This window comes from Tiliqua scincoides, chromosome 1, assembly GCF_035046505.1.
Source record: "Tiliqua scincoides isolate rTilSci1 chromosome 1, rTilSci1.hap2, whole genome shotgun sequence".
NCBI classification, from domain to species: domain Eukaryota; kingdom Metazoa; phylum Chordata; class Lepidosauria; order Squamata; family Scincidae; genus Tiliqua; species Tiliqua scincoides.
The window spans coordinates 251,084,683-251,193,118 of record NC_089821.1 but is presented as its reverse complement, the minus strand read 5'-3'; the positions used below and the strand labels follow the sequence as shown (position 1 = coordinate 251,193,118).

At 45.3% G+C, this 108,436-nt stretch overlaps 4 protein-coding genes across 8 annotated transcripts; 3 read left to right on the top strand and 1 right to left on the bottom strand.

The window, feature by feature from the left end:
- The first annotated feature begins 296 nt into the window (after positions 1-296).
- Positions 297-14,325, top strand: C1H1orf115 (chromosome 1 C1orf115 homolog). Its single transcript, XM_066618848.1, has 2 exons — positions 297-752; positions 9,079-14,325. The coding sequence occupies exons 1-2, from the start codon at positions 477-479 to the stop codon at positions 9,196-9,198; spliced, it is 396 nt and encodes a 131-aa protein (XP_066474945.1). The 5' UTR covers positions 297-476; the 3' UTR covers positions 9,199-14,325.
- A 9,298-nt stretch (positions 14,326-23,623) lies between these two features.
- PFN3 (profilin 3) lies at positions 23,624-24,037 on the bottom strand. Its single transcript, XM_066611698.1, has one exon. The coding sequence runs from the start codon at positions 24,035-24,037 to the stop codon at positions 23,624-23,626; it is 414 nt and encodes a 137-aa protein (XP_066467795.1).
- Positions 24,038-25,761: 1,724 nt separating this feature from the next.
- Positions 25,762-54,000, top strand: LOC136643606 (mitochondrial amidoxime reducing component 2-like). 5 transcript variants are annotated; one of them, XM_066618752.1, is made up of 13 exons: positions 25,762-26,034; positions 28,652-28,825; positions 29,756-29,918; positions 30,727-30,867; positions 33,336-33,397; positions 33,484-33,555; positions 35,097-35,219; positions 48,270-48,443; positions 48,790-48,949; positions 51,020-51,160; positions 51,946-52,007; positions 52,192-52,263; positions 53,572-54,000. In XM_066618752.1, the coding sequence occupies exons 1-13, from the start codon at positions 25,769-25,771 to the stop codon at positions 53,693-53,695; spliced, it is 1,734 nt and encodes a 577-aa protein (XP_066474849.1). In that variant the 5' UTR covers positions 25,762-25,768; the 3' UTR covers positions 53,696-54,000. The 5 variants fall into 5 exon arrangements, with proteins under 5 accessions (XP_066474849.1, XP_066474840.1, XP_066474858.1 ...); XM_066618743.1 differs by having other exon boundaries at positions 48,787-48,949; XM_066618771.1 differs by having other exon boundaries at positions 25,916-25,993; positions 48,787-48,949.
- A 1,713-nt stretch (positions 54,001-55,713) lies between these two features.
- Positions 55,714-80,879, top strand: LOC136643602 (mitochondrial amidoxime reducing component 2-like). The gene is made up of 7 exons (XM_066618730.1): positions 55,714-56,094; positions 59,165-59,338; positions 62,242-62,404; positions 63,780-63,920; positions 74,363-74,424; positions 74,497-74,568; positions 80,103-80,879. Exons 1-7 carry the CDS (start codon positions 55,823-55,825, stop codon positions 80,230-80,232), a joined length of 1,014 nt encoding a protein of 337 aa, XP_066474827.1. The 5' UTR covers positions 55,714-55,822; the 3' UTR covers positions 80,233-80,879.
- The last annotated feature ends 27,557 nt before the right edge of the window (positions 80,880-108,436 follow it).

The window sequence follows — 108,436 nt, the reverse complement described above, 5'->3', positions numbered from 1 at the left end:
GGCCCTTTTGGAACCCTTGCATCTTGAGTGGCACTTGCCAACATTCCCTCTTCTACACCCTGGTTAAAGGTAGAGGCACTGTACCTTTGTGCCCGGTGACCCTAGGCAAGCAGCCCTCTCCTCCACCAGGTCTTTGGAAGCAGAGGCAGGGGCACGGCTGCCCGGCCGCCCCTCTCCTGCTTGCAGTGCTTCTGATCCTCCGGGCTGTGCCTGCCTTCCTTCCCGCTGGTTGCGAAGCGCTTCCCCTGCAGGCCTCGAGGCCATTGTTTGGCCCTTGATCTTGGCGCGGGCTCGCACCGCAGGAAGGGCCGGCCCTGCTGGGTGGGGTGGGAGGCCGTGCGCCGGGGAGGACGGGCGGACCTCGGACTGCTGCTGGGGCGCAGAGGACTCTCCTCCACCTGTTGCCTTCCCCGGCCGGGGCTGCGCCTCGCCTCGCCTCGCCTCCTGGGAGCGAAGGTCCCTCTGGCCGTCCCGCGATGGCCACGGCGGTGGGGGAAGCGCTGCGGGCCAAGTACGCCCGGCGGGGGCCCGCGGACGACCAGATCGCCATCCTGCCGCGGGACGAGGACGAAGGCGCAGAGGCCAAGTGGCCGCCGGCCGCCCAGGAAGCGTCGGGCTGCTGCGCCTCCAAGCAAGTCGCCTTCGCCGCGCTGCCGGACAAGTACGAGCCGCTGGGCCGGGGCGGAGGGAGGCAGGAGGCGCCGGAGCGCAAGCGGGGCAGGCGCAAGAGGAAGCTGAAGAAGTACGGCAAGGTGAGCGGCAGGAGGGCGCCATGCCCGGCGGGGTCCGCAGGAAAGCTGCAAACCAGGGACGTGCGGTGGATGGGGGGCCGGTGAGGCAGAGCCTCCCCACAGCGTCCTTCGGAAAGCAGCGCTGAGAGGACCACGAGCTCAGAGCAGCAGGAAATTGCGGTGGGGGGGGGGGAGGCAGGTGAGGCAGGTGAGGCAGAGCCTCCATACCAGGAGGCTCTGCCTCACCTGCCTCCCCACCCCCCATTTAGCCACTGTAGCCTTCCCAAAACATCAGGGCCCCATGCACCAGGGAAAGGGCCACCCTCCAGCCCTGCACTCTTGCACTGCCTACGCATCCCACCCCATTGGGTCCCTCCCCTCCACCAGAAATGGTGCCTGATCTCCAGTACTCTGGGATCATTGCTCCCTGAATCCCACCCAGGGTTCATCGTTCACACATATGGAGTAAGAACAGTTTTTGAACGAGAAATGTGGGTTTTTCCTGGGCCAGGGAAGCGCACGCCATCTGTACACTACTCCTGATCCCTGGCCATGGAACTGGAATCCTATCCAACTTTCCAGTGCTGGGGCAACAGCAATGCAGCCCTGAGGAAAGGAAACAAATGCTCCCTGACCTGGAGGAGGTCTCTGTGACTGTTCTCCTACTGCAGGATGCTGTGCATACCTCATTGGCAAGGCTGTACCAGCGCTGGAAAATTGGCTAGGATTTGGCCCTGAGTCCAGGGAACCACCTGGTGGGCCGCGCACATTCCCCATGGCAGATCGGGTGTCAGATGCAACTGAGGCCAGTTCTTGAGTTTGCCTGGAGTTCAGATCATCCTTGCATTGCTTTCATAAAAAAAATAATAAAGGCATGAAGAGATCATTAAGACAATCACAACCTGAGCCTTTAATCTGGTTAAATCAGCAATCTTTTAATGCTGGTTTCCCAGGACCAACCAGACCCAGTTTATATCCCAGATTGAGCCATTTCTGCCCAATGTTGCATATACATAGCAGGAATCAAATGTGTACACCTGTGGGCTGGGCAGAAACGGGTTAAATGATCCCAGATGATAACTGATGTAGATTAGAATCTCTGTTCCAGTCATGTATCCATTTTTTTAAGTAGGAAAGTCCCACTCAGCCACTCCCGCTGCACCACGTCCTAATGGTGATATCACATACTCAAGATGATACTTTGATCCTAGATAGAGCCATCACCCCGTTTCTTTGCTCACTGCAGTGAACAGTGAAACAGTGAATACAGTAATACTGATAATTTGCATAGCTGTGCCAATGGGACATGTGCTGCAACCCGCAGTTGGGTGGCACTCATGGAGGCCTCTTCAAAGCAAGGGAATGTTTATTCCCTTACCTCAGAGCTGCATTGCCGTTATGTTGGTGCTGGAAATTGGATTAGGATTGTGCCCTGAGCTGCAAATCAGGAAGCTTCCAGTTCAAATCTCAACTCTGCTATGAATTCTCACTTGGGGGTCTCCGGCAAACCACTTTTCTTCTGCTCTGCTTCCTCTGCTATAATTTGGAAATGATAATTCTGCACTTAACTTGGCACGGTTGTGGTAACGATGCCATCAAGGTGACCCACAGGAAGCGCTTTGCACACGCAGAATGAACGATTCAGATGCAAACCATAATCAGTCTTGTTTTGTATAGTAGTGCATTTAGCAAGGGCTTGGGTTGGGTCTACTTGAGATCTTTGGGTTAGCTTATAAAGCAAGGCGGCTGCTTTTTGCAGCACAAATGAAAATTATATTTGAGAAACAAATAATGAATTATTTCTGATGAACGAGCTGGCTAGATTTTTCTCTTCTGTTCAGAAGCCCCCATTCCAATCAGAGCTGGAGCGAAACTGATGTTCAGAGAGATCAAAGGAGAGCTCTTTCATTTCCGACTGGGAAAAGTCTCTCAACTAATCCATTTGACAGATGCTTTACATTTCTTTGTGCTGCTTTTCTCTTTATTTTGACAACATTCCAATTAGCAAGAGGCGTGAGGTTTGTTTTTGCCCTGCACAGTGAGGACAAAGAGAGACAATAAAGAAAACTTCCTTTTGCTTTAGATTCTGGCTCCAACCGGGAGAGTTGCCTTGACATTTAACACTTTGCTGCTGGAGCTACTCCTGAGAGCAGTGATTTCCACTTTGGAATGGTAGATGCAGAATCAGCAGTAGGTCTGGTTGGTCCTGGGAAACCAGCATTAAAAGATTGCTGATTTAACCAGATTAAAAGAATTTAATTGCATTAAAAGACAATTACAGGATCCAGATGAGACTGCCAGCTCTGAGTGATACTATCCCTGGAGATTCCTCTCCCCAGTATGGTACAACGCCACTGTGCAAAGATGGTTCTGTTAAAATCCTCATGATTGCTTTCAGTATTCACCCGGGGATTGATGCTGATTCCTGGACACTTTGTCTGTATACCGATGAAGTCTCCAAGTATCAGCATGGAGCCTAGGGGAATACTGAAAACAGTCAGGCCAAGTTGGCAGCTCTAGAGCCAAAGCAACAACTTCTGTTCTCCCAAATAGAAACAGCAGGCTAAAAGTTGCCTTTTCAAACACACCACTTCCCTCCCCTATATGTTTTATAAACTTTATTCTAAATGGGTAATCTTAGCCATCTCCACGGCACAAGGGTTAAACTGCTCATAAGTGTGAGGCGTACAAACTCTTGTCATCAATACCATATATAATTTTCCAGCTGTGATTTTATTTGCTCCAAGGCACCCATATGAACGATGTTTGGCATGAACAATTGACAGCTACGTTCTGTAGGAGTCTTTGGCAAAATCCTGCCTCACATCTGCAATTCTGGTGAGAGGAAGCCAAGGGAAGATACTGAGAAGTGCCTACTTGGGATCTGGCTGGGTGATATTTTCCCTATCCAGGCCTTACCTTCTTTGATAGGGCTGGGCTGAGTTTTTTGTTGTGCCATTTGTTTTTGTACTTTCTGCCCATAAGCCTTGGCACAAAAATTCCAATTGTAACGTATAAGAATAACATCATGTGAAAACAGTACTGAATTGATCATTCATATTTTTTTCTCAACATATTTTTTTTCTCACCATTTTCTTTCTTGCAAAGGAAAAAAAAACCCACCACATGTGAGAAGTAGCTGGATATCTGTGACAATCTCAGTTCTCATACAGGGAAATCTGTAAGGTGGTTGCTTATCTTGCACATGATGGTCTGGTGCATAAAAGGACCAGCTGATCCAACACTCATATCTTTGGCTGCAGCTCTCACTAAGAGAGAGAGCTCCTCCCTCACAAATATTACTGCACTGAACAGGGAATTAATAATAATAACTAGGTATTTATATACCGCCTTTCTGGTCAGCGGATTACTCCTCTGACTTTATTCAAGGCGGTTTACATAGGCAGGAGTTCCTAAATCCCTCAAGGGGATTTTTACAGTCATAGAGGTTCTCTCTTTCAAGAACCAACAACATTTCAGAATGGATCTTCCTGGTTTGGTCTCACTTCTGGCCTCCAGTTCTCCCACGCAGGCTGGCAAGCAGCTCCATCTCTCACATGGAGGGCAGCCAAGACGCTTCTTGCTCATACCAAGAGCAGGTGGCATCCGTCAGCTCGGTTTGTCAGCTGCTTCAAGGTCTTGCCATTCTCAGCCGTTCGGGGAGCTGCCGGTGTCCTCGAACTGGCGACCTTCTGATGTTATCTTTGGGCTAACGGAGGCTCTACCCTCTAGACCAGACCTCCTGCCCTAACACAAAGGGGTGCCAGACTGAGTCATATATTTGAGTTCAGTTCAGGAATCTGTTGTTCTGGCCAAAGCAGAAGCATTTTATGGTACAATTGTTGCCTAATAACATGAGCCAAGAGAAGTAAAGTCGTTCTTCAGTGTATTTTGCTGAAGGTTGAGTGGGGGGGGGAGTGTGCTCAGGAAGGGGGGGGAAGGAAAATGTAGCACATAAATCTTTGCTTCTAGGCAAATTCTTTTGGGAACGTTTGTTAAGATTTCTTTGAGGATGAGAACCTAGCATTTACTAATGTGATTGTTATTTATTATTACAGTGTTCACGGCAAGCCTTTCAACAGAAGACTGTTTATGCTGTGGTTTGCAACCATTTAATAAGATGTATAAAATAATTCAGCTAAGTAAATAAAAGTGAACCAAACACATTGCAGACAGTCTCTGCTAAAGTGCCAAATGCCTGATGAAATGAATCTGTTTTCATCTGTCTGAGGAAGGAGACCAAGAAAGAAAGCACAAATATATCCCAGAGTTCTATAATTCCGGGCTTACTTGATTTCATCCCAAGGATTCATGTATCTGATCTAGTCCAGAGGCTTGTTAGCAGGGACTAGCTCATCAGCCTGCCCTGGGCATCTGATCTACTGCATTTTGCAATCAGAAAGACCACCAGTGGTAGCGTGTAGCACAGCGGCAGTGATCTTCTGATAAATATCAACATATTAGGTAAACTTCTGTGCAAGAGATGGAGCATTCATTCTGTGACCTGCATTTGCTCAGGTCCCCCCCTCCCAGTGCCCCCTTGCTAGGACTGTGTGTCCCCCTAGCTCTTGTGGTCTTCTTCCAGACTTAGCTGAAGACAGACAAGCAAGCTCTTCAAAAGGATGTGATCAGGAACCTTGTGGCCTTGAAGTCACTTGGCCCTGTATTTGTGTATTTAAAATGAAAGCCTTGGAATCCAAGTTATTTCCTTGATGCTGAAGTTTTCTCAGTATTCAAGTACACTGTGCCAACTAGCCTTTCTTCTATCTGTCCTAACTCTCCCAAGACTCAACTTTCGTGGATGTCCCCTGGTTCTGGTGTTATGTGAGAGGGAAAAAGAGCATCTCTCTATCTACTCTGTCCATCCCCTGCATGATTTTGTATGTCTCAATCATGTCCCCCTCAGGCGCCTCTTTTCTAGACTGAAGAGGCCCAAACGCTGTAGCCTTTCCTCATAGGGAAGGTGCCCCAGCCCAGTAATCATTTTAGTTGCTCTCTTTTACACCTTTTCCATCTCCACTATATCCTTTTTGAGATGTGGCAACCAGAACTGGATGCAAAACTCCAGGTGTGGCCTCACCACCAATTTGTACAACAGCATTACAATATTAGCTGTCTTATTCTCAGTGCCTTTCCTAATGATCCCAAGCATGGAATTAGCCCTCTTCACTGCCGCCGCACATTGGGTTGACACTTTCATCGAGCTGTCCACAAGGACCCCAAGATCTCTCTCCTGATCTGTCTCAGACAGCTCAGAACCCATTAGCCTATATGCAGGGTTTTGATTCTTTGCCCCAGTGTGCATGATTCTTTGCCCCAGTGTGCATGACATATTGTGCATACCCCAATGTGCATTACATCATATCTCTTTTCAATCTCCTACTCCTTAATTTTTTTCCCTCTTATAAAATAACTAGGTATTTTAAAGGGTGTGATATGGCTTCCCAAGGTGGTTCTGACCATCAAGTGTTCCAGTTGCAGAGGTGTGGAAGAGTATCCCTACAAAATCCCTCTTGGAAGAAAACAAAACCTGGTTTTCTTTTAGCATTTTGCTTATTTATTCAAGCTAGACTTGAGCAGGCTTAGGGAAGGAAGTTGGGAGAAGCAGAAAGGAAGGAAGGAAGGAAGGTTCTTTCCTTGGAGGGGGGAAGTGGGGTGATGCTTCTATTTCCATCCTGCTCACCTGCACTATTTGAAAGCAGGGCAGTGGAGTGAAGACCCTCTAGCAGGTAACTGGAGGTAAGGCAAGGGGACTCTTCAGGTGGCTGATGGGCACAGGGTGCAGCTGTGGCACCTTGCTAAATATCTGGGCAGACTTGACTTGTTGACACTTGGACATGTTCCAAGGGGAGGAGGTGGTCCCTATCATTCTGACATAGCATATCATCTTATGATTTTACCATGTTTGTTTCATGTTGTGAATTTTTTGTTTGCTGTCTAATGGGCAAAGCAAATGTATCATCAGTAATCTGGAACTGGATCTTCCAACTGTATTTTTCCTGAAAAGACCTTCAGGGGGAAGTTCATATTTGGACTGAGGAAAGGAAATTTAGCCCTTCCTCTTGCACCATTTTCCTGATCTAAACAGCCTTTGAAGTTGAATCAGCCCCACTGGAAGGGATAAATGAAACCAAACAAGAATGTTTATTGTGGTTGTAGTTTTTCACCCAGCAGCACTAATCGCAACTTTGAGGAGAAGTAATTTTGATTGGGTAAACAGTATGGGAGGCCAGGGTTCAACATTCCCTCCTCCACCCCCACTTGATTTAATGAAAATTGGAGCTTTCAGTTGTAGACAAACCAGCTGTGCCTACATCACATCCCTCTTGGCCTGAAGATGTTGTCCAGGGCTGGTTTGAATTATTCTGTCTTTGGTTATTGTTATAGCGAGTAATTTGATTGCTTGGCTGTAAATTATTTTGTAAGCTGTGGAGAGACAGAAATGCTAAAAATGGAAAAGAAAGTGATCTTATGTGAGGGAACTGTATGGAAAATCAGACTTTGCATTGATGAGGTGGACAATCGCTCTGACTGCAGGAAGTCACATTTGGATGAAATCAATATACTGTCATTGCTTTGTTGAGGTGAAAGTTATTTATTACATCTTTATCCTGTCCTCCCTCCAAGGAGCCCCAATAGAGGCCACCTAAAACAGTTTTAATTTTTCATGGATGGCGGTGTTATCCTAAAACAAAAAGTGTTGAAAGCGGTGTTACGTGTTTTTATTTCAAATTAATATTTTAATTAGTTTTTAAGTATTTTTATCAAGTGTAATCACTGTCATATAGGTAGTATATATGTGTTTTATGCCTGTGGCTATCAACAGACTTAGGACCTAATCCTATCCAACTTTCCAGCAGTGGAGCATCCTCAATGCAGCCCTGAGGTAAGGCAGCCTTGTGAGGTAGAGTGTGATTGACCCAAAGACACTCACTGAGTTTCATGGATGAATAGGTATTTGACCGCCACTCTGAGTTTAGCACTTTGTCCAGTATGCCACACCAGTCCTCTTGTGTCTTGTGATTGAAAAGTATTGTGAGAATTGAGTCTCATTCAAGACATTCTTTGCAGCCCTGCTGTATCAGGCCAAAGGCCTATCTACTCGTAGTCCAGCTTCCTGTATCACACAGTGGCCCACCAGGTGTGTCAGGGAGCACACAAGACAACAAGAGACCTGCATCCTGTTGTCACTCAGGCATTCAGAGATAGGCTACCTTTAAAACCTAGACATTGCATATAGTTATCGTGGCTTGTAACCTATGATATATTTTTCCTTCATAAATCTGTCAAATCCCCTTTTAAAGGCATCTAGGCCAGGTCCATCACCACATCCTGTGGTAAGGAGTTCCACAGATGCTGGGACAGGAGGTATTTTCTTTTGTTTGTTCTACTGACACTCAATTTTAGTGGATATCCCCTGATTCTGTTGTTGTGGGAGAGGAAAAAGAACATCCCTCTATCCATCCGATGCATAATTTTTATGTCTCAATCATGTCCCCCCTTGGGTGCCTTTTTTTCTGAACTGAAGAGCCCCAAATGCTGTAACCTTTCCTCATAATGAGAGTGCCCCAGCCCACTAATCCTTCTGGTCACTCTCCTCTGCACCTTTTCCAATTCCACTATATCTTTTTTGAGATTGAGGCAGCCAGACAGAAGACACTGATCAAACAGCAGTACAGGTTGAGTCTCATTATTCGAGAGGGTTCCATTTGAAGAACTCATGTGGATGGCAAAAAATGCACTATAGCAAATCAATTTTAAAAACAAAGTCTCTTTGATCTGGTGATTTAAAAACAGCCTTGCTGACCTTTGTAATGCACACAGAAGCCATCAGTCTCTCTCCAGGAGCTTTGGCTTCACTGGGAGGCAGCAATCCCTCCCTTCAGCAGGAGTCCCAGCAAGGAGGAAAGAATGGAGGTGGTGATAATCACTGCCATTTAGCCTTCTTTCACCTGCTCAGGGGGAAGGGAGGAGTGAAGCCTGCAGAGAGAATGATTGATGGATTGCCACCCGGCTGCCCTCTCTCGCTTTATTAAAGGACTGTTTTCCTTTAATTTAAAGGGCCCTTCTCATCAGCTTTGACATAGAAAAATCTGTGGATACTTAGGTTATACCTGTAATCACTTGTATGACTGTCCCTCTGCAACAGTAAAAAGCAGTTTTTTAAACTGTGATTTTAAAGGGGTGCATTTTCCCCCTTCTCCAGGGTTCAGCACATTCCTTCTCATTTGCAGGGGCCATTCGTGTTGAGTCAAATCTGTGTATAAAAAATCCGTGTATAACAAGGCTGGACCTATACTGTTCTTTAACAGTGTTTGTGTTCTTTCCCCCCCCTCTCTCAACCCAGAACGTGGGCAAAGTCTTGCAAAAAGGATGCCGCTACCTGGTGCTTGGCCTGCAGGGATTAGCCAATGCCTACTCATCCCCATTTGGCGTGGCTGTTTCCGTAGCTGCAGCATTCCGCTAGACATGCAGCCTGCTGATCTTGAGATGATGAAGAAGGGGCCATCCTTGATGGGCTGGGCCACCTTCTCCTTTGTTCATGCCACATCTTTGAACAAGCCCCCAATTCAGCCATAAGAAGACGACACTGAACAGTGGGATGATTTCTTCACAGTTTTTGAGCACTTTTCTTACCATTTTCTTGAGCGTTTGGATGAAAATCACATTGATGGGTAAAATCAGATCAAAGGATAAATATGACCAGAAGAAAAAAACTTTGCCTTGTTGCCTACAGATACTTTTGCATTTCCTGGATTAAAAAAGGAAGCAGGTGATGGAGTGGGAGAGTGTTGGGCTAGAGCAGAGTTTCCCAAAGCGGGGCATCATGATGCCCTAGCCAGGGAAGCCTGGTCTCTGCCTTCTTAAGTAGTGTGGGCATGGTGGAAGCAGCTATGCAGTCGCCATGATTGCACTGCTGCTGGAGACAAAAGGGTGTTTTTTTTTTTACTTACCTGTGGCAGTGTCTACCCTCCGGAGGGTTCAGGAAGCCTGCGGACCCCTCTGCAGTGCTTCCTGCACCTCCAGACTGCTGTAAATGGTGAAAAAAGGCCAAATCCAGTTTTGTCGTGAAACTGGAAGTGGCCTTTTTACAGCAGTTTGGAGGTGTAGGGAGCCCTGCAGAGGGGTCCACAGGCTCCCTGGACCCTCTGGAGGGACGGTGCTGCCACAGGTAATTTAAAAAACCCTTTTGTCCCTGCTGCTCTTGTTTCTGGGTGCAGCACCATTGTGGCAATCACATTGCTGCCATCACCCCTTCCCTGCAAGCACTTACAGTGGCTCTCAAACTTGCAGGGCTGGATTGTGTGAAAATGTGGAAAATGGCCCAGTATATCATGTAAAGACCTTGTGCGCTGCTGACAGCAGCTTTATTTCAAAGTCATACATTTCAGCTTAGCTAATAAGTCTAATTTTTGATACTGTATTTTTATAGATACCTTTCCAGCCTTTTACTAGTCATGATAGCTTAGGTATTTTTTAAAAATTTTTGAGCAGTGATTTTAAAACTGTTTTAAAAGCATACAACCAACATATCTTTTAATTAGGGTTCATTCATACAACAGGCCTCTTCTAATAACCTACTTTTACTACTACTGTTTACTACTGAGAACTCACTGGAAAGTCCAACGTATAAAAAGTTATCTGATTTTCTCTATAAACCGCTTTGTGAAGTTTTTGTGGAAAAGTGGTATAGAAATGCTGTTAGTAATAATAATAAAACTTAGACCCATGAAAAGACAAGCTCACTTTCTTAGAAAACACTGAAGTGTCTAATTCATGTAGACCTAGGCCTGACCACTTACACAGACTTCTGCTACAAAATTAAAATTGTTTCTCCAGTTCTATCACATGACCTCTCTCACGCTGAGACCCTTTGGACTTGGCTCTTAAAGAGGCAGTACAGTACACTACGGAAGTGGTAAGCATTAAAGAATGGGATTAGGCAAGGAATAACAGACCTTGTGTTGTAGTGATAACCTTCCATCTAACATACAAAATGATAATATAGCCAGAAGGCATATCCGCACTATGGTTGAATACCTGGTTAAATCACAGTTTACCTTGCAAAAATTCTTGTAACCTGCTGTTTGATCAGGATACTGAGTATCCTGTATCATAGATCCCCAGCCTACGTCCCACAACTTCAGCTTCCCAGAGAGGAGATGACAAGCAAGTTTTCAATCTGTGGCATTAACAACCCTAAGCCTGTCACAACTAATTTCCTACAGATGTTTAGTATGTGTTCCTGCAAGCAGCTCTCTATCCCTGCTGAACTTTGAAGAGGGGTGCCTCAGGCAACTCAGTTCTATCCAGGGATGCGGTGGTAAAAGTTAGGTGCTGGAGTACTTTGTGATGCCCCAAAAGCACACAACACAAGCTGCTTCTAATAGGCACAGGGTAGTAAATTTGTTCTCTTTCGCTCACTCACACAGAGATGAAAAAAGAGAATAAGAGTGCCAAGTGCCACCAAATTCAGCCTGATAACAGGACAAAAATAGAAGGAATGAGGGAAAGCTCAGTGTGAAAGATTAACACAGAGAGAGAGAGAGAGAGAAAATAAAACACAGGCCAAATTGAGGCTGATACTGTAATTCAGACGAGGGGAAAAAAGAGCCACATGTGATCAAAAGCAGCCTGATAGTTTAAGAAAGAAAAGAATGTAAAAGAGAGCTAATTTGAGCCTGAAAACTTGGGGAGGGGGTAATATGGGAGAGCTCAATGAAAACAAAAAATACAATTGTAAGGCACAGGTAAGTGGTTGCAAACAGATTCTGATCATGTAAGACTAAAAGGAAGAATAAAAAAGAACAAAACATACCCAAACTGACAGCTCAATCCTATGCAACATGTGGCCCAGCAGGGCTGCTAAGCACTGCAGTTGAGCAGGCAAGAGGTGTCCTTGGGGTATTTGTTCCCTTACCCTGTGTAGTACTCCAGCCTGCTCGACAGGGCATCTTGGAGCTGTGCCAGCTATTTAGCTTTCAGGCCTAGCGTTACAGTTAGGATGTGGTGGACACCACTCAACAGTCTCTGCCCACCTCCTGGGCCCAGTCCACCCCATGCTCCACCCCATCTTTCCTCCAGAATGCCCTTCTGCCACCGTGTTACCTTTCCCAGCAGCTGTCAGGTGGGATATGGCAGCCACAGGATGGTGCAGGCCTTCCTGCCGGCGCCACTTACTGGGTGCCAAAAAGTACTTTACACGCTTTTATGACACTTAGCACCAGCACTGTAGCCACAGTGAATTGGGCTCTGAGCCTGATAATGTAAGGAAATGGGGGAGGAATGAGGGAGAGTTCAGTGGGAAAGAGACACAGGTAAGAAGTGGCCACAAACAGACCAAAAAGAAGAAGGAATACAAAAGCCAAGTGTGACTATTCAGTGTCTTATAATGTAAGAAATAAAGTAAGGCATACTAGAGAGCTCAGTGTGTCCAGTTGATCCTGATAATGCAGAGGGAAAAAGGAATCTGACAGCATAGTGGGAAAGAAGACAAAAGAATAAGACATAGCACAAACTCTAGCACAGTCTACCTCGGAGTCATCGCAGGCATACCTCACATCACTTTTGCAACACTCCTGGGTCAGCGTAAGGGACTTATGCTGGCCCAGAACAATCTTAGGGTTGAGCTCTTAGTGGTGGCCAAACAGAGCCTCATAATGTAAAAAGAAGCAATAACACGCTTTTCCATAAGTGTGGAAAAAATGCTCAGTGAGAAGGAGGAAAGGGGACTAAGACACAGGTAAGAAGTTGCCCAATAGAGCCTGATCAGCTGAATAGAATCTGAAGAAAGAGATCAAGGAATAAAAGGGAACCAACTGGTGGGAAAGCAAAAAGGAATAAAGGAAAATTAATTAGCAGACTGATATTAGAGACTGATAATGTAAAAAGAATAGAAGGAAGGAAAGAACTCCATGTAACCAGTCTGATCCTAATAACTTAGGGGAAAAAAGGAATAAGGGAAAGATAAGTAGTGGCCAAATTAAGCCTGATCATGAAAGACAGAAGACAAGGAAGAAAATAGCACCATGTGGCACCAGATTCAGTATCCTTCTTACATCTGATACTGTGAGAAAGAAAAAATAATAAGAGAGCTATGTGGACTGCTTGAACCTGATAGTGGGGGGGGGGGGAGAGAGAGAGAGAAGGGGAGAGCTCTGTGGTATAGAAGAAAGCTGGAAGAGGGCCAAATTAAGAACACCAAAATGTGAGAGGAGGAGGAGGAATAAAAAAAGCAATCCCATGCTTTCTGGTGCCCAGAGGAACAATGGTGCCAAAATGGCTACCAACACAGTATGGCAGCCCGGTATGGAGCATGGGATCTGGTGGAAGAAGCCTCTGCCAGTTCGGACCCCTCCCAAGCTGGTCGCTCCCCCATCCCACCCTTCCCCACCCTGGAGAGCCTCCCCCCACCCCAAAAGGACACACCACCACCCAGCGGTTTTTCTTACCTCTGGCGGCTGTGCGGCATCCTCCTCCTGGTGCTGGACTCAATGCCAACTGGTGTTGGCCCAGTGCTGGCATGCCCTCCTCCTACAGTGCCATCTATGTACTTTACAGCACATTTACAACATCTAGTGCTCGAGCTCGAGCTGGAAGAAAGGCAATAAAGAACCAAGCAGTAGAAAAGTGTGATCACAGAAGGGAAAAGGAATAAGAGTGTGTACTTGGATGGGAGACTGCCTGGGAATACTGGGTGCTGTAGGCTTATACCATAGTCTTTCAAGACTGAAGGTTGCCAACCAACCAAATAAATTACTAAGTATTTTTCACATACAATGTGCCTTATTGCCTTGAGTGCTTTTGTACAGCACTGACGTGATCTGAGCTTCTTTGGCACTGGCATTCTGCAAGGCATGGCATGGCTGGACCTTTCTGAAATCATGCAGTAGGAAATGCCAGCTGAGAACTCAATGGAGGTTGGCCTGAGTTCCAGGGAAGAAAAGGCAGGCTTTTCTGGAATGCATATATCGAATAATGGAATAATGGAATGCATATATTAAAGAAATGCATCATCTCTATGCCCTCATATGCTGTTCGTATCAGCGAAACAGAAAAGACTCTGCATATGGAAATGAGAGTATAACGCACATTTAAGCAACATGGGAGTGCGTCTGTTCCTATTCATCTCAGCATCGTGTCTGTGCTAGAGGCTGCTTGCTCTAGAGTAGCAATTGTCAAGGTTTGTGCCCAATCCCTTGGCTGGGAGTTGCTGGAAGCTGCCCCTGGGTTTGACACAAGAGGTTTGTGAAAAGTTTGGCCCCAGCAGAGGCAGCAAAAGCCTGCTACAGGCAAGAAGTGCTGAGTCACTCAGCAGATGCTAGTTGATGGTCTGCAGAGTGACTACAGCCATCAGACTACAGAGTGACTACAGCAGGTGGAAAGGGGTGGGGCTGATGAGCCCAAGCCTGCCCTGAAACAGGCACCCATTGGCCAACTTTTGTATAAAGCCAAAGCAGCCACTGCTGGACTGATGGGGTTGTTGGATGGATTGCTGCGTTGCTGTGCTCTAAACACTGTGGCAATGAGTAGCTCTGGGTTCCCTGCGTGGGACCAACGCTGAATGCCTGTATCTGATGTAAATACATGTTTGGTGAAGGACCCTGCTGTCTGTGCTGTGTTTCTGTCCTTGCAGCAAGTTTTCCAGCAAGGCTGCTGCACACGCTCCCCGGGAACTGTGCCGAGCTGTGAGACCTTGGGCAGTGGGAGTAAGCTGTCTGTGTTTACCAGATCCCAACAGCAATGTCCAACCAGTGATCAATTGGTGTGCCACAAAAGTTCCGATCACAGAGTCTGAAAGTCACCCAAAAACTTTGTTTTTGCTGAAAACCTGTTCTGCAGCTCTGTTTCTAGGGCTATAGTAATGAATTCTCTAGGGCTATAGTAATGAATTATCTTTCCTAAGAAGAGGGACGGACAACTCGTTTGTACAGACAGTTGCCCTAGAAACAGAGCTGCAGAACCCAGAAAGAGTCTCCCGAAAGCTGGAAGTGACATCACATGAGGTGAAGACCATAGAGAAGACATCGAGGTCAGTGTTCCTTGAAAAGAAAAATGTTGACAATCGCTACACTCTCTGAGGTCTTGTATGCTTTAACTTTAGGCTGCAAGATCTTTGGGACAAGAAGCCTTTCCTAAATTTCTTTTGCTTTGTAAACCACATTGACAACATTTTGTGGTGGTTGGAAAGTGTAAATATTCATAGATAATACATTTATGCAGATCTTAAGCTCTCTGTATATGAAATATGCATATACACCTGTGAATGAATTCAGCTGGTTATGCATTTGGTCACAAATGCTGAACTATTTCAATGAAAATGGAATTCCTGCATTAAAAACTTGTTCTTTAGCGCCCTCTTCTGTGAAGAATTTAGATTCTGCTGGGAATTAATACAACTCCCTTAGAAAAGGCTCTAAACTAGTGGTTCCCAAACTTTTATCACTGAGACCCACTTTTAAACAACACTTTATCGGAACCTATCTAGGTTTACCAGATTCCTTTTTTAAAAAGAGATGTAGAATAAATATTTTATTTATTATAAGTAGAATAACAAGAAAAAGACCCTCAAACATTTTTCTCCCTGTATTTACACAAGCTTGCAAACTGCAGGAGCTGAGCTCTTTGCAGGGTAATTAGCAGCTACAGTATCTGATTTTTGGTTAGCCTCAGGGCTTGAGGCAATTAGTTATCTGATCTTTCCATCACCCTTCAGTGATTCACCAAAAATCAGGTTGTGACCCACCAGTAGGTCCCAACCCACAGTTTGGGAACCACTGCTCTAAACACACAGAGGCTTTCCCAGGAATCCAGAGGTAATAGAGAATACTACCTTCATAAACTGGTCTCTTCAACAAAATTATGAACCAACTACAATTTTCACTGTTCTAAACCCTTGGGAGTTCACATTCTTGTCCTTTAAGCTTTCATTTGTACAAAGCTTTTGTTCTACACAGTGGTGTAGCTAACCAAGTTGCTGTCCGGTGCAAAAAAAAAAAATTCTGTAGCCCGCCTCCTGGCAATGACATCAAATTTAATTAATTACATTGGGTCTTTTTATTTGTTAAAGTGAGTGAGAAACGTTAGCTAATATTTTAAAATAGCAAACACTTGTTGAAAGTACTTATTGCACTTTTACAGCGCAATCTATTCACTTAAAAGTATCTATTACTTAAAAGTATTTCTATTACTTAAAAGTAAGTCCCAGTGTGTTCAATGGGGCTGGTAAGTGAAGTAAGGTAGGATTGCAGCCTTACACAGTTTGAGATGTGCAGGAGGGGACTGGAGACAATCATAAGAGCCAGCAGCTGACCTTGAGGAAGTGGAATGGAGGAATTATGTGAATAAATGATGAGGCCACACCACCTGCTGCTCAGAGCTCCTGCTGCAACTTGCCTCCCAGGTTGCTGTGCCTTGCTTGCTACCCTCTTCAGGTTCCTGCACATGCAAAGGTAGCCTATCACAGTCAGCCAACTCAGAGCCCAATCCTCTGCCTGTCTACTTGGAAGCAAACCCAGTCTAGTCAATGGGCCTTACTCCCAGGAAAGTGGGGAGAGGACTGCAGCCTTGGAGCCCAATCCTCTGCCTGCTTACTTGGAAGCAAGACCAGTCTAGTCAATGGGGCTTACTCCCAGGATAGTGTGCATAGGGTTGCAGCCTCAGAGCCCAATCTCCTGCATGTCTACTCAGGAGCAAGCCCTACTGGCTTAGATTGCCAAGACAATTGGGCTGCTGCAGTCTTGCCAGGAGGAGGAGTCAGGCAAGTAGTGAGAGGACTGTGAGGAGCAGAGGAGCGTAGGCGGCACAGGGCGGGGGAGTGGTGAGCAACTGGGAACTCCCTCCTCAGTCCAGGCTGGGCTCCACAAGCATCTCTGGGGGCTATGCCTGCCTATCGGGGCTCCATCTCTCTCACATGCGCGTGCACACACACCCCAGTGTCTTGACCAGCATCCAACAGCCCCCCCAACACACTTCTTCCTCCCTCTCTAAACACAAACAAGCACTGATGCACTCTGCTCCACTCCCCACATGCCTCTCTTACCATTTAAGCCAAATAGGGCTTCAGGGAGCAGCATGTTGAGCAGGTCAGGTGGAGGAAATCACCACCTCAGGTGGTGGAGGGAATGAGGGCTGGCAGGTGCACAAAAGTTGTGGGAGGCCAGCTCCTCGTGCCTCCCGAGACCTGTGGTTCTTGAGCTCTGCCAGAAGCGATGAGCTAGACTACCTTCCATCTAGGCTGCAGGGAGGGGCAACATGCAGTTTTGCCCCTCTCCATGACTGTTGCCCCTCCTTCCTCCAGTGTGCCTGGCACTGGTAGGGCTGCTGGCAGCAGCCAAACTGTTGCGCACAGGTGCTGTTGTCTGCAAGTTGTTGCCCCCGTAGCCCAGTGCACCTGCTACCCCCTGCACCCCCCAGCTACGCTACTGGTTCTACACTTCTGTTGTTTTGGAAGCCAGTCTATTTCATCTCAGCTGGAGCTGGGCAGACAAACCATCATGTACACTCAAAGGGGTATTTTTATATAGCATGTGAATCATTGCTCCATAAAGGAATTCATTCACTTCTCCACAAAGTGATCCATAAAGAAGTTCACTTATCCACTGAAGAAGGAACTACTGAGCATTTTCAAAGTTCATCAGCAACACAATTCTAGGCATGCTTACTCAGAAGTCAGTCCCACTGGGTTCAGTGGAATTTGCCCCTGGGAAAACGTGTATAGGATTGCAGCCTTGGATTCATAGGAAGTGGGCTAGAGTGCTGCTGAAAAGGGAAAATGACTTCAGAGAATACAAACAGCACAATCCTTGGCATGTCTACTCAGAAGTAACTACCACTGCATTCAATGGGGCTTACTCCTGGGAAAGTATTATAGAATTATAGCCTAAGGCAGTGGTATTCAGACTGGGGTGTCGCAACGCCCCAGCCTGTGAGTCCTGGCCTCGGCCCCCTTAAGGGGCAGCCAGGAGACAGGGGGAAGGCAGTGGCTCAATCAGCAGGATCACACTGCTCAGGGGGGCTGCAGGGGCCTGGGTGCACTTGCCCAAGCCTCCTGCAGCCTCCCAGGGGTGCGGGGAGCCCTGCGCAACCTTCAGCAGGGCTCCCCAGGTCAGGAAAAGTGAAAGCGGAGCCATCCTGCCCTGCTCTGCAAAACTGGAAGCGGAACACAATCGCTCTGCTTTCCCTTCTGACAGGGCTGCAGGGACTGGGGTGCACCCCCCAATCCCTGCAGCAGCTGTCCCTGAGTGTGGGGTGCCCTGCATGAGCACCTGCAGGGCTCCCCAGGTCAGGGAAAGGGAGAGTGGGGTGATTGCCCTCCACTTCCACTTTTGCAGAAGTTTTGCAGAGTTTGAAAACCACAGGCCTAAGGGCACAATCCTAACCAGGTCTACTCAGAAGTCCTATTTTTTTCAATGGGGCTTACTCACAAGAAAGTGTGGTTAGGATTGCAGCCTAACAGCCCAGTCCTATCCACACTTTCCTGGGAGTGAGCCCCATTGACTTTAATGAGACTTACATCTGAGTAGACATGCATAGGATTGTGCTGCCAATCTCTCAGTATTTGTTTGAGTCTCCTGACCTATACATCTACAGGTTGAGCTTCATTATTCGCTTGGGTTCCGTTCCAAGCACTCAGGTGGATAGCAAAAAACACACTATAGCAAATCAATTTAAAAAACAAAGTTTCTTAGCTCCTGTGATTTAAAAACAGCCTTGCTGACCTTTGTGATATAAGATAAGGGTCATTAAGAAGACAATTCATCAATCAGTCGTCCTCCAAGAGCTTAGAAAGGGGCTTCACTCAGCCCCTCCCTTCACCAATGCAAAGTGATCACCTTTCTTTCATGTGCTCAGGGGGAAGGGAGGTGTCTGCAGGAGAGAGAAGGATTGATGGATTGTCAGCCAGCCAGCCACCCTCTCTCTCTCCCTCCCTCCCTCTCTCTCATTAAGGAGGCTATTGTTAAAGGACTGTTCAGTTTTTAAAAATGATTTTAAAGGGATGCATTTTTCCCCTTCTCCAGGGATCAGCACATTCCTTCTCATTTCTAGTGGCCATTCGTGTTGAGTCAAATCTGTGTGTATAAAAAAAATCTGTGTATAAATAGACTGAACCTGTACTCTATAAACATCACAAAACAATGTATTTACCAGGTTAAGCTCCATTCCAAATCCTACCTGTTGCCTCTTCCTTCCTTTAGGTCAGGAGACACACTATCAAGTTACAAGTAGGGTAATTAGGGTCCAATGGGATCCAATTTTCCAGTGCTGGTGCAACAATGCCAATGAGGCATATGCTGCATCCTGTGGTGGGGAGGGCTCCTGATGGTCAGGGAACATGTGTTCCCTTTCCTCTGGGCTGCACAGGTGCTGGAAAATGAGATTGGATTGGGCCCTTAGTCTGGTTACAGAAGTTAGTTTTCCTCTTTTCTGTAGTGTTTTCTAACTCCATGGTACAGGAATTTACTGAGTCATTTCCAGGTGATTCAGCATATTATAGGAGAAGCAATACCGCCTCTCTCAGCAGCTCAAACAGGAGGATGCAATTTGGTTGAGGACCAAGGGAGAGATTAAAGATACAAGTCCAATGCCTGTCTGTCTGCCTCTTTTTCTTTTTTAAAGGCAACAAAAGCCAGAACAAGAGACAAGTGTCATAATTTCTCACCAGTCTTACAACTCAATCCCATGCATGTCTACTTAGAAACAAGTCCCATTGTGTTCAATGGGACTGATTGCCAGAAAGTGTGTGTAGAGCAGTGTTTCTCAACATTTGTCACTGTACATTTCTCACTGTACTACTTTGCATGGTCCACCTATTGGAAGTACTAGCTATGGTGTCATTGCCAGTGACTTCTGGATTGGGAGGCCAGGCACAACAGGACAAACACTGATAAAAGACTCAGGGTGGAGAAGACTCTGAGTGAGTGAAAAGTGCATGCTGGAGCCTGCCAAGCCTCCCACTGCTGTCTGTTGTATTGCATTGCTGGTCTCACTGCCAGGCAGCAGGGGTCTGGGGGTCCTGCACATACCACTGGCCATGACCAAGTACTACCAGTGGTACAAGTCACTGCTGGTTGAGAAACACTTGTGTGTAGAGGACTACAGTCCTGGATTTTCTTTCTTATGGAGTCACTGCCTGTTATCTTGGTTTCCCCTTATGCTAAAGGTGTTTGTTTCCAGTGAGTAAGATAGGATTACAGCCCACAGTAAGTCTTACTGAATACAATGGGCTTACTTCTGATTAAACAACCACCATTTTCAAATACCTCTAGCTATGGCTCACGCAAATTCAGTGCCTGAACTTGCTTTCTCAGGGAAAAAGTCTGAAGAACTAAGTCAAATAGAAGTGACAAGGGTTGAGGCTGAAGAGTAACTTGATGAATTCAAAATTAACTTACCACTGGATCAAGATGAGGTCTACATAAGAGTTCTGAAGGAACTCAAATGTGAAATTCCTGTCTCACAAAAATTTATTACTTGTCTTTTCCACCTCTGTGTCAGAGGACCGGAAGGTAACCAATGGAACAGCATTCAGGGGAGATCTGGGAAATTACAGGTCAGTTTAACATCTGTTTCAGGTAAACTGGCAGACAGTATAATTAAAGATAAACTTCTTAAGCATATTGAAGAATGAGAATAAGAATGAATAAGGAGTAGCATGTACTTCCAAAAAGTACATTTTACATCATGGCTAGCCCAGTTCTAATTGGTAAAGTGACATGATACAATAGAGGACAGAGTGCCTCTACCTTTACCTGTTGTATAGAAGAGGGAATTTTGGCAGGTGCAGCTTTTTAGACCCTTCCATGTTGAGCTGCACCTGCCAAAATTCCCTTTTCTATACAATGGTTAAAGCTGGCACTTTGTCCGCCACTGTATTTGGTCACCCTGCTAATGGGCTGCCGCTGCTGGCTTAAGGCAGCCATAAAACTGTGTGCTGTCAGAGCTCCTGTGGGAAGGCCAGAGCCTTCCTGCACACTGTGTCCCAGTGCTGACTGTCTGCCAGAACAGGAGAGGATGGGGGGGATGGGGACAAAAGTGGGTAGTGAGAAGGGAGGAAGGGGGGGGAAGCTGCAGAAGGGGGAGCTCTAGCAGCAATGGTGTGCACCAGATCATATCCTCTGTTTTCAGAGCAACCCTGCCCCTTTATCTCTTCAAACTTTTGCAGGTCTGAGAAGACCATTGCAGGGCGGGCAGGAAGCTTGCAGAAGGGAAAGAGGATTCTTGCTCCACCACTGGATGCAACTTTGATCTCTTTGGCAGTTGGGGGGAAGGATAGGATTGGGCCAAAAGGCTGCAATCCTATACACACTTTCCTTGGAGTAAGTTCCATTGAACACAGTGGAATTTCTGAGTAGACATGCATAGGATTGTTCTGTAACCTTGAATTTAGGGAGCAAAAAAATCCCAACCACACTGCGGACCATCAAAGGAGGTACTTCTTCACACAGTTCATAATTAGTTCATGGGACTAATGTTTCCCACATGGTGTGCTGGGTATGCTTCTGAATGCCAGTTGCAGGTAGTTGCAATATTGGGAGAGAAGCATGCCTCTCCCTTGCTGGTGGACTTTCCAGAAGCATCTGCTGGGCTGTGGCCTGATCCAGCAGGGTTGTTTTTTACAAATATTTTTTTGTATATGTTTTTACAAATATTGCCTCTATATAATGTTGTGTAACTAATCATGCATTTCTGAAAATCAATATATCTGCCAAAATGATTTCCCACTGAAAGAGAGAACTGCAAATGAAACCCATTATCTTGCTGCTTTGCAGAAGTCCTCCCTCCTAGCCGGAATGTTCTATGAAGTACTCTATTTTTAATTCTCCCATTGGCCATTTCTTTGCCAGAATAATTCCTTCCTCCTCTTAGCTATGCTAAGTTTACTTACAATGCATGACTCACCATGCTATTTCTCTGGAGATTATAAATGGGAGAAAAGATGTGGGGTTTTTTAAAATTCCTTACCCCTCCCCTTCCTTAAAATAATACCATTGAAATTCAGTCCTGTTTAGAAAAAAAAAATAAGGTTTTGTTCATTGCTGTTCCTTCTCAGTAACCTCCTCAGCCCTTCAGGCAACCACAACAAAAGTCTCCAAAAAGGAATTCCCAGGAAAAAAAGAGCAAATAATGTCTAGTGAAATGATTACCTAACCACATATCAGCTTGCTCTGTATTAAGAGCCAGTGGTTTTCAAAAAGGCATTTCTCTAAATGGGCCCCAAAGACCGTCAGGTTCAGATCTGGGAAAGGAGGTTTCATGTTTTATTTGGCAATAGATTTATATCTCAGGCAAGTGAAAGGAATGTATTAACATGCTCTGTACTGCCCCTTCTGAAGCTCAGAGAACATTCTTGAGATTAGGACAGGCCAGGCCAGGCCAGGCATAGTCCAGGCCAATTGAAGGTCAACAGGGGATTCTTGAGATTATGAGAGGCCAGGCCAGGCGTAGTCCAGGCCAACTGAAGGTCAACAGGGGATGGATAGTGCTCAAGCCTTGATGAATCTTTGTTTCTATTCTGCTTGGCTGTGGTTCTGTACTTGACACAAACACCTTAATTCTAATAAGATGGAATCCACAGAACTGGTAAATAGCACTATAGGTAGGACTGACTTGAGCTACTGGACAATCCAGGGTCCTATCACGTTTAGACATCCAGCTTTAGATATCCAGTCACCAACTTCAAAGCAAAACACTTTTGCTGCAAAACCCAAACACATATATTTTTATTAACAGTATATAATAAAATTTGAAACGAACCTGTAGAAAATTCGTAAATTATAGCTTGAGGAATTGTTTCGGGCAGTTGCAAAATATCTTGCTGAGTAGATTGGCAATAATTTATTTGAACTGGGGAACACTGTGGTGATCAAGATGATGTTTCTACTCAAAATATTATTTTTTTAATTAATATGCTGCCTTCTCTTGAGCCATATATTCTTCAAAAATGGCAAACATTATGACCTGTGGGGGGGCCCCCCCACTAGCTTTCTAGAAACAGTAGTTTGGCACAGGTGTACCACCAGAAAAAATGGGGGGAGGCACAGAGGGAGCAAAGTATATTTGGGGTGAATGATAGCATTGTTCTACATGTTAGGCTTCTGAAAGGAAAAAAAAATAGTTATTTCACATATATATTATCACTGATGAAATTAGAGCGTGTTGATGTGTCAGGTGCCTTTCCTTCCAGGTATCACAGAGGTCCAGGAATTGGGGGTCATTGAGATCAGCCCATCCACAAGGCCAACTGAGATGGTCACTACAGACAGCAAATTGGTGTGCGGGTGTGTGTGGTGCCCACCTCCATCTGCCTACTCACATCCACTGCTCCTCTTCTTGTTCCCTGGATTGGAAAAGAGGGAGATGGAATGTAAGAGGAAGCGCAGAGAAAGATGAGTGGTGGGCTGAAGCATCACAGACACTCTCCTCTCCTACACACCTCCTCTTTGGCTCTGTTTCTTCCTTTTCTGAGTGAAAAGAGCAGAAGCAAGCACATCATTGATTAAGGGGGGGAATCATTTGGCATTCTATCTTGGGAGCTAGGATGTCTTGGCTGGTTCTTGGGGTCATAGTGATGAACAGGTGAGTTACTTGTCTGGGGCTGTTTGCCTCCTTGTCCCCTCTAGCGCTGCCTATGATGGTCACAGATGGAAGGGAATCAGGCCCCATCTGTCCACCTGTAATAGGACCACTGAAGGAGTAGCCTTCTAGACAATGCCTTAGAATAACTACTTGGTTTGATCCCTTCCTTCAAGCCAGAGGTATCATTTAGAATAAGAGGCAAGTCTTGTCCTAAGGCAGAGGGAAGAAATGGCTAATGCCTTTTATTTCAAAGCAACAATAGCATCCCCAGGTCCTTCAGTCAGGAGAAAAGTGACTTGGACAAAACCTTGGCTCTAGCTGCCTTTTGATTTCATGTTTGCGACCAGGTCATGCATCTTCTTATTAAGAGCACCTCCATGAACTCCCTTTTTGCCCATGAGAAAGATCAGAGCTTTAGGAGTCTTCCCAATGCAGATGGACCTGCTGTCGCCACCTTTGGTTCTTGTGTCCATCACGGCATCTTTCTCTACAAGCAGATTGTCGCGGATCACGCTACACTTCTTGCCAGCGATGGTGATCCCGGTCTGCAGGAAAGCTTTTCGGTCTTGTCCAGTGATCACTCCTACTTCCTGAGGAGAGATGGCTGCCAGCAGGCCTCCTGGCTTAGAAGCCCACACAGATTTATTGTCAGAATGTCCCACAATTGCTATGTCCTCAATGTTCTTGTCCTTCAGGACTGTGTTGATGTAGGCCTTCCAGTCTCCCATCCTGCTTTGATCTTCGCAATGGCTTCTTTGTGAAGTCTTCTGCCTCTTCTTTCAGGACAGATTCTTTCCAGCCAATTCTAAATGATGTAAGATAAGCCTTCTATGAAGTTCAAGGATTTGAGATTAAAAAATCTGAAGTGGAGCCCCTGGAGAGTCTGAGTGTATCGTTCAGACTCAGGATCTTGGGCTCAAATTGAGAGTTGAGACACCTCCAGTCTCGGGTATCAGGAAAGAGATCTTCCTCTTGCTTTGCCAGCTAAAGTCAGCCTGAGCTCACAAAGCAATTGTTCTTGTCCTTATCCTTCAGCTGTTGCTAAGGGGCTCATGGTGACATCACAAGCATTTGTCATCACAGCCTGCAGTCCATTATGACCTCATGACAACCGTACAGCAAAATCATTCTCTATTTATTCTCCAAATGTCCTGAAAGGAACAAAAAAAATTTCCTTTTTATCCTCTGTTGCCCCCCAAATTGGATGATCTAGTGACCATAGAACTGCTCTCTGGTGCATTGTCAGGTAGAGCATGCAACATGATCCTGAGCATGGTTACAAAGGAATAAAGGCCCAAGCCAAGCCTATCCAACTTTCCAGTGCTGATGCAGCCACAATGCAGCCCTAAGGTAAGGGAACGAATAAGGAGGCCTCTGTGACTGCCCCCCCCCCCCGGCAGGATGCAGCACGTACCCTGTTGGCAGCTACATCAGTGCTGTGAAGTTGGATAGGATTGGGCCCTTAGGTCAAAAGAATTCAGTAGACTTCATTCCCAGAAAATGTGCTTAGAATGACAACTTTCTAGCACAAAATCAATGTAATTTACAGCACAATCCTATGCCTGTCTACTCAGAAGTACGTTCCACTGAGTTCCATAGGACTTACTCCCACGTAACTGTGGATAGGATTGTAGCCTTACACACATGACAAATAAAGGAGGACAATGCGAAGGACAAGTGTGTTGGAATTAAAGATGTTTAGATGTGCATTTTTTAAAAAAGTGTGGATTAGATTAAATATTCCTGTGCATGTGGGTGTGTCTACAGTATATCTAAGGGCGCAATCCTAACCCCTTGTGTCAGTGCTTTCCAGCACTGACATAAGGGCAATGCAGCTCTGAGGTAAGGGAACAAACATTCACTTACTTTGAGGAGGCCTCTGTGAGTGACACCCAACTGCAGGATGCAGCACACGTCCCATTGGCACCACTATGCTAGTGCTGGAAAGCACTGACATAAGGGGTTAGGATTGCGCCCTCAATAAGCCATTTTCAGCCACTGTGCCACGGCACACTGGTGTGCTGTGAATGGTCTGCGGGAGTTTGGGGGAGGGTCATTTATTGGTAGGGCCATTGGGGGATGTGAGCCCCCCACCAACAGCATGGTGTGCCTTGTCAATGGTCAAACAACTGATGGTGCGCCCTGACAATTTTAGGACAGGCACCTTATCAGTGTGCCGTGAGATGAGAAAAATCACTGAAGGAAATATATCTTTCCCCTCCCTCAAGATATCAGAATTCAAAGCCGCCCTGTGAAGCGGACACGTGGCAGGTTCAGGGCAGCTACGTGCATTCATTCAGCATGCGCCGACTTTCTGGGAACACGTGTCCGGTGTGTCTTTCCGAAGGTCCCAAAGCACTTGGTGCGCGTGCGGCAAGGAAAGGGTGCGGGGAGGAGCCGCCTGCCGCTTTTCAGGCTCTCCCGCCCCTGCGCGGCTCACACGCCGCCTGGCCGCCACCATGCTCGGGCCGGGCTCGGCCGCCTTGCCCAGGACGCCGCTGGGCTGGCTCTTGGTCTCGGCGGCGTCTCTGGTGGCGATCGCCCTGCTGGGGGCCGCCGCGGTCTCCTGGCGCCGCGCTGGCGCTCGGCGGGGCCGCCTGCGCCTGAAGCGAGTGGCGACGGTGTCCGGGCTCTTCATCCACCCGGTCAAGTCCTGCAGGGGGGTGGCCGTGAGGCGCGCCCAGGTGAGCCCGCTGGGGCTGCGGAGCGGGGACCTGCGCGACAGGTAAGCCGGCTGGCCTCTGGGCACCGAGCTGGGACCCCAATCCCATGCCTGTCTACTCAGAAGTAAGCCCCATTATAGTCAATGGGGCTTACTCCCAGGAAAGTGTGGATAGGATTGCCGCCTTGGAGCGCCAGCCTATGCATGTCTACTCAGAAGTAAGTCCTATTATAGTCAATGGGGCTTACTCCCAGGAAAGTGTGGACAGGATTGCCGCCTTGGAGCGCCAGCCTATGTACGTCTACTCAGAAGTAAGTCCTATTATAGTCAATGGGGCTTACTCCCAGCAAGTGTGGATAGGATTGCCGCCTTGGAGCCCCAGCCTATGCATGTCTACTCAGAAGTAAGTCCTGTTATAGTAAATGGGGCTTACTCCAAGGAAAGTGTGGACAGAATTGTAGCCTGAAAGCCCAATCTTGTGCCTGTCTAGAAGTCCCATTGTAGTCAATGGGGCTTACTCCCAGGGAAGTGTAGATAGGATTGTAGCCTGGGTTGTTTTCGAACTCTGGCAGGGGTGTGGACCGCTCCTTTCAGATGCCGCTCTGCCCGATCCGCTGGGGCGGGGTTACTCTAGAGTAAACCCCTCGACTACTGCAGATGGATCTGTTTGTATTCGGAGCGCTTTGCGCAGACCCCCCCCCCTCCCAAAGGGGCTCAGAGTCTAAGGCGGCAATCCTATCCACGCTTTCCTGAGAGTAAGCTCCATTGACTATAATGGGATTTACTTCTGAATAGGCAGTCGTAAAATGGGGTTCTAAGTTGTCTGCAAGCGTGCGCTGCGCTTCAGTTCTCCAGGCCTGCTGACTTTCATGGGTGGGGCTGCACCCTCTGAATACATTTAGTAGGGGATCCTGGAATCTTTTCCCCTGTCTTGATGGGTCATCTTTACACAAGAATAGGGGCTTGATCTTTTCCACTGCAGTGCTTTCCTCTCCTCCACCTGCACATTTTGCATCACTGTTCTGCCCAAGCACAGCTGCTGTAGTTCCGCCTGGGTTACTTTCATCCTGCTGCACCCTGTTCTTGAAACCATCTCCTTTGTCTACTACGCTTAGGGTGACCTGCATCCTTTTAACAGCATTGCTAGGCAAAGATTGGCAGGAGATGCATGGGGCTAAATGCTGTAAACCTGTTAGTTGGCTGCCTGCTGAAATGCTGTGGCAGGGATAAGTTTTGTGGGTTCTCTCAATAGGAGACCAGCCACTGCCCTTTCTTCAGAGTCCTTCCTCAGGTTTCACTTGTGGGAACCCAGCTCTCAGTGACCTTCTCCCCCCCATGAGCCCCAGTCTCACATTGGCATTGAGATGTAGAATGGGCTTCTCCTGAAGTGTCTTGGCTGAGTCCAGGAGGTCAAGGTGATGGTGGTCACAGCAGTCTGTGAGGACTGTGCCCACAGTGAGCAAAGTTGTGGGCACAGCTTGGTGCCAGCTGTATCTTAGAGATGGACATGTTCCACTCCTATAGGCTTTATCTAGAAAAATGTGTCTTGGAAGAAGGAAAAGTTATAATTTTAATAGGGGATGATCTGATGACACCTGCTGTAGTTCTGTCAGACCCGGGCCTCATGGAGGAACCTTCAGTAATACAGGCTGATACAGGTTATCTCTGTAATACAGGTTGAGCTTCTCTAATCTGAAACGCTCCAAAATCTAAAATATTTTGTGCACTGATATGATGCCACGTCCTGCTGCATGTATAAATGCAGCCCCCTCCCAATTACCAGCAGCTTAGTGTTTCCCTGAGCTTCTACCACTGTGCTGCCATTGTCCACCAGAGAGCAGCACTTAACCGCTGAGCAGAGCAACTGGGGTGTTGTGTAACTTTGCCTGGCTGGCTTCCCAGCAAGTGGAGCCTAGAAGGTTAAGCTTCTGGAAAGAGAAGCACCAGGTGGGAGGGGATCCTCTGTTGGGAAGAAGGTGGTTGGCAGGTGGATGGTTGCAAGGCGGAGGGTCACAGAGTGCCTGTTGCCCAATGCAGGGATGGCAACCTGTTTTTGTATGGAGTGGGCTGGGAAAGAGGTGGACTGCTGGGCTAACTTGCTTGCCCTGCTGCTAGGGTCGCTCTACGACCTTTGCTCCCCTCTCAAGCAAGGTTATTGGTCCCAAGTATTTCAGATAAGGGATGGTAGTAATTTTTGTTGCTTTGAGCATATGTCTGTCCAGTGAGAATGGGGAGAATCATGTTCCACAAGCCCTAAGTTGGTTAGGGTGAGATCACCCAGAGAACTTCATGCCTAAGTGGGATTTGAATATGTCTCCTGCATCTGACACTCTCACCGCTGCTGCATCCCTTTGGTTCTCTGGTATGTAGCTTCTTGGTGAAATAGTGTGATCCAGATCTAATTGAGAAAGAGCCAGGCTGGATAGCAGTTGAATTGTGGTAGGTAGAAAGGTTGAAAAAGGTTTCCAGCACCCCTCTGAAGTCACAGAAAGAGCATCATGCATTGAATGGACCAGGAAACCAGTTCTCTTATGCAAACGCAAGCATAAGGCTGGTGAAAGCTTAACAAAAAAGAGACAGAGCTATGGAATGGTTAGAGACATCACCAATTACAAGGCTTTGATGTCATCTCCAGGTACCTTTCAGTAATGTTTACAGTATTTTTGGTCTTTAACTCCAGGTGTTGGCTTGTGATAAAGGAAGATGGACACATGGTGACAGCGCGGCAGGAACCTCGGCTAGTGTTGATCTCTGTCACCAGTGAAAATGGCTACTTAACTCTGAGTGCTCCAGAAATGAAGGATCTTGAAATTCCTGTCAAACTATCAAGAAAAAATCCAGTGTGGAACTGCAGGTGGCTCAATTGTCTTCTTTTTGTCAGTCTTGTATGTCTTTCACAACACAGCTTCAAAAAAAGTTGTAGTCTTCCCCAGCTCCAAACTGGTACCAGAGAAGGTATGATATCAATTGCTGTTAAGACTATTTAAAAACTCCTCCTCAAATTCTAAGTAGCCTTGACATTAGCAGATGGGTGTTGTGAAGTAAATTCATTTTGTTGATGCAGTGTATCTGTTTTGAGCCTTACTACCAAATTTTCAAATACTGCTGGCAGAATTTCTGTGAACTATGTCACCTTAGAACAGCAATTTTTAATCCTTTTCATCTCATGGCACACTGTCAAGGCACTAAAATTATCAAGGTACACCATAAGTTTTTAGACAATTGACAAGGCACATCCCTCAGTGGCCCTACTAACAAATGATCCTTCCCCAAACTCCTGCAGCCCACATGCAGACCATCCGAGGCACACCAGTATGCTACAGCACTGTGGCTCCAATTCAATTCACGGTCCCTCATAACTTATTTTAAACTAAATATAAAAAATTGAGAGTTTGGATTAGATAGCCAAAAGTATTGTCCGGTTTGGTCCATAATCAAGCACTTACTTAGCATAGGAAGGCTTCTAGACTGTTCATGTTTGTTCTTGTGTTGTCCATAATAAACAGTGACTTTTACACTATTAGCCCATTTTTGCCTGGCATGTGTACACATTTGGTCCCTATTGCGTATATGCAATGTTGGGCAGAAATTATTATTATTATTATTAACAGTATTTATATGCCGCTTTTGAACAAAAAGTTCACAAATGGGTTTATGGTATAAGCAAGAAATAGTAACATCTTGGAAAAAAGCACATAAACACCACATTTTGCTGTTTAAAATAGTATTCTAATATAACTGCAGTGGTTAGCATAGCTGTTACTGATGCCTCTTGATCTTTTAGGGTGTTTGGCTTTGATGTCCAAGGCAGAGACTGTGGAGAAGAAGCAGCTCAATGGATCACAGCCTTCTTGAATTCACAACCCTACCGTCTTGTTCACTTTGAACCAAACATGGTCCCAAGGAATTCAAAGGATTTCATGAAACCTTTTCGACCCACTGATAAGGTCAGAGGGATGCTTGACAAATGTTTTTAGTTATCAGTTTTTATTTGGAGGTGGCTCTTGTAAGATTCTGTAGCTAATGCGAAACACTTCAGTGTTAATTAAAAAGTGCTCCTCCAGGCCTAGTCCTGAGTAAGTTTGTGGTTTGAGGATTTCAGCTGTCATCATAACTTTACATTTAAGACATGGGTATGCAAGTGTCTTGTCAGATTATGGAAGGTCAGCAGTAATCTAAAAGAGCGCTGCCATACTCACAAGAATGTCAGGTTCTAAAACAAATGACTCCAGTAGTGATTAGTTAGGGCATTACACGAGCACCAAAGTGTGGAATATTTCCAAGGCTACCCCAGTCTTTGTGCACATTATAAAAAGTAGAAAAAGTGCCTTTGTGCACCATAGGCAAAGGTGCTTTTGCTCCCCACCAGAAGTGTTGTTCTGCCAGCATTTCTCCCCCTTCCTGTGTGAATAGTGCCCCCTTAAATGTTGCACACTTGTGCAGTGTGCAACTACATGGTCTGTCTTGAGATCCCCTGGTAGGTGCAACCTGGAGGTAAAACAGGTACAACCTTTACAACTACCTTCAGTCACAACAGGGTGGCCCTGAATATTTCTAACCTCAAAAACAGTATTTTGCTTCATTAAGTGACTGGGGTGAAAGGCTTTCACATCTTGATTATCTTTTGGTAGGGCTACCAGAGGCTAGCAACAAGAGCTTTTGAGTTTGCCTTAAGTCGGTGGAGTTCCAGTGGGGTTTAGATGTCTTTTCTTGGGTGATCTTTACAGTTTGCCCTCTTTGAATATGTCTTTCTAGATTGCCTATCCTGACTGCAGTCCAGTTATGGTACTCTCTGAAGCTTCTGTGGAGGAGCTAAATTCACGACTGGAGAAGAAAGTTCAAATACGTAACTTCAGGCCAAATATTCTGGTTACAGGCTGTGGTTCTTTTGAGGAGGTAATACATGAGAGAGAGAGAGAGAGAGAGAGAGAGAGAGAGGTTGTATATGCATATTCAAGTGAATAATTAAGAGAACTGACAGATTTACTAGTAAATGTTAACACTAGTAAATGATCACACAACCTTGCAGAAATACATGCTAGGATTTTTGAAGAAACAGTGAAATACAGCAGTTGAATGGAAACTAGAAGGAAAGTCTGCATTATTGCTGAAGCCATTTCCTTTCAAATAGTACAGAGAAGTTTTTTGTGAACCATTTCCTGAACAACTCTTTCCCCAGTTGACCATGTCTGCAAAACTGAAGCTGTCTAGTGTAAGCAATTGTATCAGTCTGGACAGTGAAGTGTTTCTTAAAAATGCCTTCAGTGACACCATTTGGTGATAAGGTCCAATGCTGGATTCTTATTTTTCCTCCTCTTCTCTCCCCCCCCCATTTGAAACAACCAATATTCAATCAAAATATTATTTAGCCAAGAGCTGCAAAGGAGTTTATCTCAAATTTATCACTACTTGACTTTTATGCAGCAGAAATGTTTATAAAGTTTTTTTTTTTAGGTTCTAAAATACTTTGCACTGAATAATGAGACTTGAAAGTAGTTTCTCTTGTGGAGGTCCTTGAATTGCTTTGCAAGCAAGAGTTGCAGCTGGGAATGTTCAGTACTGCTTTTGAAGCTGTACGTTGCAAAATTATGTTAATGTTAACATTTGCGTATGTCATGACAGAAAAATACTCTAACTAGCACAAGTACAGTATTCCTAGAAGCTTGTGCAACAAGAGCAGCAGGATTCAGTTGCCTGCCAGCCTGCATTTAACTTCATTGGCTCATTTATCTATGTTTTTATTTAAACATAAATGCAAGACCTCTGAAAGGTAACTAATGGCCCAGTCCTATCCAACTTTCTAGTGCTGTTGCAACTGCAACAAAGCCCCAAGGTAAAGGAAACAAAGGAGGCCTCTGTGACTGCCCCCTTCCACCACAGGATGCTCCAAACGCCCTGTTGGCATGGCTTCACCTGCACTGGAAAGTTGGATAGGGTTGCGCCCAATCCTATGCCTGTCTATTCAGACATAAGTTTCATTAGTCAAAGGGTAGGGTTGTATAGTCAAGTATAGAAAGGATTGTAGAATATGTTTCCAAGAGTTTGGGGGGCGGGGTGCAGAGTAGAGAGCAATGCCAGAACAAAAGCAGTGATGTCATTCTAAGATTTTTTTCAGAGAAATTCAGGCTCAGGAGGCAAGCTGAGACATTTGCCTGTTCTTCCATCTCTAGGCTCTTGTCTTTCCCAATGGATACTTGGAAGAGTATATGCCACTCTTGTAACATTAAGGGCCCAATCCTATCCAACTTCCCAGTGCTGATGCAGCTATTCCAATGGGGCATGCATTGCATCCTGCAGTGGGGGGACAGTTACAGAGATCCTCAAGGTAAGGGAATGTTTGTTCCCGTACCTTGGGGCTGCATTGGCGCCGGAAGGTTGGACAGGATTGGGCCCTAAAACAGTGATCCTATGCAAATGTATCTGGGAATAAGTTGGTGAGATTGACTGACTTCTGAGTAAAAACTCATAGGCTAGTTCTTTAAAATGCCTTTTATATTTATTAGGGATTTTTTTTTAGTTCCATTTTTCATTACTTATACTTTTTGAAACACACTCCAGAAGTTTGGAATGAAATGAGCTACCTCTTTAAACAAAATTCCAAAATAGAAATATGGTAAGCGGCAGGAAAGAAAACATTCTAATGAAGAAATTTTGAAGTTGATGTTTTTTGTTGTTGCAAAGTCTTGGTGAGGGTGTGACTCTTGGGGGAAGTGGCTGTCATGATGAGCTGGCAGTCATGGGAGGTGGCAGTGAGATGCATGTTTCTTGTGGTCTTGTGTTTGCTCCTTGAGGCATCTAGTGGACTGCTGTGAGATGCAGGAAGCTGGACTAGATGGTCCCTGGGCCTGATCCAGGAGGGCTCTTTTTATGTTATGTTCACTTCAAAATTCATCACTGCACCACTGTGTTTGTCTTCAAATGCCTGAAGATGACATCAAAGCCTTGTAATTGGTGATGTCTCTAACTATTCCATAGCTCTGTCTCTCTTTTTTTTTTTAAGCTTTCACCAGCCTTATGCTTGCGTTTGCATAAGAGAACTGATTTCCTGGTCCATTCAATGCATTGATACTCTTTCTGTGACTTCAGAGGGGGTGCTAGAAACTTTTTCTAACACTGAATAAACTGCAAGATTAAAAATGAGCGCAAAATAGGGAATAAAATGAAATCTGGAACAGTTGTGTAACTGGTTATGGAAAGGACTACTATTGCCCTGCCCCTCTATCATCTTATAGCATTTACTGAGCTGCAAGAAAGTTCTTTACTAATTGCCTATTGGTGCAAGTTTGTATTGTGGTAGACCTGTTTAGTGGCAAAACGAAAGAAGCGCAGTCTAAATGAAAATATGACCTAATATATTTCCTTAGGATACTTGGGATGAGATAATAATTGGAACTGCAGAGATGAAAGGGACCATGGCATGCCCAAGGTAAAACCGTTTGTGTTTTTTATTTTGTTTGAGAGCAAAAGTAAATAAGACTACTGTTTTAGCTTGGTCTGTTTTCATCGTTGTAGGTGTATTCTTACAACAGTTGATCCAGACACTGGGGTCATTGACAGAAAAGAGCCTCTTGAAACCTTGAAGAGGTAGGTAAGCCTGATAGGCCCTCTTCTCTTTTTTTTCCATAGATAGATGAATGAGCATCATGCGCAGTTCTCTAAAAAAATATAAGGATTATGATCCGTGCAATCATAATGGGGTAGGGATTGTCTATGTAATTTAGGAAAGTTGACCGTTTGTCCATGAAGTGAAGTAGACTTTCTAAATTGAAAGTATAAAATAGGAAAGCTGTATGAAATGTATGCTTATAGTCATGCCTGCAGAATTATCCTATTTGAAGGTTTGCTAATATGTACTAGCCAATCTCTTATGGCAGGCCATTTGATTAAGGCCATGTCTGTGCAGCATTGCATATACCCAACAGGGATCAAATGTGTACACCTGTGGGCTGGGCAAAAATGGATTAGGGCTTGCTGACATTTTCCCTTTTTTAAAGATTCCAAATGATGTAATGCTAATACTGTACTTGAAATTAGTAGTAGGTGTGAAGCATATTGATTGCTCTTCTGTCAGCCTCTGTAGCTATAACAATATACATGTGTGACAGGAGGATATGCTGATGAGATGTTTATAACCAGGATGGCAACTGCCGCTTTAAGGCTACAGTCCTATACATATCTGCCTGGCAATAAACCCCACTGAGCATAGTGGGATTTGGTTCCAAGTGATCAGGCATTGGATTGTGCTGCAAGTGGCTTCTTGACACATCTGCATCAGAGGGGAAGGAGGAGAATAGGATTGTGCTGTAAATTTGGCAGTGGTTTGTAATGAATATAAAAAAGACAGGAATTGTGTATTTTTTCTGTTGGCTTCTTAAAACACAGGTGCTTCTACCCTTGAAAATAAGGACATTTTTAAACAAGCTGAAATTAAATCTGGGCACAAATAGTGGTGCTTCTGATCAGGAGACCTGTTGATGACAGTGTGTTAGCCTGTTGCCCTGTTGTTGATGATTACCCATGCCTTAATTGCTTCTCAGGTAGACTGTTGTCACATGTTCTAAGTAGGGCTGCCTTTGAAGACAGCCAAATAATTGAAGCCTTTGAAGAATTTCCAAATAAACTTTCACTTTTACAAAAGAAGGCTGTGAGGGTTTTGATGGGAGTGAAGCACTATGATGATGCTGTGCCCATGTGACTTTAACCACATTGTGTGCCAGTACATTTTTGGACCCAATTCAAAGTGCTGGTTATTGCCTTTAAAGTCCTAAGTGACCTGGAGCCAGGGTATCCAAAGGACCTTTTCCTCTCATATGAATTTGCCTGCCCTGTGAGATCTTTTAGGGAGATACTCTGGCAGATTACCCCAAAGTGGGGCAGACAGTGACCTGTGAGAGGGATTTCTTGGTGGTGATAGCTCCATCAGCTTGACTTTTCCATCAGGCCTTTGCAGAACTGTTATAATTAAATCCCTCAATAGTTGAATTGGTTCTCTGTTTGCATTTTTGTTTTAAGTTGAGTTTTATGAGTTTGTTTTTTGAATATTTGGTGTAATATTTTTTGTTTAGGAAAGAGCAGGATACACTGAAAAAAAGTAGTATGTGGCTCATTCTGATCTTTCTCTGCAGTTACCGCATGTGTGAACCTTCTGAAAACCACATTTACAAATCACACCCTCTATTCGGATGGTACTTTGGAATTGATAAAACAGGAACACTTCAAGTTGGAGATCCTGTGTACCAGATAATCCGGTGATATAGATGCATCCTATGCTGGGATGGGGGGGGGGGGGTTGGGAATCTTTTTTTGTTAAGTGCCTTTTATGTTTGGAACACAGTGCCTGAAGTAATTGTGATGAATTTTTCCTGTCTTGAAATAATCAAATGTTACATTCATTATTGATTACCTGCTTTTGTACATAAAGCACTGCAAAGATCCTGAGGCTTGGAGCAAGTTGTTGCAGTAATAATAAACAGACCTCTTTCCATTTAGTATGTGTATAATCACTTCTGATCACATTCAGAAATGCATTGTTACAAGCAGGTTAATGAGAACTCGATGGGAGATAGAAAAAGGTATTTGTCTCAGTAGTGAATCTGTTTTTGCCATTCTTTGGTTCTGAATGTACTACCTGGAAATAGGTTTTATTGCTTTTCATTGTGCCTTTGTTTCATCTAATTCCATTGTGCAATGGGGATGAACTGCAGTTGATAGAACACATGTTTAGTGTGTGCAAGATTGCAGGTTCAAGCCAAATATTTCAGGCATCTTCTCCAGGTGGATGGGTGGCTCTTGTTCACAATGATGGGGAGTTTAAGCAGATCTTGATAAACTTTCATTTCTAAGAGCATCTTTTTGGGTAAAATTATGGCCTGAATTCTGCAGTATGTGCTCCAATTTAGAAGGAATGCAGTGAATTTGTTACAATGTCAGTGGCCAGTCTTTGCAAATATTACTATACAGTATATGAATATATTTTTATACAAATGTTCCTTTTTACATGTTATTGGATTGAAGCAATGGAGAGCAATTGCCTATAAGTGGCAAAGATGCAATATTTTTGAAAATGTGTGTAACAATCACTAGTAAAACTTACATATAAAATATGGATCTTAATACTGTAAATGGCATATTTTATATTTGGCACAAGAAAGTGTCTCTTCTGTTGCGTTGGTGGTGTTCCTCAGTTTTTCTCCTTTTTCACATACCTTTTAGTAACATGCTTTTTTACTACATTGAGATCAGGAGAGAAGTGATTCAAACTGCAGACTCGGGCACACTTAACTTGACCATTAGTGCCTTTCAGTGCAGTCGAACATGTATAGGTTTGCTCTGGTGGCTGACTAACTGAACTCGATGCATTCCTCTGGTTTCAGTGTTAAAAAGGACAGATTTCTCTCAGTGGGGGGAGAAGGAGGTCATGGGCAGCCCAATCCTAACTGAGCTGCAACAAGGAGGGCCAACTGGCCTGCACTGTATCCAGCGCAAGTTTGGGGCTGGCTGTGTCTCTGCCTGAGGCAAGGAAAGATAATTCCCCTTACTCCAGTTAGAGCCGCAGTGGCCCCAATGGGTCTACTCGGATCCATGCTACCTAAAGAGAAGAACTGAGCAGCCTGGAGCTGGTCTGCACTGCCTGTTGGGTGCTGGCTCCACCCCCACTCTCCTGCCTTCCCCTCACTGCCCACCCCATGCCCCTCCCAGACCCTCGTGCTGCCCAAACTTATCCAGTGTGAACCTACCTTTCCCCTTCAGCACTGACACTGCATACAGCCTCCATGGGTACATCCCTGCACTGGTCCAGACTGTTGCAAGGTACCCAAGAACAATCCCAGATGTTTCAATGTAGTCCCAGGTTCCAAAGCAAACTCAGTAGACAAAGGTGATCAAATCCAGGCCTTTATTGTAATCCATCAGTAAAAGGTTATAAATCCATCCACGTCTCCAAAGGAGACTGCATGCATCAGAAGTGGGGAGAAGAGAAGCAGCAAAACGCCCCCTTCAGCTGACTTTTATTACAATCTGGGGTTCCCTCCTTGAAACACATACAAGGAGACAATTCATTGGTCCATTACACATCACCAGTTCACTTCCTACATCTCATTTATACATCATACAGATTTGAGCAGGCCGTAGGTGTTCTGCCAAATATCCCAACTCCCTTCTAATGCCTGCTTTTTGGCTAATTAACACCCCCCTTTTCCAAGAAGCACCGCTGTGGTGTGCAAAGGAATAAACACAGAACTTCTTATCTATAGCAATTAACAAGAATTTATTGCTACAAACACATACACTCCCTGCAAGTCCTCTTGTCCAGAGGCTTTCCCTCCCCAAAACTCCACTTAACTCCGGGGGTAACGTCTGAAGCCTCCAGTCCAAGTCCAATCCGGTCTCCAAAACACAGTCCCATCTTCTGCAGTAGAGTTCCTCCTCTCCAGCAGTGTGTCTCCTCCAGCAGGGTCCTGGCAGTCCTCTCTTCCTGTAGGTCTGGGTCAGGTAGCCCTCTTGGTCAGCTTCCAGCTGGGTCAGCATCCTGCTTGACCAGCCCTTGGCTCCTTCTGAAGCTGCCTTTTATTCTGTGGATGTCTCATCATCCAAAATGCAGCTCAGCTGTGAGCTACCTTGCTAGCCCCTTGTTAAGTCCAAATTAGGCTCAGCTGAGCCATTTCTTCAATCCATGTCCATTCAAAGTCCCATCAAGGCCAAATGAAGCTCAGGTGTCCATCCAGGTCTCCATTGGCCTTGATTGATTACAGCTGTGGAGCCAGCCCTGCCCTTCCCAGAGCTGTCAAACAGCTGTCAAAACAGGGAATCACTGTCAACACCACATCATCCACCTGATGATCTTCTGATCTTCCATTACAGTAGGTGGTACTGCAACCCCTTAGTTCGAAGCTGACCTCATCTCATCATTCTTCTGGCCTTTGAAATGCAACAAAATTGTTGCTAAAAAAGGTTGTGAGCTCTGCTAAAAACAAAAAAACTGCTACTTCTGCATTTTCTTTGAGAACCTGACCTTTGCAATGTGTTAATCCGGAAATGCTTTGATGTGAACTGGAAAATAGCTTGGATATATTGGCTTAAACCTTTTATTGCTGTTAGACTACCACAACTCACTTAAAATATTACTGTTTGCTAGTCACACTTATATATGCATCAAAACTGGTTTTAAAATGAAGAACAAAAAAATATAAAAGAGCTAAGCTGCCTAGTGGTTTCTATGAGAGCTGGTGTGAATATTTGCTTTCTAGCATTTGTGTATGCAGCTTGTTGCTCTGAAGAAGCCTTCAACCTGAAAGTTCACACTGCTGGAATATATTTTTTTCGGTGGTCTGAAAACAAAGGCTATTCATTCAAATGCATTCTTATCTGTTGTAATGAGAACACTGCAGCATGCAGCCAAGTCCAGCCACCGCTTGACTTGTAGGAAAAAAACTGAAACCATTTTAAGAACTGAAACCATTTCTTCCTTTGCTCTCAAAACCATGCTGTTTACGTTGCAGGTAAGCATTCCTGCTAAACTTCTACTGATAACACCTTGTATCAAGACGACACTTGAGGAGGTGCAAATGTACTTTACAGCATGTTTGTGACCCTCCCAGGTTGGCGTAAGGGACTTGTGCCAACTGAGCACTCTTGTTTGGATTGCGCTCATGAACTGATAGTTCATGAGGCAGCCCTTCTTTAGTGTCTTGCTAAAAGAAATCCAAAATACTGAATTTAAGGTACTTCAGTACCTTAAAAAAATTAAATTGAGACCAAGTTTAGTTTTGAATATTGATATTCTGCCTCTTCTCCCATAACATTGGACTTCAGCTGTTCCATTTTACTTTCATGCCCCAGGTACTCAGTTCTAAAAAAAGTGGCTTATTTTAAGTGGCAGATGCTTGTCTGTTTCAGCATCTACAGAAGAAACAGGAGTGGCTTTCAGTTTTTGCAGTAAGATTATAACAGTCGTTAGACTGTTAAGAGTGAAGTGTTGCGTAAACTAAGGGAAGAATAAACTTCAGTCAAATACTGGTAGAGCTTTTGTGTACTCAGTTGTGCAACACTGAATCCAAAGGTTGGTGTGTGAAGAGCAATCAAACTTTAACTAATTGAACTTTGTGCATACACATTATTTATACTGTGTCTGTGACAGCACAATTCCACTGTGTTCAAAGTGCTTGCTCCCCAGTGTGTATAGAACTGCGGCCTTAGGGCCCAATCCTATCCAATTTTCCAGCACTGGTGCAGCTGCCATGCAGCTCCAAGGTAAAGGAACAAATGTTCCCTTACCTTGAGGAGGCCTCTGTGACTGCCTCCCCACCACAGGATGCACTGCATGCCCCATTGGTACAGTTGCACTAGCACTGGAAAATTTGATAGGATTGGGCCCTCAGTTACTAGAGAGGATTCTTTGCAGATTACAAAATTTATGCATGGCTTGAACTTTATCTTTTCTGTTGCCTTTGGAGACAGCCTGACCAGGATGAGATTTTAACACTGTCCTTCCCAGATCACTTGGTCAGAAAGAGAATTCCCATGATTGTCTGTTATCTGAATATTTAGTTTACATTGAAACTAAACAAATAAATCAAATTAGAAAAAACAAACTAAGCATGCACATGTCTGAACTAAAGTCCCCAAAGCATTTATTTCAGACTAGTCATGCTGAAGTCTTTGAGAACTACTGCATAACAAAGTATTGCCTTTGACTGCTGAAACAGCAACCTCTAAGCTGTAATCCATGGGGAAGGGGATGGAAATGAATGGGACTGAGAGCAAGAGGTGGTGCTGCAGCGCAATGTTTATGAGTGTGGTTGTGAAACTGAATGAATGGAGTAGTACCATGTGTGGGTTTGAGTTAGATGTGGGTAAGAATGGTGGGGACATATTTAGGCATGTACTTCCATTTGAGCAGGTACTTTGTCTTTTATACCCTTAACTGAAAACTGCTGTTCAGCACAAGGCCTTATCCCTGGCATAGGTGCATGAATGATATTTGTTTATGCCTGTGATAAGCTGTTGCTCACAACCATCACAGGTATGAGGAGAACAAACATTGCACAGCAATCTTTTCCTCTACTTCAGGGGTGTCCAAACTTTTTGGCAGGAGGGCCATATAATCTCTGACACAGTGTTGGGGGAATTTACTCTTCAAATTTGAATAAATTTACATAAATGAATATATTAGAGATGGAACTGATATGAATGAATGAAGCTCTTGCAATAGCGCAAGGCCAGCCTTTCCTTTGCTGCTACATCACAAATGTGAAACAGCAAGCAGTGGGGGAAGCCCTTCTCCCACAGCTCAACGTGAGAGGTTGAACAGTTGGCCATCATGCTGAGAGCAGTTGCATCAGGCCAGCAGGAGGGCCAGAGACTCATTGGAGACTGGGGACTTCCTGAGGGCTGGATTGGGAGTCCTTGAAGGCCACAATTGGCCCCAGGGCCGGGGCTTGGGCACCCCTGCTCTACTTCAACATACTAGAATTAGTTTCGAGGTAGGCATGAAGATCCTAGCAGGTCTTCAAATCAAATTTAAAAAAAGAAAAGTCAAATGCTGCATCCACTGGGTACTGGCAAATGTTGAAGTGCAGGAGCTCATCATGACACACTCGTAGCTCTATCCGACTGAGGGGGTAATCCTAACCAACGGACAAGGCAGTTCTGAAGTAAGGAAAAACATTTTCTTACCTCCGTGACTGCCCCCCAACTGCAGGATGCAGCACATGCCCCATTGGCACAGTTACGTCAGTGTAGGAAAGCTGGTTAGGATTTGGGCCTGAGTGGCCCCCTCCCGTTTTGCCAGATTCCAATGCCAAGCTCTGCCTGGAGAATTATGCCCACTTTAAGCAAATTAGCTCCCCTTCTTTCCCCCAACAAATAACCCTGGTTCTGCCCTACAGTCCTGCTCAACCCCACCTCCAGGGTAGCTCACCTTTTCAACCTGCAGAGGTCCTCTCTCCTGCCAGCAGCCTCCTGCCACTACAGCAGACCCTTGGTCCTCAGCAGGTCTTGGGCACAGCAACCACACACCAGTGTCTCCAGCAGTCCTTTAGTCACAAAGTCAGTCAGAGTATCCAGGGCAAAGTCAATAAGCCAAGTCACAGTCCAAGGTCAGATTCCAAGTCACTAAGCCAAGTCAGTCTCCTCTCCAACCTACACTCCTTCTACAACCCACCAATCCTTCCTGCCTCAGGTGCTTCTTATATCCCTGAGGGCCCTATTGCCTTCAAGTGGCTGCAGTTGTGCAGCACACTCTGCTGGATGCCCAGGCCTTACTCTTAAAGGGGCCACTGCTGACACCACATCTACCTCCTCGCCAGATATTCCTCGATTCCAATACCCCCCCCCCAAATAAAAAACTTTATTGCAGCATTTTTTGTTAATTCCAACTTTGCATCTTCTTCTGCTTCATTTTAAAGGGCTCTAACCTACTGGTTCTCACACATTTAGCACCAGGACCTACTTTTTAGAGTAAGAATCCGTCAGGATCCACAGGAAGTGATGTCATGACCGGAATGACATGATCAAGCAAGAAAATTTTTAACAATCTTAGGCTGTAATCCTACCCACACTTGCCCAGCAGTTATTCTCATTTACTATATTGTTAAAAGAATATACATAGTAGCTTGTTAAAAGAACAGGTCTGTAACATGTCCCCACATCCCATGATAGCATCAAGTCTAATGTATTAAAAATAAAATATTGAAAAGAATGGGGACCCACCTGAAATTGGCTTGCAACCCACCTAATGGGTGCTGACCCATGGTTTGAGAAACACTGCTCTAACCTATTTCATCCTGAACTCTTTGAGTGGGTTTTCCTAGTTCAAACTAAATGTATAACAATTGGAAATGGAGTTTAAAAAGAATTCACAGTATCTCTATAAGGCCTAGGCTAGCCTAGTCTGAATCAGTGGTTCACAAACTTTTTTCAGCTAGTGGCTCCCTTAATGTACTGGGGACCTTGGCAGCAGTTCCACTTTAGGGCTACAGTCCTGCCTTTAGGGCAGGGGTTTTTCATGAGGATTCTGTGGCTCCCTTGGGCGGGTTCTGGGAAGCCACAGCTCACAGTTTGGGAACCACTGGCCTAAACCTAGGCAGTAACACAAGCCAGAGGCCACTTTCTCAGTTTGCCTCTGGCTGAGCTGGATGTTTCGGAGGTAGCAGCTGTTGCTTTTGTTTGTAATAGTAGTTTAGGTTCCCCCCCCTACCTTGTGCCACTGCCCTGTTGTACTAGTGTAGCATTGTGAAGGCAGGCTGATACCATCTCAAAAGCATGCTCATCTCCCCCACAGAGCAAGGGAGGATGCACTGCCATGGACTAATCCTGCAATGTTTAGCCAGCGCTTCACTTGGGCTGCAAGCCTAGGCACACTTTCCCAGGAGTAAGCCTCATTGAACTCAATGGCACTTACTTCTGAGTAGATGTAAATAAGATGGAACTGTCAGTCAATTCCATAGGAAGATACTGAATGCCTTTAAAATGGGCGGGACGGTGGGTTCCCTAACTAAAGAATGACCCTCCCCCCAAAAGGTAGGGGGGCACCTTAGAGACTCGCAGGTCCGGTACAGGCTCTTGATCACTCGCCCCTTCCCTGTGGGTTCGTCTTTGGGGGCGTGAAGCTCTTCCTGGGTGGGATTTGGGGCGAATCCGCTCCCTGAAGGAAGTGGGGAGGGAAAGAGGGCAGTCCTGGGGGGGGGAGATATTTGGGGGGTGTCTGGTCTCCATGGGGGGGGAGGAAGGGGAGCCTGCCACAAACCAGAGTCTGTGTTGGCGCCCGGGCTGAGCCTGGGACGGAGGGAGGTCGAGGGCGGGTCCGTGGCGGGAGGAGCAGCGCTGCCAGCCTCTGACGTGCTCCGCCTGCGCGCGCTCAGGGCGCTCCTGCCCCGGTGCGGGGCACGATCATGGCTCTGCTGCCCCACTGGCGCTCCGCCTGGCTCTGCACCGCTGCCGCCGTGGCCCTGGCGGCGGCGGCGGCGGCGTGGCGCTGGAGGCGCGCTCGCGCAAGCTGCCGTCCGGTGCAGGTGGGGACGGTGTCCGGGCTCTTCATCCACCCGGTCAAGTCCTGCAGGGGGGTGGCCGTCACGCGCGCCCAGGTGACCCCGCTGGGGCTGCGGAGCGGGGACCTGCGCGACAGGTGGGTCGGTGCGTGCGTGGCAAGGCGAGGGCTCGGGAAGGGACGCTCCACCACGTGTCCCTGCTGCACGGGATGTGGGTTCACACGCCGCGCGGTGCAGAACGTAGATGGGCTCTAGCCCCATTTCTGTTGAGGACTGGGGGAGACCCCCAGACCTCCCCCACCCATCCCCCTGAGTAGACCCCCAGGCCCCCTCACCCACCCATTCCCCGAACAGACCCCCAGACCCACCCACCCACCCCCAGGCTGCTCCGGCGCCCGGGCTCTGCAAAGAGCTGCCTGCCTTGCTCCGTGCACCCCCTCCCCTCGCCTTTTCAACTGGAGACCGCCTCCTCCAGCCCCCCCCCCCCCACACACTTTTGCCCCCTTTCTCAGGGGCTTCCCTGCCTCTCTGCAGATCAGCCCAAGGAGATTATTTCCTGGTCTCTGTGCTACTGACAGATAATTGGTTACAATCCCAACGCTTGTGGCCAGACTTCTAGCCCCGAGGTTAACAAGCTCCTGTGCTTTGTGGTCGTATGTATGTGCACAACCAAATGCGACGGGTGGAAAACGCGTCTGCAGACGCGTGTGGCCTCTGGGAACCCAGTGCCTCGGGAACTAAGTGCCAGGTAAGGCACAAGAGTTTAGCATCTGGGCGAGTTCAGCAGCAGGGCGAGGAGGCCAGGGCCCCATACACTGCCCTTCCTCTTCCCTAGAGAAAAGGGCTGCTATCCAGTGTACGGTTTTTAAAAGGACCCCTAAATAAAACAACAACAACAAAAAAGCTATGCAGTCAGACAGCCAGCAGCAGGGTGGGGGCTATCCAGTGTTCTGCATCGAGTGCCACATGTATGATTATATGCCTCTGGGGCATAAGTCATGGGTGTGTCCTCGATGCAAGGAGCTCCAGGCTCTCAGGGAACGCATCCGCTCCCTTGAAGCCTTGGTGGCCGACCTGGAGAAGCGCAGGCAGCCAGAGGAGGACCGTGGGGAGACTTCTGGGGACGATCAGGCTTCGTCCCAACCTCAGGCGTGCAGCTCCTCAGCTGCCCGGGTGGGAAGTCTCGGGACTGGAGGACTTCATCCTGGAGAGGAGGGAAACAATCCCCTAGGGGGGACCCCTTCTCCAGGGGATGGGCCCGTATCCGAGCGCACTCGGGATACTCCTCGGCGGGAGGGGGGTCGGGGGCTTCTTGTAGTGGGGGTTTTGATTATTAGAAACATAGAGAGGGGGGTTTGCGACGGATGTGAGGACCGCGTGGTGACTTGCCTGCCTGGTGCGAAGGTTGCGGACATCACTTCTCGTCTAGACAGGCTAGTAGACAGTGCTGGGGGAGAGGTAGCGGCTGTGGTGCATGTCGGCACCAACGACGTGGGCAAGTGTAGCTGGGAGGTCCTGGAGGCCAAATTTAGGCTTTTAGGCAGGAAGCTGAAAGCCAGGACCTCAAAGGTAGCGTTCTCTGAAGTGCTACCTGTTCCACGCGCAGGGCCAGCTAGGCAGGCGGAGATCAGGGGTCTCAATGCGTGGATGAGACGGTGGTGTAGGGAGGAGGGGTTTAGATTCGTTAGGCACTGGGGAACGTTTTGGGACAAGCGGGGCTTGTACAAGAGGGACGGGCTCCATTTGAACCAGAATGGAACCAGACTGCTGGCGCGTAACATTAAAAAGGTGGCAGAGCAGCTTTTAAACTGATCCCTGGGGGAAGGCCGACAGGAGCCGAGGGGCATCCGGTTCGGGACTCCTCATCCCTATGGGATGAGGATGGGGAGGTTAGAGAACAACAAGACAAAGGCAGGGTAGGAGAAGAAATTGGGAAAGGTAGGGTGATGGGATGTGATAGACGGTTTGGCACAATGAGAGGATGCGGGGACAAAGGAGCAAATAAGCAGCCCATCCTGGGGCATTCCGTGTATAAATGCTTTTATGCAAATGCCCGAAGTCTACGAGCAAAGGTGGGAGAACTGGAATGTCTGGTGACAAGGGAAAATATTGACATAGTGGGCATAACGGAAACCTGGTAGAATGCGGAGAATCAGTGGGATACCGCAATCCCGGGCTATAAACTCTACAGGAGGGACAGGCAGGGGCGTGTTGGAGGTGGGGTGGCCCTTTATGTTAAGGAAGGGATAGAATCCAGCAAAGTAGAGATTGAAGGTGGGTCCGACTCCACCGTAGAATCTCTGTGGGTTAAATTACCAGGCTTGTGCAGCGATGTAATACTGGGGGCGTGCTATCGTCCTCCAGATCAGAAATCGGATGGGGACCTTGAAATGAGGAAACAGATCAGGGAGGTGACAAGGAGGGACAGGGTTGTAATCATGGGGGACTTCAATTATCCTCATATTGACTGGGTCAATTTGTGTTCTGGTCACGATAAGGAAACCGGATTTCTTGACGTGCTAAATGACTGTGGCTTAGATCAGCTAGTCACGGAGCCCACCAGAGGACAGGTGACTCTGGATTTAATATTGTGCAGTACGCAGGACCTGGTTAGAGATGTAAACGTTACTGAGCCATTGGGGAACAGTGATCATGCTGCGATCCGTTTTGACGTGCACGTTGGGGGAAGAATACCAGGCAAATCTCTAACAAAAACCCTTGACTTCCGACAGGCGGACTTCCCTCAAATGAGGAGACTGGTTAGAAGGAGGTTGAAAGGGAGGGTAAAAAGAGTCCAGTCTCTCCAGAGTGCATGGAGGCTGCTTAAAACAACAGTAATAGAGGCCCAGCAGAGGTGTATACCGCAAAGAAAGAAGGGTTCCACTAAATCCAGGAGGGTGCCCGCATGGCTAACCAGCCAAGTTAGAGAGGCTGTGAAGGGCAAGGAAGCTTCCTTCCATAAATGGAAGTCTTGCCCTAATGAGGAGAATAAAAAGGAACATAAACTGTGGCAAAAGAAATGTAAGAAGGTGATATGGGAGGCCAAGAGAGACTATGAGGAACGCATGGCCAGCAACATTAAGGGGAATAATAAAAGCTTCTTCAAATATGTTAGAAGCAGGAAACCCGCCAGAGAAGCGGTTGGCCCTCTGGATGGTGAGGGAGGGAAAGGGGAGATAAAAGGAGACTTAGAGATGGCAGAGAAATTAAATGAGTTCTTTGCATCTGTCTTCACGGCAGAAGACCTCGGGCAGATACCGCTGCCCAAACGGCCCCTCCTCACCGAGGAGTTAAGTCAGATAGAGGTTAAAAGAGAAGATGTTTCAGACCTCATTGATAAATTAAAGATCAATAAGTCACCGGGCCCTGATGGCATCCACCCAAGGGTTATTAAGGAATTGAAGAATGAAGTTGCAGATCTCTTGACTAAGGTATGCAACTTGTCCCTCAAAACGGCCACGGTGCCAGAAGATTGGAGGATAGCAAATGTCACGCCTATTTTTAAAAAGGGAAAGAGGGGGGACCCGGGAAACTATAGGCCGGTCAGCCTAACATCCATACCGGGTAAGATGGTGGAATGCCTCATCAAAGACAGGATCTCAAAACACATAGACGCACAGGCCTTGCTGAGGGAGAGTCAGCATGGCTTCTGTAAGGGTAAGTCTTGCCTCACAAACCTTATAGAATTCTTTGAAAAGGTCAACAGGCATGTGGATGCGGGAGAACCCGTGGACATTATATATCTGGACTTTCAGAAGGCGTTTGACACGGTCCCTCACCAAAGGCTACTGAAAAAACTCCACAATCAGGGAATTAGAGGACAGGTCCTCTCGTGGATTGAGAACTGGTTGGAGGCCAGGAAGCAGAGAGTGGGTGTCAATGGGCAATTTTCACAATGGAGAGAGGTGAAAAGCGGTGTGCCCCAAGGATCTGTCCTGGGACCGGTGCTTTTCAACCTCTTCATAAATGACCTGGAGACAGGGTTGAGCAGTGAAGTGGCTAAGTTTGCAGACAACACCAAACTTTTCCGAGTGGTGAAGACCAGAAGTGATTGTGAGGAGCTCCAGAAGGATCTCTCCAGACTGGCAGAATGGGCAGCAAAATGGCAGATGCGCTTCAATGTCAGTAAGTGTAAAGTCATGCACATTGGGGCAAAAAATCAAAACTTTAGATATAGGCTGATGGGTTCTGAGCTGTCTGTGACAGATCAGGAGAAAGATCTTGGGGTGATGGTGGACAGGTCGATGAAAGTGTCGACCCAATGTGCGGCGGCAGTGAAGAAGGCCAATTCTATGCTTGGGATCATTAGGAAGGGTATTGAGAACAAAATGGCTAGTATTATAATGCCGTTGTACAAATCGATGGTAAGGCCACACCTGGAGTATTGTGTCCAGTTCTGGTCGCCGCATCTCAAAAAAGACATAGTGGAAATGGAAAAGGTGCAAAAGAGAGCGACTAAGCTGATTACGGGGCTGGGGCACCTTCCTTATGAGGAAAGGCTACGGCGTTTGGGCCTCTTCAGCCTAGAAAAGAGACGCCTGAGGGGGGACATGATTGAGACATACAAAATTATGCAGGGGATGGACAGAGTGGATAGGGAGATGCTCTTTACACTCTTTACACAATACCAGAACCAGGGGACATCCACTAAAATTGAGTGTTGGGCGGGTTAGGACAGACAAAAGAAAATATTTCTTTACTCAGCGTGTGGTCGGTCTGTGGAACTCCTTGCCACAGGATGTGGTGCTGGCGTCTAGCCTAGACGCCTTTAAAAGGGGATTGGACAAGTTTCTGGAGGAAAAATCCATTATGGGGTACAAGCCATGATGTGTATGCGCAACCTCCTGATTTTAGAAATGGGTTAAGTCAGAATGCCAGATGCAGGGGAGGGCACCAGGATGAGGTCTCTTGTTATCTGGTGTGCTCCCTGGGGCATTTGGTGGGCCGCTGTGAGATACAGGAAGCTGGACTAGATGGGCCTATGGCCTGATCCAGTGGGGCTGTTCTTATGTTCTTATGTTCTTAAAAGGAGAATCCTAGCAGAAGAGTCCTTCCAAGGGAATTTCCAAACTCCTGGAGTGCGTGAAGTCCAACCTTTTCTCCTACACTGCAGGGCTGTTGTGCAGTGGGTGTGGGATCATACCCTTTTCAAGTTCTCTATACCCTTCTAATGAGCACCTTACATGGAATGATGTCCAGCCGTTTTCCAAAAACTCTGTTTTTAGACTAAGAAGTGTGGCTCATGGGTCTTTAGAACTCCCTTCAACCCCTGGCAGATTTTTTTCTGATGAATAAGAATCTCTTCTTCTCTAGGTGTTGGACGGTGATACAAGAAGATGGGCGGATGCTGTCTGCGAAGCAGGAGCCTCGCTTGCTGCTTGTGTCTGTCACCTGTGAAGAGGGCTATTTGATCCTGAATGCGCCAGAAATGAAAACATTGAGGATACCTGTGGAACAGCCCCAAACAAATTCAGTTTGGAATTGCAGGTATTGAAGAAGATTCCCCTCCCCACCTTTGGAAACCATCTACCATGTTTTGCTTTCTCTGTTTGATTGGACTGTTTGATCGGGATGTATGTGTGTGAAGGAGAAGAACCAACATCTAAATCTTCTCTGTACAGTAGTTCTAAATAATTACACCTGGGTTCTCCCTTTCCTGCTTCTCTGTGGTATGTATAACAAATCAATCATCTCCTTTACACAAACAGAACATGGAAGCCAGATGGCACTTATTGGCCTTACAGTGGGTTACTTGGAATTTGGAAAAGTTGAAAATTATGGAATATCTGGCTTTCAGGCAATTAAAGGAATGCATTTCATGGTCTTTTAGTAGGTTTGGAATTCAGGCTCAAGGCAGGGACTGTGGAGATGAAGCAGCTCAATGGATCACCACTTTCCTGAACTCAGAACCTTACCGACTGGTCCATTATGAATCAAATATGACTACAAGGAAGCCAAGAGATTTCCTTCCTCCATTTCAACCTACAGATCAGGTTAGGACCGTTTACTCATAAATGTGTTTTACATGCTTGGTAAAGGATGGATAGCCCAGTCCTATTGCACTTTCCTGGGAGTAAGCCCCATTTACTTTAATGAGACTTACTTCTGAGTAGACATGCATAGGATTGGGCTGTGAGATAGTAGTTACTTGCTATTCCTTAACTTGATGGATCAGAAAATGGCATTGTTTTAGTCTGCAATCCTAAGCATGTTTGCTGAAATCAGTGGGATTTATGCCCAGATCAGTGTGTTTATGATCCTGGTAGCCTGGAGCATGATAGTTGCAGCATATGAAATTGGGAAGTAAGTTACTTATTGGCTCATATTATGATGGGAAGAGCACTGACATTTGATTAAAAAATGAATAGTTTCATTAAGCCAATTATATATGGGATATTTATTTCATCCCTTGTCCTTTCTCTTTCAATCGTCTATTACATAAATGGCAGTGCTCACTTAGAGCCCAATTCTATATATGTCTACCCAGTAGTAAGTCCTATTTTAGTCACTGGGGCTTGCTGCCAGGTAAATGTGGATAGGATTTCAGCCTAAGGCCAAAATCTTATACTGCATAGACACTTTCCTGGGTGTAAGCACTGTTCAACACAATTATACTTATTTATACTCGTAATTATAACTTATATACCTAAGTAGACATGCCTTGAATTGTTGTCTTTACACTAACTGTCCCTCTGCTGTTGTTTACCTTCCTACTTATGTTTTTGAAATGCATGTAGAAAAGTGGCCAGAAAAAGTCACAGCAAGCATGAAACCCACCTCTAGTCCAGATATTTTCACTGGCATTCATGCTTCTTATGCTTAGGCCTGACCCTTTTTTGATACAGCATGGGTTGTCTGCACACAGTTTACAAAAAGAGTCTACGCATGAATAGCTTGTGTAGATGTGTCTGTGCAAGAATCCTGATCAATGCATGGAGACTGTGAATTGGGCCTACATGTATGATTTCATTTTCTCCTTGATGTCTTGATTATTTATTTTTATTTTTCAATTTTTATACTGCCCTTCCTCCAAGAAATTGAGGAATAGTTTTTCCCATCCTTTTGTCCTCACAGCAACCCTGTGAGGTGAGGTAGGTGAGGCTGAGAGATAGTGACTGGCCCAAGGTCACCCAAGAAGCTTCATGACTGAGTGGGGATTTGAACCTGGATCATCCAGATCTTCTAAGTCCAACATCAGAACTACTACACCATATCCCACAGTTTTGTCCATCTTCTATTTGGTATTTGGTCTACCTGTTTGGGTAAAGATGCTTATCTTTATCTATTTTTCTGGTTGCTTCTCTACACTTGTTTTTAACAGCCCATAGTCTGATATGTATTGCTAACAAGATATTGGTATCTTACAGTATAATCCTGAATGTGCTTACTTGAAAGATAATGTCTTCAGGTTGCATGGAGCTGCTCTTGTTGTTGTTGGCATCCTTCAGTCTCAGAAGACTATGGTGTCACTCTCTGAATGGTGGTTCTGGAACAGAGTGTCCTCTCCAGTGCACAAAGCCTGGGTAAAGTAGGTATGGAGGATAGGCTGTTACCCATGCAGCAAATCCCCCCTCTCCACATCGCTGAAATGGTTCAATGGAAAGGCAGAAGCCAATACGGTTGGTTCCAGCAGCATCGCAGGAGTTGCCAGAACGTGACTGTGTTCAGCCATGAACTGCCTCAGGGACTCTGGCTCTGGATTTTGCCTCAAGGTTGACTCCTGAAGCCTTTTCCATAACTGGATGTAGCCACAAGGCAGTGGAGGTTTGGGATCAGAGTTTTCCTTCTCTCAGATGAGCTGCCTTCCCAGGCTGACGAGTCCCATCTACCCGGTGGCTGTTTAGTCGCCTCTTACAACAAGTACAGCCAAACTGAGGGCCTATTCTTATCCCCAGCCCCCAGGGGCAAGCTGCTCTAGAAGACTTCTTTTTAATTCAACAGGTTACGTTTCCTTAACAGAAGCTATCTCAAAAAGAATTATTACCTTGTCTTTTTTGGTAGTTATACCTGAAGACCAAAATGACCACTGCACATGCCAAACTTTTTTGAATTTATTAATATAGGTTGCCTATGCTGAAGCAGCTCCAATTTTGCTCATCTCTGAAGCTTCTTTGGAAGATCTAAATTCCCGGCTAGAAAAGAAAGTTGCAATTACAAACTTCCGTCCAAACATCGTTGTTACGGGCTGTGGTCCTTTTGAAGAAGTAAGTTTTATTGGACTCTTTAAATGCATATAGTAAATATTGCATTTTTTCTTCAAAACAGTAATCTGCTAAAAGATTTCTTTACACTCAAATATCCCTAAAAGATGATAAAAATTGAATGGCAAGCTGTGCTCTGGTCGCCTCTGGAGGGCTTTCTGAAGCCTGCGGAGGCTGTGTGCGTCCACTTTGGGGGCTCACCCGAGCCTCAGAATGCCTTAAAAGGTATAAAAACGTCACTTTCAGTTTCCTGTGGGTAGCATTTTTTCTTGCTCTAAGGGCCATTCTGAAGCCTGCAGAGGTCATGCGCACATGCACTTGGCTTCTGTGGGCTTCAGAAAGCCATCTGGAGACAGCTTTGGTCACCTTCAGAGGGTTTAAGGGCCCAAAACCATGGATTTCATTATCCGCAGTTTTGGGTAAATGGGGGGGGGGGGTCTGAGAACAGAGCCCTCGCAGATATCAAGGCCCCACCTGTATTAGCAGGTTTTCTAAGATGATCTGGTGAGTATAACCCCTGCTAAGTGAGCAAAGACGCACTTTTACAAATTGTGTTCCTCTTGTATTTTGTAAGGGGACAGTAACTGTTCTTTTGCACCCCAGTGCAGTGTGTGTGTATATAAAACACTATTATATATATGTGTTTATTATTTTGTGTGTGTGTGTGTGTGTTTTATATATTAAAAACACTTTTAAAGGAAAACCATGAATTTGGGTACCAGGATGGATTGCTGGGAAATGATTAAGTAGAGTCCCATTTCCAAAAACAAATCTTTTTTTTTCTATAGGACACTTGGTCTGAGATATTGATTGGGAATGTGGAGTTGAACAGAAGAATGTCTTGTCCCAGGTAAGAGAGTCCAGTTCTGGTCCTATACCACTAGAAGGTAGATGAACAGGTCTCTTGATTTTCCCTTACCATTACATGTGCTGTCAACGAATTAGAAGTGCTCCTAATTACACAATATTAGAATTATTCTTGAGACAATGAGGAAATATGGATCTTATAATTTTTATTTTATCTGTGGCTGCAGGTGTGTTATCACAACAATTGATCCAGACACTGGGATCATGACTAAGAAAGAACCTTTGGAAACACTAAAGAGGTAGCAAATATGTGACTCTTTTCTTCTCTGTATATGTGTGTCTCTCTGTGTTTGTTTACACTTCAGTGCTTGATGGGTACTGCATCAAATGGTAATGTGCATGTATGAATGATCACAGGAGTGATAGTTGAGGGGACGAGGTTCTACACCCTGCACCCTCCTTTCTTCCCCAACTCAGTGTTATTGTGGAATAAAATAGTAGTAATTTCTGTCACCACCACCTCAAAAACCAAACTGGGAGAACTGGGGCTGCCTTGGAGATCCTCTTTCCCAGCTGTATGGCAGGCGTTTCAGATTCCCCAGATGTTCCCAAAAACAGATGCAGTAGCATAGGGCTAGAGGTCATGGGGAAGAGGCAACATGCTCACCACTGAGTCACCCTGGCCAGTCAGGTTAAAGATCAAAATAAGGAAGTATATTAAAATAGGGATAGCAGATGTTACAAAATAGGGATGTTTCAAGCAGGCCTATACTGAGATTTTATTAGGTGAGAGAAGACCTAGATATAGTTCTTGCAATACGATGGCAGGTGTGTAAAAAGCAAGCACTGAAAATAAAAAGAAGTCTGGCGTGACTTCTTAAATGTAGTCTCTGATCTGGATGATGTTTCCCATCCACTTCTCTCTTCCAAAAGATGGTCTACTTCCTGATCATGCACTGATCAGGATCACTTGGTCTGATTCAGGGTCAAGAGGCAAAAGCATCTTTCGGCTTACATACCCTTGGTTGGATGATGTCACCAATGGTCAAGTCCAGTGGTCACCTGGGCATCCTCACCTGCCATCAAGCCTTAGCCAGATGGACAGGGGTGCCCAGTCTGAGCTCATGCCAGCTCCAGTAGGAGAGGCATCCTAACCTGATGTCTTCTGGGATGAAGGAGCCTAATAATCTGAATAATGCTGTAATGATGGTGATCCTGAAGCATTCACTAGTCCATGTCGGGACAAAGATTGAAATTCCTGGTTTCCCCATAACAGATGTGTGTTGGAGCATCCCCAGCATCACTTATTGTTGCTCAATAAGTCACAAGTGGAATTGCACCTCTGCTTTTGCACCTTCCACTGTCTATGCACTGGGTTAAAGTGCTATTTTCCACCCTTTTTACAGATTATTCCAACAGGGGTAATAGTCTACTCAGCTATTTTACAACTGCTAGACCAGATGCTTATTCATTCCATTGGTCAAGAATATAGAGTCAGAATTATTTTACATCCTCCCTATAACTTCATTCATTTCATGTCAAGAGTTTTCCAAAGATGCTATTTCTATTTCCCAATCAACGGCATATCGTTCTACCTTTGTTTCTAGTTATCGCAAGTGTGATCCTTCTGAACAACATGCCTTTAAGGCTAGTCCTCCCTTTGGATGGCTGTATGGAGTTGCTAAAACTGGAATGGTTCAAGTTGGAGATCCTGTCTACAAGCTAATCTAATGGTGAAAAATGTCTGCACAATGAAACATGCTTGTTCTGTTTTTATGCAAATGGATTTTCCAGTTTACACAGCAAAATAAAGCAGTAGCTGGTTCCCTGTTCCCAAAGGGCTCACAGTCTAAAAAAGATGCAGAAGAGATACCAGCAACGCCAAGGGAAAAGATGTGAAGAGGGACATTTGTTCTTCCCCTGCTAAATATAAGAGGATGCCACTGTAAAAGGGTTTGTTCAATTAGCATAGATCACATTTATTATTTAGCTATGTAAACTGTTTTGTGAGCTACTTTTTATTGAAAAGCAGTATATAAATATTCTTAATAATGATGTACCACACAGATGTGCAGAGGGCCCAGTTAGCACTGAAGGCTTCTGTTCATTTGTGGTGAGGGCTTGCACTGCTCCTCTACTATGCTATTGCAGCACCTCCCCAGTTGATTGGATGAGCTGGGGCTAAAGGTATTTTCCAGTAGTGGCTCACACTTTACATGGTTTGCCTTTTCCTGCAGCAAACACAACATGTGAATGCCAAGTGCACAGGAATTGGGGAGCCATAGCCACTTGGTGCTTCTAGATGCAATAAGGATATTTAAGGACAGACACCTTTTGTTCCCACTTTATGTATTCCTCAGTGAGGAGCATTGGTGTGTGTATAGTGAACTTAACTGCTACATAAAGTGCAGAGTTGCTCAAGCTTATGCAATTTAACATTGTGTATAATTTTAAAGTCTGTCACTTGCATTGTTCTTCTGAACGAAGGGAGATATCTGTGTACTTCAAATGGAATTTTTAAGAACTGCATGTCTCAGAGAAAAGGTCAAGAGAAATAAACTGGAATTAAAGATCAAGTGTTGCAGTTATGGTAACTCGATGGTACTTGCTATTCCCTCAGTCCTTAAATCATTTTAAGGGCCCAACCCTATCCAGCTTACCAACAGTGATGCAGTCATGCCAGTGAGGTATACACTACATCCTGTGGTGGGGAGGCAGTCTTGGAGGCCTCCTCAAGGTAAGGGAACATTTTGGGGCTGCATGGTGGCTGCATCAGCACTGGAAGATTGAATAGGATTGGACCCTCAGTCTCTATTGCAATGAATTCCTGTGATTCACAGTACAATCTAATACATTCTGATTGAGAAGAGTAAGGGCCCAATCCTATTCAACTTTTCACCGCTGATGCAGCCATGCTAACAACATGTGTGCTGCATCCTGCAATGGGGGGAGCAATTAAGGAGGCCTTCTCAAGATAAGGGAATATTTGTTTCTTTATCTTGGAACTGTACTGTGGCTGCATCAGCACTCAAAAGTTGGATAGGATTGGGACCTCACTGTGTTCAGTGGGGCTTACTGCTAGGAAAGTAGGTATAGGATGGTAGCGTTACTGGTTCAAAAACTGAACCTGGACAGAAAATCCACTATGTGATCTTTCTAAGTGTAGGACTGCAGCCTTCCATTCTGATCTTATGCATACACTAAAGTATTTCGCTGAAAGTAACGCTGAGATGGGAAGAGGGTGCATGGACATGTGTACACTTACATGTACCTCCTGTTTTCAAGCACTTCTAGCAAGAGTAGTATAACAAGAACTGGTAACAATTTTACAAGCAATAATAGAATACTAGGCATGTCCTGCTCACAAAAACCACAGTGAAAAAGCACCTTTCCAGAAAACAGGAATGAGGCAAGCAGCATTCTGGCTCTCCTGGAAGGAAAATGGCAAAGAAGCCAACACTGTTTCCATGAAGAAAACTGCAAAAATTGCATCCCAGATATGCTAAGGTCACACTCCTGTACCTATGTTGGCCGCCCCGGGCAGCACTGCAAGCCTATACATTTCTACTCAGAAGTAAGTCCCATTATAGTCAGTGGGGCTTACTCCCTGGTCAGTGCGGACAGGATTGCAGCCTTAGAGCCCAAGCCTGTGCGCGTCTACTCAGAAGGAAGTCCCAATGTAGTCAGTGGGGCTTCCTCCCAGGAAAGTGCGGACAGGATGGCTGCCTGGTGCCCACCGAGAGCGCTGCCGGGGCAGAGCCGAGTCCGGACGGAGGCGGCGGACTCGGCGCGGGCCAAAGGAGGTGGTCCGTCCTCGGCAGTCCCGCCCCGCTCCGCGATCGCGTCGCCTCGGCAGCCATGTCTTCCGCAGCGGGGCTCGGCTCCTTCTCCGCGCCGGGGTGGCTGCCCCGGTCCCGCCTGGGGTGGCTGTGCGCCTCCGGCGCCGTCCTGGCCCTGGGGGTGGCCGCGGCCTGGCGCTGGCGCCGCGCCGGCCGGGCGGAGCGGCTGCTGGTTCGGGTGGGCACCGTGACGGGGCTCTCCATCTACCCGCTCAAGTCCTGCCAGGGGGTGCCCGTGAAGCGCGCCGAGGTGACCGAGCTCGGCCTCCGCGACGGGGACATGCGCGACAGGTAGCGAGCGGAGCTTTCCCCGCAGGCACTCCGGCTGCAGAGGGGAAGGCGAGGAGGAGCCAAGCCCAGCGTGTCTACTCTGAAGTAAGCCCCATCATAGGCATGGGGCTTACTCCCAGGGAAGTGTGGATAGGACTGCAGCTTAAGAGCCCAGTCCTATGCCTGTCTACTCAGAAGTATGTCCCATTATAGTCAATGGGGCTTACTCCCAGGAAAGTGTAGATAGGTGTGTAGCCAAAGAGCCCAATCCTATACCTGTCTACTCAGAAGTAAGTTCCATTATAGTGAATGCAACTGACTCTCAGGAAAGTGTGGATAGGATTGCAACCTCACAGCTGAATCCTATGCATGTCTACTTAGAAGTAAGTTCCACTGAGTTTAGTAGGGCTTACTCTCAGGAAAGCGTGGATAGAATTGCAGCTTGCATCCTTTCAGTGTACCTGCCGAAGCCCCCTTTCTCACGTGCAGAAACACAAGGCAGATTTCCTCTCACTCTCCCTTTGCCACTTGCTGGGGAGGAGCTCTGTGTTGCCCCCACACCTGAGCAGCAGTGCTGAGTTCCATGTTTGGTGTCAACCGTGGGTAACAATAATAGGAGCATGGAAACAAGACCTCACTCAACCCAGTCTGTGTATGATGGAGCCCTTTCCCCTACATCAGTGTTTCTCAACCAGTGGTATTTAAGGTGGGGTCTGGTGTTACAGTACTCACAGGGACCCTGGACACCTGCGTCCCCTGGAACATGATGCAGCAAACAGTGGTAGGAGGCTCGGCTCAGTGGGCAGAGCTCCAGAGCATGCTTTTCCACGCTCAGAAAAGCCCTCCCGTCCACCCTGAGACTCTTACTGGTGTTTGTAGTGTTGTATTTGGCCTCCCAACCCAGAAGTAATTGGCGATGATGTTATTGCCAGTTACATCCTGGTGGTACAGGATGAGACTAATTCAAGTGGGTTCCAAACACTCACCTGGATAAAAAACACACTATAGCAAATCAATTTTAAAAACAAAGTTTATTTGCTCCAGTGATTGAAAAACAGCCTTTCTGACCTTTTGACTCTGAGATAAGAGTCATTAAGAAGACAATCCATCAGCACTTCACTCAGCCCCTCCCTTCACCAATGCAAAATGATCACCTTTCTTTCACTGGGGGAAGGGAGGGAAGGGAGGGGTCTGCAGGAGAGAGAAGGATTGATGGATTGTCAGCCTGCTGCCCTCTCTCTCTCTGATTAAGGAGGCTGTTGTTAAAGGATTGTTCAGTTTTTAAAAATGATTTTAAAGGGATGCATTTTTCCCCTTCTCCAGGGATCAGCACATTCCCTTCTCATTTGCAGGGGCCATTCTGTTGAGTCAAATCCTTGTATAAATAGGCTGGACCTGTACTTTGCGTAGGTGGACCATGTGAAGTGGTATGGTGGGGGACAAATATTGAGAAACACTTCCCTCAGTTATACAGTAAACCAGTGTTTCTCAATTGTGGGTGGGTCTCAAGGTGGGTCCACTAGGTGGGTCTCAAGCTAATTTCAGGTGGGTCCCCATTCATTTCAATATTTTATTTTTAATATATTAGGCTTGATGCTACCATGGGATGTGACTGCATTTGGAGAAATGTTACAGGCCTGTACTTTAAACAAGCTACTGTGTATATTCTTATAACAATACTAGTAAATGGGACTTGCTTCTGGGTAAGTGTGGGTAGGATTGCAACCTAGGATTGTTAAAACTCTTCTTGTTTGATGATGTCACTTCCGGTGGGTCCTGAGAGATTCTTGTTCTAAAAAGTGGGTCCGGGTGCTAAATGTGTGAGAACCACTGCAGTAAACCATGCAGAATGAGGCCATAGAATGGATTGCCCTAATTCAAACAACAAGTGGGGCTGCACCACTTTTTAACTTGCTTCACCAGGCTGCAACAAATTGTCAACCAAACAAAATGAATTGTTTTAGCCCAGTCCTTTGCCTGCTGTCTGTGCTGGTTATATCTTTGAAGAGAGATTTGAATGCTGGGGAACATTCAAAAATGTGATTCCCCTCCTCAATTTGGTTAGTCCCTGCCTGAGATTGCAGTGTGCAGGTGGGTCGTGTGCATGGTTCACTCTAAGCAGAAATCACAGGCTGCTAGGTTGCCACACAACCCTTTCCTACTATATTTTGTTTTCCTGCAGTGCATCTCATGTGACTTAGTGGCACAGGTAATTGATGGTCTGGCCAGAGCACAATTCCACTGACACAGTGCTGCAAGATAATTAAAGGGAAAATTCCCTGGTTTGAAAAATCCCCTTCCCCACCGTTTGTGGAAATTAGACCACAGTGCAGGTGAGGTCTGAGGGAGAAAATTCCTCCATCCCCCTGTGGTGTATAGGTTTGCTTTAAAAGTTAAATAGCTACATGGTTTGGGTGATACTTTAAGAACAGTCAGCTGCCTTATGAAATTCCCCACCAAGTAAGATCTCAATATGAGACCCTGATCCACATGCTGTTGCCTGAAGAGGTACGATTGGTGTGCATTCAGAAAAGAACCTTTTTTGTGGTGGCCCCCTGAGCTCGGAATGCCTACAAGAGGTGCAGGAAACTCCCATTCTCTCCGTCTTTTGAAGACTGTTAAGAACCTGGTTGTTCTGTCCAGCTTTTTGACTATGATCACTATTAAAAACTGTAGTTCTTTGTTGTTATATGAACTGGCTGTGCTTTGTTATGCTATTTTAATAGTAAATTGCTCTTTTGTATTTGATTGTTCTTATGATGGTGTGAGTTGCCTTGGCACTACCTGGTGAAGAAATATAAATAGTCTGTGTGCCCACAGAGTTTATATGACTAGATGTTGCATTCACTCCAAAGAGTTAGGGAACCTTAGCTTGGTGGTAGAGCATATGCCTTGCATGCAGGAGGACTCAGGTTGTCCGAGAGCCCAATCCTATGCATGTCTACTCAGAAATAAGTTCCATTATAGTCAATGGAGCTTACTCCTAGGTAAGTGTGGATAGGATTGCAGCCTGTAAGTCTGGTAAGACACTGCCAAGCAGTGTAGAAAATAATGAGTACGTGTTAAGAGGCCTCTCTGTGTAAAACTGTAGGTTTTGGCTGGTGATAAAAGAAGATGGACACATGGTCACAGCTCGGCAAGAACCTCGTTTGGTTCTGGTGTCTGTGGCTTGTGAAAATGGCCACTTAATCCTGAAGGCACCCGAAATGAAAGACCTGATCCTTCCTGTCCAACTCTCTGAGAAAAATGCAGTGAAGGACTGCAGGTGATGAATATCTTTTTCCTTCTATGATGTTCAAAATGTTCATTCTGTATGCTATTCCTTTACCTTGCTTTATTTTTATGACAAGTACAGCAAATGAGAAAAGTAGTAGTTAGAGTGTCAGGCCAGGTTCAACTCCCCACACAGGCAAGATTCAGAATCCTCTGTGGTGATGGTCTGTTCAAGAATGAGGCCAAGAGGAAAAACTATTCTGTTCTTTCAGCTGTTTAGGAATGCATTCTTCCCTGGCAAAAGTCCCATGCTTGTATCTTTGAGAGCAAGCCCATCAAAAGCAGAAATGGAAATGGGCTTCTAGCACAGCATCTCTGCTGTTTGTCCTGGTCTTTAGATTTAGACTTACATGATCAAAGTGGTACTCAACCTTCCAGCCTGTTGTAGCCTTTCAGCCACACTGAATGACTAGAGGTGGGTTTTTTTTTTGTGATAACAAAATAAAAACACTTAACACCGCTTTCTGCACTTCTCATTTTTATTTAAAAAAAAAACACACCTAAAATCTGCAAAAAAAACCCCATTCTCTAACACTGGGGTCGGCAACCTGCCATTCTGGAGCCGCAAGCGGCTCTTTGAGCCTCCGGCTGCAGCTCTGTGCAGGGCCCCTCCCGCGACGCAGCCACTGCTCACCAGCCCGAGCATACGGGCTGCGGCTTGCCCCATAGGAGAGGGTGCGAACGGCTGGCGGAGCAGCTCCTCCGCCGAGAGCGAGCCCCCGCCGCACGTTCCGAGCCACAGCCTGAGCACACAGGCTGCAGCTGCGCCCCATTGGAGAGGGCGCGAACGACTGGCGGAGCGAGCCCCTGCTGCCGCACGTTCCCTCCTGCCGGAGCCGTAGCCTGAGCCTGTGCATGTCTCCTCAGAAGTAAGTCCCATTGAACACCCTGATGATCCCCCCTTCCCACAAGCAGCCCTGACCCCAGGGAGCCAAGGCAAAAGCAAGCAATTGAATGCAGCTGCTCTCTCCTCCTCTCAAGCTCAGAGCACAATCCTGTGCGTGTCTCCTCAGAAGTAAGTCCCATTGTGCTTGCTCCCAGGAAAGTGTGCACAGGATTACAGCCTTCAAACTCCCCACTCAGCACCCTGTCACTCACTCACACTCTCACTGCTCCATTTCCTTCACTTGGAAACTTGAAAGGGGTTTGGAGACCCCTGCACCAGATGGTGTTCTGTATATGTTTGTATACTGTATGTGTAACATACTGTATATGTAGCACCAAAGCATATTTCATGGTTGTGAAGTAATCACTGTTAGTATGCCTTTTATTTTATGCAGTTTTGAACTCTTAGCTTGTTTGTTCAGGAGCACTTTTGTGAACAGTGTTAAGTAGTACTAAGTGGTCTTGTTCAGAGGTAGTATTGTGTGGAAAGGCATTTACAGAAGTACAGAAGTAAATGACAGTAAAGAATGACAGTATCCTTCACAAGCAGTTCACCTGTGCACAATCTAAAACTATTGTTCTCCAACTGTGGGTCTGGACCTGATTTTTAGTGGGACCTCTAAGAGGGGAGTGTATTATATAACTGGGACCTATAAGAGGGGAGTGCAAACTATATATGCAGTGTTATCTTCATTTTAGATGTCAAAAGGGTTTTGTGGTTCCCAAGGTTTTCTTTTTTCCGGAAAACGGGTCCAAATGGCTCTTTGCGTGTTTAAGGTTGCCGACCCCTGCTCTAACACCGCTACATGTATGTGGCTTCATCTGCTAACTCTATACTATCTACCGGTATATCATCTACCTAGTGTACTTCAAGGTGATTCTAATTTTTAATTATAATTTATAAAAATGCACCTTTAAAAAACAAATAACACTGCTTTCTGCACTCATTTTTATCAAAAAACAAAATATGCAAAAACAAAAACAAAAAAACACCTGAAAAAGCACACCTCTATGCATAACCCATGTGTGTGGTGAATTGCTGGGAGAGTGAAAACCTTGTGTGCCAAAATGTTCCCTCCATATTTAAGTGGTGAAGTAGTCTTGTACAAGTATCGTCAAGGAGCAAAAAGTGCTTGTTTTTCAGGACATGGTAATGTATTCTTTTGCCATCTCATGGCTCTTTTACAAGACTACTTAATCCAGGTGAATATTGAGTAGCCTAATCCTAACTTGCACTGGAACTGAGAGGCTAACTGGCCTGCTTCATATCCATCATGAGGTTGGGGCCCAAACTGGCTCAGCCCAAGACAAGGGGAATCGCTTCCCCTTACCCCGGGTAGAGCTGCAGCAGCCCCAGTGGGGCTACTCGAATCTGCGCCACCAAAAGAGGTGGCACAGATCTGAGCAGCCTAGAGATGTGCCAGGCTGCCTGCACCAGGCTGCTATAAGTGCTGGATCCTGGCCCATACCCCTGCCCACCCGCCTCTCTCCATCCTGGAACACCTCCCTCCTGCCCTCTCCATGCCCCTTCCAGACCCCTGCGCCAGCCTGGAAAGGCCGGCACAAACTTTCCAGTCCTGGGGCTTGTTCCAGCACAGGGAAGCTGGCACATGTCCTCGCACCGGCCTTCCTGACTCACAAGTCGGCACGAAAGTGCTTTACTGCACTTTTGCGACAGTACTGGGCCAGTGCAAAGGACTTGCATCAGCCAAAGGGGCACTCAGGATTGTGCCATAAATCGTTTGTGGTGCTCCCAGCTCAGAAACAGTTGAATGAACTAGAAGCCTTATTAATTTTTTTAAACACTAAGCCAGAGTTATTTTTCCTTTCTTTGCTATAAAGCACAATTACCTGGCAGGAGAGAATGCCTTTCTCTTCTGCTTTGCTTCCCAGAGGCCGCTGCTGGGCCGCTGTGGAAGACAGTAGGCTGGACTAGGGGGGCCTTTGGCCTGATCCAACAGGGCTTTGCTGATGTTCTAACACTTGGGTCTATTTTGTAACCTCTACTAGGATATTTGGGCTTGATATTCAGGGACGGGATTGCGGCGATGACGTTGCTCGTTGGTTCACCACCTTCCTGAATTCAGAACCTTATCGATTGGTACATTTTGAGACCCAGATGAATCCGAGAAAATGCAACCAGATTGAGAAACCTTTTCGAGCTACTGATAAGGTTTGACAGATATATTTTTCACTGTAAAAATTAATACAGTGATTTTTGTTAAACCCCTCAGTTTAAGCAGGGGAAACTTTCTGAAATGAGTGTAAACCTTCTATTGCTGTTGTCTGCTTCTGCTTTACCAAAAAAATCTAACATTGAGTTCATATGTAAGAGGTGACAAAGATTTAAAGAAGGAAAAAAGAAAACAAAAATAGGATTAACTGTGCATCTCCTGCCACATCCACTTTAAACTGTAGGACATGGCAGTACAATCCAAAGCATGTTTAGCTGAATGTAAGCCCCACTGTGTTCAATGGAGCATACTCCTGAGTCTGTCTGATCTAGATTTGAACCCTAAATAAAATTTGCAGGAAAATGCCATATGGATGGAATCCATATGGCATTAAGGTGTCGGTAAGCCAAATATATACAGGCTGTAGTGGACATCTTCTAAAACAAAAAGGGAACATTGCAAAAACCGACTTGTGCTTTCTGAGAGATAACGTGGTGGGATGAAATTAAGGGAAGGGTTGCTGGATCTATAGATAGGTCAAATTATAGGGAAGGTGGTAAGATATGCTGAAAGTCACAAGCCTGCCCTCTGATTTCTCCCACCTGATTTAGTCAAGTCATGATCTAGTCTCCAAAAACGTTATGTAGTCTCCAAAAATTGGTAGCTGACGGTGCCAAGACCAAAGATAGAGCATCTAGACTCCCTTGTTTTCACTGCATTTCAAGTGCTATTTACGAGGTAGTCGCTGCATGAGATATTCTCCTTTGGTATGCTTGCTTTCTGATGGTTAATCCAGTTGATCATGGTTTACATTATAGCAAGTGATCCTTCATGAACCTGGGAGACACATGCTTCCCCCTCCTGCCTCATCCTCCTTTGCACATGAACTCTTGCTTTTGAAGTAGCCCTGTTCCCTTATGTCCACATTAAGGAAACTGTGGCTTATTCAAACTGTGATTAGTTAAAACCATGGCTTGGTATCCTAGTTTGTTAATCACAGTCTGAATAAACCATAGTTCTCTGCATTTGGACATAATGGGGAATGGTGACTAGTTCAAAAGTGAAAATAGGTCTCTCGCTTACAAAGGAGGAGAAGGAGAGGGTTGGGGGAATGTATGAGGCTGATGCCCATGCAGGCTCTTCCTCATGGTGTGTTGTTCTGTCTGAACCAAGCCTTGGTGTTGAGAGACATGAGCTGGTGGCACTTTGCAAAGCCAATAAAAGAGTCAAAGCAGCTGGTTTAAAAATCAGAAAGTGAAGACAACTGTGGAGTGCCCTCACAATGAGGAGCACTTAACAGGTATGCCTGTGGGCTTCTAGTGAATTTATTATTGCAAAGGTGTTGGATAATGTTTCTCCATTCTTGCAAAATAGGTTCCTTATAGTGACTGTGGCCCACTCTTAGTCATCTCAGAAGCATCTCTGGAAGATCTAAATACCAGGCTGGAGAAGAAAGTCACTATGCGTAATTTTCGACCAAGTATTACCGTTTCAGGATGCAGCGCTTATGAAGAGGTAAAAATTCACGCTTCCATTCAATTCATATATTTTTTAATGTCTGGGGTCTTTAAAAAAATTTTTTCTCCACAAGCTTTGAGACAATTGCCAAGATACAATTATTGTTACTAATATATCTGAGACTGGAGGGATTTAAACAGGGTTTTACATTAATAAACTTCACAGCATGCCCTGCCTAGGAGGAAAAACAATCATTTTAATGCCAGACCTTCTTAAAACATTCAAGGACCAAGTTGAACTATGCTGAAAGAGACTGCCAAGGTGGTGCGAAAAAATGGACAAGGGAATAAATTTTTTATTTTTTTCATGTTTTTATACCATCCATCCCCCAAGGAGTTCAAGGTGGCGTACATAGTTCTTCCCCTCCTTTTGTCCTCACAACAACCCTCTGAGGTAGGTTAGGTTAAGAGATAGTGATTGGCCCATGGTCACCCAGGAAGCTTCATGACTTAGTGGGAATTTGAACCTGGATCTTCCAGGTCTAAGTCCTGTTCCCAAACCACTACGCTGCTGGTTCCCAAACTGATCTGTGGCTCCCAAGGGGGCCATGGAAACCAGTCAGGGAAGCCATGGAATCCTTGTGAAAAACCAACCACCCTATACAGTGTGTAGGGTTGTAGCCCTAATGGGCAACCATGGCCAATAGTCCAGTAGCTCAAGGGAGCCACCAGTCAAAAAAGTTTGTGAACCACTGTGTTACGCTGTATCGGTTGGACTAATCGATACAGATATACTGAGGGCATGAGCACATTTCCAAGGCTTTAGGAAGGCCATAACTCACTGGCAGAAAATATGCTCTGTCAGTAGCAGGTCACATGTTCAATCCCTGACATTGCCAGATAAAGCTGAGAAAGGCCCCCTCCTGAATCCCTGGAGAGCACTGCCAGTCATTGTAGATAGTACTGAGCTGGATGGACCAGTTGTCTGATTTAGCACTAGATAGTGTTGCAGGACAATGCTTCTGCACATTCCTTGGCATTGGCCTTGAAATAATTGTGTTTCTCTTAGGGTTTGCACACAATGTTTTACTCACTGGTGGTTGTGCAAAAGTCAATGTGTGTATATCTAGGAGCACTGTCAGTAGGCAATTTGCTAGATGCAAACAAGCTCCCCCAAGGATATATGTACAGTCTACAGCAGGGGTGTCAAACATAAGGCCCGGGGGCTGGATGTGGCCCTTGGAAGCTTTTTTCAGGCTCTCAGCTGCTGAGCAGTGCTAAGGAGTTACTGCTGAAAGCGCAGCCCACATGAAAATTGGACTCTCCCATACCTTGAAATATGATCAAGAAATAGGCAAGAAATAGGGCCTTCTCAGTAGTGGCACCAATGTTGTGGAACTCCCTTCCCCTTGACTTGAGAATGGCTCCCTCTCTGGAGACTTTTCGGCGAGGCCTGAAGACCTTGTTGTTTAATCAAGCCTTCTGACTTCATGGCCTTTTTAACATCTTTTATACATCTTTTAGTTGCTTTTTACAGGCTTGATTCCTCTAAGTACTGCTGTTTTATGCTCTTTATTCTGACTTTTATCTGACTACTGTTTTTATGGATTCTGCTAATGTGTTTTTTAATGTGTTTTTATCTGTTTGTGAAAATATGTTTTAATCTGTTTTATATGTTGTTAGCCGCCTTGGGTCCCTTTGGGGAGAAGGGCGGGATAGAAATAAAGTTTTATTATTATTATCATCATCATCATCATCAAGATTTGTGTATTTTCTCTTCTGTCATTTGCAGCTAATGAGTTCCTAAGTAAGAAAAAGTACTTATTTTTTTGTTATGACCTGTTTAATGACATCGCTTCCTGCCTAATGACATCACTTCCGGCCCTCAGGAGGCATCATGAATGCTATTCGGCCCTCTGTATGAAATGAGTTTGACACCCCTCGTCTACAGTGATGGCACATAGCAACTACCCAAGGATAAAACTAGTGTGTCCTAGCCTAAAACACCACAGAGAAGAGCACAAACCCTTAAAGTCTTTGTAGCATCTGAAAGAGCCGAAGCATAAATCAATTCACCATGGGAATACCTCTGTAAATAACCCACCCCTCCCATGCCATTGAGACTGCAAGCTTTCACATTTTCTTCATGAGAAATGCTTTGCAAGTCATTCTGTTTTAGAACCTTTGCAGCAGAAAAGGTCACCTTACTTGGCTGTGAAGTTCCCAAAGCATTTTTCTCACCATTGGCATGTTATCTTTGAAAATGCTGCTGGTCAGGATGAATCAGGGTTTTCCAGGGCAATGTGATAGATCATGCCAGTGCAAGAGCAGACCAAGAGTTATTCATCAGAGTTGCAAATGTTTATAAGAGAGCTCTTAATCCTAGCCTCTGGATGTTGTCTTAAAAATGAAAGGGATACATACAGAACTGAAACAGTGTTTATTTGATCACAGATCTCACCTTTCTTCAGTGTCTCCAATGCAGTTGTTTTGTTTTCGGACAGGGTAATAGTCATTCTTCTCATTTTTATTCCACCCTTCCTCCAAGGAACTCAGGGTGGTATACATAGATCCTCTCCTCCTTTTGTCCTCACAACAACCCTGTGGGGTAGTAGGTGAGACAGAGAAATGGTGACTGGCCCAAGGTCACCCAGGAAGCTTCTTGGCTGATCAAGGATTTCCCATCACCATTTTGGGTGGGAAGTGAAAGCAGCTGATGGTTTATGTTAGCACTGAGCTATAGGCAGCTGAGTGCATGGAGGAAGAAGGTTTAAGTCCTGGAAAGATTGGGATTGGGATGGAACAGTGCACCAGAGTGTCTAGGCAGAGCCTAGGGAGCCAGTCTATATCAAGGGTGTATTGTGGAGAAGAAGAGAGGATGGGATGGTGATGAGGACCTAGGAAAACACCAGATAGGGCAAGCAAGTGGATAAGGAGGCTGGCAGACTGAGAGGACAGCAGACAGGTAGGCTAGCAGGGAGAGTGTTGAGGGGAGACAGAATGAGACCTAGATAGGAGCCATACAGGCAAGATGAGAGCCTGGGTGTTGACCACAAAAAGACTCAGGCCTAACTTGGAAGCATTTATAGCCAGGTTAAGTCAGGAGGAACCAATTGGCTAACTGTGAGGTGGACGCCCATGGTAGGATCTGGGAGGACAGAACCATGCCTGGTCTGGTCTTCATTATGCCCGAAGATATCTGAAGGTCTGAAGGTTGCCTGATCAAGATCACCAGAAGGGAAGCCCAGGGAAGCCCAGACCTTGACAAGCTGAGTAGAGCTCTTTTGGGTGGGAGCCAAAAGAAGCCAGCTCTGAAGCACTTTGTCTCTGTGGGAGGAGATGGCAGCCAGAATGTGACCAGACTGTGAGAAGATCCACCTGGAATGTAGTTCTTGAAAGATAGCACTTCTCTGTTCATTGTAAAAACTCCTTCAGGCGTTTAATCCGCCCATGTAAACCACCTTGAATAAAGCCAAAGGAGCAATCCAATGGCCAGGAAGGTGGTATATAAATACCTGTTATGATGATGATGATGATGCCTTCCTCCATTCTGCTGTCTCAAGTGAGCATAAAGATGGTATGTATCCAGGTTGGAACCCTGGATGATCCTGTCCAAATTTGAAAACTGGGTTCAAACCAGGGATATCCTGGACACTCTAAGAGCCCAATCCTATGCATGTCTACTCAGAAGTCCATCCCATTATAGTCAATGGGGCTCACTCCCAGGAAAGTGTGGATAGGATTGGTGGCCATACCCATAGCCAGGGACCCTTGATGGGTATGGCTACCACTTCCAGTGGAGATAAAATTAGGAGTAGGCCAGAACTGTGAACTGTACACCAATTGCAGCTTTCCAGTCACCTAGGTCTAATTGGAGGGTGCGATCTGAATACTGTAAAAGTGAGTCCCATGCTACAGAAATGAGTAATGTAGAATCCACAATCAGTCTATTAATTTGATTTCCCCACTTCCAACCAAAAGATGGAGCTTTAGACATTCATCAGAAAATGGTTAAATTAAAATTTCTTTCATTCTGTGAATACCATTAAAAATGGGTATTGAGTGTATTTAAGAAGACCTTGGGATTTGCCCTGGATGAGCATTATACGTAGTATGTAACAGAGGTGTTAGAATAGTGGTCTTCTGTTTTTATTCACAAATATGCATGGAACTGTTAAGAACACTTCAACCAGCATGTGTGATAGAGAATGGTTTTTAGTGTTAGAGGTTTTTGTTCCTGGTTTTAACATTTTGTGACAGTTGCACTGATTGTAAAGGGGTTCATTTTCGGATTGCAAGATGCCTATTGTGAATGGTTCATTCATTTTTGGAGTAATGGTGCCATCCAGTGGTGAGATGCATGATAAGCAGCTTTGGCACCATGCCAGTGACCTAAATTTCACACTTAATGAGCTCTGCTAGACTGGAAAAGAAATTGCTGGGTTTTTCTTTGGGGGGGGGGGAATTGTAATAATATAGAGATAATAGAGTACTTCAACATATTTAGTATATTTCTAGAAGAGGAGTGAACATCAGGGCAATGAAGATATTCATAAGTAGTTAGTAGTTGTAGTTGGCAACCTTCAGTCTCAAAAGACTATGGTATCGCGCTCTGAAAGGTGGTTCTGGAACAGCGTCTAGTGTGGCTGAAAAGGCCGATCCGGGAGTGACAATCCCTTCCACACCGGGAGCAAGTGCAGTCTGTCCCTGGTCTGTCTCCCTGGCTATGGGCCTTCCTTCTTTGCCTCTTAGCCTCAGACTGTTGGCAAAGTGTCTCTTCAAACTGGGAAAGGCCATGCTGCACAGCCTGCCTCCAAGCGGGCCGCTCAGAGGCCAGGGTTTCCCACTTGTTGAGGTCCATCCCTAAGGCCTTCAGATCCCTCTTGCAGATGTCCTTGTATCGCAGCTGTGGTCTACCTGTAGGGCGCTTTCCTTGCACGAGTTCTCCATAGAGGAGATCCTTTGGGATCCGGCCATCATCCATTCTCACGACATGACCGAGCCAACGCAGGCGTCTCTGTTTCAGCAGTGAATACATGCTAGGGATTCCAGCATGTTCCAGGATTGTGTTGTTTGGAACTTTGTCCTGCCAGGTGATGCCGAGGATGCGTCGGAGGCAGCGCATGTGGAAAGCGCTCAGTTTCCTCTCCTGTTGTGAGTGAAGAGTCCATGACTCGCTGCAGTACAGAAGTGTACTCAGGACGCAAGCTCTGTAGACCTGGATCTTGGTATGTTCCGTCAGCTTCTTGTTGGACCAGACTCTCTTTGTGAGTCTGGAAAACGTGGTAGCTGCTTTACCGATGCATTTGTTTAGCTCAGTATCGAGAGAAAGAGTGTCGGAGATCGTTGAGCCAAGGTACACAAAGTCATGGACAACCTCCAGTTCATGTGCAGAGATTGTAATGCAGGGAGGTGAGTCCACATCCTGAACCATGACCTGTGTTTTCTTCAGGCTGATTGTCAGTCCAAAATCTTGGCAGGCCTTGCTAAAACGATCCATGAGCTGCTGGAGATCTTTGGCAGAGTGGGTACTGGAGAGGACACTCCAACTTCGCGCACTGGAGAGGACACTCCAACTTCGCCATACGGCGTCAGCACAACACGGGAAGCAGCAGTTACCGGTTATAAGTCTTTGCTCGATTGGCGTAGGGCATGACGCCAGGGGCTGCTTCAGACGGTGGGAGAGATCATTGCATCTCATTGGGCAGCTACCGCCCGCCTTAAGCTGGGCAGTCCCCAGCCAGTAAGGTGTTGCCTCGCCACGGTCCGTTAACCTCACGGGGTGCGTGGGGTTTAGGGTGAAAACCGACAAGCGGATCGACAACTCTGCACCATGCAATAGAAAACAGAAAACTCCTGCCCTAAAGCTGGGCACCTGGAACGTAAGGACAATGACACCTGGCTTCTCTGATGACCTGCAAGCAATAGACGTTGCACGCAAAACAGCTGTCATTGACATGGAACTGAGCAGACTGCAGATGGACATCGTCGCCCTTCAAGAGACTAGGCTGCCAGATTCCGGATCTGTCAAGGAGAGAAATTTCTCATTTTTCTGGCAGGGAAAACCACCAAACGAAACCAGGGAACATGGCGTTGGCTTTGTGGTCAGAAATACCCTGATGAAATCCATCATCCCACCTACTGTGGGAAGTGAAAGAATTTTGTCCCTGCAGCTCCAGTCATCAGCAGGACCTGTCACTCTCATCAGTGCTTATGCACCGACTCTGTCGTCTCCAGCAGAAGCCAAAGACAAATTTTATGATGACCTGGCCACCACTATCAAGAAGATCCCCGTAAAAGAGCCATTGTTCATCCTTGGCGACTTCAATGCTAGAGTTGGTGCTGATAACAGTTCGTGGCCCACTTGCTTAGGTCAGTTCGGCACTGGGAAGTTGAACGAAAATGGCCAACGCCTGCTAGAGTTTTGCTGTCATCACGGTTTCTGTGTCAGCAACACGTTCTTCAACACGAAGCCCCAACATAGAGTCTCTTGGAGACACCCAAGATCAAAGCACTGGCACCAGCTCGACCTGATTCTCACCAGACGCTCCAGCCTTCCCAGCATCAAGATCACACGCAGCTATCAGGGTGCTGCCTGTGACACCGACCACTCACTGGTGTGCAGCAGAGTGAAACTGCAAACAAAGCGACTGTACCACACAAAAAAGGAAGGAAGACCTCGCATTGATACGAGCAAGACCCGGGATCAGAGAAAAGTGGAGGAATTTGCACGAGCGCTTGAGGAATCTCTTCCAGGCCCGGTCGATGCAAACGCATCCAACAGATGGGAACATTTCAAGAATACCGTTTACAACAACGCCTTGTCCATATTTGGCAAGAAGACCAACAAGACGGCAGACTGGTTTGAAGCCCACTCTGAGGAGTTGACACCAGTCATTGAGGAAAAGAGGAGAGCTCAAGCAGCATACAAGGCCTGTCCCAGTGAGCGCAACCTGCAGGTCCTCCGAGGTGCTCGCAGCAAAGTCCAGCAGACTGCCAGGAGATGTGCTAACGACTACTGGCTCCAGCTCTGTTCCGAGATACAGATAGCAGCTGACACGGGCAACATCAAGGGGATGTATGATGGTATCAAGCAGGCCCTAGGTCCAACACAGAAGAAAATTGCCCCTCTGAAGTCTGCCGCAGGCGAGTTCATCCAGGATTGGGCGCAGCAGATGGAACGCTGGGTGCAGCACTACTCTGAGCTATATTCCAGAGAAAATGTAGTCACCAAAGAAGCGCTGAACAACATTGAGTGCCTGCCTGTGCTGGAGGAGCTTGACAGTGAACCAACCCTAGAAGAACTTCACGTGGCCCTGGACTCCCTTGCCTTTGGCAAGGCACCTGGAAAAGACAGCATCCCTGCTGAAGTCCTAAAGTGCTGCAAAGAGATCATCATCACTGAGCTGCATGAAATCCTTTGTCTCTGCTGGAGAGAAGGTGGAGTACCTCAAGACATGAGAGATGCAAACATCATCACGCTGTACAAGAACAAAGGCGACAGGGGTGACTGCAACAACTACCGTGGCATCTCTCTCCTTAGCGTTGTAGGAAAGTTGTTTGCCCGAGTTGCACTAAAGAGGCTCCAGGTACTTGCAGAGAGCGTTTATCCAGAATCACAGTGTGGATTCCGAGCTAACAGGTCCACTACTGATATGGTATTCTCCCTTAGACAACTGCAGGAGAAATGCAGGGAACAACGACAGCCACTCTTTATAGCCTTCATAGATCTCACGAAGGCTTTCGACCTGGTCAGCAGGGATGGCCTCTTCAAGATTCTCCCCAAGATTGGATGTCCACCCAGGCTCCTCAGCATCATCAGATCCTTCCACAAGGACATGAAGGGCACTGTTGTCTTTGATGGCTCCACATCAGACCCCTTTGACATCCGAAGCGGCGTGAAGCAGGGCTGTGTTCTTGCACCAACCTTGTTTGGGATCTTCTTCGCTGTCCTGCTGAAGCAGGCCTTTGGAACTACAACAGAAGGCATCTATCTCCGGACCAGATCAGATGGAAAACTCTTCAACCTCTCCAGACTGAGAGCAAAGTCCAAAGTCCAGCTGAAATGTCTGCGTGACTTCCTCTTTGCCGACGATGCAGCTATCACTACCCACTCTGCCGAAGATATTCATAAATATGACTTAATTGTGAGAAAATACTGGAGATCTGCAAGGGATACTGTCATGTTGAATCAGTGAAATTCAGAAGTCTCTGTGCTTTTTCTTCCCTTTCCTTTCAGTGTCCCATCCCCAAGCCTTCAAATTCCCTTGGCTCTTCATCCCCCTTCCCAGCAACAGCAGATCAGTCCTCTACTCCTAAGTCCTGTGTGAGGCTCTCTTCCTTGACAACTTCTTTGCCCCTCCCTTTCCTGTCTCTTCCATGCCTTTCTCCTTCAGTTCATTGCATCTCAACCAACTGCCATCTTAGCTTCCCTCTGTGAGTCTGCCTCCTAAGGCCCATAGCTTTCCTATCTCCTCAGGACCTTCTGCACCCCCTTCCTACTCAGCTTCCCAGCCCACAGCAACCCTAGTTCCCTTGAATACTTCCTTCCATTTTCCGCTCCTGAGCTTTTAGTGAAGCTCTCATCCAAGCAAACCTGACTATCAACTTACATCATCACAGCTGCACTGACTATCTGAATTCCATGATGGTTTCTTCATGCTTAGCAGCTAAGAAGGCTATTAGCAAGTCCTCTATAAAATTCCCAGAAAAGTGTGTATGGGATTTCAGCCTCAGTCTTCTCAGCTCTCCTCTGGTTGTCTCACACAGCAGCAGGCTCTGCCCCACAGACCAACAGTTGTGTGGAGCTGTCTTCTTGAAAAATCATAGTTAACAGAGGGTTCCAAAAGATGACATTGTTTTTGTGACATGTTTTCATGGGCCAGGGGCACCTTTGAACCAACCCAAAGTGGACTCTGGCCCAGGAAAGCTTCTTCCACAGTAAATCTTTTAGCCTGTAAGGTGTTATGGGACCCTTCGTTGTTTTTGTGGCATGTTTAGCATATTTAGTCCTCTGGAAAGAACATAGAAATGATCCTATTTAGGTCTCTTTCTGGAGGGGCAGAACATCAGTTGTCTTTTCGGCACTCTGTTCCACAAAAGACTTAACTGGTGTGTTTGATGACACAGGCCTACAAAATTGAGGGTCAGAAAAGTTTTCCCCAAACTTTATGGTGGTTTGATATGAATTTGGGGTGCTGATTCCAAAAATGGCATCCGTTTTGCCCCATCACGTCTAGTTTTGGAGACATGGCATAGCCTCTTTAGTGAATGGTTCAAGCAGCTTCCTCATGAGGAAGCCATGGTGTAGGCTTCCTCATGAGGAAGCTGCTTGAACCATTCACTAAAGAGGCTATGCCATGTCTCCAAAACTAGACGTGATGGGGCAAAACGGATGCCATTTTTGGAATCAGCACCCCAAGTATACCCAGGAATTGGTGTAATGTTTAAGGAAGCAAAATGCGTGTTGGCCTGTGTAATTTGCTTTGAAGAGTGAGGCTGAAATCCTGTACGTACTTTCCTGGGAACCAGCCCCATTGACATAAATGGAACTTCCTTTTGAGTAGATATGTGTAGGATTGCACTGTAAAGGTTGAATCCAGACTTACCACTGTGCTCAGGCAGGGTCCCCTTCTGCTCAAGAAAGGACAGCTTCCATAAGTGCAACTCTTTCTTTCAAAAAAGAAACTTCCATGAGCAAAGCGGATACAACCCAATGGCTCCATTCACAGGGCCAGTTTTGAAGTGGAAGAGTCACAACACAGTCACTCTCCACCTTGACTGCTATGTCTTGTTGTATGTGAAAGTACCATGTGAAAGTACCCATCTTTTTCAATATGCAGTCATTGGCAGTGTTATCATGTGGTGTCTCTTTCAAAAAAGTGAAATGGAAAGTCACCTTTTGGTGTCTGTTCCACTTCAGAATTCACTTCATGTGAATTGGCCTTGAAGAATGTAATAATAACAAGTTTACTGGCTCAGAAGCAAGGTCCATCCTTTCTGTGATGGTGGCCAATTCCAAGGACTTAAAGAAAAGGGACTATTCTACTGTATTGTCTCTTAATAGCCATCTTCAAGTAGCTGAAGGCTGTCACACTTATATAGATAGTGAAGGCTTATTCTGTGTGTCTCCTGGGGCCAAGACAAGAACCAGTGGGGTGAAGCTAAGGGAAGTAGATTTAGACTAGACACGAAGAAGAATTTCCTTGTTCTGTCTGGCATGGAACAGTCTGCCATGTGTAGTTGTGGGCTCTCCCTCATTGGAGATTTTCAAACAGAGCTTTGTCAGGAATGCTGTAGTCGCCCATGGGTTGGATTAAATGACCTTCAAGATCCCTTTCAACTCTAGTATTCTGTAATTTCCAGTCTCATGGTTTATCTACCTAACAGAAATACAAACTCCCATTTTAGTTTTAAGTAACTGCAGGTTAATAGATGGAAAATATTTTTGTTTAGATATTGTGAATTTTGTGTGAAAGTTTGTTTTTAAATTTTCCCTAGGACTCCTGGGACAAGATTATAATTGGTGATGTGGAATTGAAAGGGGCAATGGCATGTGGCAGGTAAGCTTACTCCCAGAAAGAAAGATGATCATATTAAGCGTATCTCCTACAAAACCTTGTTTGCTGTTGCAGGTGTATTTTGACAACTGTTGACCCAGATACTGGCATCATAGACCGGAAGGAGCCACTGGAAACACTCAAAAGGTAAAACGTGAGAGTGACTGGATTGGCTTGAAACCACTTCTGAAGCTGACAGTGTTAGCCTAGTCATGTCTACTCAGAAATGTCCCATTTGGGTATAGTGGGACTTACTCCCAGTTAAAGTGTGTATAGGATTGCAGCCTTGGTTACTTTTTATGTTCTAAAAATGCATAGGTTGGAGTAAAGCAACAGTATCTTTTGTCCTCATTTCATACACTTCTTAGCCTGTCTGCATTTTGATCCACAGTGAAGTTATGCACGAGTACTTGATTAAAGGAACTTGTGGGTTTTCTTTTGAGTAAAATTGTGCTGTATGTTCAAGGTTGTTGTTTTTAAAATCATAACGCTCTTATTTTGGATCAGAATATTAAATTGCTGGCCACTGTCACCTTTTATTCCACCTGACAGTAGGACTATTGCTGCACCACCTTCAGTAAAATAATGGAATTGGCACTCACATGGCAGGAACGGTGAAGCATGGGAGGAACTTATCCTGACACTGCTTTAGATTCTGGGCAACGCTTCCACTGCCTCAGAGATTACTCCAAACAAGGGTCTAGGTCAGGGGTGCTCAATAGGTGGATCGCGATCTACCGGTAGATCGCGAGGCAAAATGAGTAGATCGCGGAGCGCCGACCCCCCCTTCAGGTGCCTCTGGGAGGAAACGCCAGGAGTAAGGCCCATTGTACTCAATGGGGCTTACTCCCAGGTAAGTGTGGCTAGGATTGCAGCCTCACAGCCTAATCCTAGGCATGTCTACTCAGGAGTAAGTCCTGTTATACTCAGTGGGGCTCAAGGTACACCAACATACATTGTACACATAAATGTTATATGTTATGATGGCGCGAACATTGTAAAAAAAAAACTCTGGTAGATCTCCGGGCCTTGCTGGGTTTCAAAGTAGCTCTCAAGCCAAAAAAGTGTGAGCACCCCTGGTCTAGGTTTACTCTAGGGTGGCATCTTTTTCAGTGGCTGTATGCTGATGTCTCTTTTGCATCTCTTTAGACCGTGAGCATTTCTAGAACAGAAAGCCAATTATTTAGCTATGTAAACCACACTGTGAACTACCTTGTGTTGAAAACATTATATGAATATTCTTTAAAATAATAATAGTACAGGCATGCCTCAGTATCCGTGGGCGATCTGTTCCGGACCCCCAATGGATACCGGGGGTCTGTGGATACTGCAGATGTCCCCCACAGCCCACCCATGTGCCCATTACATCATTTTAAACACTTCCTGGGGTGAAAATCGAGCTGGTTTTTGTCACAGTTAAGTGTTTAAAATGATGTAATGGGTGTGGGGGGGTGCACAGGGGTAGGGCAACCCCCACTCCCCAGATGTCCCCCCATGCACACCCATTTGACTATTTTTAAACTTACCAGGTGGGCGTTCTTGTTTAAACAGGCTGCATTTGCAGCCCAGCAGGAAGGAAGGAACAACAGTGAGGTCTTTCTGTTGACCCTTTAACCATTCAGGCTGCAACAGCATACACCCGCCCCCCCCCCCGCCCTTTACATCATTTTAAACACTTAACTGGGGTGAAAATTGACTTGCTTAAGCCAGCAAAATTTTGCCCAATAACTTTTAAAAATGATTTAATGGGCATGCAGGGGGAGGGGGTGCATTGGGGGGGAGGATACCTGAAACTGTGGATATGGGGCTCCCCTGTAATGCTAATAAATACTTGTGATTAATGTTTTTATTGCATTTTAACTGGAACTCAGAAAATTTTCGTTTGAAAGGCAGTACAGTGAACCCTCTTTATCCGCGGGCTCAGCAGCCATGGATTTGAATATCCGCTGATGCCAAGCCCACAGCTGGAGGGCCTCAGAGGCCCTCTTGGACACAGTAGAAGTTTGCCGGTATGGCCCCTCCCCACAGATTTCATTATTCACAGAATTCGATATCCACGGGGGAAAACGGATCCCTTGCGGATACTGAGGGCCCACTGTATACAGGTGAAGTGTTTGGCCCAATTTCCTTTCCAAACTTGATCTACGAGTAGAAAACTTATGCCCACTTTAAGCTAATAAGTTCCCCACTTTACTTGAATTAGCCCTAATTTTGCACTGCAGCACTGTTGGATCCCACCACCGGGGTAGCTCACCTGTTCAGCCTGCAGAGGTCCTCCTTCCTCCCTTCTCCTGCCAGCAGCTTCTCTGGCTACTGAAGCAACACCTTGGTTCTCAGCAGCTCTTGGGGAGGGCAGCCACACGCCAGTCCCCAGCATCTCTAGCAGTCTGTTCCAACAGTCCTCAGTAATCTGTTCACCCAGCTGTCCATCACTCAATTCATCAGTTTGTTAACCAGTCCATTAGTCCACTTTCTTGCAAGCACCTTCCTCTAGCTCTCTCGGTCTCTCCAACCTCCTCCCTTCTACACCCACCAAGCTTCCCTTCCTCCAGGTGCTGCTTTTATCCTTGAAGACATTGTTGCCACTAGTGAGTGCAGCACACAGATTGCTAAAGTCTGGGTTTTAATCTCATGCTTCTCAGACCTGTCAGAACAAGCGGCCACTGTTGACACCACATAACGCCCTATCTCCTCGAGGGATCTTGGATGTTTCCATTACATGAAGCTCCTGCTGCGCTGACACTTGTTGCATTGCAGTTCCTGGAAAGAGGATGTGCAGCCTTACATGGGAAGGGGGTTTCTGCACTATGATTCTGTGCATTGCCTCTAGCATAGCTTGCTAAACATATACAGTAGTATATGTAGTACAGTCAGGTAAATCAGTTTGCCTTCACTAATTACAAATGCCTCCCACCAATTGCTCATTAATTCATTCATTACATTTCTAAAGTGTTCCACAATAATCAGGCTGCGTGAACTTGAGGATGAATCAACTTAAGCTTCAACTGACTGATTGTCATTCATTGGCATGGTTTAATCAGTGAGGGAAATTTTTAATTGCCGAGTCTGAAAAGTCAGGGCACACTTCCTTATTTCTAAGGCTATTTTGGCTCTGATGAATTACTGATATGACAAGATATATTAAATAAGATCTTTCCCTCTGCAATGAATGGTAGCCTTTTTATTAAATTGCAACTTATCTTACACTTCCTCCAATTGTTCCAAAATGCACCTTTGTGGAAGTTTTGGCAAGACACCCATGTATTTAATTTTAATGGGTTAATTAATCACCTGCTTTAAAATGGATTCATCAACTAATAATTCTTTGGGTTGACAGCTCTAATGATAACACAGAGGATCTAACAAGTTGCCTTCCTGTAATCTGACCGATTATAGAACAGCATCTGTTTCAATGCGCTGTAATAAAGCTTGATGGTCTGCTTCAGCAAGTTCAGTGCCCAGGTTTTACTGAGCCTTTAAACCATCATAAATATAGCTAAGTGTAAACTTTCGAGGGGGGCATCATAAATTTGGGTGAGAGAAGGTCCTCCATAATCATTCCAAGGGCTCATCTGGCAAATGCAAAGTGCCTTCTCGGCCTGCGTGGGGAGAGTTTAGCATGACAGGATACTAAATCAGAGCTGGGTAAATGGTCGAAAGAAAATAATTCTCCTACCACTCTATCTCCAAGATGTCCAAACAGCAAAAGTGATTCCCACCCACCCCCACCTCCATCAGTTACTTAGACTGTAGCAGCTATGGAAATAAATTAAACTATGGCCACCTAGAAGGTTTAAGAGCAGGTTTTAACTCTTTAGAACTTCCTTTATGGTGCATTTTCTGCAGTCACCCCAGAGAAGCAAAGGAGGCGCTGTTCCCACAAGGTGGAAGGGTCTCTGCATTTATTTGTTAAAATCTTGATATATTATATTATATTATATTATATTATATTATATTATATTATATTATATTATATTATATTATGGGCGCAATCCTAACCCACTTTCCAGCACCAACTTAAGAGCAATGCAGCTCCTAGGTAAGGAAATAAACATTCCCTTACTTTGAGGAGACCTTTGTGATTGCCCCCCAACTGCAGGATGCAGCACATGTCCCATTGGCACAGCTATGCCAGTGGGTTAGCTGTGCCAGCTATTGGCACAGCTATGCCAGCTGGAAATTGGATTAGGATTTGGGCCTATATTATATTATTAGGAATACCACTTTTCAGCAGAGAAATTCACAATAACAGTTTGTGAATAACAAATAAATAAAAGATAACTTGAGGCCCTGCCTTTTTGCCCGTCACAGCCCGATGGTTCATAAATGTGAATTAAAACAATGTGCAATCCATAAAATAAAAAATTAAAGAACAAAATTAAAGAGCCAAACTGAAACCCAGAAAGAGGATGTTAAGATCACAGCAGACGGAAGGAATCTCAACCCAGCCCAAGCTGTGGTGAAACAAAAAGACTTGGGTAGCCATGCCAAAATGCCAACAAGGAGGCTTGGATTCAGAGTTGTGTGAGCAGGTCACCAGGTTCCTGCCCTCTTTTCTTCACTGCAGCTCCCTGTCCCTGCACCCATCCATCCCTGCACCCCACTGAAAAACCACGCTTGAGGGTCTGGCTGATTTCCATTGATTTTGCCTTCCCTATGCATTCTGAATCCTATGGCATAGAATCCTATGGCATTCTGGTGGGTCCCCCAACTCTTAAGAATAGCTCTTCAGGTACTGCAGTGTGTGGTGGTGGGGGGGGGGTAGGAATTTGTGCATGAGCAACATTCTGCTTGCACAACTGGCTCCAAGCCACTGTGTGGCAACTGGAACAACTACAGACTTGGGATTTCTTCAAACGAAATGAAACCTCATAAATGTCAAGAATCCACGTGCTTTTTTCGTGCTGATGTGAGATTATTGGGCTCCATTAGATCCACTGAGGATCTAATGGACATTTTCAGTCCTTTTTATCTCATGGCACACAAAGTGCTTAAATTGTCAAGGCACATCATCAGGTTTTGGACAATTGACAGAGCACACTATACTGACAGTGGGAAGCTCACATCCCAATAGCCCTACCCCAATAGCTCACCCCAATAGCCCTACTAATAACCCTACTAATAAATTACTCTTCCCCAAACTCCTGTGGCACACTAATGTGTTGTGGCACAGTGGTTGAAAATCGATGCACTACACTATACACTATACGTTTTAACCATAGTTACATACAATTAAAGTCAATGATTTAATGGCAGAATCAGCCCTAACACCATTTATCCCATGATTCTGGTTGCTGGCACAGCAAACCCAAATATCTATATAGCTGCACTTCTGAAAGTGTTTGTGTTTCAGTAGTGGCTACTGTTAGACTGAAAAAATCTAGGCTCGAATACCTGCTCTGCCACAAAATTTAGACCTAGGCAAATTTTCTTGGGAGTAAGCCCCATTGAATGTGACTTCTAAATAGACATGCATGGGAGTGTGCTATTAGCAGGTTATCTTGGCAGTCACTATCTCCCTTGGTTTAACCTTCCTTACAGGGTTGTGAGAAATAAAATTGGAAGAGGGAACATCATATGTACATCACTCTGAGCTCATTGGAGGAAGGGTAGGGAGGGAGGAAGAGCCATGTTTTTCTCTTTCCACAGTGTTAGTAATCAGAATCCTTTGTTCTTCACAGCTATCGCATGTGTGATCCAGCTCTGAAAGACCTCTACAAATCTGCTCCGTTGTTTGGGAATTTTTTTGGAGTCGATAAAATTGGAACCATTGAAGTTGGAGAGCCTGTGTACAAGATAATTGAGCATTAGGGGGAAAATCTCTTTTAGATGGGGAGAATTATAATCTGTTTTAAATAATCTAGGTATTTATCTACCTAGTCAATAGTTGTAATACTAAATTGTCATCATGCAACAGCTAGCCAAAACTCAGCATTTCAGACCCATTGATTTAAATATAAGAGAGTGACTGTAGAATTCTGTGCATACTTACTCAGAAGTAAGTCCCATTGTGTTAGGTAAGACTTCCTCCTGGGACGTACCTAGGAGGTACCAGCCAAACTCTTATTGAACTCAGTGGGACTTTAAATAGCTGAACTTTGACTGTTCTGTTTCTCCTGATTCTAATTTTACATTGCTTAGGCCTGTAACACAAACATTCATTCTGTAATTTTGCAGACAATTTTGCAGTATTAACATGTAAAGCTAATTTCTCAGGATATCCTAAATGATGTGAAAGAATTAGTCCTGTGGCACTTTCAAGACATACAATCTATTGTGGCATATGTTTTTGTGAACCAGAGATTAGTGGACGTATTATCAGCTGATAGAGAAATAGATTGGGTAGAGGTTATTGATTTGTTTTTAAAACTGCCTTTATTACTACAAGCCACTTAGAGGCAACATGCTTTGGAAAAGTGATATTCAATGTTTAAAATAAATAACATTATATAACTAAATGCTCTGTCTTTGCACATCACATCAGAATGACCTACATTAAGTATGTTTACCGATGTAATCCAGCTAATCTTTCATACTGGAGGAAGGGCTTGCTGTGTAGTGTAGAACCTAAATTGCTCTGGTTTTCTATAATTGATATTCCAATAATACTGAGCTTGCTAAGACAGTGTCTATTTGCAGGAATAAATGGCAGGCACCCACAAAACCATTTGGATTTCATTAATATTCCAGAGACTATGGTTTGAAGTAAAGACAGGTGATTCCCATGACACATATTTTAAACCATCTTGGCAATTTTTTTTAAGGCCTTCTTTGTATCACTTGTGAAACGGACCCAATTTGAAAGTTGAAGGTAATTCTTGAAGGCAGCCCAAGCCATTAGCAAGGCAGTCCTGCGAACACTTACCTGTGAATAAGCTCCATTGAACACAATGGAACATGCTTCTGAGTAAAGCTGCCTAGGATTGCACTACAGTTCCACCTAATTTATGTATTAGCTTTCTGGGAGCTAATTAGCTATTTAACGAATTAGCAGCCCAGTACTGTTGCAACCCAGATTTTTTTTTTTAATCAAAGGCATCTTTTAGGGCCTGTGTGGTGTAGTGCTTAATGTGTTGGGCTACAACCAAGGAAACTTGGGTTCAAATCATCACTGAAGCATATTGATTGACCTTGGGCTAGTCTCTCCACCTACATCACAGGATAGGTTAAAACAGTGCACCCATCTGTGCTGCAGTGAGCTTGTTAAAGGAAAGATGGAATCGCAATGTTATGTAAACCTCTGCAAACACAGACACTTTCCCCAAGCTATATTTGTGGAGGTAAGGTGAATGTAGTGGAGAATTACAGCACAATCCTATGCCTGTCTACTTAGAAGTAAGACCCATTGTGTTAATGAGACTTAATCCCAGGAAAGTGTTATAGGATTGCAGCCCAAGTTGTTCATTTGTGCATATAGGGCAGGGTGGCCAAACTGCGGCTTGCGAGCCACTTGTGGTCTATGACATATAATGTGTGGCTCTAGGAAATACATTGACTGAGCTCGTTTTTGCATCACAATTAATATAAAAGGTAAATAAGACATTTTCAAGCTTTATAACTATTTACCAGGTTTAAACTGAGTGTCCACTGGATAAAAACATAAGTTTAATGTTCATGGCAAGTAAATACATTTAAGAATTCAAATGCTTCTTAAATATTATGGCTCTCAAGCATCTGAAGTTTATTGTATGTGGCTCTTACGTTAAGCAGGTTTGGACACCTCTGGTAGTGGGTTTTGGGCCAAATCCTAACCAATTTTCCAGTGCCGGTGCAGCTGTGCCAATGGGGTATGCGTTGCATCCTGTGGTGGCGAGGCAGTCATGGAGGCTTCTTCAATGTATGGGAACATTTGTTCCCTTATCTCAGGGCTGCATTGTGGCTGCACCAGTGCTGGAAAGTTGGATAGGACTGGGTCCTTACCTTTCCTGTGCTCACCAACCATTGCTTGCAGATACCATCCCCTCCCCATCCAGACCCTGAGAAGAAGATGAGAGGTTCAGGGTGCAATCTTAACCCTTTATGCCAGTGCTTTCCAGCACTGACTTAAGGGCAGTGCAGCTCTGAGGTAAGGGAACAAACATTCCCTTACTTTGAGGAGACCTCTGTGAGTAACACCCAACTGCAGGATGCAGCACATGCCCCATTGGCACCGCTATGCCAGTGCTGGAAAGCACTGACATAAGGGGTTAGGATTGCACCCTGGATATCATTCAAGGCCCTTTCTTTCTCACTTGGAATGTACTGTTTTTCAGTGTTGATGTGACCCCCTGCAAATACCTTCCCCTGTCTAGCTGACCCATTAGCACTATGGGACAAATTCAGATTTGGGAATCCTGGATTTGCCTCCTGGCATATCACCCCTCGAGATGTTTATATGAAACTCTTCCCATATGAGGTTCTCCCTGGAGTTTCGCAGCTCTGAATTATCTGATCCTCCCTTTCAGAGGAACATTCGTGCCAATTACAATTTACAGGGGAATCTTCATGTGACTGTATATACACAGGTGTGTCCTGGTTGCCTGGAAGACAAAGCAAATTGGCAAATGGCACAGCTGCCAATTCCATGTTCATTTCAGATGATCTCCAAGTAGAGAACAGGCAGGCTGCAGTGTGGGACCACATGTGGGGCAGTAACAGGATGGAATGGAAGAATTGCCTAGTTTCACCTTGAAAGTCTTGACTCTGCAGTTGGAGGGCTGAATATGGCATCCCTGATTACTCCCAAGTGTCAGCGGTAGTTGCAGGAGCAACTGTAGGAAGGGATTGCTACAGCACAAAGCTGTAGGAGCCCCCCAAGTTTCTTGCAGACTGGTAGGCTGGCACAAAGCTTGGTAAGTACTTACCTATGGTAAGTTCCTTACAGGTAAGTTCCTATAGGTAAGTACTTACCTATGGTAAGTTCCGTGGTGCACGGAAACACTGTACCGGCAACAGGAGCAAGACAAACAACTCAGAGTGGGGCCTCCTCCAGCCCCACAAGTGTTGCTTTTTACTTCACTGGAAGTAGCAGACTGAATAAAACAGTCTTGTGAGCCTCTGAGCACGTGCTCCGTGGGCTTCCTATGACAGCTGCTGGGATCTTCTTTCTTTCTTGGAGCTCTGGTTAGCATCAGTGGGGAAAGCTCTCAGTAAACAACTGACTAATTGATCGCCGAGCTTTCACATAGCTACCACCGGGCTGCGCTCACATCTGTGTACCATTTCTGTCATCCTCATGCCATAACATTGGAGAAGTGATGGCTGTTTCTTGGAGACTCTTTTGTAGGCAGAGTTGCCAAGACCAAAGCTGTAATGGTTTGTTATTATGACCTTTTGTTATTCCATTAGGGCTCAATTGCTTGAGGGGAAAAAAAGAAAGAAAAAATGATGTGTGCATACTTTAGGAAAGTTTTCACCCTTTCCATTGACCTGACATCACAGTTTATACTAGAAAATGTATTAATGACAAAGTAGTGTTTTCATGTCAGGAGGACCAACTTTAACAGCTATAATCTGCCCTTAGTCATCATAAATATAAATGTATTGGTAAAACAGATCTTGTTAATGCAGCCAAGATAAATGTTAGCCTATATTTCAAACCAATTGCAGCACTCAGAGCTGTGTGTGTGTGTGTGTGTGTGTGTGTGTGTGTGTGTGTGTGTGAGAGAGAGAGAGAGAGAGAGAGAGAGAGAGAATCAGCTGAAATACTATTGTCAAATGGTTCCTAACATGATCATTCCCCCTCCCACACAGCTTTTTTTTCTTTCTCTTGGTAGAACAGTAATGGTCTACTTGAGGCTCTTCTACTTCATAGTAGCTGAAGAACTTCCTTTGTGCAAAGGAAAAGATCACTTATAATAATGAGGGTATTTCTGACACCTTCACCTTTATTATGGCATAATTTTCTCTGTCATTTCTCTCTCTCTCTCTCACTCACACTCACGCTCACACTCACACACTTTGTATTGCCTGGGTACCCTTGCAGCTGCCCTTACTCTTTGCCTCTCTCCTTGACCTCATTTTTTGTTCTCCACCTTTTCTGCTCTTTCTCTCTGATAGCCTGCTGTCTTAAGAACATAAGAACATAAGAACAGCCCCACTGGATCAGGCCATAGGCCCATCTAGTCCAGCTTCCTGTATCTCACAGCGGCCCACCAAATGCCCCAGGGAGCACACCAGATAACAAGAGACCTCATCCTGGTGCTCTCCCCTACATCTGGCATTCTGACTTAACCCATTCCTAAAATCAGGAGGTTGCGCATACACATCATGGCTTGTACCCCATAATGGATTTTTCCTCCAGAAACTCGTCCAATCCCCTTTTAAAGGCGTCTAGGCTAGACGCCAGCACCACATCCTGTGGCAAGGAGTTCCACAGACCGACCACGCGCTGAGTAAATAAATATTTTCTTTTGTCTGTCCTAACCCGCCCAACACTCAATTTTAGTGGATGTCCCCTGGTTCTGGTATTATGTGAGAGTGTAAAGAGCATCTCTCTATCCACTCTGTCCATCCCCTGCATAATTTTGTATGTCTCAATCATGTCCCCCCTCAAGCGTCTCTTTTCTAGGCTGAAGAGGCCCAAACGCCGTAGCCTTTCCTCATAAGGAAGGTGCCCCAGCCCCGTAATCATCTTAGTCGGTCTCTTTTGCACCTTTTCCATTTCCACTATGTCTTTTTTGAGATGCGGCGACCAGAACTGGACACAATACTCCAGGTGTGGCCTTACCATAGATTTGTACAACGGCATTATAATACTAACCGTTTTGTTCTCAATACCCTTCCTAATGATCCCAAGCATAGAATTGGCCTTCTTCACTGCCGCCGCACATTGGGTCGACACTTTCATCGAGCTGTCCACCACCACCCCAAGATCTCTCTCCTGATCTGTCACAGACAGCTCAGAACCCATCAGCCTATATCTAAAGTTTTGATTTTTTGCCCCAATGTGCATGACTTTACACTTACTGACATTGAAGCGCATCTGCCATTTTGCTGCCCATTCTGCCAGTCTGGAGAGATCCTTCTGGAGCTCCTCACAATCACTTCTGGTCTTTACCACTCGGAAAAGTTTGGTGTCATCTGCAAACTTAGCCACTTCACTGCTCAACCCTGTCTCCAGGTCATTTATGAAGAGGTTGAAAAGCACCGGTCCCAGGACAGATCCTTGGGGCACATCGCTTTTCACCTCTCTCCATTGTGAAAATTGCCCATTGACACCCACTCTCTGCTTCCTGGCCTCCAACCAGTTCTCAATCCAGGAGAGGACCTGTCCTCTAATTCCCTGACTGTGGCAGGGTAGGAGAAGGCAGGGTAGGAGAAGAAATTGGGAAAGGTAGGGTGATGGGATATGATAGACGGTTTGGCACAATGAGAGGATGCGGGGACAAAGGAGCAAATAAGCAGCCCATCCTGGGGCATTCCGTGTACAAATGCTTTTATGCGAATGCCCGAAGTCTACGAGCAAAGGTGGGAGAACTGGAATGTCTGGTGACAAGGGAAAATATTGACATAGTGGGCATAACGGAAACCTGGTGGAATGCGGAGAATCAGTGGGATACCGCAATTCCGGGCTATAAACTCTACAGGAGGGACAGGCAGGGGCGTGTTGGAGGTGGGGTGGCCCTTTATGTTAAGGAAGGGATAGAATCCAGCAAAGTAGAGATTGAAGGTAGGTCCGACTCCACTGTAGAATCTCTGTGGGTTAAATTACCAGGCTTGAGCAGCGATGTAATACTGGGGGTGTGCTATCGTCCTCCAGACCAGAAATCTGATGGGGACCTTGAAATGAGGAAACAGATCAGGGAGGTGACAAGGAAGGACAGGGTTGTAATCATGGGGGACTTCAATTATCCTCATATTGACTGGGTCAATTTGTGTTCTGGTCACGATAAGGAAACCGGATTTCTTGACGTGCTAAATGACTGTGGCTTAGATCAGCTAGTCACGGAGCCCACCAGAGGACAGGTGACTCTGGATTTAATTTTGTGCGGTACGCAGGACCTGGTTAGAGATGTAAACGTAAATGTCTTATTTGGGAGGGAAGGAGATAAATATTTTTGTGGGTCCTCTTCATTGTAATTTGTTTCTCTTTTTATTAAGGCCAATGAAAATAATAATTTTAAAAAATTAATTGGGCAGTATGAAATGCACTTTGTAAATTCTGTAAAATGGTAACTCCAGGGGAGTTGCTGCATCAGCCTGTTGTGGCAACAACAGCACTATAGGACTCTGTTGCAGTTATAAAATGAAAAGATGTGTAGAAATCCAATCTACCGGTCTGCAAGTGAGGCAAATTGCTCCAATCTCATGGATGGGCTCGATCTGACTGAGAGTACAAACAGCTCCGTGTGTAATGTGGGTGAATAAATTCAGCCTCAACTGTGCAATGTTACAAGTATGCAACAAAGACAATATATGGTCGCTTCCAAGAGATGTATAGCCCAAAGCTTGCATCCTATATTCCTTTTTTTAAAAAAAAAACAAAACGTAACTACCCTATGTGGGGTCTATCCTTAGTGCAACAGATCTTTGCATTTCTATTCACACATTTCAAAGTGCAGTGGCTTAGCTGAGGGGGATGCAGGGTTGGCAACTGCACTGGGCAGCAAGCTTTAGGGGGGCAACACACTGAGCTTGACACTAGTGGCCAAAATTGTGAAAACCTTGGTCACTACAAAAAATACCATCATGTTATATATCATTGGAAAGGTAATTTAATTCAGAATTCAATGAAACAAACTGCATTGGAATATCTGTATTCTATCAAAAGGTATGGCCAATTAACCAGAAACACTTTAATTTATTTACTTAATTAAATTTGATTTCTTCATGGAGGAGGTGGGACTACAAAATCTTCTTTGTCCCCAGATAGTAGCTATGCGACTGACGAAGTGCATTGTTTTGCTGACGAGTGTTGACATACATGCATGTTGGAAAGAGCCCTAAGAATCAGTCTACACACCTTTTCCATTTAATCATTTGAAAGAACCTCTTCTTGATGTCTCCTTATTGGTCAGAAGTTTGTTATTTCACATCAGATGGCCAAACCAGCACCAACTGCTACCAGGAATGGACACTTCTGGTGTGCATATATAATCTTCATAATGCAAAACAATTCAGCAACTGGCTTAAGATGACCAAAATCACAGAGATAAACCTTCGCCTGGAGTCTTTTTCAAGTGACTAAAGTGACTATCACTTTTTCAAGTGATAAAGAAAATATACTGGCCAGCCATTAGCAAGCCTCCAAGACTCTGAGATCAATTTGTTTCTGTTTAAAGAGAAGAAGGAAGCACAGCGTAATCTAATGGCGCACACAAGGGAAAAAATTACAAATGTGCCCTTTATTCAATGGGAATGACAAAAGACATATTTAGAGGCTCAGTTTTTAGACCTTAATCCCTTTGGAAAACAATATGCCTCTCAGGAATCCTGGAAGCAGAATAATGGTACACTGTGTTGTTTCACTGCTCTATTATTTAACTACAGTTACTTAAGTCTCTGGAGGGAAGGATGTAATAAATCTCTAAGTATTTGTTCTGGTTTATGGCTGAAGGGAAACTGTATAACTCTAAATCAGATGTTGTAAACATTTGTGGTGGCATATTTGTCCTTCATGGGGGCATCTTGGCATAACATTTGGGATGACAGGCTACCAGGGTCGGATCCTCTCTTAAAATCAGCCTCCATTTCTCACACAACATGTTGATGCTTTGAATGTGCGCAGATGTAGCCTGAAGATTTTGTTGACAATTTTATGTTGCAGGGATAATAGAGATGTACCTTGAAAATTTGGAATGAGAATTAGGTTTTTTTCCCTCTTCCCTATCCCTTCTTCCTTTTGCTTCATGTCTTTTAAATGGCAAACTTATTGTGGCGCCTGTGACATTTTACAACTAGATACAGTGTCTACAGCATCTTAGAAACAGCAACAATATGGTTGCTCGAAGAGAAGATGTATAAGCCAGAAGTCTGGGATTATAGCTGACACTTGGGCTATGGAGATGTACAAGTAGAAATCCATGAACAGAAGAATGACAGCCCAATCCTATGTATGTCTACTCAGAAGTAAGTCCCATTAGAGTCAATGGGGCTTACTCACAGGAAAGTGATAGGATAGGATTGGGCTGTGAGTTGGGGGGAGTGAGGCTCCAGTGAGAAGGGTGAGAGAAGGGCGCCAGAACTCTTTCTGATAGCAGAGCAGGGGCTTTTATAGGACTCCATTAACTGCCTGCCAAACAGGGAGTGCCTTCCAAGGGAGTTTTCTCTTGCATAGATACCCTGTTGAGCAGACCTTAAATGACCTGAAGCTATTGGTAGGTCCTATTGAGCTGATGGTTGATAGGGTGGATGTGTTTCTCTCTCTAAGCAGTGTTTCTCAAACTGTGGGTCGGGACCCACTAGGTGGGTTGCAAACCAATTTCAGGTGGGTCCCCATTCATTTCAATATTTTATTTTTAATATATTAGACTTGATGCTCCTATGGTATTTGACTGCATTTGGGGAAATGTTACAGATCTGTATTTTGAACATGCTACAATGTATATGCTTTTAACAATGACAGTCAATAAAGTCCTGGGTAAGTGTGGGTAGGATTGCAGACTAGGATTGTTAAAATTTTCCTGCTTGATGATGTCACTTCACTTCTAGTGGTTCCTGGACAGATTCTCATTCTAAAAAGTGGGTCCCGGTGCTAAATGTGTGAGAACCACCACTCTAAAGTATTGGAAATTGCATTTCCCACTGCTCCCTAAGGCAAATCTGTGTGTTACGAGAAATGTCTGACATGTTCCTTTGCTTGGGGGGAGGGTAGACACTTTGTGAGGGGGACATCAAATGGGGCAAAATTATGGTGCAATGGGAACAGACTTTCCTATAAGCTGTGCAGCTGAAATGGAAGCTTCACACAGCTTCTCTCTCGGTGATGATGAAGGCTTCCAGGGTCTTCCCCAGGCCCCAGAATGTCTGATAAAGCATAAAAATATCACTTTTGGTTTCCCTCTGGAAACCAGAAGTAGTGCTTTTTCAGCCTTTTCGACCATTCTGAAGCCTGCGGAGGCCATAGGCAGACGCACACAGCCTCTGTGGGTTTCAGAAAGCCCTCGGACAGTACAGCTCCTGTTGCCTTCGGAGGGTTCAGGTTGGGCCAAGTCTGGCTCAACGCAGTTTGGAGGACCCACGTTAAGCCAGATCCATGGATATAAAATCCGTGGCTATACAGAATCCACCTCTATAACCTGTGAAAGGGATCGGGTGTTGCAGTGGATCACAAGCAGAACATGAGTCGGCAGTGTGATGTAGCTGCAAAGAGGGCTAATATGATTTTAGGTTGTAGTCACATACATTTAACTTCAAAGTCACAAGAAGAAGTGGTTCCACTTTATTCCATGGTGGTTGAACCTCATCTAGAAAACTGTCCAGTCCTGCATGCCACACCTTAAGAAGGACACAGCCAAACTTGAGCAAATTCAGAAAAGGGCAATGAAAACAAGGGTTTGGAAAACAAGTCTTATGAGGAAAGGTTGTGGGAACTCTGTATGTTTAGCCTGGAGAAGGCTGGGGGGGGGGGACACAAGATAGCACACTTCAAATATCTGAAGGACTGCCACATGGAAAAGGGCAAATATTTGTTCTATGCTACCCCAGAGTGTAAAACAAAATCTAACAGGCTTCAACTGTGGGAGGCAAGATTTAGGTTAGATATAAGGAAGAGATGCTCTGGAGAGCATTTTTGTGCTTCAAGCAGAGGGTTGGACTAAATGTCCTTGAAGGATCCTTTCAACTCTAGGATTTTATCAAGGTGGTGGCCCTCATGCTGTGCATTTGCACATGTTACAATACAGAAATGCAGGCTATTTGCCTCAGTAGCATGAGCTGCAATCAGGGTTGGCCTTAGGAGCTGCAGGATCCAATTGGAAACACTTTTGCAAAACCCCCTTTAGTTTACTGGGGCCCCCTCTACTAATTTTTTTTAGCTCTTGGCTTGTATGGAGCTAGACCAAGAAGAAGAAAAAAACACCTGTTACTTCTGTGCAAGTGGATAGAACTCCTATACCTTTAGTGGCTGTGCAGAATAGGTGCCTGGGAGGTCAGCTGGAAGGAGGAGGGAGTGCGCACCCAGTTCCCACTTTTCCCCAACTCTCCCTTGTCACTGCCCTGTCCACAGCAGCCTGCTCTGAAGCGAGATGGGGGAGAGGATAGTGCTGGGAGCTATGAGAGCAGGGAAAGAGCGAGGTGTGCATGCTGTCACATGCATGGCACCAATTTTGGGCCAACTGAAAGCCCAACTGAAAGTGGGTGGAAGCTGCTTCCGAAGTGACCCAATTTCAGGGCAAGTGGAAGCAGCGGTGGGTGGAAGGGCAGTGTGGGGTCCCCACCAAGCGTGGGGAAGTTCCCCAATTGCCTTAAAGGGGACTCCGGCTGCAATGATTGTCAATGACAAAAGTATTACTTGAGTGATTCAAGCGGCATTGTTTTCCCCTTATCCAAATGTAGAGGGCAGCCAAACCCTGCTGAATTGCTAAAAGTGAAGCAAATCGATATCTTTAGACAAGGCTTGATCTGTAAACTCTCAGCAGACTTTAAAACAGTTTTATTGGGGAAACGATAGGATTCCAGGCCCATATTCTGAAACTGCAGGCTATCAAATGATTGGGTTCACCATCCCCGAAGGCCTTCTGCTGCCTTGGTCTCTGTAAGTGCTTGCACTTGGGGACCTCCAGGTATCAAGGGTAGCTAGGATCACTCTTCACAGACTACTTCTGGTGAGCAGATTCTAGCTCTTCACATCTGCTGAGGATGGTCCTGTATTAGAGCTCTTGACATAAAATACGCTCTCTTGGGACAGAACCCTTTCTGCTCACCACCGTACTGGGGTGGAATTGATGCTGAGAAATGGAAATGGCCATCAGAGAGGCTTATCAGGAAGATCACAGATTAGGAATGTAAAGCACTGAATAGATCTGGTGCTGTGTGGATGGTTGGGCCAGATTTTCTTGATTATATGAGGCTTGGCCTTATTAATTATTATTAACAGGGATGCATAATAGAGAAATGGAGGAACCCCTGGGTGCTATGAACTGATACTCAGGCAAGTCATACTTCAAGACTGAGTTTTTGAAGGATTACTGGAACTGAAGAGATGGAGAAGGGAGGAGTATATCTCTTTTTACCAGTTTTTAGTGCTTTCTGCTTATTTCAAAGTTACATTTGTTCCCATTTCCACAAAGTAAATAAGGTGCTATTCAAGGAGGGTGGAATAGGGAGCAGTGATCTTTGTCCCCTACCCATGTCAGATCACAATAGAGTATTCCTCAGAAGTCTCCACTTTAGTTATTGTGAGGTCTTAGAAAAGAAATAGCAACTAACAGCATGAACCTATGCGTGCTTACTCAGCTCCATAGAATTCAGTTGCACTTACTTCCAGGTAACCACATACACAAGCAGTTCCCAAACTGTGAGTTGGGACCCACCTGTGGGTCAATTTTGGGTGGTTTGTGAAACTGACAGGGCAGATTAGGCTATGTGCATCAAAGGTTAAACAAGTTGCTACTGGGGGGGGGGGGAGCACTGCTGCTCAATCACCATTATAGCCACATTCCTTGTCATGGAATTTATAAATCAGGCAGCAGCCTTTAGGAGCCTTATTTTAAGGCTCATAAAGGTAGGTGGGCCCCAAAAGAGTGTCATTTTAAAAAGTGGGTCCCGGTGCTAAATGTTTAGCATTGTATACAACGCTAAAACATGGGTATACAACAGGGGTGTCCAAACTTTTTGGCAGGAGGGCCATATCATCTCTTTGACACTGTGTCAGGGGCCAGGGAAAAAAAGAATTAATTTACATTTCAAATTTAAATAAACTTACATAAATGATTATATTGGAGATGGAACTTATATGAATGAAAGAAGGTCTTGCAATAGCACAAGGCCTATAAAAGGCCTTGCACAGAGCAAGGCTGACCTTTCCTTCACTGCCACTGCTGCATCACAGACAAGGACAGCAAGCAGTGGAGGGAGTCCTCGTCCCACACCTCACGCGAGAGGTCAAACAGTTGCCCTCATGCTGAGACCAGTTACGTTGCGCCAGTGCAGGCTCCAGCATGTCTCCAGAGGTCCAGAGGCTCCAGAGGCTCATTGGAGACAGGGAGCTCCCTAAGGGCCAGATTGGGGGTCCCCGAGGGCCACAAGTGGCCCCTGGGCTGGGGTTTGGGCACCCCTGGTATACAAGATTGCCTTAAAATGCTCTTAAAAGAGGTTGGGTTGCATCTAGGCCTTGCAGGAGTGGAAAGAAATTAAGGACATAAGAGCCTTGCTGGATCAGGCCAAGGGCCCATAAAGTCCAACTGCCTGACTCTCACAATGGCCCACCAGATACCTCAGGGAGTACTCAAGAAAACAAGATGCCCACATCCTGTTGCCACTCCCTGCATCTGGCATTCAGAGATAGGCTACCTCTAAAACCTGGAGGTTGCATACAGTCATCTTAACTTGTAAACATTCAAACAAAGTTTCTTTTGCACTCTCTTTGGGACACTATATTCATGTCCTTTGGCTCAGGGATTAATGGCAAAAGAGCATGAGGCCCAAACATGTTTCCAAGTCATGTTACCTTTTTTACTTCCTTCCCTCTTAGAAAAAGTCACATGGAAGATGGCATTTTCCAAAGAGCTCTTCAGTATATGATGGCACCTTGCCTGCACCCTGCAATACAATGGCCTGAGCATTGGAACATCCTGTCTTCCAATTTAAATTCATCTAACTGAACAAAGGACCCTGACACCCAGAATTGCCACATGCTTGTCCATCCAAAGATTAACATTCTTCCTATGCTCTAGGCATCTGCCATTTCCCTAATTTACAGAGGTGTGTCCCACTGCCTTTGCCCGACTCCGTTGCTTTTTGCCCTTCCTGATCTTATAGCTAATCCTTCCATCAGCTGACATTGGTTTGTTTCAGTTACTCTTGACTCCTGTCTCTTCTGTTAACCCTCAAGTGCCTGTACACAGTGTGGGTGTGCCACAAGCTGACGTTCAAAAAATCCCTTTTCCTGGGTGTAGTGGAATAGCAAAAGATCTGGTGAGGAGATAGAATGTGGTGTCTGCAGTGGCCCCTTTAAGAGTTAAGGCCTAGGTTTTCAGTAAAGGGTGTGCTGCACAGCTGCAGCCCCTAGAGACAATTAGGTACCAAAGGATATAAAGAGCACCTGAGGCAGGAAAGTTTGTGGGTTGTAGAAGGAGTGCAGGTTGGAGAGGAGACCAGACCGACCTTGGAATCTGATGTTGGACTGTAACTTGGCTTATTGACTTTGGCTTGGATACCCTGACTGATTTACCTAGAACCTGACCTCGACTGTAACTCTTGGCCCTGGACTCTGATTTGGCAACTCTTATTGATTGGACTGGTTTATTTGGAATCTGTGGACTGGGACTGGACTCTGACTTTTGCTTGCTGCACTTGTGAGTTTAACAAGGGAAACTAATCAGCCTTAAGCAGGCACGAGGCCCAGTGGGGAAGAGCTGTGGCAAGACACCAGGTGCGAGTTGTGTGCATCCCTCACATAGTGCTTCCCATATCCTCCTCTTTGAAGCCCCACCTGCAGCCTCTGAAAAGCCAATCCTGAGGGCTGGGGATGGGGTGCAAAGGGGTTGTAGGAGGGCCCCCCCCCCAGCAAGCATCTCCATCCCAACCCATTTCTGAGTATCCCTTGAAACTCCAGGAGTGCTTTTCTCAGAGGTGCAACACAAGAAGTTTCCCTTGCACAAGCATCCTTCCACTGGGGCAACCTACTGCCTTTTGACAATGAATTTTCCACTACATCCAACATCAAATTATCCTGCCGTTGCACTTTAGCAGGGAATGGCACCCTGAGAATTGTCAGAGTGCAACCGATTGGTAACTAATTGCTCTTCTTGTCAAGCTATCTGCTGCTCAGCTAAGAGTGTGAGAAGAATCTGGAAGACAAGACACTTTTGAACTTGGTCTTATTGGCCAGCAGGGATCCAAACAGGCAAAGTACTCAGTGCTGGTTGATGGGATGATGGTTGATGGCTTCTGGTGAAGACCAGAAGTGATTGTGAGGAGCTCCAGAAGGATCTCTCCAAACTGGCAGAATGGGCAACAAAATGGCAGATGTGTTTCAATGTCAGTAAGTGTAAAGTCATGCACATTGGGTCAAGAAATCAAAACTTCACATATAGGCTGATGCGTTCTGAGCTGTCTGTGACAGATCAAGAGAGAGCTCTTGGGGTGGTGGTGGACAGCTCGATGAAAGTGTCGACCCAATGTGTGGCGGCAGTGAAGAAGGCCAATTCTATGCTTGGGATCATTAGAAAAGGTATTGAGAACAAAGCAGCTAATATTATAATGCCGTTGTACAAATCAATGCTAAGGCCACACCTGGAGTATTGCATCCAGTTCTGGTCGCCACATCTCAAAAAGGACACAGTGGAAATGGAAAAGGTGCAAGAGAGAGCAACTAAAATTATTACTGGTCTGGGGCACCTTCCTTATGAGGAAAGGCTATGGCATTCGGGCCTCTTCAGCCTAGAAAAGAGGCGCCTGAGGGGGGACATGATTGAGACATACAAAATTATGCATGGGAAGGATAGAGTAGATAGAGAGATGCTCTTTACGCTATCATATAACACCAGATCCAGGGGACATCCACTAAAATTGAGTGTTGGGAGAATTAGGACAGAGAAAAGAAAATATTTCTTTTCCACAATAGGTGTGTGGTTGGTCTGTGGAACTCATTGCCACAGGATGTGGTGATGGCATCTGCCCTGGATGCCTTTAAAAGGGGATTGGACCAATTTCTGGAGGAAAAATCCATTATGGGTTACAAGCCATGATGTGTATGTGCAATCTCCTGATTTTAGAATTAGGTTACCTCAGAATGCCAGATGCAAGGGAGGGCACCAGGATGAGGTCTCTTGTTATCTGGTGTGCTCCCTGGGGCATTTGGTGGGCTGCTGTGAGACGGAAGCTGGACTAGATGGGCCTATGGCCTGATCCAGTGGGCTGTTCTTATGTATCTAGAGAACTGAAACCGAGTTTGTTGTCCCACCAGTGCCATCTGTAATACTCTTGGTTCCCAAACTCTCATTTTTCTCTTCTGGCTTCTTCATCCTGCTCTGTGTCTTGTTTTTAATGACAGCCAATGAACATCTTGGATTGAGTGGGACAGAAGTAAAAGCTACTATTCCAATAAGTAATTTCTGTGCTTTAGATTGTGGGACTGGATTGAGAAAACCAGGGAGGGTGAAATGGCTTCAGGATGCTTTAAGATGCTGAAGGGCTCACCATTTTATTTAGATCTAAAGTTCTGCAGGGGATTTTCATTACAGTGATGCTGCTTATAAAACCGGGTCTTGCGAAAGCTGTGACAGTTTAGACAGCTATACTGCTCCCCAGACAGCTTTATAATCTGGTCTAGAAATTACTCCCAGCTGTTACAAATGTATTAATCAGTGTGATAGTTTTGTTTTGTTGCCTATTTTAATCGTGGGAGATCCTGGTTTGCAAACATCTGGATGGAGGAGATAATCAAGGCCATAAAATCCAAGGGAGAGATGCATGATTTTAGGGCACAGTCTACTAACTGAATCCTTCCCTGCACAAGTCATAATAGAGAATAAGAACAGAGCAAAAGCCTGATGGTCAGGCAGCCCCATCTTCATTTTAGCTGGCCAGGAGAGATGGTTGGCCCCAGGTTCACAGGATGCAATCAGATGTGTTGGAACCCAGCTTGCATTACAGCTCCCAAAATTCTGCAGCTGTGGACACTGATCCCTGCACAGCTAGGAAGCAAGGAGACCTCATTCCTGCCTAGGCTATCAGAGAGCATTAGATTCAGTCAAAAGAGATGGACCTCTGCCTACACCAGGACATGTTTGGCTTCACAGAATCTTGGACAAGGTTTGCCTGTGGGCAAAGAGTAGGTGGTCAACCAACCATATTTGACTGTCTATTGATAAAACCGTTCTCCAGGAACTTCTCTTTTAGAAACCTTTCATTTTCTTCTCAAAGGCATCTTCTTTTGACCATTTCACAGCAGTGCAGTCCCCTCCCTAAAATGCAAATCCATCTCTCCATTTTAAGGCCATGGCTGAACAGCAATCCAGGCATCATTTTGCCACAGTTCTAGCCCCCACCTGTTGCTTGAGGACAAAGCATTCTACCAACCTGATTCAGTGATGCCTGGGCTAATTGTATACGCATATGGTATGTGTTGGAACCCAGCTTGCATTACAGCTTCCAAAATTCTGCAGCTATGGACACTGATCCCTGCACAGCTAGGAAGCAAGGAGACCTCATATATATGGTTTACACATATATATGGTATACGCATATGGTATACGCATACCAATACCTGTACTAAGGTATGTCCACTTTCGTTGCTGTCTTTTAGAAGGTAGGTAAGCAAAATCTGACTTATATCAGACTTTCAATAGTATCATCTGAGTGCCTGTTATGATATCTGTTCCCCCTTTAAAGAAGACGATTGTTTTAATCAACTCCCTGGTTCTACTAGCATTGCTGCTTGTTTTCATGGTGTCTCCAAGACGCCATGTGAGCAAAAAAGGCAGGGTAGAAATCTCTAAGTGAACCAATGACCCAGCCCTTAAGAAAAAAAGTAAATATGATTTGGGATGTATTTATAGCAGAGAAGCAGTAGGTGAGAGAAGGAGGAAGTGCTTAACACTTTCCATGCTTGCCATTTCTTTGTCCCACCATGACTTTTCCTTCTAATGAGGTTCAAAACATGTGTTTGTGACACCTGAGTTTCTACAGATCCTGTTTCCTTGGAGCAATATTCAGCAAATTCACATTCACCAACAAGCTTGTATAAAAACATTAAACATACACCAAGTGGCCATAATCACCATATATCTGGAAATGAAAGAGGAATGTCCAAGGCATAGTGTGAGAGAAAGAAAAATCAAACCTGCAACCCATTCTCTAGAGCAGTCCACTTTCATGGTTCATGGCTATCAGTCATGGAGCTTCTGTATTCAGAGGCACTATGTTGCTGAATGCTAGGTGCTAGGGAATGGCAGTGGGAGGGGGCTATTACCTTCCTGCTTGGACTTCCTGGAAGCCTCTGGTTAGCCAGTGTGAGAAGCAGGAAGCTGGATTAAATGGCCCCTTGGGCTGCTCCCGAAGGGTTCTTATGTTCACAAAATCAATAGAACAATTTGTGAGGAAGCAATTGGAGGCGGGAAGTCACACAGTTTGATGCTATTTATATTAACTTGGAAGGAAGCTTCATTGGTTTCGGTGAGTCTTACTTGCTCGAATATAGTGGGACTTACTTCCAGGTACATGGACATAAATTATACTGTAAGTCGCTTTTAACTTCAGCAGGTTCACCAGATGTGTCCTTTCCTAGATCAAATGGACTTTGCTCCTTTCATCCATGCACTAGTTTGTGGAATTTTCTCCTCCTTGAACTTAGGACAGCCCCTTCCTTGCTGGCATACTACAGAAGTATGAAGACCTTTTAATTTTGGAATGCTTTTAATTAGGATCTCATTGATCTCTGTTGGCTGCTGTTATTGTATCAATTGTTTTTACTCGATTGTTCTTAATTATTCTATCTTGTGTTTTTGCTACATAACCTGAGTTCCCAGAAGTGTGGAAAGGTGATTTTTTTTTTTCCAGAATGAATCTTCAGAATGAATGAACGAATGAAATGTCACCAAGGTCAAAAAGGAAATCACTGGCACAGCAAGGGAATATTGCAGCAGTTGCCTGCACTGAGCAGGGGTTGGATTAGATGACCTCCAGTGTCCCCTCCAACTCCATCATTGTATAATGGTTCTATGAATGCAAGCAGGTCCCTTGAAGACATATCCTGTACTGTATGAACCACCAAAGCATCCTTCATGGTGCTATGAATGGTGCTATTCATGTGAAGGAAAGGTTAGGCTTTAGCCTTCAAAATGCAAGAGAGGTTTCTGCTGGAGAGACATTGCCACTGCAAGCATGAAAAAAAACCCCAACCCTAGTTTCACCTTAGCACTTTGATGTCTCTATAAAAATAAATCTTTTTGGATATATTCATAGAAGTTAATAGAAGTTTCAAATACAGACATATTTTTTCCTACCTGCTCAATAAAACATATTACTTTTTCTCCCAACTGGTTTTTAAATTTTTTTATATATTAGCTCCCTCTAGAAGAAACCAGCTCTTGTGCAGTAAAATGACTCCAGATGGAGACCCTGGTGCAGTCAGTTGACTCCATGTGCAGTGTAAACACAGACATTTCTAGTTCTCATCTTCATCCAGGAAATATGAAGCATGCTGTTGGCTTCGGAAACTGTAGATTTATTCCACCAAAATGTCTGTTTTGCTATGTGCTTTTCCATCTGCCTCCAGAAGGGCCTCCAAACAAGAGTTTGGTGAATGGGCCTTGTATACTGGTAGATACAAGTTGATCGACAGCCTGCAGAAAGTAACCCCAGAGGACTCTGGGCTAGAGTGAGATTCCATGGCCTACCACATCTGGCCTGTACTAGCTTTAAAGGTCTCTGCAGTTTTCTTCCAGCTGCCTGCACTACTTCGAACATCCCTGCCAGAGAGGGAAGTGATTGTTCCCACTTAGCAGATGGGAACACTCAAAGAGCAAAGAGATGAACTGACTTGTTGTGGGGACTCTCATGTGTCCATGATGATGTTAATCATGATTGCCTCCAAGAGCAATAAAACCACATACATTTTCCTATATTGTACATTCCTATATTGTAGATGAAGACAATATTTTGTAATGATTGTTTAGAGAGTGGGTGGTGGTGGTCAAAATGATGGTTGCCCTGATTTTCATGCCCTGAGCACTTCCAGATGCTGGCTTTTTCCAGGTGTTGCAGTGACAAGTGACTGGATCACTTATTCAGATTTCCAATCATCCACAAATGTTCAGGTGAAGGAGTAGGGGAGGTCCAATTAGCATTCCAATTGCTGCAGGTTCACAGAGATTAGCAGAAATGGGAGAAAGAGAGAGAAGAAGAGGACATTGGTGCACCTAAAGAGTGATGCCAGCTTAGCCCCTCCTCTAACAGGAAGTATCTAGATTAGCATTTCTCGACCAGTGGTAGTACTTGAGGTGATATCTGGTGGTACGCACAGGACCCTCAGACCCCCACCACCTAGCAGTGTGTCCAGCAATGCAACATGACAAGCAGCAATAGGAGGCTTGGCTTGGTGGGCAGAGCTCTAGTGTGCACTTTTCATGCACTCAGAAAAGCCCTTCTGTCCACCCTGAGCCTCTTATTGGTGTTTGTTGTGTTGTGTCTGGCCTCCCAATCTGGAAGTTAGTGGCGATGACATCATCGCCATTTACTCCAGTGGCACTTCCAATAGGTGGACCATGCCTATTAGACTATTCCCCCCCCCCCCCCGTTGAGGGGACAAACATTGAGAAACGCTGACCTAAATAATAAACTACTTTCCGTTTCAGCGGGTTCTCATTCAGCTATTGTGCTAGGAAGTTAAAAATCTGTTTTGTGATTTTAAAGTTATAGCTAGAGGGGCAACGGTCAAACGTTAAGAAGGAGTCCAGTGACAACTTGAAACCTAACAAGTTTATTGTAGCATAAGTGGTCTTGTTCACAAAAATGTATGCTGTAAATTAGTCTTTAATCTTTTTCAGAACAACCATTGGTTTTGCTACAACAGATTAGGGGCTCAATCCTAATGGCCCATAACACTGGCGCTGACCTCCAGCGCAGTGCTAGGTGTTGTAAACATGCCATAAAACATGTTCACAACACTGTGGAAGGAGGAAGCACTGGCGCTGGGTCCAGCTCCGGGAGGAGGATGCTGCGTGGCCGCTGAAGGAAGGTAAGATGGTTGGGCAGTGTTGTGGCCTTTCAGAGTGGGGAGGAGGCGTTCTGGGGTGTAAGTGGGATGCTACCAGTGGAGGCCTCCTTTGCTGGATCCTATCCTCTGTGTTGGGCTAAAAATTCCAATATGGAGGTTCTCAAGTCTATGCCAATAAAATAGCTGGTGCAGACTTGAGAAACCCCATTGTGAGGGACAAAAGTCCCCTTCCCCTGAGGAGATCTCCAGCAGCTTCCCCATGCCCGCAAGATACAGAGGTAGCCATTTTGGCGCTGCAGTTCCTTTAGCACTGGGAATCATAGGATTGGGCTGCCCCATGGCTACCTCTCTGGAAGTTGACAAACATTAGTTGGTCTAGCTTAGTGGCCAAATCGAATGAGCTGCAATAACTGCCTACTGTCTCAATGCCTTCAGCATCACCACTTTGCACTCCCACTGAATTTGTCCTCCTGTGTTCACATGATTGCTTTTCTTTTTGACAGGTCTTGCAAACAAGGCAGATTTGGCCTTGTTTATTAACAGTTCCAGAAGAAGTCTCTGTTCAGCAAAGTCAGTCTGTCTAGCTTGTCAGCATGAGGACAAAGCCAACACAATAGTTCTGTCTTGTTTATCTCATTGTACTTTTCCTCTCAGTGTGGCCATCTGGCAGTAGAGATGTTATTTGCAAAGATAATAAAGTATCCAAGCAATCAACTGCCTTTTATGTGTTTAGAAGGAGTTGAGGGCACTGGTGGCCTCACGGAAAAATAAATGGAAGGAAGTTGATCACAACAGTCACTTCTTCAGAGAACTACAAATTCCCCAGGGAGAAGGTTTGCATCTATAGCAGAGATGTGCCCTTTCATTTTGGAGCTGGCTGAAAAGGGCAGTAGTGACACAAGAATCCTGGAGGAATTATAAGTGTATGCTGTAGCTTTAGGGGACTGATGCTGGTTCAGGACTAGCACTGCTTGCCTGTGTCCCCATGTTATTCCAACCCACTCACTCTGTATATTGTATGTAAACAGATATCACAGAAGCACCACAAGCCTTTGATACTCTCCTTACAGAAACACATGACGCAGTCCTGCTGCCTGAAGTCCTGCTGCTCACTTCTGAAGTAAGAAGTGTGGAGCATGAATTTCCCTAAGAAATTCATGCAAATGGGTCATGTTTTCATTGTCAGCATCTGAAGCTGCCTTGTGTTCAGCCAGAGCATTGCCCCCTGACTGGCAGAAACTCTCCCACATTGTGTTAAGTGGAATCTTTACAATGGGGAGATGCAGAGAATTGAACCAGGGGGCCTTCTGCACGCTAAGCAGTTGCTCTTTCACTGAGCTATAGCTCCCTTTCCTTGTCTGCAGACCAAAAAAGGCTGAATGGCAGCATATTCCTTGGATTTATTATTGTGTATATCTCATCCCCCCCTCCCCAACCAAAACCACTGGAATCCCATATGAGTTTTTCCAGCTTATACCACTGAGACCTGGAGGTCATTTGTTCAGCCTTAAAAGTGGGATGATCTATGACAGTTGCTCTTTTTTCTCCCCTTTCCCATTTCTATTTTATTATCCTCATTCTTCTTATTAAAACAGTCCAGCTTATCCAGGCACTAGAGAATGGGGGTCACCCTTTTGCTCTCTGTCCCCTTCTAACTAGTCATGGTGATCATTTATATGGGAAAATATTTTTGTTCCATTTTCTCATCCTGGTTATTTCTTCTATTTTTACTTCCACCTTTTGCCTGAGCAGTTGATGTTAGCATTATTTCACTAGGGTAATTTTACCCTTTGGCCTTGGGAACAGGCACAGACTGGGACATTAAGATGCTCTGATAAAAGCTAAAAAGTATTGTTTAAGGAAAACAGTACCTGGCATTTTTTAACATATGACAAGATCCTTTTTCAACCAAGAGTCTTCTATATTGTTGGGGTGACCAAGTAACCTCAGACTATAGTGTGTCCATCCAAAACATGACTTGGAACATCTGCAGGTAAAGGGACATTTGTCCCTATGCTGTGGGGTATGTCCCAGCAGCTGGAACAGGTCAACTCAGACCTGTGCCTACTATATACCTGATGCAAGTTTGGTTTGATCCATGTGGATGGATCAGGTTTGGGAAGGGGGTTAGGTAACGGACACAGCGGCCCAATCCTAGCACCCCTCACCCCGGTTGCCACCCTTCCCTGCTCCATTACACCCCTCCACGACTTCCCTCACCCCTGCACCACACTTACCTATTCTAGCGGGCATCCCTCCATGTGCCAGCACCAGTAGGAAGGCTCTGACCGTCCCACTGATGCTGCTTTATAGCAATTTATGGCAGCTTGTGTCAGCAGAGCACACGCTCTGGCAGCTCTAGTAAGGGTTAGGACCGGACCATTAGTCTGCCAACTGCACACCTAAATCACCACATGCTTAGATACCTTATATGTTGGAAATACATTGTACCATGAGATCAGAAACCTTTTCTCCAAAATCAATTTTGCTTTCATTAATAATTGTTATAAGAGGACATTTATAGAATGAAACCATGCTATATAGAGCAAAAATAGATCTTTGGGGAGCTGTCAAGGCTGAGAAAGAGCGCCTTCCCACCATCACTGTGCTCCAAATAATTCACAGAAACTAGCATCTGGGGACTCTGTTGAGGTACATGGAAAGATGAGGAAGCAAAGAGAAGGGAAATGAAATGGGGTTGTGTTAATGGGGGAATATTTAAAGGTTGGCTGCAGTGCCTACTGAATTCTTTCCATGGACTTTAAGAACTCAGTCAGGCCAATCATGAACTCTATGCTTTCACAGCATTGTTGACACCACTCTTTCCGCAGTTAGCATATAGGGTCATTGATCCCAGGAATTCTCAGATCCTTGGATATATCTTCCCAAGAGAGGGCTGCATCCTAAGTTCGGTACTTCAGCTCAGAACTTGAATGAAAACATGGCTGAACACTCTGACTGCTGGAAGTCTTGGTACTTTCAGTGGAAGCCCCTTTGGCTCAGATAAGTATTGTCATCATCATGAAGGACACCATTATGACCACCCAGCTCTGACCAAAAGAGCTACATGGAGGCAGGCCAGGAACTAGAGAAATCTCCTTGCACCAATAGGCCAGATTATGTACTTTTTTTATTTCAAAAAGAATATAAGAAAAGTCTTGCTAATCAGAGCAAGGGTTCATCCATCTAGCCCAGCGGTGTCAAACTAGTTTCATACAAAGGGCCAAACAGCATTCATGATGCCTGATGAGGGCTGGAAATGATGTCATTTGGCAGGAAGTGATGTCATTAAACAGGTCATAACCAAGAATAAGCGCTTTTTCTCACTTTGGAACTCATCAGTTGCAAATGACAGAAGAGAAAATATGGAAATCATGATCATATTTCAAGATATGGGAGAGCCCAATTTTCATGTGGGCTGCCCTTTCAGTAGGGCAGTAACCCTACTGGTGAGTAGGTGAGTAACACCTCAGCACTGCTCAGCAGCTGAGAGCCAGATAAAAAACTCCTGCAATCTGCATCCGGCCCCTGGGCCTTATGATTGACACCCCTGATCTAGCCCAACATTGCATTTTCAACAGCAGCCAGATAGAGGCTTCTAAGAAGCATTTAGTACTCTCCTATTAGGTGTCCCTAGTGTCTGTTTTTAGATGCTGCCTCTGAATAGGGAGGCTTCATTTAGCTGATCAATACTAACTGAGTAAAGAATCAAGTGAGTAGTGAAGTCCATGAGCTAATTGTAGGTGGTGTAAAAGTCGTACTTCCTTTTCCTGTTCTTATTACTGCCTATCAAAATCACGAATAGCTCTGAATTCTAATATTAGAAGTGTGTGAGAAAAATATCTCCTTATTTACACCAATCATAATTTTACAAACTTCTGTCATGCCTCTGCTTACAATTATTTTTTGCTAAATGTAGAGAGCTGCAAAAGCTTTAGCATTTACATAGAGATTGTTTTTCAACCCTTCGATCAGTTTGATTGCTCTTGTCTGTATCTTTTCCTGTGTCTTGATAATCTTTTTGAGATTGCCAGAAGTGTAGATAATGTTCCAAACATGGCTACACATATCAGTTTTTTTAAAATCCCTTTCTGTAATTCCTAATGGGAAGGCTGTCCTTTTCTCTGCTGCCACCAGGAGTTGATACTTTTGATAAGCTGCCCACTAGGGTTGGCCACCTATCCATGAGGCTAACTAAAGAGGTCACTTCAGACAACAAATTGGTGGTGGTAGGTTGCTCACCTCTGCCCGCCCAGTCATCTTTCCTCCTCCACTCTTGGACTGGGAAATGAATAGGTAGATAGAGTGGCAGAAGAAGTGTAGTGATGGGCTAGAGCAGGGATGTCCAAACGTTTTGGCAGGAGGGCCACATCATCTCTCTGACACTGTGTCAGGGGCAGGGAAAAAATTAATTTGCATTTCAAATTTGAATAAATTTGCATACATGAATATGTTAGAAATGGAACTTATATGAATGAATGAAGGTCTTGCAATAGCTCAAGACCTATAAAAGGCCTTGCACAAAGCAAGGCCAGCCTTTCCTTTGCTGTTGCTGCTGCATCACAGATGTGAAACTGTTACATGAAAACCCCCTTTTCCCTTTCAAGTTGTGATTTTTATATCTAGTTATGTATTTTGGACTAAAATGCAGGCCTAAAACTTCTCTTTCAGGCCACAAAAGGAGTCAAATCTTAAGCTCACTCATTTCTCATGTTGTTTGTCAGTCTGGGAAGACTCATTTTCTCTAGAGACACTGGAAAGGTCTTTATTGTTTAAGTCAATCACTGAATATGCAAACACCTTAAAGGAGGAGGACTTTGGCAGCAAAGTCTATCACCTATTGTTAACTAAATCACAGCCATTAAGCCACCTCCAGACTCCAAAAGCCAGTAGCAACAGGAAGTAAGCTACTCCCCCTCCCCCAGAGTCAGGCTTTGCTGATAGCTGAGTTCTGGACCCTTCCACCTTTCCTTTACATACTCCAAGTTACTGAGCATGTGCACAGCTCTGGAATACTTCCGGTCATTTCTAGATCAACTTCCAGGTCAGACAACCCTTATAAGAGAGAGCACATGTCTCTCTCTCTCTCTGATTGCTCTCCTGCGGGAGTGGTCCTGCGGGACTCTTCCTCCAACTGCCCCCCCCGACAGGTAAATATATCTTGCGTCTAAACTGCCTCCCTTCTTCCCTATCTATTCCTCCCTTCTCCCCCATCTTTAGTCAGCAACTGGGTTTAGCAGATTAAGGAACCCCTAAATACTTCCCTACACCCTATCCATTTCTGATTCCTTTTCGGATGCACCCAAATACATAGCACATGCATCCACCACTAGCTAGGCACACTATACACAAGTACTAGAAATCTATACTTATCAATTCTCCATGTGTATTATGTTTACCTTTGTGTGTTTTTGCAATAAAAATATAATCCTTTGATTGAAAGTTACCTTTCTCCCAGTCTCCTCATTAAGCTAGAAGGAATCTCTTTGCTCTACGCTGTCTTGTTATCCAGCCTATGGTCCCAAAAAGTTTCCAAAAGGCTAATATACTAATTCCCCTAAACAAAGCAGCCTTTTTGGTAACAAAACAGCAAGCAATGGAGGGAGCCCTCGACTCACAGCTCACGTGACAGGGCAAACAGTTGGCTATCATGCTGAGAGCAGTTGCATCAGGCCAGCGTGAGCTCCAGCATGTCTCTGGAGGACCAGAGGCTCATTGGAGATTGGGGGCTCCTTGAGGGCTGGATTGGGAGTCCTCGAGGGCCACAAGTGGCCCCAGGGCCGGGGTTTGGGCACCCCTGGGCTAGAGCATCTTTGATGCTCTAATTCACTACTCTTCTCTTCTTCTCACTGCCCCTCTGCTCCATCTTCCTCTTCCTCTTCCAGTGCAGAGATTATTTTGCCCTAGTATGTATTACCATGCACTTACACTGATCTTTTGCTATTTCTCTGTCCAAACATCCAGTGTGGAGAGATCCTGTTGGAGTGGTTTGGTGTTTACCAACCTGAATAATGTAGCTACTCCACTCCACCCTTAATTCCACACTATGTACAAATCAACTAAATAGCACTGATCCCAGGACAGATCCTTGGAGGACTCCAGTGTTTACTGCTTACTTCCCTCTATTGTGAAAACTGTCCATTTATTCTACCCTCTGCTTCCTGTTCAGTCACTAGTCAATCCAAGGACCTGCCCTTTTATCTGTGACTGCTAAATTTACTTAGGATCTGTTAATGAGGAGATTTGTCTGAAGTTTTTTGGAAATCTGAATATATCCTGTCTACTAGATTATCCTATCTATACGCATGTTGACAACCGCAAAGAAGTCTGAAAAGCTGGTGAAGCAGGACTTCCCTGCTGATTCTCTGCTGATTCGCCTTATCAATATGCTAGGAACATGAGTTAAGCAGACAGTTCAGTAATTTCCTGGATCCCCCTTGGAGTTTTTTGTTTTGTTTTAATTGACTTCCCTCAAACTCTCTGCTAAAAAAGCTGTTGATCTTAAGTCTTGATCAAACGTGAAATTGCTGAGTTCTTTCTACCCTAGACATTCTACTGGCACAAAACCACTGGCCTGACTGGACATGATCCTACTGCCTTGCCTACAGCCCAATCCTATTGGGCTGCCCCACTGGCTGTGGTAAAGCAATAGTAAAGTGCACTCCAGCAGCATGTGTTGCCAGAGTGCCAACAGAAAGGCTGGGGCCTTCCCACATGCCTTGTCCCAGCACTGGCTGCCTGACAGAGCAGGTATACCAGTGCAGAAGATGGGAGGGGATGGGCAAAGGTGTAACATTGTGGAGAGGGACAAAACTGGGTGAAAAAGGAAGGAATGGGGGTGGGGAGGCTGTGGGAGTGGGTGGATCCAGTAGTGTTGGCCCAAACTGGATCCTATCCTCCTTTTCCACAGCCTCCCACCCCCTTTCTCTCCCTGGACCTGCATCAGCTAAAGACTTAAATCTCCTTTTCCCTCTGAAGCCTACCTCTCCGCCTCCCCCCCCAACAACAACAACACACACCTTTTTGACACGGCTGCACTGGGTGTAGGGAGAAGGATAGGATTGGGCCACTAGTTACTGTGTTGCAATAAACCAGTGGTTCCCAAACTTTGTGCCGTGGTGCACTCACAGGGGTGCTGTGGGATGTCCCTGGTCACAAGCTCCAAGATGGTGGGACTCAAATCTCATGATCTTGGATTCTACAAGATCCTTTCCTATGGTGTTGCAGTGCATGTTGCCTTCTCTATTGAGCATGACCTGGTCCCCTCACTCAGCTACCAACATATATGTGTTCTATGGCATGTCCTGAATATTCTGTGTGAGAGCGTGGCACCCACAACAGGCCATGAGGCCTTCATATATATATGAAGGACTCTATGTGATATTATATATATATATATCTATGGCATTAATCCGTTGGTTCACTCATTCCATTTCCCCCCAACTTTCTTCCCGAAAGACCCATGCCGTATCTTGCAACAACAACAAAACATTTAAACCACTGCAATCCTGAAAAACAAATTGAAACGCATATCAGATCATATTTTTACTAGAGAGGTGGAAGTTTTAGGTGCTTCCCTCCTTCAAGAATGAATGGTGATTGGAAAGGAAAAATCATGTCTGTGCTTATCCCACTTTTGCCTTGATAAACAGGTTTTTCTACTATTTAGGAGAAACCTGCAAAACGACTTTGAGCCAGGGTGACAGTAAAGCCTAGTGAAGCAATGAATGAGAGGAATAGAACCCCACCAGATGATTTAATATGGGGAAATGTTCATTTGAGAAAAGGTCCTCTTGTTGGTGTAGCTGGCCCCTCTGACACCTGCGGCCATGACGCTTGATTTCAAACCCCCCCCCCCAAAGGGCCTGACCTGGAAGTAATTATGGTGACATGATGATGTCACCACCAATTACTTACAGGCTGTGGGCACTTGGAGTGCTTGCTCACCACTCTGAGTGGTGTGCAACTGCTCCAAGTACCCTTGGGAAGTGCCTGGGGCATTGTACCTCCCCTTAGCTATGCCACTGGCTGCTCTTTCAAGTACCTTGGCCACCTCTGAGCACATTCAGCTCAGTGACATCTGCAAAGTGCTTTTAAACACAATAGCAACTAGAAGCTTATGTTCTTGGATTGGAGTTACGAAGGAGAGTTCTTATTTTATCTCTGCCAAAGACAATAATTTCCCCCCTCCCTCTCTTTCAAAATAAACATTGC

Coding starts and splice junctions, on each gene's coding strand:
- C1H1orf115 (XM_066618848.1), top strand. CDS start 477: ATGGCCACGGCGGTGGGGGAAGCGCTGCGGGCCAAGTACGCCCGGCGG. Junction 753..9,078: donor AGCTGAAGAAGTACGGCAAG/GTGAGCGGCAGG, acceptor CTCTCAACCCAG/AACGTGGGCAAAGTCTTGCA.
- LOC136643602 (XM_066618730.1), top strand. CDS start 55,823: ATGTCTTCCGCAGCGGGGCTCGGCTCCTTCTCCGCGCCGGGGTGGCTG. Junction 62,405..63,779: donor CTTTTCGAGCTACTGATAAG/GTTTGACAGATA, acceptor CTTGCAAAATAG/GTTCCTTATAGTGACTGTGG. Junction 63,921..74,362: donor GATGCAGCGCTTATGAAGAG/GTAAAAATTCAC, acceptor AATTTTCCCTAG/GACTCCTGGGACAAGATTAT.
- PFN3 (XM_066611698.1), bottom strand. CDS start 24,037: ATGGGAGACTGGAAGGCCTACATCAACACAGTCCTGAAGGACAAGAAC.
- LOC136643606 (XM_066618743.1), top strand. CDS start 25,769: ATGCTCGGGCCGGGCTCGGCCGCCTTGCCCAGGACGCCGCTGGGCTGG. Junction 29,919..30,726: donor CTTTTCGACCCACTGATAAG/GTCAGAGGGATG, acceptor ATGTCTTTCTAG/ATTGCCTATCCTGACTGCAG. Junction 30,868..33,335: donor GCTGTGGTTCTTTTGAGGAG/GTAATACATGAG, acceptor ATATTTCCTTAG/GATACTTGGGATGAGATAAT.